The 144,179-nt window shown below is 43.0% G+C and overlaps 2 protein-coding genes across 3 annotated transcripts; one reads left to right on the top strand and one right to left on the bottom strand.

The window, feature by feature from the left end:
* The first annotated feature begins 39,985 nt into the window (after nt 1-39,985).
* tsr2 (TSR2 ribosome maturation factor) lies at nt 39,986-58,998 on the top strand. Its single transcript, NM_001310891.1, is given in 5 exon segments — nt 39,986-40,072; nt 46,325-46,415; nt 57,955-58,046; nt 58,182-58,343; nt 58,460-58,998. Coding segments are annotated over 5 exon segments (546 nt in total). The 5' UTR covers nt 39,986-39,994; the 3' UTR covers nt 58,583-58,998.
* Nucleotides 58,999-60,362: 1,364 nt separating this feature from the next.
* On the bottom strand, nt 60,363-141,192 carry srpk3 (SRSF protein kinase 3). 2 transcript variants are annotated; one of them, XM_020044375.2, is made up of 16 exons: nt 141,090-141,192; nt 140,534-140,645; nt 139,552-139,967; nt 139,157-139,265; nt 114,302-114,389; nt 113,945-114,032; nt 111,964-112,070; nt 108,073-108,238; nt 85,854-85,879; nt 80,452-80,632; nt 80,093-80,365; nt 79,844-79,941; nt 79,636-79,743; nt 74,306-74,375; nt 73,964-74,056; nt 60,363-61,033 (listed from the first exon to the last, which is right to left on the bottom strand). In XM_020044375.2, exons 1-16 carry the CDS (start codon nt 141,103-141,105, stop codon nt 60,849-60,851), a joined length of 2,136 nt encoding a protein of 711 aa, XP_019899934.1. In that variant the 5' UTR covers nt 141,106-141,192; the 3' UTR covers nt 60,363-60,848. The 2 variants fall into 2 exon arrangements, with proteins under 2 accessions (XP_019899934.1, XP_010863582.1); XM_010865280.4 differs by having other exon boundaries at nt 80,093-80,305.
* Nucleotides 141,193-144,179: the final 2,987 nt, after the last annotated feature.

The raw sequence follows: 144,179 nt of genomic DNA, 5'->3' as shown, positions 1-144,179 counted from the left end.
GGCCTAAAGTGTGCCAAGAAAACATCCCCCACACCATTACACCACCACCAGCCTGCACAGTGGTAACAAGGCATGATGGATCCATGTTCTCATTCTGTTTACGCCAAATTCTGAATGTCTCAACAGAAATCGAGACTCATCAGACCAGGCAACATTCTTCCAGTCTTCAACTGTCCAATTTTGGTGAGCTCAGGCAAATTGCCTCTTTTTCCTATTTGTAGTGGAGATGAGTGGTACCCGGTGGGGTCTTCTGCTGTTGTAGCCCATTCCCAGGAAGGCGTTCCGGAGGCATCCGAAACAGATGCCCAAGCCACCTCAGCTGACCCCTCTCGATGTGGAGGAGCAGCGGCTCTAAACTGAGCTCCTCCCGGGTGACCGAGCTTCTCACCCTATCTCTAAGGGATCGCCCAGCCACCCTGCGGAGAAAGCTCATTTCGGCCGCTTGTATCCGGGATCTTGTCCTTTCGGTCATGACCCAAAGCTCATGACCATAGGTGAGAGTAGGAACGTAGATTGACCGGTAAATCGAGAGCTTCGCCTTGCGGCTCAGCTCTTTCTTCACCACGACAGACCGATACATTGACTGCATTACTGCAGAGGCTGTACCAATCCGTCTGTCAATCTCCCGTTCCATCCTTCCCTCACTCGTGAACAAGACCCCTAGATACTTAAACTCCTCCACTTGAGACAGGCACTCTCCACCAACCTGAAGTGGGCAAGCCACCCTTTTCCGAGGACCATGGCCTCGGATTTGGAGGTACTGATTTTCATCCCCACCGCTTCACACTCGGCTGCAAACCGTCCCAGTGCATGCTGAAGGTCCTGGTTAGAAGGGGCCAACACGACAACCTCATCCGCAAAGAGCAGAGACGAAATTGTGTGGTCCCCACACCTGACACCCTCCGGCCCCTGGCTGCGCCTAGAAATTCTGTCCATAAAAATTACGAACAGAACCGGCGACAAAGGGCAGCCCTGCCGGAGTCCAACATGCACAGGGAACAAGTCTGACTTACTGCCGGCAATGCGGACCAAGCTCCTGCTTCGGTCATACAGGGACCTGACAGCCCTTAGCAAAGGACCCAGGACCCCATATTCCCACAGGATGCTGCGAGGGACACAGTCGAATGCCTTCTCCAAATCCACAAAACACATGTCGATTGGTTGGGCAAACTCCCATGAACCCTCCAACACCCCGTAGAGGGTATAGAGCTGGTCCAGTGTTCCACGGCCCGGACGAAAACCACACTGTTCCTCCTGAATCCAAGGTTCTACTATCGGCCGTATTCTCCTCTCCAGTACCCTGGCATAGACTTTCCCGGGGAGGCTGAGAAGTGTGATCCCCCTATAGTTGGAACATACCCTCCGGTCCCCCTTCTTAAAAAGAGGGACCACCACCCTGGTCTGCCATCCCAGAGGCACTGTCCCCGACTGCCACGTGATGTTGCACAGGCGTGTCAACCAAGACAGCCCCACAACATCCAGAGACTTGAGGTACTCAGGGCGGATCTCATCCAACCCCGGTGCCTTGCCACCGAGGAGTTTCTTGACCACCTCTGTGACTTCAGCCCGGGTGATGGACGAGTCCACCTCTGAGCCCTCATCCTCTGCTTCCTCAATGGAAGACGTGACAGCGGGATTGAGGAGATCCTCGAAGTACTCCTTCCACCGCCAGACGACATCCCCAGTTGAGGTCAACAGCTACCCACCTCCACTGTAAACAGCGTTGGTAGGGCACTGTTTCCCTCTCCTGAGGCGCCAGATGGTTTGCCAGAATCTCTTCGAGGCCAGCCGATAGTCCTTTTCCATGGACTCACCGAACTCCTCCCAGGCACGAGTTTTTGCCTCCACAACCACCCGGGCTGCAGCCTGCTTGGCCTGTCGGTACCCGTCAGCTGCCTCAGGAGTCCCACAAGCCAACTAGGCCTGATAGGACTCCTTCTTCAGCTTGACGGCATCCCTTACTTCCGGTGTCCACTACCGGGTTCGGGGATTGACGCCTCGACAGGCGACCGCTTCGACAATGGCGGTGGAGAACATGGTCCACTCTGACTCAATATCTCCAGCCTCCCTCGGGATCCAGTCGAAGCTCTGGCGGAGGTGGGAGTTAAAGATCTCTCTGACAGGAGACTCAGCCAGACGTTCCCAGCAGACCCTTACAGTACGCTTGGGCCTGCCGAGTCTGTCCAGCTTCCTCCCCCGCCATCAGATCCAACTCACCACCAGGTGGTGATCAGTTGACAGCTCCGCCCCTCTCTTCCCCCGAGTGTCCAAGACATACAACCGCAAGTCAGATGAAATGACAACAAAGTTGATCATCGACCTGCGGCCTAGGGTGTCCTGGTGCCACGTGCACTGATGGACACCCTTATGCTTGAACATGGTGTTCGTTATGGACAAACTGTGACTAGCACAGAAGTCCAATAACTGAACACCACTCGGGTTCAGATCAGGGGGGCCGTTCCTCCCAATCACGCCCCTCCAGGTGTCACTGTCGTTGCCCACGTGGGCGTTGAAGTCCCCCAGTAGAACGATAGGAGCACTTTCCAGCACCCCTCCCAGAGACTCCAAGAAGGTCGGGTACTCTGCACTGCCGTTCGGCCCGTAGGCACAAACAACAGTGAGAGACCTATCCCCGACCCGTAGGCGCAGGGAAACGACCCTCTCGTTCACCGGGGTAAACTCCAACACATGGCAGCAGAGCTGGGGAGCTATAAGCAAACCCACACCAGCCCGCCGCCTCTCACCATGGGCAACTCCAGAGTGGTGAAGAGTCCATCCTCTCTCAAGGAGTGTGGTTCCAGAGCCCAAGCCGTGCGTAGAGGTGATCCCGACTACCTCTAATCGGAACCTCTCAACCTCACGCACTAACTCAGGCTCCTTCCCCGCCAGCGAGGTGACATTCCACGTCCCTAGAGCTAGTTTCCGTGTCCAGAGATCGGGTTGTCTAGGCCCCTGCCTTCGACTGCCGCCCAATCCTCTTCGCACCAGCCCCTTATGGTCCCTCCTGTGTGTGGTGAGCCCACGGGAAGGCGGCCCCACGTCGCCCGTTCGGGATTAGCCCGGCCGGGCCCATGGGGAAAGGCCCGGCCACCAGGCGCTCGCATACGAGCCCCAACCCCGGGCCTGGCTCCAGGGTGGGGCCCCGGCTGCCCCATACCGGGCGATGTCACGGAACTCAAAATTGTACGCATCATTAAGGGGGTTTTGAACCGCTCTTAGTCTGACCCGTCGCCTAAGACCTGTTTCCCTTGGAAGACCCTACCAGGGGCATATAGCCCCAGACAACATAGCTCCTAGGGTCACTCGGGTACTCAAACCCCTCCACCACGTTAAGGTGGCAGTTCATGGAGGGGCTGTTTGAACTTGTTACCTGTATAAAAGACACCTGTCCACACACTCAATCAAACAGACTCCAACCTCTCCACAAGACCAGAGTGCTGTGTAAGGACATCAGGGATAAAATTGTAGACCTGCACAAGGCTGGGATGGGATACAGGACAATAGGGAAGCAGCTTGGTGAGAAGGCAACAACTGTTGGCGCAATTATTAGAAAATGGAAGAACTTCAAGATGACGGTCAATCTCCCTCGGTCTGGGGCTCCATGCAAGATCTCATCTCGTGGGGTATCAATGATCATGAGGAAGTTGAGGGATCAGCCCAGAACTACACGGCAGGACCTGGTCAATGACCTAAAGAGAAAACCATTAGTAACACACTATGCTGTCATGGATTAAAATCCTGCAGCGCACGCAAGGCTGCTCAAGCCAGCGCATGTCCAGGCCCGTCTGATGTTTGCCAATGACCATCTGGATGATCCAGAGGAGGAATGGGAGAAGGTCATGTGGTCTGATGAGACAAAAATAGAGCTCCACTCGCCGTGTTTGAAGGTAGAAGAAGGATGAGTACAACCCCAAGAACACCATCCCAACTGTGAAGCATGGAGTTGGAAACATCATTCTTTGGGGATGCTTTTCTGCAAAGGGGACAGGACAACTGCACCGTATTGAGGGGAGGATGGATGGGGCCATGTATCGCAAGTTCTTGGCCAACAACCTCTTTCCCTCAGTAAGAGCATTGAAGATGGGTCGTGGCTGGGTCATCCAGCATGACAACGACCCGAAACACACAGCCAGGGCAACTAAGGAGTGGCTCCGTAAGAAGCATCTCAAGGTCCTGGAGTGGCCTAGCCAGTCTCCAGACCTGAACCCTATAGAAAATCTTTGGAGGGAGCTGAAAGTCCGTATTGCTCAGCAACAGCCCCGAAACCTGAAGGATCTGGAGAAGGTCTGTATGGAGGAGTGGGCAAAAATACCTGGTCAAGAACTACAGGAAACGTATGATCTCTGTAATTGCAAACAAAGGTTTCTGTACCAAATATTAAGTTCTGCTTTTCTGATGTATCAAATACTTATGTCATGCAATAAAATGCAAATGATTTACTTAAAAATCATACAATGTGATTTTCTGGATTTTTATTTTAGATTCCGTCACTCACAGTTGAAGAGTACCTATGATAAAAATGATACATGCTTTGTAAGTGGGAAAACCTGCAAAATCGGCAGTGTATCAAATACTTGTTCTCCCCACTGTATTTTTCAGTCCAATCATTAGGGAAAGTGGAGGCTCTCTCTCTTACACATTACAACTCAACGAATGGTTATAACTCCCTCATAGGTTTTACCCTGTATGCATGTTGTTCTACTGTACTTTCTCCACCCCTGAAAGAGCTCCAAAACCAGTGAATCGGGTGATACGCCGAAGGCCATCAGGTGGTATTTGTAAACTGTAACAGACCCAAGGTAACCGACACACACCATGATTCACCCAAAGAGGTTTGTCACAACTCTTTTCCAGCCTCTCTTTCTGTTCAGGACCATGCCATTAAAGGCAGGACCAGTAATCTATATAGCCAACTTGCTCTTGCTCATGCAAGATCCATCAAGAAAGGAAAATGTGTAATATGTGGGCTAACACCACACAGTTCCACAGGGGGTTTGCCCCTTATGTCTGTTCCAATCTCTTACTGTGACACGTGTGCTTTATTGTTTCCCAATAGTACCCAGCCAGACAGTAAATGTGGACCAAGTCCAATGGTGAAAGATAACATTGGATGTGAGTAGACGCATCGGATGTGCTACTCTTGCAAAAGAAAAGCTGTCCCGGTAACTGTGACGGTCCCGAAACCTCTGATGTGGTGTATACACAGAGAAGGCGCAGGGTCAGTGCTCTTGGGACACTCACACTGTCACACGGTCATAGGTATGGTAGCAAACGTTCCCACTTCCCAGACATTTACCAGATCAAATTCATCCTTAAGATGTGTAAAGGATGGAACATCCACTTTACTTGCCCTACTATTTGTAGCCGCTTCCTGTGACATAGCTGCCTTAGAAGGTACTTATTGGGTGTGTGGTACTCAGGCTTATGATTTTCTACCTAATAACTGGGCTTGTGGATTGGCATATGTCATTCCAATAATGCGAGTCTCAGATTCTCTCCCTGTTGTTGTCAATAGTAGCCAGCAGCCAACACGTGACCTGTCCTGACTGACCCATAAACAGACCTGGGGCTGTATGCTTGGTTGCTCTACAGAACAGGGCAGCCTTAGACTATTTTTTGGGCTCCCAATGAGGAACCTGTGCTCTGATAGGACAGGAATGCTGTACATTTATAACTATTTACAACTCCAATGTTTCTGACCTATTTAATGAAATGATTCAACTTTCCCACCAGGCACACAATGATAACATCAAAGGACCATTTTCCCGGATAACTGGGCTATGGGGTCAGTATTGCTGGGTAGTCTTTGAATGGATTGGAATAGCCATTATAGTCATAGTGGCCATAGACCTGTTGTCCAATCACAAAGCTGCCCTTCTATGTGTCAGTTGTCGAGTGGCCCAGAATACATTGTGTTACAATAATAACCAGTTTAGCGTAGAGCTAAAAGACATGCATTTTTTTAAGACATCCCAATGTTTAAGATAACTAACTCGCTCGGATTGACTTACTGATACTGATCTACTGATACTGATTTACTTATGTGCACATATTCTGACTGCCTCACAAGTCCATGCATAGGTAAATGACACACATAGTTAACCCGGAGTTGTCATGATGGTATACATCAAACCCAGAAGGGGCCTTGGCCCAGTATGGCAAACCAATGGGGCGACAACGGTGATGGATGACCCGGCGGATGGACCCTGGTGATGGTAATTTTGATGGTAAAATTCCCTTGGCACAATATAACAGTTTATTAATTATTTGCAAATAAGAGAGACGCGTCAACCGCTTACAAACTTAATCGTCCAAGGAGTCTCTGACTCAAAACATGTCATTCAACAGTATATATTACATAGAAAAGGGGTGTGGCAAGTTGTTGTCCATCTGTCTTGTGTAACATTAACCCAAAGGGTGGGCTGTCTTATCCTTCTCAACTCCCGAGGAGACACAATGTCTGGACAATCAACCAAGACACTAAATTGTTATACAGATCTACTGATTTACGAGTAACCCTCTAATCCGCTGGTGCCGGTCAAGGATATCTCTTAGTCAAACACCAGATCTAGTAACTCATTCATACATGTATAGGACCAAGTATACATCAGTTCAAGAATTTCCACAACACCCCCCGTGGAGGAAGAAGAGGATCCACACTTAGTATAAATTGGACAATGATCTTTATAACCATAACAACTGTCTTGATTATCAGTGTTTGATTCTGCTGTAACTTATTTAAAAGTAACTGTAATCTCCTGATCCTTAAGACCAGGAAGTTTTGACAATAAAGAATGTATTTTATACTGGAATAAATTAATTTGTTTTATTGTCCCTTTGGGGACAAAAGGGAGGAATTGTAGAAAAATAATTATTATATCCTTATTTATTCATAATTTTATTAGAAGGGTTTTGTACTCTCTATACTTGATCAATTACACATTTACTGAAAGAATTGTCTCTCTCTGTCTCCAAATGATAAGGCCAGTGTCTTGTGTTGAGGGGCAGTGATAAATGGAATGTTGTCTGAGCAGGGCCTTGGCTCCTTTTAGCAGTAAGAGAAACAGGCCTCTGCCTGTGCCATTAAACCTCCATAAGAAAATGTTCTCTAGGAGGAAGCTCTTGAACAGCAGGGGTTATTATTACTTACATTCTACAGGTGAACAGAGCTCTATTCCTTATTGGGAAAAGCATAGTTAACTAAAGTCCCCATATAGTAACTGTCCAGATTGATATATCTCAGCCTTGGACAGGGTTGTCTGGGCAACCGATATTCTATGATTTTCTGTGCCTCCTGGAGCTATCTGAGAGCAACCTTGCATTTTTAGACTACCTCATAATGGCAACTATTCCTTATACGTACATTCTGCAAATGCTGTATCTGTACTGTTGGAAGAGAATATAAGCTTGAAACTGGAAATGCATAATCAGAACAATCTGTCATGACGTTACTCTGTTGGTCTCTGTACTCATTCTGTCATGTTGTGCTGATTGTTCCACGAAATTAAACTTGAAATAATGAAATGTTATACAAATGACTGAGAAGTTTTTATTTTGATGAATTGCGAACATTTAGAGGAAGTGTCTGGGGAGAGGGAAGTCTGGGCATCCCTGCTTAGACTGCTGCCCCCGCGACCCGGCCCCGGATAAGCGGAAGAAGATGGAGATGGCGAACATTTTCCATCTTTCACACACTCATTTAATTGTTAAAAACAACTATACAGCTCTATACTTGCAGGTCTATTATTTATTTAACTTTAAAAGCAACAATAACACTCTACATTAGAGTTTTGTCAGCAACAATAAGACTTTCACCGATTTTCATATGTTGCCAAATAAAGGTCTGTGGTCTGTCTATGATTTGTGTTGTGTAGGCTACATATTCAAAGGACAACTATGTGGGGGAAATTATAAATGAAACAAAATTACAGTTTCAACAATATTTTACATAGATTAAAGAATAGTATAAGGTGGAGCATAGAAGAGATGGTTAGAGCTTATGTAAGCTAATGTAGAGAAAATGATCTAATAAAAATCCTATTTTAATGTTATTGTTTTTTATTTGCTTTGCTCATTTGCTTTGGTGATTGATTATGTAATACATCTAACCACACAAGATGTGTTTACACTGCACCTTATCATAGGGCTAAGAGCATCCTAAGCCCTGGGCAAAGGGTCTTTTAAGCCTAGAGGTTAAGTAAGTGTTCACACTTGCATATTTTGAAGTGGGAAAGCACAACCTTTAGCCTAGGGCTAGCTGGCCAAGCTCTGGAGCAGTGTTAGCACCGACTTTTCAGGGCTAGCCCCAGAAAAACGGTGACAAAATAACCAGTGTGAAACGGGGTCAAGAACAAACCATAGAACGTTTATTGTACAATCACAAAGCTGCCCTTTCACTTAATTTACATACGCCTGTGACACGCACAGTTAAGAACAGCTCTGTCTGTTTTGGGCCTTTCACTCTGCAAAGTTTTGTCATTATACCTGCTAAATCTTAGCGAAGTAGTTGTTGTAGCTTCCTTGGGATGTAAATCCAGCAAAAATGTCGAAAGAATTAAGGTTCACTAACGTTTTTGACAAAGTTGTTCAAGCAAATATTGACAAGGTGGGAATCGCATGCCAGAGAGAAAGTAACATTTGAGGCTTATCTTAGCTTAGAATGTAAAATAGTATTGTGTATTATTTGTCCATTAGCCCAGGGAAGAACCATTAACCCCTCCAAGAACTGCCACCTTAACGTGGTGGAGGGGTTTGAGTACCCGAGTGACCCTAGGAGCTATGTTGTCTGGGGCTATATGCCCCTGGTAGGGTCTCCCAAGGCAAACAGGTCTTAGGCGACGGGTCAGACTAAGAGCGGTTCAAAACCCCCTTAATGATGATTAAAATTATGAGTACCGTGACGTCGCCCGGTATGGCGCAGCCGGGGCCCCACCCTGGAGCCAGGCCCGGGGTTGGGGTTCGTATGCGAGCGCCTGGTGGCCGGGCCTTCCCCCATGGGGCCCGAACGGGCGACGTGGGGCCGCCCTCCCGTGGGCTCACCACCCACAGGAGGGACCATAAGGGGCCGGTGCGAAGAGGATCGGGCGGCAGTCGAAGGCAGGGGCCTAGACAACCCGATCTCTGGACACAGAAACTAGCTCTAGGGACGTGGAATGTCACCTCGCTGTCGGGGAAGGAGCCTGAGTTAGTGCGTGAGGTTGAGAGGTTCCGATTAGAGGTAGTCGGGATCACCTCTACGCACGGCTTGGGCTCTGGAACCACACTCCTTGAGAGAGGATGGACTCTTCACCACTCTGGAGTTGCCCATGGTGAGAGGCGGCGGGCTGGTGTGGGTTTGCTTATAGCTCCCCAGCTCTGCCGCCATGTGTTGGAGTTTACCCCGGTGAACGAGAGGGTCGTTTCCCTGCGCCTACGGGTCGGGGATAGGTCTCTCACTGTTGTTTGTGCCTACGGGCCGAACGGCAGTGCAGAGTACCCGACCTTCTTGGAGTCTCTGGGAGGGGTGCTGGAAAGTGCTCCTATCGTTCTACTGGGGGACTTCAACGCCCACGTGGGCAACAACAGTGACACCTGGAGGGGCGTGATTGGGAGGAACGGCCCCCCTGATCTGAACCCGAGTGGTGTTCAGTTATTGGACTTCTGTGCTAGTCACAGTTTGTCCATAACGAACACCATGTTCAAGCATAAGGGTGTCCATCAGTGCACGTGGCACCAGGACACCCTAGGCCGCAGGTCGATGATCGACTTTGTTGTCGTCTCATCTGACCTGCGGTTGTATGTCTTGGACACTCGGGTGAAGAGAGGGGCGGAGCTGTCAACTGATCACCACCTGGTGGTGAGTTGGATCCGATGGCGGGGGAGGAAGCTGGACAGACTCGGCAGGCCCAAGCGTACTGTAAGGGTCTGCTGGGAACGTCTGGCCGAGTCTCCTGTCAGAGAGATCTTTAACTCCCACCTCCGGCAGAGCTTCGACTGGATCCCGAGGGAGGCTGGAGATATTGAGTCCGAGTGGACCATGTTCTCCACCGCCATTGTCGAAGCGGCCGCTCGGAGCTGTGGCCGTAAGGTCTCCGGTGCCTGTCGAGGCGGCAATCCCCGAACCCGGTGGTGGACACCGGAAGTAAGGGATGCCGTCAAGCTGAAGAAGGAGTCCTATCAGGCCTGGTTGGCTTGTGGGACTCCTGAGGCAGCTGACGGGTACCGACAGGCCAAGAGGACTGCAGCCCGGGTGGTCGTGGAGGCAAAAACTCGGGCCTGGGAGGAGTTCGGTGAGGCCATGGAGAAGGACTATCGGCTGGCCTCGAAGAGATTCTGGCAAACCATCCGGCGCCTCAGGAGAGGGAAACAGTGCCCTACCAACGCTGTTTACAGTAGAGGTGGGCAGCTGTTGACCTCAACTGGGGATGTCGTCGGTGGTGGAAGGAGTACTTCGAGGATCTCCTCAATCCCGCCGTCACGTCTTCCATTGAGGAAGCAGAGGATGAGGGCTCAGAGGTGGACTCGTCCATCACCCGGGCTGAAGTCACAGAGGTGGTTAAGAAACTCCTCGGTGGCAAGGCACCGGGGGTGGATGAGATCCGCCCTGAGTACCTCAAGTCTCTGGATGTTGTGGGGCTGTCTTGGCTGACACGCCTGTGCAACATCGCGTGGCAGTCGGGGACAGTGCCTCTGGGATGGCAGACCGGGGTGGTGGTCCCTCTTTTTTTGAAGGGGGACCGGAGGGTGTGTTCCAACTATAGGGGGATCACACTTCTCAGCCTCCCCGGGAAAGTCTATGCCAGGGTTCTGGAGAGGAGAATACGGCCGATAGTAGAACCTCGGATTCAGGAGGAACAGTGTGGTTTTCGTCCAGGCCGTGGAACACTGGACCAGCTCTATACCCTCTACAGGGTGATGGAGGGTTCATGGGAGTTTGCCCAACCAATCCACATGTGTTTTGTGGATTTGGAGAAGGCATTCGACTGTGTCCCTCGCGGCATCCTGTGGAGGGTGCTTCGGGAATAAGGGGTCCTGGGTCCCTTGCTAAGGGCTGTCAGGTCCCTGTACGACCGAAGCAGGAGCTTGGTCCGCATTGCCGGCAGTAAGTCAGACTTGTTCCCTGTGCATGTTGGACTCCGGCAGGGCTGCCCTTTGTCACCGGTTCTGTTCGTAATTTTTATGGACAGAATTTCTAGGCGCAGCCAGGGGCCGGAGGGTGTCAGGTTTGGGGACCACACGATTTCGTCTCTGCTCTTTGCGGATGATGTTGTCGTGTTGGCCCCTTCAAGCCAGGACCTTCAGCATGCAATTGGATGGTTTGCAGCCGAGTGTGAAGTGGTGGGGATGAAAATCAGTACCTCCAAATCCGAGGCCATGGTCCTCAGTCGGAAAAGGGAGGCTTGCCCACTTTAGGTTGGTGGAGAGTGCCTGCCTCAAGTGGAGGAGTTTAAGTATCTAGGGGTCCTGTTCACGAACGGGAGATTGACAGACGGATCAGTGCAGCTTCTGCAGTAATGCGGTTGATGTATCGGTCTGTCGTGGTGAAGAAAGAGCTGAGCCGCAAGGCAAAGCTCTCGATTTACCGGTCAATCTACGTTCCTTTCCTTTCTTCGCAGGGTGGCTGGGCGATCCCTTAGAGATAGGGTGAGAAGCTCGGTCACCCGGGAGGAGCTCAGAGTAGAGCCGCTGCTCCTCCACATCGAGAGGGGTCAGCTGAGGTGGCTTGGGCATCTGTTTCGGATGCCTCCGGAACGCCTTCCTGGGAACCTAGGACACGCTGGAGGGACTATGTCTCCCGGCTGGCCTGGGAACGCCTCGGTGTCCCCCCCGAAGAGCTGGAGGAAGTGTCTGGGGAGAGGGAATTCTGGGCATCCCTGCTTAGACTGCTGCCCCCGCGACCCGGCCCCGGATAAGCGGAAGAAGATGGTATGGTATGGTATGGTGGTAAGTTATTGCCCATCTGTCACAGGTATACCCAAAGGACGGGCTGTTCCCCCACCTTATCCTTCCTGCCATAATGTTTACTGTTGCGTTGACCTAAACAAGCCAATTGCTCCTACTTCCCCCCAAGGACCACATTCCTAAGGAACAAAAGGACTGACACCCTTCTTTGTCTAGGCAGGAGAACATGGTCAAAAGTACCTTATAATCCTCTGATATTATATAGACGTGTGTCACAATCAAAGTAAAGATTTGCATACTAGCCAATGGAAAGACAGACATTTCTCAAATCTACCTTAGTTCAAAATTTACATGACATAGTCCCCAAAATCTCAGTTGTCCTGTGATTGTCCTGAACCTCCCTGACCAGGTGTCAATGGGGACAGTTGAATTTTTTGATCCCGTATCGCTCGACACATTCACAAATTTGTAATGATTTCTAAACCCACAAATTGTCAGCTAGACCCGATTCCAACAATAGGAGCTATTTCTGGTGCTAGGTCAGCCAATGTTGAACATAATAAATTGCTCCCTTTCCTCCGGATGTGTACCAAACTCACAAAAAATTGTGGAAATTAAACCTCTTCTAAAAAAAATCTAATCTTAATCAAGACATTTTAAACAATTATAGGCCAATATCAAACCTCCCGTTCCTCTCAAAAATCTTAAAAAATGTTTCCTAAACACCAAATAACATTTATGAAATTCTCCAGTCCGGTTTCAGACCCCATCATAGTACTGAGACTGCACTTGTGAAGGTAAGAAATGAACTTCTAATGGCCTCAGACAAAAGTTCCGCATCCGTCCTGTTGCTTCTTGATCTTAATGCTTCCTTTGACACTATTGATCATTCCTTTCTCTTAGAGAGACTGTAAACCCATATTGGGCTATGTGGACATGTTCTAGCCTGTTTCAAATCTTATTTAGCTGAAAGATATCAGTTTGTATGTGTGGATGGCATATCCTCTGACAAATCAAAGGTATGTTTTGGTGTTCCTCAAGGCTCAGTTTTGGGCCCATTATTGTTCTCACTATATACACTCACTTAAAGGATTATTAGGAACACCTGTTCAATTTCTCATTAATGCAATTATTTAATCAACCAATCACATGGCAGTTGCTTCAATGCATTTAGGGTTGTGGTCCTGGTCAAGACTCCAAACTGAATGTCAGAATGGGAAAGAAAGGTGATTTAAGCAATTTTGAGCGTGGCATGGTTGTTGGTGCCAGACGGGCCGGTCTGAGTATTTCACAATCTGCTCAGTTTCTGGGATTTTCACGCACAACCATTTCTAGGGTTTACAAAGAATGGTGTGAAAAGGGAAAAACATCCAGTATGCGGCAGTCCTGTGGGCGAAAATGCCTTGTTGATGCTAGAGGTCAGAGGAGAATGGGCCGACTGATTCAAGCTGATAGAAGAGCAACTTTGACTGAAATAACCACTCGTTACAACCGAGGTATGCAGCAAAGCATTTGTGAAGCCACAACACGCACAACCTTGAGGCAGATGGACTATAACAGTAGAAGACCACACAGGGTACCACTCATCATGCCTTGTTACCACTGTGCAGGCTGGTGGTTGTGGTGTAATGGTGTTGGGGATGTTTTCTTGGCACACTTTAGGCCCCTTAGTGCCAATTGGGCATCGTTTAAATGCCACGGCCTACCTGAGCATTGTTTCTGACCATGTCCATCCCTTTATGACCACCATGTACCCATCCTCTGATGGCTACTTCCAGCAGGATAATGCACCATGTCACAAAGCTCAAATAATTTCAAATTGGTTTCTTGAACATGACAATGAGTTCACTGTACTGAAATGGCCCCCAGATTCACCAGATCTCAACCCAATAGAGCATCTTTGGGATGTGGTGGAACAGGAGCTTCATGCCCCGGATGTGCATCCCACAAATCTCCATCAACTGCAAGATGCTATCCTATCAATATGGGCCAGCATTTCTAAAGATTGCTTTCAGCACCTTGTTGAATCAATGCCACGTAGAATTAAGGCAGTTCTGAAGGCGAAAGGGGGTCAAACACAGTATTAGTATGGTGTTCCTAATAATCCTTTAGGTGAGTGTATGCTGCCTCTGGGTGATGTAATCCAGAATCACAATGTCAATTTTCACTGTTATGCTGATGACACAGAGTTTATATATTTTGGTGAAGCATGGAGAAGCCCCAAAATTGGCTACTTTGGAAGCATGCGTTTTAGATATTAGGAAGTGGATGACAGAGAACTTCTTGCTTTTAAACTTAAGAAAAACAGAAATGCTAGTTTTAGGACCCAAGAAACAAAGAGTTTTGTTGGCAGATCTCACTGTGAACCTCAATGGCTGCCTGGTCATATCCCAAAAAACTATAAGAAACCTTGGCGTTACCCTCAACCCTGATCTCTCTTTTGATGAACATATAAAATATATCTCAAGAGTTGCTCATTTTTATCTTCGAAACATTACAAAAACCTGAAACTTTCTTTCAAAAACTGATGCAGAAAATCTAATCCATGCTTTTGTTACTTCTAGATTAGATTACTGCAATGCTCTTCTTTCCTGTAACCCTGATAAATCAATGAATAAACTTCAATTAGTGCTGCACACGGCTGCTGGAATCCTAACTAGAACAAAAAAATGTGAACACATTACTCCAGTACTAGCTTCTTTACACTGGCTGCCTGTTAAGTTTAAGGCTGATTTTAGGGTTTTATTGTTCACCTATAAATCAATACAAGGACTTGCTCCTACTTACCTTGCTGAAATGATCCAGCCATACATACCTACACATAACCTTGTAGGTATGTAGGTAACCTTAGATCGTAAGAGGCAGGCCTTATAATTGTACCCAGAATTTCTAAACAAAAAGCTGGAGGCAGAGCCTTCTCTCATAGAGCTCCACAACTGTGGAATAATTTGCCAATTAAGGTTAGAAGTTCAAACTTCATGGTCTATGATTAGGTGCAGACTGGCCCAGGGACGTGAAGGTGAACAGAAAGGTATGATACTCTCCACCCTTGCTGTTAAGGTTAGAAGTGCAAACTTCATGGTCTATGATTAGGTGCAGTCTGGCCCAGGGACGTGAAGGTGAACAGAAAGGTATGATACTCTCCACCCTTGCTGTCTTGCCAGGTGGGCTCTCATCGCCACTGGGATGCCCTCCCCCCAATGCCATTCAGGGGTGGAGTCACTGGCTTGTTGTTGTCTCTCTTTTGTGCACTTGTGCAATTGGGCTGTACTGTGCTGGCAATACTCGGCCCTCATTCAGGGTGGTTGTGGTTGGTGGGTGTCCCTTTGGTTGATGCTTGGCAATGTGGGTGGATTGATTTCCTGCTAGTATGCCCAACAGGCCCCGGACATTTATTAATTATTACAATTTGTACTCTTAATATGTTCACCCGGCACAGCCAGAAGAGGACTGGTCACACCTCTGAGCCTGGTTCCTCTCTGTTTCTTCTTAGCCACTGAAATTCAACACTACTGTGGTTTGCTCCTTGGGGTTTAAGGCAGGGTGTTTTGTAAAAGCACATTGTGACAACTGCTGATGTAAAAAGGGCTTTATAAATACATTTGATTGATTGATTGAACTGATATGAAGGTGACAGAGCTTTGTTTCTTGTAATTTATGTACCGTGGTACACTCTTGAATTGTTTTGGAGGGGGATTATAGTCGTGTTTTGGTGTGCTTTACTGCTTCATGTAATCTCAGGCATTGTGGAGCTCTGACACTTATGTTTCTGCTAATCATGTGCTTGGTACACTTTGGGGTCGCATGAGTTGCCTGAAAACCCGTTATTGGTGTGAGCATGTAGACATGGACCCAGTTTCCCAATATTAAAATAATGGAATTTCCATCCCACTTCCCACAGACTCTAGGCCATACTTCATAACAGGGCTGCTAATGAAACTTGTTGCTATATAGCAAGCCGTTTTAACATTTAATCCAAAAAAACATACTACTAACTATTTTAAAGTTACTAGTACTTATTTGTTAGTTACTAGTTACAATTCCAATAGTTACTAGTATCTATTCCACTTTTACTAGTAGCTATTTGTTAGATACTAGTACTTATTCATTAGTTACTAGTATCTATTCCATACTAGTAACTACTAATAACTACTTTTAACTACTCATTTGTAACTAATAACAAATTCTAAGTTTTTGCAGTTGATTTCTATGGGGATCTACCATTGAGATATCAACTATTTGCTTCGGACTAGAAACGATTAAAATAGTCACTAGTACTTATTTCAGTGTTAGTAGTAACTATTCAATAGATACTAGGGTAACCCTTCAAATGACAGCCTGTTACTTAGTTCCCACCTAACTACGTAGTAAAAAGAATGTAAGTACGTGGTAAGAATGGGTAGTTATGTAGGAACAATGTAGGTGTTATGTGTACTTACATGAACGAAGAACGATACTACTCCAAAACTACTTAGTAACATACGCAGTGGCGTTTTTATATGTAAAGTATTGGTGGGGCACAAACCATTTCAAAATATATGATACATACCAGTAAAGCTACAAAACCCCCTCTTGCTCGTGATGTGTTTATTTAACACATAAAAAAACAGCGTGGTGCCACAAAACACTTTTAATGACAGAGCGGCTTGCTTCTCCCAGTTGTTGTAGTACACATACTGGAGAGAGTGAGAGAGAGACCTTCGTGTGTAATTGCTCTCCTTTTCTCTCACACACATGTAAAATTACCACTGTCACATTTACAAACCTAAATTAGGAATGCAACCAAGCTCAGAACCAATGTGCCTACAGGGCCATACGCAAATGAGCTCAACACCACTGAAGGCCATTCAGATCCATTCTATGACAACAACCTTAATAGATATGCATGGACATTGAAACTCATCAACATCTATATCAATCGATCCAGCACAAAAATATGACCAATGCACGGACCAGCACCACAACGGCAGGATGATAAAATATGCTTTCACTCACCAAGGCTGAGGGCTCACTTGAAGACAAAGGTGGCACGGCGGTTCTTCCTCTGGGCAAACTTTTTGATGACTTTGGGAATTAAGTAATTTAGCGGCTGAATCAGCTGGCTTTCGATGGACAAAATGGCCAATGCGATGTCACGCCTGTCCCATGGTATTGCAAGTGAAGGTTTTTACCCTCTTCAAGGTGGAAAAGTTCCCCTCTGACTTGGAATAGGTGTTATGATCATTTTCAGCAGAGTGACGGTCTCAGCAAAAGCCTCCTCTAGGTTGTTCTCAGTGATAGATCTTAAGAGAGACAGGCCCATCTTACCAGTGTGAAGCTCAGTGTGGTGGTAGAGTGTTCAGCTCAGACTTTTCCTCATTTCCTAGAGGCCATAGTTTCACAGCACAGTCAAGCTCAGATTAGGAAATAACAGGACAAATTGTGGGAAGAGATAGCTGTCAGGTAGTGACTTTGTGAAAACCTCTGCTACACCTGGGAGATGACTGTGTCGCATCTCTCCTTCATCACCGCCGCTGTGTTGGTTACTCGTCGGCCTGGCTCGTCTGTTTCAATGGAACAGTGGCAGCCCATTCATCAGTTTGCTTCCGCATATTCTGGACATTCTCCTTCAAACTGGTGAGCGCACTGCTAATCCCAGATGCATTGATGCTCTATTATTGCAGAGTGTTGTATAAAACATCAACTTCTGGCATAAGAAAGGAAAAACATTCCAGCAGCTGCAGAAAGGCTCGGTCCCTGAGTTTGTTTGACAGGCCATATGCCTCAGTTATGGTTGACTCACCCCATCCTGGTTGTGAGTAGTAAATGTAGGGTATAATGTGGAGGGTGGGCTTCCAGATTGATGTGATAGATGGGCGGGACATCCGGTTTGTAGGGTGGGACTTCCGGTGTGACGTATGGACTTCCTGTATGACGTGTGTTAGGGCGGGACTTCTGGAGTGATGTATGCATGTCAGGTGACTTTGTAATTTATGATTACATTGGTGTGTCCGTGTTTGATGTTTTACAACGACTGATGAGAAACCCAGACTGATTATAACAGGTGGGTTATGTTTGATGATTAACAAATGAGTCTTAGGGTTCCGGAATGTTTAATTCCAAGGCAATAAATAAGTGTTGTGTCAGCGGCAAGATGATTAGTGTTCAACAAATGGGTCCCAGGGTACAGCAAGTCTATAAATCCCCCAGGGTTTTATCTTCTGACAAGTAGTACAACAGATGTCCTACAACCGGTGGTTGTTAACCTTTCATGTTTTATGGGATGATTGGTGTGGTCTGTGTATTTAAACCACACAGACATCGGTGATGCTCATTCAGTCTTGCCTGAGTAAAGTTACCTACACAATACAAAACATGGTGGATTGTGTGGCGATCAATATTTTGGGTGAAACACCATTTAAAGCTAACAACTTAAACGCAGCTCAGCGATTTGGTAAGAAATAACAAATGGACAGCAGAGATGCAATCAACATGCCAGCCCGAAAGAAACCGATGCAGAGTTTAACCCGAATCCATCAACTACACCAGGATATGTTGGCACAGGAATGGAAGTTGGACAACGGTCGGATCGGTGGATACATTTTCAACCTAGAGATACCAGAGGTTGCATTTTATGAATTACCCAAAGGCCAAGAGTTTAAGGCTGGTGTGACTGATCAAATAGTTTTTAATGCCAGTTTATGGGACACCTTTTGAAAAGTGTTTTATTTGGAGCCAAAACAGGGCACACATAAAACGGTAGATGTTTAAAGTCAAGGGGATGAAATAATATGACTCTATTAGATTGGAATTATTTCCGGATAATGTCAGCGGGTTAGATTGTGACTGCGACTGCGGACTGTTCGACTGACGTAAGAACCTGAAGCCCCACCTTAAGCTAACACAGTCCTCAACACAGCATAAAAACAGACATACCGCCTGTGACTATCAAGCAGTCTGCAGAATTTACGAAACATGTCTCAAGATTACAACCAAGCGGAGATTGAAGAACCCAAGGCTGAGGACTGGCTGTGTGACGCCTGGGATGACAACGCAGAAGCCTTCTACAGATCCCCTGACCCTGACAGCTCAATTCCACCAGCGTATCCAACAAAAAACTACCATTGGAACAAATGACCGGATTGGTGATCAGCAAGGTCCTCTTAATCTGTCATTCCTTTCAAATGCTAACAAGAGTTATCACAAAATGGACAAACATCTTACACCAAAAGTTTTAAAGATCCTCAAAGCAACATTGGGTATGATTCTGGAAAACACAAAGCATGCATCGGATGGTGAAGTGGACCACCCGAGCCAGACGAGACATTCTTGTCTCGATCCGCCTGATTATTTTTTTGAGACTCATTAAGATGACATTGTGGAGACGGTTTTAACACAGCGACTGAAACATGTGTTGGTCAAGGCTTTGAACGCATTGGGCTTTCATGCACCGCTAACCGCTGACTGATGTTCATGTGGCCGCTGAGAACTTTGTGCATGAGCTCAAGTTGGAGCTGAACATAACACAGAGACTGAGCGAGAGCCGGGATGAATACATGGACAAACTTAATAAGGGTGCTGTATGCGATGCAGTGGTGTCAGGTTGCAACGAAAGCAAAGTCTGTTGTCTAACGATGGGTAACTTCAGTTCTCGTGTTAACATGTATATAAACAAACCCTATGAGAAATCTGAATGTTTGTGTAACTTTTCAGAATATCTTGTGTAATTTACAAAACTCAAATAAAACAATGTTAAACATGTATTACTTCTCATTATTGCTCGAATGCTCTACGATGTCTGAATAGGTTATTAAAAGTATTTACTACAACCCAGAAAACCCTGGTGCTTATGTGGGTAGAGAGAGTTTGAAAAGAGCCTACTTGGAGAAAATCAGGGAGATCTTCAAAAATGGCTAGGCCAAATACTGGCTTCTCGCCCAGGATACATACATGCTACACAGGCCTGTAACTACACATTTTCAAAGAAATAGAGTTATTTTTCATGATATAAATTCACAATTTCAGCTGGTTGACATGAGTGCTTACAGTTTGGAAAACGATAACATGAAATGTATGTTAACGTGCAGAGATGTATTAAGCAAATACGCATGGATTCATGTGCTGAGAAATAAAAGTGCTATCAAGATAAAGCAAGCATTTGAAGACATTAAAAGAAGGAAGAAAACCACAAAAAGTCCAAACGGACAAGGGGAAGGAGTTTTTTTATTCACATTTTGAAATGTTAATGAAGAAGTACCACATAAAACATTTTGCTACATGAAATGATGTCAAAGCGAGTATCGTTGAGAGATTAAACAATTAAATCACAAATGTGGAGGTATCTCACAGCTGCAATCACTCATCGCTATGTTGATAGATTTTTTGTGTAACTTCCTGTAAAACTGTCATTGTCCACCAATCCTATGACAAAATATTTTGACAGAGGACCTAGAAATAGGTTTTCCTGGTTACAAATGCGACCCCCCGCCAGTAAACTAAATGTCTTCATACACACTCTTTCAATTGGGTACTTGTCAGTGGTTGAGAACCAATTTGTCAAAAAAACATGGCTGCTATTGACCAATTAACTTGTGCATGGGTTTGTTTACAATGAAAAAACAACCAAATGGGTCCAAGCATTTCCAATGAACCACAAGGTGGGTTTATTCAGTTGGCCAGATTTGCAAGCTCACATTTCTCACCGTGTAAAAGTCTGAAAAGAGGTGTGTAAGGTAATCTCACAAATATAATGTTTGCCATTGGAAGCCTTAAAGCCCACCATGATGGATGGTTTGAAAAAATAATCCATGCCACATTTGGTACTACTGTGTTCATATGTGTTTCTCAGCGCAAATGGTGCAATAAGGATGTCAAGTGCTGTTTGCTGAAACCCGCAAGTTTGGGTTTTTTTTATTTGTTTTTATACGTTTTTATGAATTTTTTTATGCGTCTTGTTTCCACTACTATAGCTAGCAGCAGCCAACTGAAATGCCATGTTTGTTCGCTAACTTTGATTAAACCAGGTCAGGAGGGAATACAGCCAATCCTCCTGATAGAAATGTTTTAAAATACACTCACCTAAAGGATTATTAGGAACACCATACTATGTTTGACCCCATTTCGCCTTCAGAACTGCCTTAATTCTACGTGGCATTGATTCAACAAGGTGCTGAAAGCATTCTTTAGGAATGTTGGCCCATATTGATAGGATAGCATCTTGCAGTTGATGGAGATTTGTTGGATGCACATCCAGGGCATGAAGCTACAGTGAACTCATTGTCATGTTCAAGAAACCAATTTGAAATGATTCGAGCTTTGTGATATGGTGCATTATCCTGTGGAAGTAGCCATCAGAGGATGGAGAAAACATCCCCCACACCATTACACCACCACCACCAGCCTGCACAGTGGTAACAAGGCATGATTGATCCATGTTCTCATTCTGTTTACACCAAATTCTGACTCTACCATCTGAATGTCTCAACAGAAATCCAGACTCATCAGACCAGGCAACATTCTTCCAGTCTTCAACTGTCCAATTTTGGAGAGCTTGTGCAAAATGTAGCCTCTTTTTCCTATTTGTAGTGGAGATGAGTGAAATACTCAGATCGGCCTGTCTGGCACCAACAACCATGCCACGCTCAAAATTGCTTAAATCACCTTTCTTTCCCATTCTGACATTCAGTTTGGAGTTCAAGAGATTGTCTTGACCAGGACCACACCCCTAAATGCATTGAAGCAACTGCTATGTGATGGTTGATTAGATAATTGCATTAATGAGAAATTGAACAGGTGTTCCTAATAACCCTTTAGGTGAGTGTATGTTAAAATAAAATTCATGTGAATTTCTCTTTCCAATATGTCCTGTACAAGCTAGCTATTTATTAAGAGAGGTTTCCCACATTTCTAAATTCTAGTCTTTTAGCCCCTATTGCCCACTGATTAATATTGTGTTCAGTCGAGGGAGTATTCAGAAGTGGTTTTGGCTGCACCATAGCCTCATCTCTGTTCTGAGTCCAGTTTCAGCGCATCAGCAATCACAGGTGCATCAGGTGCATGGTCAGGGGCAACAGCAGACAGAGGTACAGGGACAGGACCAAAGACAGCCAAATTCCACCACTAACCAGGAGATGGCCAGTTGTCAGACAATACAGGACATATTTAGTTGTTTTCTACATACAAACCATCATAGGTTTATCCATCTTTTTCATTTTTTATTTCATTTTGTTTTTAAATTGTTTTGTTTTCATTATTTTTGTCTGTCACATAGATTAACTGTAACTAATGCAATCAAACTTTATAGTTATTTGTTAGGTAATTTACATTTTTGCAGATTAATAGACATGTTTTCTGTCTTAACACATAATGAATCACATTCATCACTGAATTTCACCTTCACCCCTTACATTCATACCAGAAATCAAACTTAATTTGTTTGTCTATACTTTTTGGAATTTGATATGAATTTGTCCACTTTTACTTTTAGGTCCTTTCCAAACCTCTTCTGTAGGCAGACTGCCCCTAGAAACAAAAGAATAAACCCTTATTTCAGGACACGAGGCAAAACTACAAATGCCTGGAAACCTTTTATTTTTAGTGTGTACCTCTTATTAAATGAAGGTACCCCTTCACCTGCAGATGAACTTAAACTAATTCAAGCAGGACTTGGAAAAAGAATGATTACAATGTCAGAGGAAGCGAGTCATTCTGAAGTTATTCTGAGGTTACAACCCTATCACTTTGTAATCAAGATTTTAGAGACATCTTCTGAATGTCAGTTTAAATTATGGACTGATATACTCTATAGAATATGATCCCTCCAGAATGTAATCTAGGAATTCATCCCTCATGGAGTCATACTAAAACTTCACAATGCTTAAAGTACTCCTATTGTAGCAGTATTATTATTATTTTATGAAAGGACTGAACCTGCTAATTACCATGTCTTTTTTACCTAGTTATCCAGCCATTTATTTACTGAGTTCCCAAAAATGATGGGGATAACTAGAGGATGGCTTCTTGATAAGGCGTCTGGTATTTTTTTGAAATGCCGTAGGCAGTTTGTTTTAAAAGTAGTAAAGCAGAAAAACTATCTAGTAATGTTAATTACATTACATTTTCAGGTGGGAATGGTAAAAGACGGTTGATTGTGATTCTGCGGGATTCAGAAGGATACATAGGATCCCAGATCAAGACTGTCACAGTGGCTGGGAAAATAATCCTGCACATTGTTCCTCTACAGGAGGAACTTGATCTTCATCCACATCCTGCAACATGTCAAATGTGCAACCAAAACATGACACTACAGATGCTGGCTCTTCATATCCAGGCTTGTGAGAAGGGACGTGGATCTGAGAAAGAAAATGAATCTGGGGAAGAAAAGGTATGCAATAATGTATTTTTAGTTCCCAACAGAGTATATGTATAGTGAATGAACAAGTATGCAAGTAAGTGATCTATAACGGTTACATATCTTGATGCACACAACACAATATTTTGGACAGGTTATTGGTTGTGGAATGTATCATGCAATCACTGTTTTCAAGACTGCATTTATGTTGTTTTTATCAGATCATGTTTTTAAGTAGAAATTAAGTGAGGAAAACTCAGATAAAGTGACTCATTTTGCGTAAGTGTAGCAGAGACTTTATTTTATCCGCTTTAATTTAATCTACACACTAAATGTTTTATTCTGCTGCTGTTTGGGTTTTGAATTGTGGATTTGTTTTTGCAGTAACAGGCTGAAGTTCAATTAATCTCTGAAAAAAAGCTAGTAGAGATGGAACCAGAAATGTATGCTAACGCGGTAAATTAATCCAGCAATTTTTGTGAAAGTAAGCTTTTTTGAAAAAAAAAAAAGTGTCATTTGCCATTCCCAATTTGCCTTGTCAAGTTTCCAGTGACAGAACATCCATTGGATGCAAGCCAATGTGGAGAAAGGTAAAGCTAATTCTTCATGGATTAAATCAGAGAGTTGTAGTTTATCATATCAGTTGATATTACTGCTTTATTTATGACTGCATTTGCACACTATGGGTTCCTAAAAAGTTTTAATAAATGTATAATATTTGCAATCTACAGCTCTGTGCTATCCACAGAGATCAGCTCTTTTGGAAAGCCCAGCTGCAACTCTCTGCTCGCCAATGAAACAGGCAAAATGTTTTTGTTTTATGGAAGTTTTTGACAGGTACATTTTTGAAAATGGGAAATGTACACATTACCCTGCATGGATATACAGCTCCGGAGAAAATTAAGAGACCACTGCACCATTTTCTTTCCTTTCCAAAAAAGTTGAAAAGTTTTGAGCGAGGAACAGATGCGTTCAATTTGCAGTGGTCTCTGAATTTTAACCCTTCTGTTCCTCACTCAAAACCTTCCTTTTCAAAGTTTTTGGAAAGGAAAGAAAAGGTGCAATGTTACCCTCTGGAGCTGTACACCGATCAGCCATAACATTATGACCACCTGCCTAATATTGTGCAGGTCCCCCTTTTGCTGCCAAAACAGCCCTGATCTGTTGAGGCGTGGACTCAACTAGATCTCTGAAGGTGTGCTGTGGTATCTGGCACCATGACATTAGTAGCCGATCCTTTAAGTCCTGTAATTTGCGAGGAGGGGCTTCCATGGATCAGACTTGTTTGTCCAGCATGTCCCACAGATGCTCGATTGGATTGAGATCTGGGGAATTTGGAGGCTAAGTCAATACCATTAACTCGTTGTCGTGTTCCTCAAAGCATTCTTGAACCATTTTTGCTTTGTGGCTGCCATACCGTCAACATGAAAGGCTGCACATGGTCCACAACAATGCTTAGGTAGGTGGTCTCAGCAGAACATTGCCCAAAGCATCACACTGCCTCCGCCGGCTTGCTTTCTTCCCATAATTCATCCTGCCATGTGTTCTCCAGGTAAGGGACACACACTCACCCGGCCATCCATGTGAAGTAAAAGAAAACGTAATTCATCAAACCAGGCCACCTTCCATTTCTCCGTGGTCCAGTTATTATGCTCACGTGCCCATTGTAGGTGCTTTCGGCAGTGTTACAGGGGTCAGCATGGGCATCCTGACTGGTCTGCGGCTATGCATCCCCATACGCAACAAATTGTGAAGGATTGTGTGCTCTGACACCTTTCTATCAGTTCCAGTTTTACGTCCTCCGTTAGTGTGCTGTCCCTGTCTCTACTCTGTTTCTTTACTCAGGTGTGGTGTGTTGCTGCAGATGATGTGAGCGTGGCCACCACCCCAATCCTGAGCGGCTCCTCGCCCTATCAAGTCTTTCGGTTTGTCTCTAGAAGGGGTAGTGTAGCTTACCGTTTTGTTTTGCGTGAGAGAGCGAGCGAGTGAGAGAGGGAGAAAGAGAGATCATTTGTATTAAAGTTAGGGTTTGGTTCGTTTTTGATGTGAGTGAAAGAGGTGTATTGGTGTCTGTGTAAACTTCATCCTAGATCACTGTGGAGTAGGGCTAGGATGACACTTTACATATACCCATAAGTAACCCACTGTTAGTGATGGGCAACTGAGGTTTTCTGAAGTGTTTGAGGCTTTCATCAAAATTGTTTGAAAATCGGTTTGATTTCTCAAGGCTTTGAAACTCACTACACAGTGGTGTCACCTGTTGGTCAAGAATACATATCCAATATCTAAAACAAAAATCCTGAAAATCACATTGTATGATTTTTGAATAATTTATTTGCATTTTATTGCATGACATAAGTATTTGATCACCTACCAACCAGTAAGAATTCCGGCTCTCACAGACCAGTTTTTCTTTAAGAAGCCCTCCTGTTCTTCACTCATTACCTGTATTAACTGCACCTGTTTGAACTCGTTACCTCTATAAAAGACACCTGTCCACACACTCAATCAAACAGGATCCAACCTCTCCACAATGGCCAAGACCAGAGAGCTGTGTAAGGACATCAGAGATAAATTTGTACATCTGCACAAGGCTGGGATGGGATACAGGACAATAGGCAAGCAGCTTGGTGAGAAAGCAACAACTGTTGGCGCAATTACTAGAAAATGGAAGAAGTTCAAGATGACAGTCAATCTCCCTCAATCTGGGGCTCCATGCAAGATCTCACCTCGTGGGGCATCAATGATGATGAGGAAGCTGTGGGATCAGCCTAGAACTACACGGCAGGACCTGGTCAATGACCTAAATAGAGTTGGGACCACAGTCTCAAAGAAAAGCATTAGTAACACACTACACCGTCATGGATTAAAATCCTGCAGCGCACGCAAGGTCCCCCTGCTCAAGCCATTGCATGTCCAGGCCCGTCTGAAGTTTGCCAATGACCATCTGGATGATCCTTTCTCCTAGAGAACAGTTTCTTATGGCGGTTTTATGGCACAGGCAGAGGCCTGTTTCTTTTACCGCTAAAAGGAGCCAAGGCCCTACTCAGCCGACATTCCATTCATCACTGCCCCTGAACACAAGCCTTATAAGTTGGAGACAGAGAGAAAGACAATGTGTAATTGATCAAACATACAGAGTACTCTTCTATAAAATAATGAATAAATAAGAATGGCAATAAATACATTTTCTACAGCAGACTTGGATAATGATATGCTTACCTCCTGGAGAGAGTTCTTCACTTGGCTGGAAGTTATGAAGGGTTTTTTCTTTACTATAGAAAGGATCCTATGATCATCCACCACTGTTAACTTCCGTGGACGTCCAGGCATTTTTGTGCATTCTTTTTTTCTCAGAATACCCTAAAATTAAAGCAGAGAGACTGCACTTTTAGCCCATTGTCATTGTTTAACTGTAACTTTAATTTTAACATCCAAAATAACAAATCTTGTGGTAGTGTCCAGTTATTTCTGGACCTAACTGTATGTGGCGGAGTTGGTCTTTTTAAATGATTGATGTTGTATAGAGGGTGCTTCTGCTGCACATGGAGAAACCCTGGTCTCCTAGGTCACTGACCACCTGACTGACATACCACAATTTGTGCTTTGGTGAATGCAATACAGTGCTGCATAGGTTCTACTAGTCTGTGATGTCTAGTGCCATCCTTTAGGTGGTGTGTTGGGGTTCCAACATCAGGTCTGGGGATGCTTAAATGCTCAATAAACTGATCAGGAAGGTGAGCTCTGTGCTGGGGATCAAGGTGGACATCTTGAAGGAGGTGGCTGAGAGAAGGACACACCCTAAAAAAAAACGCAAATGTATAATTTAACCTTATAGTAATGGAATTAAAATCGAAGCTTTTGGAATAGAAAACCAAAATAATTAACCCATTCGCTAGTAAGATTAATTAAGATATAATAAACAATATTATGAATACAATGAAATGCTCAATGATCCAAGTAATGAATATACGCTCACCTAAAGGATTATTAGGAACACCTGCTCAATTTCTCATTAATGCAATTATCTAATCAACCAATCACATGGCAGTTGCTTCAATGCATTTAGGGGTGTGGTCCTGGTCAAGACAATCTCCTGAACTCCAAACTGAATGTCAGAATGGGAAAGAAAGGTGATTTAAGCAATTTTGAGCGTGGCATGGTTGTTGGTGCCAGAAGGGCCGATCTGACTATTTCACTCATCTCCACTACAAATAGGAAAAAGAGGCTACATTTTGCACGAGCTCTCCAAAATTGGACAGTTGAAGACTGGAAGAATGTTGCCTGGTCTGATGAGTCTGGATTTCTGTTGAGACATTCAGATGGTAGAGTCAGAATTTGGTGTAAACAGAATGAGAACATGGATCAATCATGCCTTGTTACCACTGTGCAGGCTGGTGGTGGTGGTGTAATGGTGTGGGGGATGTTTTCTTGGCACACTTAGTGCCAATTGGGCATCGTTTAAATGCCACGGCCTACCTGAGCATTGTTTCTGACCATGTCCATCCCTTTATGACCACCATGTACCCATCCTCTGATGGCTACTTCCAGCAGGATAATGCACCATGTCACAAAGCTTGAATCATTTCAAATTGGTTTCTTGAACATGACAATGAGTTCACTGTACTGAAATGGCCCCCACAGTCACCAGATCTAAACCCAAAAGAGCATCTTTGGGATGTGGTGGAACAGGAGCTTTGTGCCCTGGATGTGCATCCCACAAATCTCCATCAACTGCAAGATGCTATCCTATCAATATGGGCCAACATTTCTAAAGAATGCTTTCAGCACCTTGTTGAATCAATGCCACGTAGAATTAAGGCAGTTCTGAAGGCGAAAGGGGGTCAAACACAGTATTAGTATGGTGTTCCTAATAATCCTTTAGGTGAGTGTACAGTGTATTGCAAACAAAATGTATTGAAAAAACAATTAAACATTTTAGATGTGATTTTGAATATATTCAATAACTTACCCACCCCTATTAATAAATCTACTTACAGCGAGGGAAAGAAATATTTGATCCCCTGCTGATTTTGTACGTTTGGCCACTGACATAGAAATGATCAGTCTATAATTTAATTGGTACGTTTATTTGAACAGTGAGAGACAGAATAACAAAAAATCCTGAAAAATATAATTTTATTTGCATTTTAATGATTGAAAAGAGTAATCATCCCCTCTCAAACAGATTTCTGGCTCCCAGATGTCTTTTATACACGTAACGAGCTGAGGTTAAGAGCACACTCCTTGCAAGATCTCTCCTCGTGGAGTTGTAATGATCATGAGACCGGTGAGGAATCAGCCCAGAACTACACGGGAGGATTTTGTCAATGATCTCAAGGCAGCTGGGACCATAGTCACCAAGAAAACAATTGTTGTGGTCAGATGAGACCAAAATCGAGCTCTTTGTCATTAACTTAACTTGCTGTGTTTGGAGGTGGAGGAGGAATGCTGCCTATGACCTAAAGAAAACCATCCCCACCGTCAAACATGGAGGTGGAAATATTATGCTTTTGGGGTGTTTTTCTACTAAGGGGACAGGACAACTTCACCGCATCAAAGGGACGATGGATGGGGCCATGTACCGTCAAATCTTGGGTGAGAACCTCCTTCCCTCAGCCAGGCCATTGAAAATGGGTCATGGATGTGTATTCCAGCATGAGAGTGACCCAAAACACACGCTCAATGCAACAAAGGAGTGGCTCAAGAAGAAGCACATTAAGGTCCTGGAGTGGCCTAGCCAGTCTCCAGACCTTCATCTCATTGAAAATCTGTGGAGGGAGCTGAAGGTTCGAGTTGCTAAACGGCAGCCTCAAAACCTTAATGACTTGTAGAAGATCTGCAAAGAGGAGTGGAACATAATCCCTGCGTGCAAACCTGGTGGCCAATTACAAAAAATGTCTGACCTCTGTGATTGCCAACAAGGGTTTTGCCACAAAGTACTAAGTAATGTTTTGCAGAGGGGTCGAATACCTATTTCACTCATTGAAATGCAAATCATAATAAAATGTATACAATTTTTGACATGCTTTTTCTGGATTTTGTTGTTATTCTGCCCCTCACTGTTCAAATAAACCTACCATTAAAATTATAGAATGATCATTTCATTGTCAGTGGGCAAACGTACAAAAGCAGCAGGGGATCAAAAAAAATATCCCCTCACTGTATCCCTAACATTTGATGTAAAGGTAAAACACACTTCAAAGAATGTACACAATGTGGGCACATTCCTCTGCTCTGATGTTGCTGACATATCAAAAGACCGCGGATAAGTCCACTGTTAGTGATGGGCAACTGAGGTTTTCTGATTGTTGAAAAGCTTGTTGAAAAATTGTTGAAAAGCTATAAGTCCTGTATCTTCTAAATAAGTCAGAGAAAAACAGGTTTGTGTTAATTAATGATCTCACCGATTTATGTTCTCTGGTCTGTCTCCTCTGACCATCAGCACCCCTCCCTCAGGCGGTTTAGCGTTCCTGCATGTTCTCGTTGGGTCGTTCACGGCGAGGCCAGAGTGGTAGCCAGAACTGTCTCTATTCTTGCGGGAACACTACACCTAAAACATCCATCCTCTTGATTTCCACCAGTATCTTTCCAAATCCAATTTACAGTGGTAGCCATCATAAATGCAGCAATTAGCATAGTCTCTTCCTCAACACCGGAGCTGTAATCTTCTTTGGTTGCTGCCACTGTAACCACCAACTGCGCCAACAGAAGTTAGGTATCTGGAACAGAAGTTACGTATTTCTTCACCCCTCATGTTATCCTTTTCTTGACTCGCGTAGACTCACTCTCCAAACAGCCTCCAGATGACCTTCTGCATCACCATGTTCACAACAACAAAGTCCAGGCCATAGAATAAAACGAGTCGTGGGTTATCTCGGTCACCAGTGGGATTGGCTATATTGATTGTAGGGAAATGTTCTCCACCGATGCAGTCTCACTGGGCAGGATGGGACGATGCAGAACTCCCAGGCCTGTTGGAACACTACGGGAGGGCGCAGGCGGTCAGAGGGACAATTCAGATCCAACCTAAGCAAAAATAACTACAACACAGAGATCAATAAACCTCACACAAACTTTCCTAAAGCCTTTATCAAACACCACATAACACCTACCGTACTGTAGCCTACGCCTTCCAAACAACGTTCTATTATACCTTCTGCAACTCCCAAACATTACCTCGTCCATTTTCCTCTAATCTGCCCAGTAGGCCATGCATCCGTCGCCAAACAAAACGGCATCAACCAGAAAACGTAACAACTCCCAGAGCCACAAATGTTCACATGTCCGTCAGACAAAATGTTTGTCGGTCCATCATTAACGCAAGAGACTGGCAAATATTTACTGCCGCACTTGCCCATCATTAAACCAGCAACCAGCATTAAACTAAGCGTGGCAAAATCCAGAGCAAACACAATGGTGCGGTCTAACAACGACCTGTCACCCTGGTATCTCGTTTAATGCCCAGCATGCGTTAATAAGCTTGTCAGCCCTTTTGCTAGATTTTCCTTACACCAGTGTTGTATACAGTAGTCACCCCACTGTATGTTAACTGTTTTAACCAAAGTTTAACTGTATTGTGCCAAAAACTAAATCCCAAAACTCACTTCAGCTGGGCGCCCTGTCTTTCACCCTTTTCGGAGCTAGCCTACGATCGGGGTAGGATTCAGGCTTCAGAGACACAGTGACTGGCCATGCACAGTTAACCCGCTAGGATATGAGTTTGAAATATCAGGTTTAGTATCCAAAGGATGAACCCCCAAATGTTAAGGACATTTCCTTGATAAGTACTCTTAATGAAAGTAAGTACAAAGACAAAATAATCTTGGCACAATTAACGGTTTAATTTACTTCCAAGGAGAATCGCGTCAAAAGCTTAAATAACCCTCAAATGTTAAGGACATTTCCTTGATAAGAAATCTTAAAGAAAGTAAGTACAGAGACAAAATAATCTTGGCACAATTAACGGTTTCATTTACTTTCAAGGAGAGGTGCGTCAAAAGCTTAAAGAATAAATCTGTGAGGAATCTCTGAGGAAACACAGAACAGTCAGAGTACTTATTACAGTTAAAAGGGGTGTGGTGAGATACTGCCCTGCTGTCTTATGTCAACAATACATAGGTTTTACCCAAAGGGCGGGCTATCCTCCCACCTCATCCCTAGGAACTAAGGACACTGCTTATTCATTCTCTAAAGACAACATGTTCGTTATCCTTCCTGCCATAAATGTTTACCCGAGTAGAGGCAAGGGGAACACCGTAAAATACAGTCAACCACATTCCTAAAGAACATAGGACAGATACAGAGGGGCAAAAAAGTATTTAGTCAGCCACCAATTGTGCAAGTTCTCCCACTTAAAAAGATGAGAGAGGCCAGTAATTTTCATCATAGGTACACTTCAACTATGAGAGATAAAATGAGAAATAAAAATCCAGAAAATCACATTGTAGGATTTAATGAATTCATTGGTAAATTCCTCGGTAAAATAAGTATTTGGTCACCTACAAACAAGCAAGGTTTCTGGCTCTCACAGAGCTGTAACTTATATAAGAGGCTCCTCTCAGTCTCTTGGGAGCATTTCTGAGTCTCTCTGGATTTCTTCTTGGCTGCACTCCTGGAGGTACAGCGACAGCGCTGTTATGACTGCACGGAGGAGACGTAACATTGCCTGAACATGCTGGAGCCATGCAGACACCCTCCTCTGAGGTGTCAGAGTCAGGCATTTTTGGCTCGGACTTGGTCGTTTTCCTGAAACTCTCTCAATTTCAGTCTCTCTTTGTCATGATACAGCTTTTGTTTTGCCTGCTGTTGCCCAATAGTGCGCAACATATCTAGTCTCAAAAGACTGAAATGGGTGTGAAGCTCTCTCTTTAAGAACAGCTCTGCTGGAGAGCGACCTGTGACTGAGTGCGGGGTAGCCCTGTACATGAGCAGAAAGTTTGACAGCCTGTGCTGCAGCGAGATGCTGGGCTGTCCTCTTGCATCTAGAACCTGCTTCACAAGAGCACGCTTCAGTATTTGCACCGACCTCTCAGCCGCTCCATTCGATGCTGGTTGATATGGTGGGACCAGAGTTTGTTTTACACCATTTTTGTCAAGGAACTGCTTGAATTCTGCGGAGACGAACTGGGGTCCATTATTTGACACAACCTCTTCCGGAAGACCATATGCAGCAAATAGGTTGCGCAACACCTCTATGGTTCGGCTTGATGTTGTTGAGGTCATGTGGAAAACCTCCAGCCATTTAGAGGCTATCACTAGGTAGTACTGTCTATCTTTCTCTGCAAAGTCCAGATGGATTCTCAGCCACACTCTGACAGGCCACCGCCAGGTATGGAGCGGTGCCACCGCAGGTACCTTCTGCACGGCTTGACACACAGCACAGTTTTGGACCATTTTCTCAATCTCGCCATCCAAACCTGGCCACCATACATAACTGCGAGCTAGGGCCTTCATCTTACAGATGCCCGGGTGTTCATGGTGCAGGTCTTTGAGAATCCGCAGCCGGTGCATTTGAGGAACAATGACTCCGAGACCCCTCAAGACACAACCTTGATCTGCTGACAGCTCATGCCTCCTGACAAAGCACGGTTTCATGCTTTCATTCAGGTAATTAGGCCATCCATTCATGGTATTGCTCCAAACCTTGCTCAACAACGGATCTCTGCTGGTGCCTACTTTAATGTCCTGAGCTGTTACTGGCAACTCTTCAACCTGTGAAAAGTAGAAAATGTTGGATTCCTGTGCCGTGTTGTCCAATTCAGTCACGGGAAGTCTGGACATAGCACCCACATTAAGGTGGTCTGACAACTTCTTGTATTCTAGCTCATAACTGTAAGCCATGAGAATCAACGCCCAGCGCTGCATGCGCAAAGTTGCCAATGTAGGCACCGCTGATTTTGGCCCCAAAATAGCCAGCAAGGGTTTGTGATCAGTGATGAGAGTAAATTTTCATCCATATAGATACTTGTGAATGATTGCCAGCGCCTCTTTTTCTATTTGCGCATACTTTTGCTCGGCCTCAGTAAGAGTGCGCGAGGTGAACGCAACTGGTCTCTCGTCACCATTGTCCATCACATGCGAAATGACTGCCCCCACCCCGTACGGGGATGCATCACATGCCAATCTCAACGGCTTCTCTGTGTCATAATGTACCAGAACCGTGCTGCTCAATAACATCTTTTTACCTTTTTTGAAGGCTTCCTCACATGCAGGTGTCCAGCTCCATTTTTCCTCTCTTTTTAACAGAGCGTGCAATGGCTGTAGCACAGTAGACAAGTTCCTCAGAAAGCGGCCATAATAGTTCAACCGCCCCAAATAAGCATGCAACTCAGAGACATTTGTGGGCTTTGGGGCATTTACAATAGCCTCCACTTTGTGCTGAGTGGGGTGCAGGCCTTCCTGGTCTATCCGATGCCCCAAATACTCCACACTTGACTGTAGAAATTTGTACTTGGACAACTTTGCTCTCACGCCATAACGTGCAAGAGAGCTCAACACTGCATCCAGCCTTTTATTGAATTTTTTTTAACTTTGATTTTTATTTAGGATTTTTTTATTTAGATACAATAATACACACACACCCATTCAAAAAAAGAAGAAAACATTAACATTCCATTCACAGCTTATGGGTTCTTCCATTCGGTCACAATGCAACAATTCTGTCCTGTTCAGTTGTTATTCCTAGCGGTATCGTCCTCACCCCTTCTGTAATATTTCCACTTCTCCCGTTTCCCTTCAAACTGTTCCTCCCGCATTCTCAAGGTATGAGTGAACCTCTCCATGTCATAAATCTCCTCCACTATGCTTAGCCACTGTTCTCTAGTTGGGGGGTCTACCTTATACCAGGCTCTTGTAATTGCCTTCCTGCTCGCTACCAACAATACTTTCACTAGGTATTCATCTCCTCCTTGTACCTCTTCTTGTGAGATGTTCCCTAGATATAATATCAAACACGTCTTCGGTATCTCATATCCCAGTATCTCCCTCAGCACACTCCACACTCCTTCCTAGTATCCCTCCATCTTCTGACATTTCCAAAACACATGAGTCTGGTCTGCCTCCGCTGACCACACAACCTCCAACATGATTTCTGATCTGGTGCATATCTCCCCTTTACCTTTGGTGTTATGAAAAATCGTATAATGTTCTTCCACCGAAATTCTCGCCATATCCCAGAGCTAGTGGCTGAGTACTGAACCCAGCACACATTATACCAATTGTCTTCTGTTATTTCTTCTCCAAGCTCCTTTTCCCATTTATCTTTGATATAGGCAGTTGAATTATTCCCACTGGCACCTAGAACTTGGTATAGAGCTGAAATGGCTCTACATTTTCTCCCTTCATATGCATTTATCATTATTTTAATTATCATTTTCTGTTCTTTGGATCCTTCCAACTTTATTTCCTTTAAATAATAATCTCTCACCTGAAAATATCTAAAAAGTTTGTTTGCCTCCAAATCAAATTTCTCCCTCAAAGCCTGAAAACTCTGCATTTCCCCCCTCTCAACTAGTGTGCATATTGCTGTAATACCCTTATGCGCCCATCTCTCAAAGCCGCAATCACTAATTCCCGGTTTGAATCTCTTGTCATGGGTTATACACCTCAGAATGTTAGCTTCAGTCTGTAGTCCATATTTTCTCACTACCAAATACCAAATCTACATTGTAAATTTAACTATTGGGTCCCGCAATCCCTCCTCCCTTTTAAACAGTTCCCTATCGGTCATTAATATTTGTACTGGGCTTACTCCACCTTCATCTCTATATCCTTCCATCTAGCTATATATTCTCTATTACACCAACAAGTTACAGCCCTGAGCTGTGCAGCATAGAAGTAGTCTTGGAGTTTCGGTACTGCCATGCCCCCTTGTCCTTGGGGAGCTGCATGGTGCTATATCGAATTCTTGGCCTCCTACCCACCCAAATGAACCTGGATATCCATCTAACCCACTCTATAAACTGTTTCTGTGGTATCATTACTGGCAGAGTTTGGAACAGGTACAGTAGCCTCGGTAATACATTCATCTTAATTATTTCTATGCTTGAACTAAGATCCAATTGTAGTATTGACCATCTTCCTATATCCCGCCTGAGTTCCTGGTTAATCTGAATGTAATTTGTAGTATATAACTTCCCCAGTCCCTGTGTGATGTTCACTCCTAAATATCTGATTGTTTTTGAATTCCACTTAACTTTGTATTTCTCTTCCAACTCTGGTGTAGGGGTATAGCTCATGGCCAAGATCTGTGTTTTGGTAACATTAAGTTTGTATCCTGAGTAATATCTATACTTGTCCATTAGGTTCATCAGTGCATGAAAGGACTCACAGGGTCGTTCCAAGTAGGCTACCACATCATCCGCGAAAAGCCCTATCTTATGTTCTCTACCATTCACCTCCACCCCTTTGATGTCCTGGTTCTGCCTAATCGCCTGTGCCAATGGCTCTATAAATATCGCAAAAAGAGTTGGAGAGAGACTACACCCATCTAGTAGACCTTCCCAAACAAAAAGGGTCTGTGAGACTACCATTCACCTTGATCCTAGCAGTCGGTTCCTGATATAGCACCTTGATACATTGGACAGATTTCTCATTGAAGCCAAATCTCTCCAACACCTTGTATAAGTAAGTCCAATTGACACTGTCAAAGGCTTTCTCCGCGTCTACACTAACTAAAATTGCACTTTTCTTTGTTCGTTGAGTCTCTTCTACAATGTGTATCATCCTACTAATATTGTCTTGTGTCTGTCTGCCTTTTATAAAGCCGGTCTGGTCTTCGTCTATAATGTCAGTCTAATCTTTTGGAGATTATTGAGGTATACATCTTGTAGTCAACATTCAGTACTGATATTGGTCTATAGCTGCTACAGTGCTCTTTATCCTTGCCCTCTTTAGGTATGGTTGTAATAATGGCCTCCCTCCATGAAGGAGGGATCTTCCCTTCTTTAATTGTGTGTCTAAATGAGGCCAACAGTACTGGGGTCAACTCTTGTCTAAAGATTTTATAGAATTCTGAGGGAATCCATCACTGCCAGGGGATTTATTGTTCTTCATCCTAGAGATCTCCCTTTCCATTTCCTCCTCTGTGATGTCTGCAGTCAATAATGTATTCTGCTTTTCCCCTATTGATGGCAGTTCCAACCTATCCAGGAAGTTACTCATATCATGTTCGTCCGCCATTGCTGGTTGTGTGTATACGTTTTGATAATAATCCCTGAATACTCTCTCTATTTCGTCTGGTTCAGTAAGCAAGTCATTAGTTTGGAGGTCTCTAATTTTGTATATGGTGTTCAATGCTTGTTGTTTTCTTATACGTCTAGCCAATAATCTGCTTGCTTTGGGGCCTCCCTCATAATAGGTTTGTTTAACAAATCTAGCCTTCTTTTCCACTTCAGTAATATATTATCAACCTTACTCTTTGTTTCTTTCATTTGTCTAAGTACCTCAGGGTCACTTGTGGCATTATGTTTTCTTTCCATATCTTTTAAATGGCTAACTTGTGTCTGGTAATTCACTAGTCTGGATTTCTTGCGAAATGTTGTCTGTGCCATCAAATTCCCCCTAATGACAGCCTTAAGTGCATCCCAAAGAATGGTTGGATCTACCTCCCCATTATCATTTTCCTCCATATATCTATTTATAACCAATTTTCGTCCTTTCCACCAGGTCTTTGTCATTCAATACCCCCACATTCATCCTCCACACTGTAGTCCTCCTTCTCTAGTTTAAGTTTATTGTCAGGTAGATAGCGTTGTGGTCTGATAAATTGGCTATCCCTATCCGACAGTCCTCTACTCTATGCATATCTCCCTTTGTCATGAAGAAATAGTCCAACCTTGAATACATTTGGTATGGATCTGAATAGTGTGTGTAGTCTCTCCCCCAGGGATGATGGTCTCTCCAAACATCTATTATTCCCAAATCCACCAGTTGCGCATTGATATGTTTATTAAGCCATGTCCTATTCTTCTTTGTAGTAGTCATATCTAGATTATAGTTCATCACCATATTAAAGTCCCCTCCACATATTAAGATCCCCTCTAATTCTGCATTAAATGATGTCAAATAATGATTCAAAAAAGGCTTTCTTGCTATCAGGAGGTGCATATACATTGATCAGTGTCACTCTCTGCCCTTCTAATTTACCCTTTACCATTATATACCTTCCCTCGTTATCCCTCAATTCTTTTTCAGGCTCAAATTTAATTGAATTGGTTATTAGTATGGCTACCCCTCTCCTATTATTGTGTTTGTAGTAAGTGCTATAAAATGTGTTGTTATACCCAAATCTCTTTAGTTTCTCATGTTCCTCTGTAGACAAATGTGTCTCCTGCAGAAAAAACACCTGAGTTTTTTCTTTTCTGAATTTGGCCATACATTTCCCTCTCTTAATTGGACTACTCAGCCCATTCACATTCAGCGATACCACTTTAACACCTTCATGCTTCATTATACATCAGTTCCCCAATGCACTTTCATTACCCATAAGCCAGACATGGACACAAAAAAGCCATCAGCAACAGCTGTTCTAACCACACAATAGTAAACAAAAAAGTGATCTCCCATAGTAAACCGGGGTTCTTTACCTCTCCCAATTTCCCCTGTTGGTGGGGAGGGGGGAAATCCTCTCGTAAGAGGGCCCCCCTTTGCGATGGAAAACTCTCCAAGCTGAAGCCCTCCGTTCATGCTAAAAATGTCCAACATATTCCAACCATCACTCCCAACAATAGACTTTCAAATGCTGCAATAAATAACTTAATTATTCTCTCCCTTGATGGAGAGAAAATTATTATTAGGGTTTGAAATTATTATTTCAAACACTATATGAAATGGCTGATTTCTAACACTTTCAAAACTATGGTTATTGGTCTTCTCAGTTCTCAAACGCTTACAGATAAATGTTAAAAGAAGCGGTGAGGCAACACAGTGGTAAACATGCCTCTGTCCCAACTTTTTTTTAAATGTGTTGCTGGTATCAAATTCAAAATGGGCATATATTTTTCCAAAAACAATCAAATATATTAGTTTCAACATTTGATATGTTGTCTTTGTACTATTTTCTATTAAATATAGGGATAAATGATTTGGACATCATTGCATTCTGTTTAACGCAGTGTCTCAACTTTTTTGGAAACAGAGTTTATTTTTGTAATTGCAGAATCATCCTACCGTTTTTCTGAAATACAGAGTAACATGTAATATTTAAGCAAATTAAAAGAAAAATAAATAAATGACAGTGCAGAGAATCACAGCATCATTTCACTGTGCTCGAACTCTTCTGCAAAAAATAATTGGATAAAATGGCAAAGTCCAGTTGTCTTAGGTTGACAGAGACCTATCAAATATACTTATTGCTTTAATCCAATCAAAAGGTGTATCCAAAGTATTAGTAGAAGGATGTGCACATTTTGCAATCAAGCATTTTCCCCCCATGTAGGATTTACAGCCTTTTTATATATGGTTCTACCATTTTAGAGGACCACTAGTAATCAGAAAAATTAACAATATTACATTTGTTTAGTTTAATGTTTAGTAATTGATTGCAAACCCTTTGCATGTGATGACTTCTTCCTCAAGTCTGTAAACTATAGAGACTGGGTATCTCTCCAGTTTTGCTTTGCTATGCCTGCTAGGTTTTTAGGGCGCTTTTGTAATCAGCAAGTTGAATTTGGTTGGACTTGAGCAGTCATGTTTCTGTACACTTCAGAATTAATCTTATGGCAGCTGTCAGCAGTTACGTCATCAGCGTAGACAAGTGAGTCAGTTACAGTGGCAGACATACAATGGGTGGACAATGTAATGAAAACACCACATGGAAAAGGACTGTTACTTTGAATGAACTAAATAACAATTACCATCGCAGCAGCAGAGGTTACATTTGGTTGATTGCCAAAAAGCAGTAGAGGTCTGATAATTAGCACTTTGTTATTTGAACAACATGCAAACATTCAAAGCAGTAATGAGTTAATTGCAGGTGCATTGGTCATAAAAACTGGAAATGTATTCAATGTGTCAAAAATCATGAAAACCTATGACAAATATGCACAATTTCCCAACGGCAAAGAGAAAGAATTGTCGCAAGTCAAAGCTGACCATCAGGAATGGATGGACACTTAATAGGATATTTGCTCAATGCCCCAAAATTACAGCCTTGAAAATTATAACCGAATTGAATCACCAGACCCATCTTAGACCCAGTTTCAACAAAAACTGTATGTTGTGATTTTCACCAAGCTGGAAACAATGGCAGGTCTGCCATTTATATCCAATGCCAATGCATAAAGATGCATAACTTGGTATAAATAGCACTAGCCCTGGACCCCTGCGTAATGGCAAAGAGTAGGTCTGATGAGTCATATTACACACTTTTCCTATATATGCATTTGGAGAAAGCCATAGGATGGGTTCAGTCCACAATGTCTGCTGCCAATTGTTAAACATGAGGTAATGATACTGGCATACTTCTTATTCTGGCCTATTTTTAGGTGTTTGCTATTTTTAGGTGTTTGGGATTTTTCCACCACCTGTATCATTCTCCTTTCAACCACAGCATCATATAAACAACTTGGAAATGCATTGAAAACAACTGCATTTATTTAAAGTTAATGTTTCAGTAAAACACAACATGTTATAACGCAAAGTTTCCATTAGCCTTTCGAATTGTTGCTAAAAACATTGTTAGATATGCTGGGGAATGATGACCGATGACATCTATGATCAATTAGTTTTCCTTGGGAGAACTAGAATGACTTCCTCATCACGTGATGGCTGGCTGCTTCTAAAATGGAAACGTACAAGACCGCACGTGAACTTTTCACTGAAGCAGTTAGAGCAATCCTAGAAACTTGGCCCGTGTTGCAGGTATGTCAATCTTTTATGTATCAGTGTTTTGTCGTGCACATTCTTGAATTATGCAATCAGTTGTTTTTGGGTGAGGCTTGCTTAGCCAGTTAGCGGTAAAGGTTCTGCCATGATAATAATCATAATGTTAGCTTCTTATGTTTCCAGCATTTGCTACATCGTGCAAGACACTCATACATTTGTTTGTAACAACGCCGGAAATGGATGAGACCTTTCACTACATAGTTTTTCTGTTTTAATAGAAGTTAAAGATCTACAGTAGGTAGGTAGCTCAGGAACATATTCATTCCTCCAAACAACATTGCGAAACAATCTAAAACGGAAGTTGTAGTTCTCGTGTTTCTTCATAAGACGTAATCTGCATGTGGACTAGTTGGCAGTTCATAAATGGACTTGTCACAATTTAGCTGCGTTCTTCGTTTGCAAAGAACATTGAGAAATTGTCTGAATCTCAAATCGCATACTGTATAGTATGCCAGGTCTGTATGCGACAAGATTAGTATTCCCCAAACCATAGTACGCTGAAAGTATGCCAAAAGTTCCAGGATTGTGATGTAGACTAGTGACGGGCGTTCCAAATCACTACAGTGAACTGAATCATTCATGTCAGTTTATTTCAAAGATTGAATCTTTCATTCATTCAGTTATTGAATCTTTTTGTCCAACGCTTTATTACTTATTGTGACCATGTTGTGATCTTATTTACTGTGATAGTACTTAGTTTCAAGCATTGAACACATGCAAATATTTATGTTAACAAATTAACCTGGTTTATCTTTTCAAAAAATGATCACATTATTCAGTCGTCAGAAAAGAATGGCACAAAAAAGTAGGCTGAAATACAAAATGGCAACAAAATTGTTATAGTTCTCGGACAGTGTTTGATTTATTAGGAACATGCACCTCTTTTTCTATTAGGCTGCAAGGAACAACCGCAATAAAAACGACTTCCCTGTCTTATTTACACTGAATGCTTGGTTCTTTGATGGAGTATGCATACCTATTCAAATAGGTATGAAGCTCCTTGCATTTGCAGTTATAGTTTACCTTTAAGACAGTTCTTTTTTAAGAAAGGGTTGCATTCAAGGACACCAGCTGGGGTAATTTGTTGGTTTTTAATTGACTTTTTCTTTCTGTGATCTGAGCATTCTTCATCTTTTCTTTCAGACATGCCCTAGTCTTCTCATATAATCTGGAAATGTGTGTATGGAGGACTAAATGTGCCGTAATATGAAATAAATACATAAATACATACAGTACAGGCCAAAAGTTTGGACACCTTGTCATTCAATGCGTTTCCTTTATTTTCATGACTATTTACATTGTAGATTCTCACTGAAGGCATCAAAACTATGAATGTGGAATTATGTACTTAACAAAAAAGTGTGAAATAACTGAAAACATGTCTTATATTCTAGTTTCTTCAAAGTAGCACAAATTGGATTTAATACCGGATAAGTGGACTTAATACTACTTTTTTTAAATACCAAAACTAGTCCAATTGAGAACATTCATTTGTTTAGAAAAAGAGCATGATGTGCTTTGTGATTTTGGAAAACTGCTTTGCACTTTTTACTGAGAATTTAGTATCAATCAAATGTAGTATGGCATAAAATCGAGTCAGATGTAATTTAACAGTATTTAATAACTTCATACTTATGGTGTCTACAAATTTTACCTAAAACATCTACAAGACGTCTACAATACTTGCCAGATTCCTCTGGGTTAATATAGGTTGTTCAAGGAATGGAGTGTCAAGTTTCCAGTAAAAATGTTTTCAGTGTGTACTGACATAATGGAATGGGAACACCTCAATAATACTGACTGTCCCACTTGTATATTTCATTTGGATTGCGCAGACAAACAATTATATTTTTTCAATTATAATTACATTATTAAAAATATAAATAAATATATATACATTGCATTTGCATTGTGTACACTCATGCGTCATCCAAATGCAATGGGGCGGGACTTAACCCATTTGATAGATGTCCTATTGAGAGCGAACTATCAGATGAGTGCTGTCAATCAAGTAGCACACAAACTAGTTTCAGTGTTTCCTTGTCAGTTATGGATACAAAATTGGGCCGCTTTGAGAACCATTTAACCAGATAATTTATATTGTTGGCGTGTGGCCTGTTTTCAGTTACTGTCATTGCGGCAACCGCATGATCGGTGGAGGACCGGAAAAGTTTGTGCCCTTGGTTGTGCCAGGCTGCCAGCACTGTCCTCTAGCTCAATAGTAGGCGTAAGCATAGCTGTAGTCACACAGATTATTTGCATATAATATTTTTCTAAAGGTCAGAAATCGATAGGCTGTGAACGGCGTGTCTTTGCAAGTTTCTCCCGGGTTTGTAGTGGGGCTATCGGGTTGATTTCAACGCCAATGCATAGCTCTAGCCTCATAGATTATTGGCATATAATATTTTTCTATAGGTGACAAGAATAAGTTATCGAAAAACTGAGAGGAGTTAGTAGAAAATGAGAAGATACATGTGGTTTTCTGGATTTTTGTTTTAGATTCCGTCTCTCGCAGTTGAAGTGTACCTATGATAAAAATGACAGACCTTTACAAACTTTGTAAGTAGGAAAACCTGCAAAATCGGCAGTGTATCAAATACTTGTTCTCCCCATTGTATCTTTGGAATTTCTTTTTGTGAATAATTATTTAGTAGAATATTAATCTTCAGTAAAATAAGCAGAGAAAATTCAAAAAGATGATGATAGGATTTGTGCTCTTTCCCTCCTAAAATATCTCTTCAACAGAGGACCCTATTAATTACTTATTTACCTCGGTCACAGCATACTAAATGAAACCACCATAGAAATGAATATAAACTCATAACTGCCAATGTAATATAAAATGATAATCTCTTTATATATATATATATATATATATATGTATATATATATGTATGTGTATATGTGTATGTGTATATGTATGTGTATATGTGTATATGTATGTGTATATATGTGTATATGTATGTATATATGTATATATATGTATGTATATATGTATATGACAACATATATTGCTTCTCAATTTCAAATTTCTATTACATTCCCTCCTTTTATCATTACCAAATATGATAACAGAATTTGAAATGGTCATGTTCCCTTCCTCCTGTCCAGCATTATCAACAATTACAGATACAGCTATAATTTCACATCACCAACAGGAATGGATTGAACGAAAATACTTGCAGTCATTAAAACACATAAAACAAGAAACAATTATCCAGAGTAAGATAGTAAATCAAAACAAAATTATTTAACATCAATCTAAAATAGATGAGATTTACTATGACTTGATCTTGTAAACCCTTCAAACGACTAAATATTTGTGGCATTAGAATATTTGGAACGGACTAAAGTACCCCAATGCTCACCTTTTAAGTACAGACACACCCCTTTAGGAGAGATATAAACACCATCGAACCATACAACCAACAATGACCATGCACACTAGATGCCACCAACAAGGATAGAGGTTCCAACCTTCCAGTAGAATTAAGTTAATTACTTATAAAACATAGCCTACAGTAATATTAAATCAATACTTCCGAATGTATGTTTAACCCAGTCTCAACATGATGGTAATATTTACCACGCTGGGTAACACCCATGCCTATGCTACCGCTGGTGTTATTGAAACAAATTAGCAATTAGCATTTCAAGATTCCTAGCATATTAAAACCAATCATCACCATGGGTAATTCCAAGAATGTCTAGTTACATTCATATTTACCTGACAAGTTATTAAACTATTCAATTTAATGCCAAACAACAAGGCTAGAAGAAAAAATCTGAGAGTATAATTTTCTATGGGAACAGGTGTGAGACGACAGGGGGATTTGACAGAACGGGGAACAACTACACATACTGAACATAACCGGAGTCATTAGCATATTTTAAATTCATTATAATCACAAAAGGACCGCCAAAACTTTCTAGCGTGTCTGGCCTTCTCGTTTGGTCTGTAATCAGCAAATGTGATCTTTGTCTTTGAACAATAATTAGTCCATACCCACCATTTCTCCAGATGGCTGTTATTAGAAACTTAAATTTGCTCTGTGGTTATTCACGTCCTGCCATTGGTCAATGGAGATATCACTACTTAGCATTACTTGAGTATGCTAGGTCTATCCAGTAACTGAGAAGCAGTGTGATCAATAAAATGTGGACGCTTTTCCTTGCCCTGCTGTAGGCGCTAAGTTTCTTTCAGGTTCTGCAACTATGAGTCAGTGACTGGCATGAATCCATCTATCGCTTTCTGCAACTTGCCAACCACTGCAGCTGAAGTTCTCAGGAGCACTCCGTATGATCCTTTCCATCTTGGATCTTTCCAGCACTTCCTGTGTAGATCCTTCACCACCACAAAGCCACCTGGCTCAATCTTGTGGTTGCCTGCATGTTGTAGTGACTTTGACTCCTGGTAAACGCAACTCATTCATTCATCTTCTTCCGCTTCCTCCGGGGCGGGGTCGCGGGGGCAGCAGTCTAAGCAGAGATGCCCAGACTTCCCTCTCCCCAGACACTTCCTCTAGCTCTTCCGGGGGGACACCGAGGCGTTCCCAGGCCAGCCGGGAGACATAGTCCCTCCAGCGTGTCCTAGGTCTTCCCCGGGGTCTCCTCCCGGAGGGACGGGACCGGAACACCTTCCCAGGAATGCGTTCCGGGGGCATCCGAAACAGATGCCCAAGCCACCTCAGCTGACCCCTCTGGATGTGGAGGAGCAGCGGGTCTACTCTGAGCTCCTCCCGGGTGACCGAGCTTCTCACCCTATCTCTAAGGGATCGCCCAGCCACCCTGCGGAGAAAGCTCATTTCGGCCGCCTGTATCCGGGATCTTGTCATTTCGGTCATGACCCAAAGCTCATGACCATAGGTGAGAGTAGGAACGTAGATTGACCGGTAAATCGAGAGCTTCGCCTTGCGGCTCAGCTCTTTCTTCACCACAACAGACCGATACATCGACCGCATTACTGCAGAAGCTGCACCGATCCGTCTGTCAATCTCCCGTTCCATCCGTCCCTCACTCGTGAACAAGACCCCTAGATACTTAAACTCCTCCACTTGAGGCAGGCACTCTCCACCAACCTGAAGTGGGCAAGCCACCCTTTTCCGACCTGAGGACCATGGCCTCGGTTTTGGAGGTACTGATTCTCATCCCCACCGCTTCACACGGCTACAAACCGTCCCAGTGCATGCTGAAGGTCCTGGCTTGAAGGGGCCAACACGACAACATCATCCACAAAAAGCAGAGACGAAATCGTGTGGTCCCCAAACCTGACACCCTCCGGCCCCTGGCTGCGCCTAGAAATTCTGTCCATAAAAACTATCGCCGGTTCTGTTCATAATTTTTTTATGACCGAGAACCATTCTTGTCAAATTCTAACAGGTGGAAAAGGCAGGGTGATCAGGTAGGCCAAAACATGGTGCAGACAGGAGAGCATATTTTTGCTCCAGGAAGGCTTGATCCCCTTCTAGAGTCTTAACCAATAAAATCAGAGACCACCGTTTTGGTGGTTCAACTAAGGTCTCTCAGCAGCCACATTAGGGAGACTAAGTCCATGAACTATAATACCCGACCACCTAAACAAACAAATAAACAAAAAAACATGTGCCATTAAGTGAAGGGTATGGGCATTTTCTGAAAACTTGTGCCCAATCAGTGGAGAGGTAGGGACTCATGATTGACGTCATGACAAAGGTACATTATACTAGCCTCACAAGCCTAGGCTCTAAAGAAAAAAATACTTTATGACTTATCAGCAAAACAACCGCAATGAAAATAAAATGACAATCTTGCAGACATTTATTTAGGGGAAACAAAATATCAACATACCGTATCAATGAGCAGCCCTATGGAAGATTAAAGGGCTACAGATCGAAAACAGGAAGTGGAAAAAAAAACATGGTGAGCCACAGTTGACCCCATATGGCATCTCAAAACCATGTCTCCAACATTTCCTTAAAAGAAATGTACAGCACAATACAGGACTGAGAAGCAGTTTACACAAAGATAATGAAATAAATCAAAACACAAGAAAAACTAATAAAATGCATAATCTACCAGAACAAAAACTACCGGGGTATGCAAAATTTAAAATGGCCGATATGGAATCTTGTCAGTTTCATTCATGGATTTTCTGTCACTCAGAATGGATGTAACCTCCCACATCCAACAGGCTGAGTAGACTATCCAGCATCTTTTTTTCTAATTGTCAACTATATTACTCTTTTCCAGATAGCAGTTGATAATGGGTTTGGAGGTGTGTACAGCCAGCAGAAGGCAGACTGGATGGTGGATGTGCTCCAGCAATATTTTTACGACAACGGTAACCTGACCCTAACCATAATATTTCCCGGGTCGCAGTAAGTATTTTTCACTACAGGACGGAACACTTAGCTGCCATAACCAGGACAGTGCAGAGCTGACCGTAAAGAGGAGTAGTACAAAAAAAGAAGCCATTTTCATCAATCCTATCAAATACAAATCACAAAAAATGACAGATGAAATTAGATATTTAATACAGCCAGCTTTGTATTAAAGTATACTTTGTACTGTTGGGTTGTCAGAGCTGCCCAAGGGGCCTAATGAGGATGAGGAAAAATCATGATGGAAGTTACAATTTGACAAAACCATAACCAAATAAATAATGCACCATTACTTCACACCCAGCCTCTGAACTCTGAAGCGCCTTCAGGAAAAGAAAAATCACATGAACGAGAATACATTATTTTCCTGCAAACCATCTACATTAGCAACATTTCTAATTCAGACAAACACCCACAATCAAACCCACAACTATGATGGATTGCGTCAACCACAGCACCATATTCCTTAGTAGGCACCGAACCCCACAACATGGGACAAATACAGGTGCTGGTCATAAAATTAGAATATCAAGTAGATTTATTTCAGTAATTCCATTAAAAAAGTTAAACTTGTATAATGTATACATTAATTCCACACAGACTGATATATTTCAAATGTTTATTTCTTTTAATTTTGATGATTATAACTGACAACTAATGAAAAACCCAAATTCAGCATCTCAGAAAATTAGAATATTGTGAAAAGGTTAAATTTTGTAGACACCTGGTGCCACACTCTAATTAGCTAATTAACCCAGCTAATTAAGCCTTTAAATGGTCTCTCAGTCTAGTTCTGTAAGCAACATAATCATGGGGAAGACTGCTGACTTGACAGCTGTCCAAAAGACGACCATTGACACCTTGCACAAGGAAGGCAAGACACAAAAGGTCATAGCTAAAGAGGCTGGCTGTCCACAGAGCCCTGTGTCCAAGCACATTAACCGTTTAACGCGTACGATCACACCAGTGTGATCAAGCTAGAGTGGTCCCTGAAGCGTACGATCACACCGGTGATTAGAACGTCTTGTTTAGAACGCACCATTAGCATGCCTAGCTACAAGTAACGTAACAATGGCTGGTCAGAACGCGCTGTTATTTACTCATATTTAGCTCAAACAGTGTTTCTAACTTTATTTCCTGATTTGTAATTGTTTCAAGACCACACCATGATATTAACCAGGTAGAAAGCATTCAAATCGGAACAAAAAAGTGTTAATTACGTACCAACAGACAAAAACACAAAAACAAATTATATTAGCGACTACTATAGAGCATCTCAACATTTCCTGGAAGAGCTGACAATCGATCAAAACCATTTTTAAAACCTTCTAGAAGTTACGTTACCCGTTGTATGCTTTTTATATAGTTTATTCATTTTCACTGCACTGAATTACAGGTCACGTTTTGTTAGCTAGCGTTTAGCTGACATTTTCTAGCTAGTTACAGTTATACATCAACCAACTTTTCCAGCTCTTCGAATTCGAGTCAACGAGAGATGCTTGCAATGCAGTGTATGTAGTGTTCCTTACCTGGCAAGGTGACTATTCAAATGCTGGAGTGAGTTCAAATGCTGGAGTGAGTACTGAAGTCACGCGCAAAAAAACTCACGCTGGGGGGTCGATAAGGAATATTTGAAACTCATGCATGAAAAGGTTAATAGAGAGGCGAAGGGAAGGAAAAGATGTGGTAGAAAAGTGTACAAGCAATAGGGATAACCGCACCCTGGAGAAAATTGTGAAACGAAACACATTCAAAAATGTGGGGGAGATTCACAAAGAGTGGACTGCAACTGGAGTCAGTGCTTCAAGAACCACCACGCACAGACGTATTCATGACATGGGTTTCAGCTGTCGCATTCCTTGTGTCAAGCCACTCTTGAACAAGAGACAGCGCCAGAAGCGTCTCGCCTGGGCTAAAGACAAAAAGGACTGGACTGCTGCTATGTTCTCTGATGAAAGTAAATTTAGCATTTCCTTTGGAAATCAAGGTCCCAGAGTCTGGAGGGAGAGAGGAGAGGCACAGAATCCGTTGCAAAGTCCAGTGTAAAGTTTCCGCAGTCAGTGATGGTTTGGGGTGCCATGTCATCTGCTGGTGTTGGTCCACTGTGTTTTCTGAGGTCCAAGGTCAACGCAGCCATCTACCAGGAAGTTTTAGAGCACCTCATGCTTCCTGCTTCTCACCAACTTTATGGAGATGCAGATTACTTTTCCAACAGGACTTGGCACCTGCACACAGTGCCAAAGCTACCAGTACCTGGTTTAAGGACCATGGTGTCCCTGTTCTTAATTGGCCTGCAAACTTGTCTGATCTTAACCCTATAGAAAATCTATGGGGTATTGTGAAGAAAGAAGATGCGATACGCCAGACCCAACAATGCAGAAGAGCTGAAGGCCACTATCAGAGCAACCTGGGCTCTCAAAACACCTGAGCAGTGCCACAGACTGATCGACTCCATGCCACACCGCATTGCTGCAGTAATTCAGGCAAAAGGAGCCCCAACTAAGTATTGAGTGCTGTACATGCTCATACTTTTCATGTTCATACTTTTCAGTTGGCCAACATTTCTAAAAATATTTTTTTTGTATTGGTCTTAAGTAATATTCAAATTTTCTGAGATGCTGAATTTGGGATTTTCATTAGTTGTCAGTTATAATTATCACAATTAAAAGAAATAAACATTTGAAATATATCAGTCTGTGTGTAATGAATGAAATATAATATACAAGTTTAACTTTTTTAATGGAATTACTGAAATAAATCAACTTTTTGATGATATTCACATTTTATGACCAGCACCTGTATATTAGGCAAATCTGTGGTGAGCCAGAATTGAGGGGTAACAGAAGTCTGCCAAAATAAGCCTGTACTTTAATTTCCTCGGCTGTCACAGGCATGCAGAGCCACTGTTTTGCGTTCTCTTTAATACTCGATCAGCCATAAAATTATGACCAATGACAGGTGAAGTGAATAACACAGAATCTCATTATCATGGCACCGGTCAGTGGGTGGGACATATTAGGCTGCAAGTGAACATTCTGTCCTCAAAGTTGATGTGTTAGAAGCAGGAAAAATGGGAAAGCGTAAGGATCTGTGCAACTTTGACAAAGGACAAATTGTGATGGCTAGACTTAGTGTCTGCTGCTAATGATGCCAGATACCACAGCACACTTTCAGAGGTCTAGTGGAGTCCAAGCCTTAACGGGTCAGGGCTTTTTTGGCGGCAAAAGGGGGACCCACACAATATTAGGCAGGTGGTCATAATGTTACGGCTGATCGGTGTATATTTATATACAGCTCTGGAAAAAATTAAGAAACCACTCCTAATTTTTATTAAATCAACATCTCTACATGTATGGCAGCCATTCCATTCCAGTGTCTCTTAAATTCCAACACAGGCACACCTCATTTTACTTCATGAGGTACTGATTAGGTGATTTACCTGGACCAAATCTAATTTAACGAGGGAAGGTATAAAAACCACTGCTGTGGTCATCACCATCCTCTTGCATTAGGACCAGCTGGATGGCAAAAACAGTGCAAGTAGTACCTCAACGGTAATTTGAATAATAAAACTATTTAGCATGACAAAAAGTTGAAGAGATAAGCTTTGAGTGAGGAAAAGGGTTAATTCTGGCTTTACTGGCAGAGGGATACAGTGAGTGTCAGGTTGCTTCCTTCCTGAAAATTTCAAAGCTGAACAAGGTCACAGTGTCTCGCACCACTGTGAAATTTGGTGGAGGATCGGCGATGATCTGAGGATGCTTCAGCAAGGCTGGAATCGGGCAGATTTGTCTTTGTGAAGGACGCATGAATCAAGCCAAGTACAAGGTTATCCTGGAAGAACACCTGCTTCCTTCTGCTCTGACAATTTTCCCCAACTCTGAGAATAGTTTTTTCCAGCAGGACAATGCTCCATGCCACACAGCCAGTCAATCAAGGTGTGGATGGAGGACCACCAGATCAAGACTCTGTCATGGCCAGCCCAATCTCCAGACCTGAACCCCATTGAAAACCTCTGGAATTTGATCAAGAGGAAGATGGATGGTCACAATCAATCAAACAAATCCAAGCTACTGGACTTTTTTGTGCCAGGAGTGGCATAAAGTCACCCAACAGCAATGTGACAGAATGGTGGAGAGCATGCCAAGACGCATGAAAGCTGTGGTAAAAAATCTGTGTTATTCCACCAAATATTGATTTCTGAACTCTTCCTAAGTTAAAACATTAGTAATCTGTTGTAGAAAAATGAATATGAATTTTTCTTTGCATTATTTGAGGTCTGAAAACAATGCATCTTTTTGGTTATTTTGACCAGTTATTTTCTATAAATAAATACTACCATACCATCTTCCGCTTATCCTGGGCGAGTCGCGGGGCAGCAGTCTAAGCATGGATGCCCAGACTTCCCTCTCCCCAGACACTTCCTCCAGCTCTTCTGGGGGGACACCGAGGCGTTCCCAGGCCAGCCGGGAGACATAGTCCCTCCAGCGTGTCCTAGGTCTTCCCCGGGGTCTCCTCCCGGTGGGACGGGACCGGAACACCTTCCCAGGAAGGCGTTCCGGAGGCATCCGAAACAGATGCCCAAGCCACCTCCACTGACCCCTCTCGATGTGGAGGAGCAGCGGCTCTACTCTGAGCTCCTCCCGGGTGACCGAGCTTCTCACCCTATCTCTAAGGGATCACCCAGCCACCCTGCGGAGAAAGCTCATTTCGGCCGCCTGTATCCGGGATCTTGTCCTTTCGGTCATGACCCAAAGCTCATGACCATAGGTGAGAGTAGGAACGTAGATTGACCGGTAAATCGAGAGCTTCGCCTTGCGGCTCAGCTCTTTCTTCACCACGACAGACCGATACATCGACCGCATTACTGCAGAAGCTGCACCGATCCGTCTGTCAATCTCCCGTTCCATCCTTCCCTCACTCGTGAACAGGACCCCTAGATACTTAAACTCCTCCACTTGAGGCAGGCACTCTCCACCAACCTGAAGTGGGCAAGCCACCCTTTTCCGACTGAGGACCATGGCCTCGGATTTGGAGGTACTGATTTTCATCCCCACCGCTTCACACTCGGCTGCAAACCGTCCAAGTGCATGCTGAAGGTCCTGGCTTGAAGGGGCCAACACGACAACATCATCCGCAAAGAGCAGAGACGAAATCGTGTGGTCCCCAAACCTGACACCCTCCGGCCCCTGGCTGCGCCTAGAAATTCTGTCCATAAAAATTACGAACAGAACCGGTGACAAAGGGCAGCCCTGCGGGAGTCCAACATGCACAGGGAACAAGTCTGACTTACTGCCGGCAATGCGGACCAAGCTCCTGCTTCGGTCGTACAGGGACCTGACAGCCCTTAGCAAAGGACCCAGGACCCCATATTCCCGAAGCACTCCACAGGATGCCGCGAGGGACACAGTCGAATGCCTTCTCCAAATCCACAAAACACATGTGGACTGGTTGGGCAAACTCCCATGAACCCTCCATCACCCTGTCGAGGGTATAGAGCTGGTCCAGTGTTCCACGGCCTGGACGAAAACCACACTGTTCCTCCTGAATCCGAGGTTCTACTATCGGCCGTATTCTCCTCTCCAGAACCCTGGCATAGACTTTCCCGGGGAGGCTGAGAAGTGTGATCCCCCTATAGTTTGAACACACCCTCCGGTCCCCCTTCTTAAAAAGAGGGACCACCACCCCGGTCTGCCATCCCAGAGGCACTGTCCCCGACTGCCACGCGATGTTGCACAGGCGTGTCAGCCAAGACAGCCCCACAACATCCAGAGACTTGAGGTACTCAGGGCGGATCTCATCCACCCCCGGTGCCTTGCCACCGAGGAGTTTCTTAACCACCTCTGTGACTTCAGCCCGGGTGATGGACGAGTCCACCTCTGAGCCCTCATCCTCTGCTTCCTCAATGGAAGACGTGACGGCGGGATTGAGGAGATCCTCGAAGTACTCCTTCCACCGCCCGACGACATCCCCAGTTGAGGTCAACAGCTGCCCACCTCTACTGTAAACAGCGTTGGTAGGGCACTGTTTCCCTCTCCTGAGGCGCCGGATGGTTTGTCAGAATCTCTTCGAGGCCAGCCGATAGTCCTTCTCCATGGCCTCACCGAACTCCTCCCAGGCCCGAGTTTTTGCCTCCACAACCACCCGGGCTGCAGTCCGCTTGGCCTGTCGGTACCCGTCAGCTGCCTCAGGAGTCCCACAAGCCAACCAGGCCTGATAGGACTCCTCCTTCAGCTTGACAGCATCCCTTTCTTCCGGTGTCCACCACCGGGTTCGGGGATTGCCGCCTCGACAGGCACCGGAGACCTTACGGCCACAGCTCAGAGCGGCCGCTTCGACAATGGCGGTGGAGAACATGGTCCACTCGGACTCAATATCTCCAGCCTCCCTCGGGATCCAGTCGAAGCTCTGCCGGAGGTGGGAGTTAAAGATCTCTCTGACAGGAGACTCGGCCAGACATTCCCAGCAGACCCTTACAGTACGCTTGGGCCTGCCGAGTCTGTCCAGCTTCCTCCCCCGCCATCGGATCCAACTCACAACCAGGTGGTGATCAGTTGACAGCTCCGCCCCTCTCTTCACCCGAGTGTCCAAGACATGTGGCCGCAGGTCAGATGAGACGACAACAAAGTCGATCATCGACCTGCGGCCTAGGGTGTCCTGGTGCCACGTGCACTGATGGACACCCTTATGCTTGAACATGGTGTTCGTTATGGACAAACTGTGACTAGCACAGAAGTCCAATAACGGAACACTGCTCGGGTCAGATCAGGGGGGGCCGTTCCTCCCAATCACGCCCCTCCAGGTGTCACTGTCGTTGCCCACGTGGGCGTTGAAGTCCCCCAGTAGAACGAGAGTCCCCAGTCGGAGCACTTTCCAGCACCCCTCCCAGAGACTCCAAGAAGGTCGGGTACTCTGCACTGCCGTTCGGCCCGTAGGCACAAACAACAGTGAGAGACCTATCCCCGACCCATAGGCGCAGGGAAACGACCCTCTCGTTCACCGGGGTAAACTCCAACACATGGCGGCAGAGCTGGGGAGCTATAAGCAAACCCACACCAGCCCGCCGCCTCTCACCATGGGCAACTCCAGAGTGGTGAAGAGTCCATCCTCTCTCAAGGAGTGTGGTTCCAGAGCCCAAGCCGTGCGTAGAGGTGATCCCGACTACCTCTAGTTGGAACCTCTCAACCTCACGCACGATCTCAGGCTCCTTCCCCGCCAGCGAGGTGACATTCCACGTCCCTAGAGCTAGTTTCCGTGTCCAGGGATCGGGTTGTCTAGGCCCCCGCCTTCGACTGCCGCCCGATCCTCTCTGCACCGGCCCCTTATGGTCCCTCCTGTGGGTGGTGAGCCCACGGGAGGGCGGCCCCATGTCGCTCGTTCGGGCTGGGCCCGGCCGGGCCCCATGGGGAAAGGCCTGGCCACCAGGCGCTCGCAAACGAGCACCAACCCCGGGCCTGGCTCCAGGGTGGGGCCCCGGCTGCGCCATGCCGGGCGACGTCACAGAACACACGATTTCTTTCATCATTAAGGGGTTTTTGAACCGCTCTTAGTCTGACCCGTCGCCTAAGACCTGTTTGCCTTGGGAGACCCTACCAGGGGCATATAGCCCCAGACAACATAGCTCCTAGGGTCACTCGGGTACTCAAACCCCTCCACCACGTTAAGGTGGCAGTTCAAGGAGAGGTAAATAAATACTCTAAATGACAATTTCTATTTGGAATTTGTAGTAATGTTGTCAGTTGTTTATAGAACAAAACTGTTCATTTTACACAAACACATACCTATGAATAGTTATGCCTGAGAAACTGATAATTTTGCAGTGGTCTCTTAATTTTTTTCAGAGCTGTATATTCATTTTCTTGTTTTTTTTTTACCTGAAAAGTCAGTGCAACTGGAATGTCCATGTGTGATCAGTATGATCATGAATCAGTTTTGTTGGTTGAGGAGCCTTGTGGCCTGAGGGCAAAAAACTGAGTCTTGAGGTAGTGTCTACCAGACCGCAGCAGTGTGAACAGACCAAAGCTTGGGTAACTGTAGTCTTTGTTCTGTGCTTTTCTCCGGCCTCATGTATTGTAGATGCCTTGCACTGAGGGCAGATGGCAGCTGATGACGCACTCCGCAGACTTTATCACCCTCTGGAGGGATTTGCGGTCTGCAGCGGAGCAGCTGCCGTACTAGGCAGTAATCCAGCCTATAGGATGCTTTCAGTGGTGCACCTGTAGAAGTTGTTTAGAGTTTTTACAGACATGCCAAACTTATTGAGTCTCCTCAGGAAGTAAAGTCATTTGGGCGGTTTTCACTGCCCGGTCCGCTTGCCTGGACCAAGTGAGGTCATCCTTGATGAACACTGAAACTTGAATTTGGGGACTCTCTCCACTTCAGCTACATCAATATGTATCAGGGTGTGATTAACTGGACTGCAACTGTTTTGTATGGGTACAGTGTTAGTGTTGTTGGAATTTATTTAATTTTGTGTTGTAAAAATGTCAGTGATTCCAGACTAACATTGGTGCAACGAGTAGAGGATGAATGGCAACTTTTTGGCATGACTGAATTTTCTGCATTTTGTATGAAATTTCCTCATTGAATAAATACCTGTCTGATGGCAAATACTAAAGTCTTCAAACAACTGGGCACAAGGGTCCACTCTAGAAGGAAAGACAAGGCTCGATGGTCATTAAGTTGACGGTAGTTGACTGGACAACTGTGTAAACAGGCTTTCCTCCAGTTAAAGCAGGTTCTAATGGACAAGTTGCAGTTGTGTCTCAGGTGCCAGAAGGAGAAGCAATGGCAAGACCAATAGCCTTTGCGAGTGAGTCACTCAGTTATGCAAAGTCAAGGTATCCTGCATACAAACTTGAGTCCTTAGCTATGAAGTGAGCCATCTGTGTTAAGTTCCACCATTGGCTATGAAGGCAGTAGTTTGTCAAAGGCAAAACTTGATGCATGTTAGCAGAGATGGGTTGCTGAACTGGCTTCATATGAGTTGAAATCAAGTATATCCCTGGCTTGAAAACCTTTGTTACTGACGCCCTGAGTTGTGAACCATTTGTGCATCCCAGTGCACTTCGTTTTATGAGGGTTCATAAGGAATGACCACCTGATTTGTTAAACAGCATAATGACTATGAAAAGCAGAGTGATCTTTTTTTGGGGAGAGAGGGTGATTACTATCAAGAAAAGAATGCGCTCAGGAGTTCATTGAGGTCTTGTGACTCCTTAGAATTTAGGACAAATTTACTATGAAGATGGGTTTGTGGTATCTCTTATTAAAGCATGTGGTCACAAAGGAATGACCTGCGTGAAGTTGGCCCCCCACCCAACGCAAAACTTCGGTAAAGTAGGCTCATTTGTTTGTGCTGGTTTGTGCCATTAACATTTTTGTTTGTGCTGCTGTACAAACATTGTAATATTTTTTTTTATATTAAAGAATACACTCACCTAAAGGATTATTAGGAACACCTGTTCAATTTCTCATTAATGCAATTATCTAATCAACCAATCACATGGCAGTCGCTTCAATGCATTTAGGGGTGTGGTCCTGGTCAAGACAATCTCCTGAACTCCAAACTCATCTTCCGCTTATCCGGGGTCGGGTCGCGGGGGCAGCAGTCTAAGCAGAGATGCCCAGACTTCCCTCTCCCTAGACACTTCCTCCAGCTCTTCCGGGGGGACACTGAGGTGTTCCCAGGCCAGCCGGGAGACATAGTCCCTCCAGCGTGTCCTAGGTCTTCCCTGGGGTCTCCTCCCGGTGGGACGGGACCGGAACACCTTCCCAGGAATGCGTTCCGGGGGCATCTGAAACAGATGCCCAAGCCACCTCACCTCCTCCCGGGTGACCAAGCTTCTCACCCTATCTCTAAGGGATCGCCCAGCCACCCTGCGGAGAAAGCTCCTTTCGGCCGCCTGTATCCGGGATCTTGTCCTTTCGGCCTACCTGAGCATTGTTTCTGACCATGTCCATCCCTTTAGGTCCACCATGTACCCATCTTCTGATGGCTACTTCCAGAAGGATAATGCATCATGTCAAAAAGCTCGAATCATTTCAAATTGGTTTCTTGAACATGACAATGAGTTCACTGTACTGAAATGGCCCCCACAGTCACCAGATCTAAACCCAAAAGAGCATCTTTGGGATGTGGTGGAACGGGAGCTTTGTGCCCTGGATGTGCATCCCTCAAATCTCCATCAACTGCAAGATGCTATCCTATCAATATGGGCCAACATTTCTAAAGAATGCTTTCAGCACCTTGTTGAATCAATGCTACGTAGAATTAAGGCAGTTCTGAAGGCGAAAGGGGGTCAAACACAGTATTAGTATGGTGTTCCTAATAATCCTTTAGGTGAGTGTATTTTATAGGTCATTCTGAGGTCACTGCATACATCCTCCAAAATCAACAAAAATATTCTTGTTTGTTTGTGCTTCATTTGTGCCGGTTTGTGCTGTAAACATTTTCGTTTGTGCTTCCATCTGTGTTTTTAATATTCGAAATGTTATTATTGGCTGATCACTTTTGAAATGATGAACTTGGATTAGCAAACTAAAGTGCTAATTAAAGAAGCAATTAAACTGACCTTTAGACTAGTGTACATACGTGCTGCACATGTTGGCTTATAAATCTTTGCACCACCTGGCACCTCAGTACTTGACTGATTTATTAATGCCTTACACACCTTGTCGGAACCTGCGTTCCTCACAAAGCGGTCTCTTAGTCGTTCCTAAGACACGGCTTCATACTAGGGGTGATCGCGCTTTCTCTGTCTATGCTCCTAAGCTTTGGAATTCCCTCCCGGCTGACATCAGAGAAGCAAATACACTAGCGACTTTTAAATCTCTTCTTAAAACATTTTATTTCAGGATTGCTTTTACTTGATTTAAATTCCTCTGTGTTTATCCTTGTATTTAAACTGTACTGTTTCTGCTATGCTTGTCTGTAAAGCGCTTTGAGAAAGCTACTTTTAAAGGCGCTATACAAAATAAATGTATTATTATTATTATTACATGTGATTTGTATATTTTTACAATTTGTTTTATTACTACTGTAATACAGGGTTCAAATGCTTACATGTTAAGTCCAAAGACAGATGACTATTATTAAAAGATTTAAATAGGTGGGGTTTGAATGAAAGCAGGTAAAATATGAAGGTTATGTGTGGTGGAATGTCCGTACCCTTACACAGTTTTGTTTTTAGCTTTGACGTAGCTAATCTGTTCTGCGCTGTTCTGATTATCCCAACCAAGCATTCCAACCTGTAGAGAGAATTATACTGGACCTCTCCAGCCACAAATATTCTGGCCAATTTGACCCATACATTGTTATATAAAAGTTTCACTTTTTGAATGGAATTACTGAAATAAATCAACTTTTTGATTATATTCTAATTTTATGACCAGCACCTATATACTCCACAAATACTATGATGAAGCAGCTGTCTGTCATCTTTGATTAATTGTTATTCTAAAGAGTCCCAGGTTTCTAACAAGAACTTCTGTTTACAGCAATCTTGCAGCAAGATGAGGTTGAGGACTACATAGCAGACTTGATGGATAATGAATTTGATACAGTGGTGGATGATGGCAGTTTATCTCAGGTGCTTATTTTGTTTAAAAATAACCACATTTCAACACACTATTGATGATAATGGAAACCTGCTTCTGTCATTTTATTTTTTTAAATATGCATTCTAAATGTCAGTATTCAAAGCAAGGCTTTCTTCATTGATCAGGTGGCACAGACCATTAGCCAGATCTTCACACAGTGTCAACAAGGAAAGTTTGCAGACGTCAAGGAAAAGATATCTATGTTGAATCAGAAGAGTGCAGAACGAGCCAAGGTTACACCTCAACCAAATGTTGCTGATGAGGAATGCGAGGATGACGAAAAAGAGGTAAACATTTTAAATGTATTTTAAAGTCAAAAACTGGTGTTGATTCTGAATGATTTTCTGATGTGATTTAGTAAATATGGCTATTTGATATCTAACATTTTGACTTTGCAACACAGTCAATGGAGTGTGAGACAGCAGTTTTAACAAATGCCTCAAGTACAGCAACCAAAAAGAAAGAACCTACATCCCAGTCTCAAGAGGAAAATGATGGCTGGACAACAGTGGTGCGCAAGAAGTGACATTACTGTAACAGCCTAGGTAAAGATGTCTGAACTCTTTCTGCAGTTGTTTCTTTGCTGGCTTAAAATATTATCCCAAAGTTATTTGGTTATGTTTTTCATATATACACAACCTTCACATTTTCAGAATTAAGGATTTGCTGTTTTTGTTCAGCCTATTATTATTGGTTTTTACAATTTCATCTGTGAGTAATATGGAATAATATTCTACTAACTTCTCAAGTCTTTGCTATTGTTTTAGTCAGTTGCTGTTATGCAGTCAATTACACTTTCGCTGTAACATGATTGCAAAGATTTCAATGTTTAGCTGAGTTTTTTTATGAAGTGACATGGAAAGGGCAAAGAAATACTTACTGCAGTTAAATTGTGATTAATTAAACTTTGAGATGCAATAAAGCTCCTGTAAGGTTTTAACATTACATTAATGTACTGGGCCCTGTGTGACTATGTAAGCCTGTGTACAAAATGAATGAAGATAATCCAACTGTTTGCAATATATGACACTTCTGGCCTGAATCAAAAATGTCTAGGCACACAGTCAGATTTTTTTGCCTAATCGCCTTTTGACCAAAAATAAATAAATAGTAAGAACATTGATTTGGTTTGTCAAAACACCAATTTGTGGAACAGACTTGAATTTTGCCTGCCTATGAGTCACTGGTGTACTTTTACTAGTAAATTTGCTCAAGAAAAATCTGAGACAAAAGTTGTAAATATTGCAGACAATTGATGATTAACAACAGTAACTGCTCTTGAGAAGTTTTTACAAAAACAAATGACATAGTCTGGAGTGTCAAGAACGATGCAGTGAATATTTTATTTCTACGATAATGGGTAGGTTATTAGTTTGTGTACTGTATATCTTAAGGAAAATATATTGAGATGCCGAAATTGTTTTGGAGAGTTTGATCACTACTGATTTCAACACTGTCAGCAAGATGCACATCACAACTGCCAATAGGCACATGTCAGCTGACCTTTTGTCAGTTCTTCCATTGAGTATGTTGTTTGTGTGTCACTTTAAGGAAAAGACTGATGATGCATGCCAGTCGGTAGTGCTGCTGTCTCAACATGATCTGACTTCACACATTTTGGAATCTTGACCAGTTATGACCTCTATTGCATACACCCCTAAACAATGGGGTGTAATTAGGAGTTTGGTGCCCAATCGTTTGTGTTAGGTCATCAAGCCAATCTAGGTAAATTGGGTGAATAGCTAGGTTTACATTGTGTTGTACTATATACATTTGTTAGTTTGTTTCCCCTAAACGGTCACATAATAAAAACAGCTTTCAAAATGTACATGTTTGGAAAATCATATAATGTTGAATGAAAATTGACTAGGTATTTTCTATAACCCATTCATCATGTGCCAACACAGTATTGGCTTTGCTTACGTTTCAACTTCAATTGCAATAGATAATGATTATCTTGCAAATATACATTTCTATAGTTTTATAGATCAGTTGTTCCTAAACCTCTCAGGAGAGGCAAAACAAATTTGACGTAACTCATTTGGGTTAGTACTGAACTAGTTCAAGTAATTAGTGCACAACTTGAGTGAAAAATTACAATGTAAAAATCTGATATTGTGACAGCCCCCCCCCCCCCCCATCAATTTCTAGTGACGTCCCTGTCTGTGTGTATGGAGGCATTATGGCACAAACACTGTTCAGGAGGGAATTACACTTTATATTGTGATTTAGCAAACAGTCTTTTTCGATATTGTTTAAAAAAATTGTCCATCCCCTGAATTGTGCTTGAAAAAACTGCCCGAGTCTGGTTTCCAAAAAAGATTTATTCAGAAGAACACTTTGTAAGAGCTCAGGTCTTCCAGTCATGTTTTCATACATTTTATGTTTACAACATCAGAAGCAATCCACACGGTTTTGGCAACATAAAAAAAAGAGCCATTTTTTGTTTTTTACCAGTCAATTTCAAGGCACTATTTTAGCATATCAATGTGAATTAGCACAATGATCATACATTTGAAACAAACCGTATTGTACCTCATCCCAAACATTTACAGTACCTGTTATTTTGGCTTTAATAAAGAAATTATATAGATTTAGGTTACTGCTACTTATGTTCTCAGCGTAATGGGAACTTCAGTTTATAATTGTTTAGATAAATACTCAAAACATATTTTGAAAAGATCTTCATCTGGGATGAGAATCACCAATCCGACCTTAATTAGTACAGTATGGACTGACTACGCAGTGAAAGTTAGACAGATAGTAGTGGGGTTGTGTTGCTGGAAGTAAATCTATGAGTTAAGCCAGGGGTGTTGCAAACATTGGGCTGCAGTGGCTCTCTTCTCTGGGGTGACATCCAGCATGGTGAGGAGGAAGTCACTGAACTGGGCTGCCTGCTCCAATGGCCACTCATACTTTTCCAACAGCACCTCGAACAAACCCCATGGCTTCAGGTTGGCTATGTGCCTGAGCTCACCTTCAGGAAGAATGCAATCCATCATTAGTTATACACCACAATAAAAGGAGTACCGAATTCAAGCCACTGTCTGTCTTTGATCATACTAGATAACTATCTGTAAATTATATAGGTCAGCACCCCCTTGAGCATGCAATTTGCATGTTATGTGGGGACAGTTCATAATGTGCCAGTTACACATTCATAAATGCAAAGCAATTCCCTTCTCTCATTCGGACCTCAACCTAAGCGTGTACTTTTACAGATGTCTTTTCATTCACAAAGTCTGAAAAAAACCAACATATGAATCCAAATTAACATGTATTTATACTGAAGTAATACAAACATTTGGGTAGTTTTTCGAGATTCACGATTATACTGTAAATCAATTTCACGAATCAGCCCCCAAATGTAGTCATCACATGTTCTTGTTATGCTGTCCTTGGCAGCGCCGTTCAAAATCCAGTATATCCTGGTGAAAGCTCTTGCATTGCACCTCCAAATACGCTCCCATGAATCACAATACTCAGTACAGATATCACTCATTGAATTCCAGTGCCAAGAGAGCTGTCTGTGACAAAGCATGCAGCATGGACAAAAACAAAATATAAATTAAGAATGGCCACCAGCCATTCTGTGAGAATGTCAACATCCACCTGAAACTGCTGTTATTAAAACAATAGACCGATCCCGTGTTTTGCAGACACAGATTAAGCCTAGTTTAGGACAAAAAAAATCAAGTATGTGTTTATTAGAAACCAACCAGACCAGTTTGGCACAAGGCCCCATTTGAATACTTAAATAGCTGGGTGGGGTTTAAGCCTAAGAGAATAAACAAAGACCAGCTCTCTGGCAAGTGTGCAATCTTTCAAGCCTTTATCTCAGAACTATGAAGAGCAGATTATCAACTTTTAAAGCAGCATATCTTTCCCATAACTTTATCAAACAGTATTGCATTACATACCATTACAAAGCTCTAAATCTGGACCTTTATAAAATGTAAAAAAGCTAAACTTTTGCATAGGCCCCCGTTCCTGAGTTCTGTCACATTTTACTGTTAGCATGAAGCAATTTGATTTCAAAAACATCTCTAGGCTAGTTTAATGAATAACAGTGGACATTGATTGCATGGGTCTATACAAGCAGAGCGGTGTTCGACACCACCTGAAGCGAGACCAAGTCAAGACCTCGACTAAAGCTAATCAAGTCAGAGTCAAGACCAAGATTTCAAACCGACAGACATTTTTTGGAATGAACTGAAAACATTTTTTTCATAAGTGGGACAAGCAGACAAGTGAAGATTATCTTATCGCCATCATAACATCTTGGCTCGAGAAACTGAATATAAAGGCCTGCAACAACTACATTGATCACATAATATAAGGTCTTACCTCTGTAGTTTAGCGGCTAAAATATAGGGTTGTAAATTCTATACATAGGAAAAATATATGAATGTACATTATTTTAAATGGTAATTAAATGTAATTAAATCTGGATTTTTTCATTATTCATTTCCAACATATTAAAATTGTAAGGCTTGCAGGACCGGGCCGTTGTCATCTACCTTTTTATTTGTCAATGCAATTGATTTGGAAAATACCATTTTGAAGGTGTATATTGAATTGTTCCATTCAAAATTCTAAACTCACAAACTGAAAACTATTTGGAGACTATTTACTTGGGGATTTCTTATTCCTACTACTAAAATCAGACTGTGATGATGGTGAGTGCTGTTTTAGGATCCTTTGCACATCCCCATGTTGCCAATCACACAATATTTTCACCAAGTGAATAGGCTATGAGAACGGAGTGTCTTTGCAGGTCTGTCCCAGGAGTTCTGGCATTGAAATGGTTTAACTCCTCTTGGATTGGACCTATGCACTGGCATTGAATTCAAATCGTTTTCCCCATCAGAACCCCCGTGAGGGACCGTAGCGTTTTGTAGCCTATTCACTTTGCCGTGAAACAGGTCCTCACCTCTCAGTGATTTAACCTTTTGTTTTTCAACAGTTTGGCTGAGGTCTCTCCATAGTTTTGAACTTTAGTCATGCCTTCTATATGGCTTCACTGAAACACCTACACAAATTAAGCTGTTAGACACTAGCTCAGCAACAAGATTAAAAATGAGATCTTTCTATTGTGAAGTCACAGCCTACCAAGTTTAACCATTTTTGCAGTCTGCAATGTACTGTTCACGCGTGCTTCCTTCCTACTACCACTTAACGCAGTCTACAGAATTCGACTTATAATATTAGTCAAAATATTTTACCAATGCTTGAGTGTTTTTTTTCCTTTTGTCGATCAGGTACGACTGAAACACGTTTGTCTATTAAATAATAGGTAAATATTGAGAAATTAAGCTACATTATGGTTCACTGCAAAACAATTCTCAACTAGATTTAAACAATGACATTTAGATGGAAACGAGTTTCAGTAAATGGTCTTACATCCTATGAAAAATGACAATTTGCATTGTAGGCTTTGAGACGTTTCTAACATTGGCTTCAAAAACCCCTATTGGAAACAGGATTTTGGAATCAAAATATTGTGCAAAGAAATCGTTGCACAAATTACTTTGATCAGGCAATTAATAATTGCGACAGCCTTAGGTGCAGCTTATAGGCTCAGTTCGCAAAGATTATGAAGAGTTCACTCTGCTGACAAATAAAAAAAAAAAAATTGTTGGATCAGAGATTGTGTTTTACTGGACAGAATTCCCTAATTTTAACAGCCATTTTGGCAATCAAAAAAAGCCTGAAGGCCCATCTCAGCCTGAAGGCCCAAATATACTTCAAGCTAAGTATGTGTATGCATACATAAGATGCGTACACATACTTAGGTCTCCCTAGGTCTTGAGTGTAAGCATACGCAGATGCAATACCAACAGAAATTGTGGGGCAGTATACCCAAGATCCTCTGAGGTTCTGCAAGACTGAAACAATGAAGCAGTAGTACACAATGATTTATGGTGTCGCTGCCACACATTTTTGTTGTTTTCTTAAGACATACATTAATAACAGTACCTACTACTCTGTTGCCATGTTTATTGTGGTTGTACAAAAATCAGCAGTTGTCAATGTATTTCCGGGCAGGTAGAAAATGTCACGTACTGCCTCTTTGTGGACATAGCTTTTATATATCTGTTTAGACAATGTACACAGAGGAGTATGTTAGCAATGCCGCTTGCGTTGCGTTCGCGTACATACACCTCCGAAACGGAAATATATATAGAAATGAATACGAGCTAAGCTTAATTAAAAGGTATTATGTTAGCAAGGGCAAACAGCTATCTAGCTCAAAAGTTATCACCCACACGCTGCACTGAGATTTATAACTGGATGTTTTATGTATAGAAATAGGTGAAGGTGTTCCTCAATAAAATGAAGCAGTCACATTTATGATAAAAACTTGGATGAAATCTTATCCAGATAAATGCAGATTGTCTCATACTAGACCAATGCATAGATATTATATAGGCTAGTTTTCAGAATTAAAATATTAAATTACAACAATCCCAGATAGCAATGAGCACTGGTCAAAGAACTACTTTGACCAGTGCAAATGTATGCTGGTTAGCCTATAGAAAAAAGACTAGTGTGAAAGAAGTGAATAAGCTACAAAAACGGTGCGTCTTTGAGGGTCTCTCACGGGGAATCTGATGGGGATCACGAGTTGATAAACTCCAGTGCATAAGTCCAAACAGAGAGAACATTTGGTAAAATTGCTTAAATTACGAGTCTGGTCTTATGCACAGGCACTGAAATTAACCAATTTCAATGCAAGGACTCCAGGGACAGACCCGCAAAGATACACCATACTCGTGGCCTATTCATTTGGTGAAAATCACAGTTTTTCTGAAAACCCCTCTTGGTTTTTCGATCCCTTACTCTTGTCACTGTTGTAGCCTGTTGTAGACTAGTGTAAATCCTGTATTTGGTTGTATGTCTAAAAATATTTTAGGTTTTGAAGCAGATAATACAGAAGAGAAATTTAAAGGAAAGTTATTTCCATAGATAATAGAACAGCTTTATATCTATGGTTCTGTCATTACCTCTTGTCTGACTAATTAGGAGAGTATAGCTTACTGCCGGCTTTAAAGTCCATTTGCAAATTGTAATAACATGCGTTGTTCTACCATACTGTACTTAAAAACCTTGATCTAAGTAAATTGCAGTGATTTATGGGTAATTAAGATAATTTAAAAAATAGTATTTATTACTGTGTAGGCAATTAGTTTATTTCTTTATAAAAACATTTTGTAATTATAGCAGTGATGAAGACAGAATGGGAAATATTTTGCTTTTAAATTAAACCTGCCATATTAGGAACTGTAATGTTAGGAGCATTGAAAACATTGCATGGTACTATTGTTTAGAAAAGATTTGAGATCTAATAGCATTTTCAGTGTTCTAGCCCCCATGTGTTTGGAATAGTGCAATCCCAGCTTGACGCAATCTACCTGATCTTACCTCGGTAAGAAAATGATGTAATTAGATGAGTGACATCTGTATATCGCAAAACAAAGAATCGGTGGCGATTAGAAATATTATCCTATCGTCACCAAAGTATTGAGAAAATATCAAATCGTGAGGTACCAGGCCAAGAACTGCCACCTTAACGTGGTGGAGGGGTTTGAGTACCCGAGTGACCCTAGGAGCTATGTTGTCTGGGGCTATATGCCCCTGGTAGGGTCTCCCAAGGCAAACAGGTCTTAGGCGACGGGTCAGACTAAGAGCGGTTCAAAACCCCTTAATGAAGAATAAAGTTTTGAGTACCGTGACGTCGCCCGGTATGGCGCAGCCGGGGCCCCACCCCGGAGCCAGGCCCGGGGTTGGGGCTCGAATGTGAGCGCCTGGTGGCCGGGCCTTCCCCCATGGGGCCCGGCCGGGCTCAGCCCGAACGGGTGACGTGGGGCCGCCCTCCCGTGGGCTCACCACCCACAGGAGGGACCATAAGGGGCCGGTGCAAAGAGGATCGGGCGGCAGTCGAAGGCAGGGGCCTAGACAACCCGATCTCTGGACACGGAAACTGGCTCTAGGGACGTGGAATGTCACCTCGCTGGCGGGGAAGGAGCCTGAGTTAGTGCGTGAGGTTGAGAGGTTCCGATTAGAGGTAGTCGGGATCACCTCTACGCACGGCTTGGGCTCTGGAACCACACTCCTTGAGAGAGGATGGACTCTTCACCACTCTGGAGTTGCCCATGGTGAGAGGCGGCGGGCTGGTGTGGGTTTGCTCATAGCTCCCCAGCTCTGCCGCCATGTGTTGGAGTTTACCCCGGTGAACGAGAGGGTCGTTTCCCTGCGCCTACGGGTCGGGGATAGGTCTCTCACTGTTGTTTGTGCCTACGGGCCGAACGGCAGTGCAGAGTACCCGACCTTCTTGGAGTCTCTGGGAGGGGTGCTGGAAAGTGCTCCGACTGAGGACTCTATTGTTCTACTGGGGGACTTCAACGCCCACGTGGGCAACGACAGTGACACCTGGAGGGGCGTGATTGGGAGGAACGGCCCCCCTGATCTGAACCCGAGTGGTGTTCAGTTATTGGACTTCTGTGCTAGTCACAGTTTGTCCATAACGAACACCATGTTCAAGCATAAGGGTGTCCATCAGTGCACGTGGCACCAGGACACCCTAGGCCGCAGGTCGATGATTGACTTTGTTGTCGTCTCATCTGACCTGCGGCCGTATGTCTTGGACACTCGGGTGAAGAGAGGGGCGGAGCTGTCAACTGATCACCACCTGGTGGTGAGTTGGATCCGATGGCGGGGGAGGAAGCTGGACAGACTCGGCAGGCCCAAGCGTACTGTAAGGGTCTGCTGGGAACGTCTGGCCGAGTCTCCTGTCAGAGAGATCTTTAACTCCCACCTCCGGCAGAGCTTCGACTGGATCCCGAGGGAGGCTGGAGATATTGAGTCCGAGTGGACCATGTTCTCCACCGCCATTGTCGAAGCGGCCGCTCGGAGCTGTGGCCGTAAGGTCTCCGGTGCCTGTCGAGGCGGCAATCCCCGAACCCGGTGGTGGACACCGGAAGTAAGGGATGCCGTCAAGCTGAAGAAGGAGTCCTATCAGGCCTGGTTGGCTTGTGGGACTCCTGAGGCAGCTGACGGGTACCGACAGGCCAAGCGGACTGCAGCCCGGGTGGTTGTGGAGGCAAAAACTCGGGCCTGGGAGGAGTTCGGTGAGGCCATGGAGAAGGACTATCGGCTGGCCTCGAAGAGATTCTGGCAAACCATCCGGCGCCTCAGGAGAGGGAAACAGTGCCCTACCAACGCTGTTTACAGTAGAGGTGGGCAGCTGTTGACCTCAACTGAGGATGTCGTTGGGCGGTGGAAGGAGTACTTCGAGGATCTCCTCAATCCCGCTGACATGTCTTCCATTGAGGAAGCAGAGGATGAGGGCTCAGAGGTGGACTCGTCCATCACCCGGGCTGAAGTCACAGAGGTGGTCAAGAAACTCCTCGGTGGCAAGGCACCGGGGGTGGATGAGATCCGCCCTGAGTACCTCAAGTCTCTGGATGTTGTGGGGCTGTCTTGGTTGACACGCCTGTGCAACATCGCGTGGCGGTCGGGGACAGTGCCTCTGGGATGGCAGACCGGGGTGGTGGTCCCTCTTTTTAAGAAGGGGGACCGGAGGGTGTGTTCCAACTATAGGGGGATCACACTTCTCAGCCTGCCCGGGAAAGTCTATGCCAGGGTTCTGGAGAGGAGAATACGGCCGATAGTAGAACCTCGGATTCAGGAGGAACAGTGTGGTTTTCGTCCGGGCCGTGGAACACTGGACCAGCTCTATACCCTCTACGGGGTGTTGGAGGGTTCATGGGAGTTTGCCCAACCAATCCACATGTGTTTTGTGGATTTGGAGAAGGCATTCGACTGTGTACCTCGCGGCATCTTGTGGAGGGTGCTTGGGGAATATGGGGTCCTGGGTCCTTTGCTAAGGGCTGTCAGGTCCCTATACAACCGAAGCAGGAGCTTGGTCCGCATTGCCGGCAGTAAGTCAGACTTGTTCCCAGTGCATGTTGGACTCCGGCAGGGCTGCCCTTTGTCACCGGTTCTGTTTGTAATTTTTATGGACAGAATTTCTAGGCGCAGCCAGGGGCCGGAGGGTGTCAGGTTTGGGGACCACACAATTTGGTCTCTGCTCTTTGCAGATGATGTTGTCGTGTTGGCCCCTTCTAACCAGGACCTTCAGCATGCACTGGGACGGTTTGCAGCGTAGTGTGAAGCGGTGGGGATGAAAATCAGTACCTCCAAATCCGAGGCCATGGTCCTCAGTCGGAAAAGGGTGGCTTGCCCACTTCAGGTTGGTGGAGAGTGCCTGCCTCAAGTGGAGGAGTTTAAGTATCTAGGGGTCTTGTTCACGAGTGAGGGAAGGATGGAACGGGAGATTGACAGACGGATCGGTGCAGCTTCTGCAGTAATGCAGTCGATGTATCGGTCTGTCGTGGTGAAGAAAGAGCTGAGCCGCAAGGCGAAGCTCTCGATTTACCAGTCAATCTACGTTCCTACTCTCACCTATGGTCATGAGCTTTGGGTCATGACCGAAAGGACAAGATCCCGGATACAGGCGGCCGAAATGAGTTTTCTCCGCAGGGTGGCTGGGCGATCCCTTAGAGATAGGGTGAGAAGCTCGGTCACCCGGGAGGAGCTCAGAGTAGAGCCACTGCTCCTCCACATCGAGAGGGGTCAGCTGAGGTGGCTTGGGCATCTTTTTCGGATGCCTCCGGAACGCCTTCCTGGGAAGGTGTTCCGGTCCCGTCCCACCGGGAGGAGACCCCGGGGAAGACCTAGGACACGCTGGAGGGACTATGTCTCCCGGCTGGCCTGGGAACGCCTCGGTGTCCCCCCGGAAGAGCTAGAGGAAGTGTCTGGGGAGAGGGAAGTCTGGGCATCCCTGCTTAGACTGCTGCCCCCGCGACCCGGCCCCGGATAAGCGGAAGAAGATGGATGGATGGATGGATGGAGGTACCAGGCCTTTCTCTAGCCATCAGTCTGATCAGTCTGGACATCCAGATGCTCTAAAAGTTCGGTATAAGCATTAACAATTGGCATTGAGAAAAGTTAATCTACAGGCTATTGGATCACTCTAAACCAATCCAAATAACAACACATATGATGTTTTACAAAGCACCTAATCTCATTCTGTGTAAACACCAATACTGGCAGCAGGTATGTTCATTTATCTTAGCTAGTTAGCATGTTTGTTATCGATCACTATTGTCATCTGTGTAAATGGAATGTGTGCATACAGATAACCATTGTACATGCCAAGAGGATACTTGCATCATCGTAGCACCATTGTACAAGAGGATGTTTAAGAAATCAAATGCAGCTAACCACAAAAGAATCAAGGATTATTAGAATTAGGGCTACCGTTAACAGAAGTTCCAGGACCTTCATTTAGAATTTGCAATAAATGCGTTCGTTTGGTAGCTAGAATTGAGGAGCATTTAGCTTCTTATGGTCGTCATCAACCTAATCCCTCCCACTGATGATCAGAGAACGCAGACTGGTCCATCCAAAACTTGGTTTGAGGAAGAAAAAACATATTTGGGATGTCCAGACTGGTGTGGAGTGAAACAGAAAGTCAGCTCGTGAGATCAGGATTGTTGTACATGGCTAGCAATTTTCACTCCTAACCTCAACCTAACTGTCCAAGTAGGTGTGAAAACAAAGCCACAGACACTGTTATCCACTTCTACAGCTTTGGCCCAACGCTCCCTTTACGTTTACAGCTTCTATTATATTATTTCTTTGCATTCAGTCATTTTGCTAATCTGCCTTAATTCTACCTGGCATTGATTCAACAAGGTGCTGAAAGCATTCTTTAGAAATGTTGGCCCATATTGAAAGGATTGCATCTTGCAGTTGATGGAGATTTGTGGGATGCACATCCAGAGCACGAAGCTCCCGTTCCACCACATCCCAAAGATGCTCTATTGGGTTGAGATCTGGTGACTGTGGGGGCCATTTCAGTACAGTGAACTCATTGTCATGTTCAAGAAACCAATTTGAAATGATTCGCTTTGTGACCTGGTGCATTATCCTGCTGGAAGTAGCCATCAGAGGATGGGTACATGGTGGTCCTAAAGGGATGGACATGGTCAGAAACAATGCTCAGGTTGGTAACAAGGCATGATGGATCCATGTTCTGTTTCCTTTTACACCAAATTCTGACTCTACCATCTGAATGTCTCAACAGAAATCCAAATTCATCAGACCAGGCAACATTCTTCCAGTTTTCAACTGTCCAATTTTGGTGAGCGGTTATTTCAGTCAAAGTTGCTCTTCTATCAGCTTGAATCAGTCGGCCCATTCTCCTCTGACCTCTAGCATCAACAAGGCATTTTCGCCCACAGGACTGCTGCATACTGGATGTTTGTCCCTTTTCACACCATTCTTTGTAAACCCTAGAAATGGTTGTGCGTGAAAATCCCAGTAGCTGAGCAGATTGTGAAATACTCAGACCGGCCCGTCTGGCACCAACAACCATGCCATGCTCAAAATTGCTTAAATCAACTTTCTTTGCCATTCTGACATTCAGTTTGGAGTTCAGGAGATTGTCTTGACCAGGACCACACCCCTAAATGCATTGAAGCAACTGCCATGTGATTGGTTGATTTGAAAATTGCATTCATGAGAAATTGAACAGGTGTTCCTAATAATCCTTTAGGTGAGTGTATTTAAAAGTAAGTCTTCATAGAAAATCTGTTTTCTAGCAAGTGGGAAGGTTTTTAGCATTTTAATAAAATCCAGGTAGAGGCAAAGGATTTATAGGACTATGGTCCTGTCCCAATATCCGCACTTGCTCCCTTGTGCCCCTCAATTGCACATTCTCGCTAAGGGGTGCAAGTCCATAGGGTGCTCCAATTCCGTAGTGTTGTTCTCCAGGGGTGATCATCAGCGCCCTCTAATACACCCCTTCCGCATGTGTGCTTCAGACCTGACTTTCCTATAGGCTATTACCCAGAATCCCTGTAGCGTCGTGAAGTTTCGATCAGCTAACCAATGGGGAAGCAAAATTGTTTTGGCACAGGTAGGACAACCAGGAAGTGACGACAAGCAATGAAGAAGAAATTTATTTTTAAGTGTAATGATTCTGATTTTAGCAGGTGTACTGCGAACGCCGCAACTACAGCCGGCACCATGATTTGGTCTCCTGGGGCCAACGGAAGTAACATGTACAGAACAGTCCCAATTCTGCTCTCAACAGCTTCGGGGACACTTTCAACAAGTGTGCACTTCGCAGAAGACCTTAGGGCGTAGTGTGGATATTGGGACAGGACTATGTAAACCTCTCTCAAGGCTGAAGTCCCGGATAACATACTCCAAATGGGTCAATTTACAAACAAGTCTTTTTACCTCACCCGTTTCTGAACCCTCAACCAATTTGACCAAGATGCTGAAATCCGACCAAGATGATAAAATCCCTGCCTCATATTCTAAACAGCTGAAATCCTTCTGACAAATTCAACAAGCATTCCAAATATATTATTGGTGTTTTGGAACTCAAGCAAGACAGTCTACATTTTGTGTTTATAGCATTACATTTCTCTTTCTTTCTTTCTTCTTCCGCTTCATCCGGGGCCAGGTCGCGGGGGCAGCAGTCTAAGCAGAGATGCCCAGACTTCCCTCTCCCCAGACACTTCCTCCAGCGCTTCCGGGGGAACACCGAGGCGTTCCCAGGCCAGCCGGGAGACATAGTCCCTCCAGCGTGTCCTAGGTCTTCCCCGGGGTCTCCTCCCGGTGGGACAGATGCCCAAGCCACCTCAGCTGACCCCTTTCAATGTGGAGCGGCTCTACTCTGAGCTCCTCCCGGGTGACCGAGCTTCTCACCCTCTCTCTAAGGGATCGCCCAGCCACCCTGCGGAAAAAGCTCATTTCGACCGCCTGTATCCGGGATCTTGTCCTTTCGGTCATGACCCAAAGCTCATGACCATAGGTGAGAGTAGGAACATAGATTGACCGGTAAATCGAGAGCTCCGCCTTGCGGCTCAGATTTTTCTTCACCACGACAGACCGATACATCAACCGCATTACTGCAGAAGCTGCACCGATCCGTCTGTCAATCTCCCGTTCCATCCTTCCCTCACTCGTGAACAAGACCCCTAGATACTCCTCCACTTGAGGCAGGCACTCTCCACCAACCTGAAGGGGGCAAGCCACCCTTTTCCGACTGAGGACCATGGCCTCGGATTTGGAGGTACTGATTCTCATCCCCACCGCTTCACACTCGGCTGCAAACCGTCCTAGTGCATGCTGAAGGTCCGCAAAAAGCAGAGACGAAATCATGTGGTCCCCAAACCTGACACCCTCCGGCCCCTGGCTGCGCCTAGAAATTCTGTCCATAAAAATTACGAACAGAACCGGCGACAAAGGGCAGCCCTGCCGGAGTCCAACATGCACTGGGAACAAGTTTGACTTACTGCCGGCAATGCGGACCAAGTTCCTGCTTCGGTCGTACAGGGACCTGACAGCCCTTAGCAAAGGACCCAGGACCCCATATTCCCGAAGCACCCTCCACAGGATGCCGCGAGAGACACAGTCGAATGCCTTCTCCAAATCCACAACACACATGTGGACTGGTTGGGCAAACTCCCATGAACCCTCCAGCACCCCGTAGAGGGTATAGAGCTGGTCCAGTGTTCCACGGCCTGGACAAAAACCACACTGTTCCTCCTGAATCCGAGGTTCTACTATCGGCCGTATTCTCCTCTCCAGTACCCTGGCATAGACTTTCCCGGGGAGGCTGAGAAGATCCCCCTATAGTTGGAACATACCCTCCGGTCCCCCTTCTTAAAAAGAGGGACCACCACCCCGGTCTTTCATCCCAGAGGCACTGTGCCCGACCGGCACGTGATGTTGCACAGGCGTGTCAACCAAGACAGCCCCATAACATCCAGAGACTTGAGGTACTCAGGGCAGATCTCATCCACCCCCGGTGCCTTGCCACAGAGGAGTTTCTTGACTACCTCTGTGACTTAAGCCCCGGTGATGGACGAGTCCACCTCTGAGCCCTCATCCTCTGCTTCCTCAAGGGAAGACATGATGGTGGGATAGAGGAGATCCTTGAAGTACTCCTTCCACTGCCTGACGACATCCCCAGTTGAGGTCAACAGCTGCCCACCTCTACTGTAAACAGCGTTGGTAGGGCACTGTTTCCCTCTCCTGAGGTGCCGGACGGTTTGCCAGAATCTCTTCCTTCTCCATGGCCTCACCGAACTCCTCCCAGGCCCGAGTTTTTGCCTCCACGACCACCCAGGCTGCAGTCTGCTCGGCCTGCCGGTACCCGTCAGCTGCCTCAGGAGTCCCACAAGCCAACCAGGCCTGATAGGACTCCTTCTTCAGTTTGACGGCATCCCTTACTTCCGGTGTCCACCACCGGGTTCGGGGATTGCCGCCTCGACAGGCACCGGAGACCTTACGGCCACAGTTCTGAGCGGCCGCTTCGACATTGGTGGTGGAGAACATGGTCCACTCCGACCATGTTCGTCTAGAAATCTTTATCTGTAACTATGAAAATTCATCGAAAACCTTGGAATCCACATTTTATCTCCCAGACAGAGCAAAAGTGGGCAGAATGGCACCCAGTAACTGTATGTGTAATCAGCAGCCACCCCTGCACAAGCCTGTTAACACTCCAGCAAAGGAAGTTTGAATACCAACAGCTAAATAGTTTGTAGGGAAAGGAATCATTTTCCAGAAACATTTGTCCTGAGAACGGCAAAGTAAATGATCAGACTGTAACGCAATAGTGGCAAATTCTAAACAAATGAGAAATTGTGTAATGAAATCTGAGACTTGAATTAGAGTACTATAACACACCATTCTGAGGGGCTTTGATTGTTGATGCACTGCATAACACCCCATTTCTAACTTGAACCTTTAAATGTTTACCTATATGATATAGTAACATTAAACAAGAATAGTTTTGCACATTTATTTTAAGCCTTACCTCGCCGGTCAAAGTATTCTCGTGAATATCTCCCAGATAGAGCAAAAGTGGGCGGAAGGGCCCCCAGTAACTCAATGATGTGTGCAATGTGATCTGAGAGAATAGCAGAGAGTATTAAATGATGGTTATAAATGTTCTCAAAGTACAATTCACTAATTTGAAACATTAGCCTCATTATGGTGATATCCAAAAGAATTTGGACAGTGACCATTTTGACAAGCTGAAGTGCATATCGGCTGAAATGTTTAGAAAGTATATATTGAATTATTTTTACCTGGCTAGGAATTAAACCACCGCTTTAACCACTAGGCTACCTACAGTCAGTACAGAAAGAGTACATACCTTCATCTCTAGTGTAATCCTCTCCAGAATGTGGTTCAAACAGATAGTCCCCTGTTGCCAACTCAAATGCCTGCAACAAAATGTCATGTGTCAATGTGTGTGCACAGCAGTGAAACATACAGTGATGGAAAAAATATTTGATCCCCTGCTGATTTTGTATGTTTGCCCACTGACAATGAAATGGTCAGTCTATAATTTTAATGGTAAGTTTATTTGATCAGTGAGAGAATAACAACAACAAAATCCAGAAAAACTCATGTCAAAAATTTTATAAATTGATTTGCATTTTAATGAGTGAAATAAGTATTCGACCCCTCTGCAAAACATGACTGAGTACTTGGTGGCAAAACCCTTGTTGGCAATCACAGAGGTCAGACATTTCTTGTAGTTGGGCAACAGGTTTGCACACATCTCAGGAGGGATTTTGTCTCACTCCTCTTTGCAAATCTTCTCCAAGTCTTTAAGGTTTCGAGGCTGACGTTTGGCAACTCGAACCTTCAGCTCCCTCCACAGATTTTCTATAGGATTAAGGTCTGGAGACTGGCTAGGTCACTCCAGGACCTTAATGTGCTTCTTCTAGAGCCACTCCTTTGTTGCCTTGGCCATGTGTTTTGGGTCATTGTCATGGTGGAATACCCATCCACGACCCATTATCAATGCCCTTGCACAGGGAAGGAGGTTCTCATCCAAGATATGACGGTACATGGCCCCATTCTTCGTCCCATTGATGCTGCAAAGTTGTCCTGTCCCCGTAGCAGAAAAACACCCCCAAAGCATAATGTTTCCACCTCCATGTTTGACGGTGGTGATGGTGTTCTTGGGGTGATAGGCAGCATTCCTCCTCCTCCAAACACGGCGAGTTGACTTGATGCCAAAGAGATCGATTTTGCTCTCATCTGAGCACAACACTTTCACCCAGTTCTCCTCTGAATCATTCAGATGTTCACTGGCAAACTTCAGGCTGGCCTGTACATGTGCTTTCTTGAGCAGGGGAACCTTGCGGGCGCTGCAGGATTTCAGTCCTTCAGGGCATAGTGTGTTACCAATTGTTTTCTTATGGTCCCAGCTGCCTTGAGATCATTGACAAGATCCTCCTGTGTAGTTCTGGGCTGATTCCTCACCGTTCTCATGATCATTGCGACTCCACAAGGTGAGATCTTGCATGGAGCCCCAGACCGAGGGAGATTGAAAGTTATTTTGTGTTTCTCCAATTTGCAAATAATCGCAACAACTGTTGTCACCTTCTCACCAAGCTGCTTGGCGATGGTCTTGTAGTCCATTCCAGCCTTGTGTAGATCTACAATCTTGTCCCTGACATTCCTGGACAGCTCTTTGGTCTTGGCCATGGTGCAGAGTTTGGAATCTGATTGATTTATTGCTTCTGTGGACAGGTGTCTTTAAATACAGGTAACAAACAGATTAGGAGCACTCCTTTTAAGAGTGTGCTGCTAATCTCAGCTCATTACCTGTATAAAAGACACCTGGGAGGCAGAAATCTTTCTGAGAGGGGACCAAATATTTATTTCACTCATTAAAATGCATTTAAATCTATAAAATTGTTGACATGGGTTTTTCTGGATTTTTTTGTTGTTATTCTGTCTCTCACTTTTCAAATAAACCTACCATTAAAATTATAGACTGATCATTTCTTTGTCAGTGGGCAAATGTACAAAATTAGCAGGGGATCAAATAATATTTTCCTCAATGTAATTGAAAAACATACACAGACGACTAAAGATGTTTCCTGCTTTCATGCCTGTTGGTCGCACAACGCAACTCTCCAGCTTCCTGCCTTTTGCCAGCCTTTCTTTCCTTTCTTTTAAATTTTCTTTAAATCTTTTACCTTTGTTTAATTTTTTGTTCTATATTTGTTTTAATCATATTTTACAATTTTATGTAATTTCTAAAATAGGACCTCAATTACATTTGAGTGATTTTTTATGATGGAGGAGCTAAGAAAGCTGTTGGAGGAACGGATCAACCGTTTAGAAGATCAATTTCAGAGTGAACGGCTGAATGAGACGATAACACAGCTTGAAATATGTGAGAGTGAACAATTCATTGACTCTGTAGCAGCTACTCTAGGGGTTGAACTACCAAATGCTAACGGACAGACAAAGATTGGTATACAAGGGATTACATCAAATCTAGACCACTCTGTCACAGACCTGGCTGCCACTCTCCCCTAGACATGTGCAAATGCCACTGGATTAACCCCAGAGGCTTTCAAACCAGCCTTCCTCAATGACATCTTAATGGCACAGCACTGGGGCTAGACTGAAGGCATCAACTCCAGCAGGGACTTGGTCGGACGTTGTGCGCCATAGAGGCAAATCCAGCAAGAAATCAAATAGTAGAGCACCAACCCTCAATCCACCACCTGAAATCACACTGCAAAACAGGTACGATCCTCTGACCCGGAACAAAATGTGTGTAAATGAACCTAAGGAAGCTAACCCCAACACTAGCATTAGGGCTAACCAAAATCCAAGAAATAGCCCTAAAACCACAGAGGACGAGGGAAAGAAATAATGTTGCTAACTCTACATCTGATAAGCCAGATACTACCTGGACGACATAACCAAGCATATCAGAATGGCAAAGACTGAAAACCTAACCATGGCTGACACCTGTAAGAGAGCTAACAGAAATGTTGCCAGTTATTCTCTCTACACATCCAAGCAACATGCAGATTATTATCTACACTACTTCTGACATTCTACAAAAGAAAACTGGCTCTGAGATCCTGAAAAAATATTTTTCTATGCTACTGGAGAAAAGAAACAACTTTCAAAAACATGTTCTCATCTCAGGCCCCATTCCAACCTTGGGGAAAGGAATTTAGTCTTTCAACAGACTCCTTGGGCTGAATACATGGCTGACATCGGCATGCCTTAACCACAGGATAAGGTTCATTGACAATTTCTATATTTTTTGGAACAGTAAAGACCGCTTTAGACCTGATGGGGTTCATCCAATAATGGGATGTCGGCTGCGGTCTTGGAATGCCATTCACAAACAAGATAAGCATGAAGGACAGTACTCCGCCCACAAAATCCAAGAAATAGCCCTAAAACCACAGAGGACGAGGGAAAGAAATAATGTTGCTAACTCTACATCTGATAAGCCAGATACTACCTGGACGACATAACCAAGCATATCAGAATGGCAAAGACTGAAAACCTAACCATGGCTGACACCTGTAAGAGAGCTAACAGAAATGTTGCCAGTTATTCTCTCTACACATCCAAGCAACATGCAGATTATTATCTACACTACTTCTGACATTCTACAAAAGAAAACTGGCTCTGAGATCCTGAAAAAATATTTTTCTATGCTACTGGAGAAAAGAAACAACTTTCAAAAACATGTTCTCATCTCAGGCCCCATTCCAACCTTGGGGAAAGGAATTTAGTCTTTCAACAGACTCCTTGGGCTGAATACATGGCTGACATCGGCATGCCTTAACCACAGGATAAGGTTCATTGACAATTTCTATATTTTTTGGAACAGTAAAGACCGCTTTAGACCTGATGGGGTTCATCCAATAATGGGATGTCGGCTGCGGTCTTGGAATGCCATTCACAAACAAGATAAGCATGAAGGACAGTACTCATAGGCAGAGTATTCACCCCCCTCTCCTGACCCTCTAACTAAAATCACCCAATGCTTCCAGAAGTTGTCCTTGTCCCAAATGGGGACACAACAACTCCAACACCCCCCCTTCACCACACACCCCCTCTCCCCCTCTATCACCCCCACCCTCTCCCCCTCTATCACCCCCACCCTCTATCATATATCTATTAAGCTGGCTTTAACTTAATATCAGATCTCTCGCCAACAAATCATTCTTGGCAAATTACATAATATCCTACAACCTAGATTTTATATTTCTCACTGAAACATGGCTAACAAAAGATTCTAGTGCTGCAATTCTTATCGAGACCGCACCCGAAAAATGTGTCTATATGAATGTGTCGAAATGGTAGGAAAGGAGGAAGAGTGGCTGCCCTATTCAAAGATACATTCCAGTGCAAAGAAAATACACTAGGTAATTTTATTTATTTTGAATACCTCTGTTTTACATTGAAGGGTACCCCCAAAATTTAGTTTTTAACCATTTACTCCACGATATTCTGATTTTGCTGAACTACTTTCTATTATAATCAGTTGATTATAACTTGTTTATTATTACAGGGGATTTTAACATCCACATACAGTGGGGCAAAACATTAATTACCCCAGCTATGCCGATGATACTCAAATATATATGGCTCTCTAACCATATGACAACAGCTCAATAGAATCTGTGTGTCACTGTATAGAGCACATAAATACTTGGATGAACCAACATTTTCTACAATTAAACAAAGGTAAAAAGAGATTATCGTGTTTGGCAACAAAAATAAAAGAACAAGTATTAGTAAAGAGCTGGATTCTCGGGCCCTTAAAACCAGGGATCAAGTGCGTAATCTTGGTGTTTTGATTGACTCAGACCTCACATTTAAGAGTCATACCAAAGCGGTCACCAAAATAACATTCTAAAAATATAGCCAGAATCAAAGGCTTGGTGTCCCAAAAAGACCAAGAGAAGCTCATCCATGCTTTTCTCTCTAGTAGGGTTGACTACTGTAATGGCCTCTTAACTGGACTCCCGAAAAAGACTAAAACAACTGCAGCTCATTCAGAACGCTGCTGCTAGAATGTTAACCAGGACCAAGAGAACAGAGCACATCACTCCGGTTCTTAAATCTTTGCATTGGCTTCCAGTCAGTTACAGAATAGATTTCAAAGTGGTGCTTTTTATAAATCTCTGAACGGTTTAGGACACGAATACATTTCTGATAATGTTTGCAGAATATAAATCGAGCAGGGCTCTTAGATCCATGAACACATGTCAGCTAGTAGAGCCCAGAGTCCAAACTAAACATGGAGAAGCTGAGCTGTACAAAACGGGAATAAACTACCAGATCTTAGACGTGCCCCAAATGTATCAATTTTTAAATCCAGGTTAAAAACATTTCTCTTCTCACGTGCCTATGACTGAGCACTTAAACTTTACCACACTGTTTAGCCTTTTATCTTCCCACTTTTAATCTTTATAGTGTTTCTTATTGTATTTTTTATTATTATGATGTATTAAATTAAATGGATGTTTTAATTTGATAATTTGTTTTTATTTTATTGTTTTCATATATTTTTCTTTGTAAATCACATTGAATTGCTTCGATGTATGAATTGTGCTATATGAATAAACTTGCTTGCTAAATAAGGTAAATGTGGTGGTTTGAGTTATAACGGAGAGCAGTTCCATTTGTGCTGTAGCTTACCATGCAGGCTATGCTCCAGATGTCTGCTGGAGTACCATATTCTGCCCCTATTAACACCTCCAGGGAACGGTACTGACGCGTCTGGATGTCTTCAGTGAAGTGTTTGTGCTGGAAAAGTAGACATTAACACTATGCTGTACCTTGCTATATCCACACAAAGACCCAAAACCCCAGTTTTCACCTAAAATCAAGTAAAACAGTTACTTACCACCCAGCAAGCATTGCCCAAGTCTGCAATCTTGATGCGGATTTTATCAGCGTTCTGTGGGTCCAGGGGATTGACCAGGAAATCTGAAGAGCTGAACACTAGCGAGTAAAAGAGGGACAACTTAGCTCTAAATCACAACAACTATAACATCTTACAACAGAAAAATAAGTGACGGGTGGAGCCAGATATGAATGGAGCAATTGAAGTGACAAAAGGGATTAGAGACTGAATGCCCTATGAGATACTGACTGCTGGGAGAGCGTTGGCTGTCTCTGCCAGTGGAGTAGCCTGACAGGGTGGACAGTGCAGACTCAGACGTGGCTGACAGTATGGAACCAGCAGACATCCCTGACAGGCCAGAGCCAGGGCTGGAGAAACGCATGGCGTTGTGGCCATTACAGCCATCCTCCATCCACAATGAGCCAGACCCCGGGTTGGCCTTTGTGTTAGCCGTGGACAAGCCTAGGATGTAGCAGTTCCCATTTACATTCACCACAGAGGAGCCTGGCGTAGGACATGGTACTAAAAGCAACCAGGATAGTTTAAAACATAGCTGCAACCTAATTACAGTTCAAAGGATTGGCATTGCAAAGTAGTTGGCCACTCACTGTTGAAGTTCATCTCATCCTGCCCCCAAAGGGTGCGGAGAGGGTTAGAGGGGTCTGGTGGAGAGGTCCCATCCAGCTCCTCCATCTTCTGCAGATCCACCAGCCGCTCCTCCAGCAGACGCTGCTGCCGCTTGGCCTTCCTCTTCAGCTTCTTCTTTTTGTTCTTGGTCACCTTGCCACTCTAGATAGATAAACAGATAGAGAGATGGAGAGAGTGAGAGAGGAGGATACAGAGTCAGGCCAAAGCATTTGCAGCTTTTCCAATCATGTCGCCAGCCAGACTGATGCTACCTGAAAACACTATAGACTCTGTCACTACTTAGGACTCAGTCCCGGAGTGTAAAAGAGAGTAAACGTCAGGCAGCAACACAAAAAAGTAGGGAGGTAGTAGTAAGAAGTACCAAAGAGGGAAGTATTCTGTGTTAGCCCAGCTCTTTCCTCAAAACAAGGCCACCTCAGATTCAGGATTATATATAATCTGTGTTTTAATAATATTATGGAGTGGAGAGTTCAGAGTAACTGTATCCATTTAGATCGGGTTGTCATCATCTCATGAGCTTATCCGGTATCGGGTCGCGGTGACAGCAGCTCCAGCAGGGGACCCCAAACTTCCCTTTCCCGAGCCACATTTGCCAGCTCTGACTGGGGGATCCCGAGGCGTTCCCAGGCCAGTGTCGAAATATAATCTCTCCACCTAGTCCTGGGCCTACCCTGAGGTCTTCTCCCAGCTGGACGTACCTAGAACACCTCCCTAGGGAGATGTCCTGGGGGCATCCTTACCAGATGCCTGAACCACCTCAACTGGCTCCTTTCGATGCAAAGATCGGGTTGCTCAATGATATTTCACATCATTACATCTGATTCTAATCCTGTCTCCTTGGCAGAACCAGAATTACACAAACCTTTCCAGTTTTCAAAACTTGCATGGGCACTTACAGACTTAACATTAAACTAACACAGCCTTTCTATATCCTGCTAGGTAGATGACCCCTATACTTTTAGCTACTGTTTTGTTGCCATTGCCAGTTCTCCTACAGAACGTCCATCTCTTCTGATGGTATCCCTTAAAGCTGACCCAGTGAACTCACATGTTAACAGGAACGCACATGGCCATTGGAACAGGCTTTGGCTCAACAGGTTAGTTAGCTCAGCTATGATTTTCTGTGCTGAGATTTCAGGAAGGGACAACTTGACCATAAGGGATCAGATGACACATTGTTGTCCAAGTCAATACGGCCTGAAAGCATAGGAGAGTCTAAATAGCACTAGGCCAGTCTCAAACCCATGTGCACTGGAAACAGTAGCAAGACCAGCCATCACTACACATTATTTAAGTATAGTGATGATATGAAGCCCTTTATTATCACATAGTTGTTCGGCTCCTTTTTAAATTGTAATGATAACAAAAATCACCCAAAATAGCCCGGATCAAAAGTTTACATACCCTTGAATGTTTGGCCTCGTTACAGACACACAAGATGACACACATGAAAATTAAAGGTGAATTTCCCAGACCTGTGGCTTTTTAAATTGCAATTAGTGTCTGTGTATAAATAGTCAATAAGTTTATTAGCTCTCACATGGATGCACTGAGACTAGACAATGAGCCATGGGGAGCAAAAAAAACTGTCAATAGACCTTGTGAAACAAGGTAATGGAATTTTATAAAGATGGAAAAGGATAAAAAAAAGATATCAAAAGCCTTGCAAATGCCAGTCAGTACTGTTCAATCACTTATTAAGAAGTGGAAAATTCAGGGATCTCTTGATACCAAGCCAAGGTCAGGTAGACCAACAAAGATTTCAGACAAAACTGACAGAGGAATTGTCCGGGCTACAAAGAAAAACCCACACATAACCTCAAGAGAAATTCAGGCTGTTCTGGAAAAAGACAGTGTGGATGTTTCAAGGAGCACAATACGATGATACCTGAAAAAAAATTAGCTGCATAGTCAAGTTGCCAGAAAGAAGCCTTTACTACGCCAATGCCACAACAAATTCTGGTTACAATATACCCGACCACACCTTGACAAGCCTCACAGCTTCTGGCACACTAATCTGGAGTGACGAGACCAAAAGAGAGCTTTACGGTCACAACCATAAGCGCTATATTTGAAGAGGTGTCAACAAGGCCTATCATGAACAGAGTACCATCCCCACTGTGAAACATCGTGGTGGCTCACTGATGATTTGGGGGTGTGTGTGACAACTGCGACCTCTGCTGGTTCACCTCCCCTTGCAGCGGGCGGGCCACAGCGGTCGACGTCACCGGCCTTCTGACACCACCGTCTCATCATACATTTCACCTGTGTCCCGTTTAGTGCACCTGTTCCTCATCATCGCTGTTTCCCCCGGTATATATGTTCCCTCTACTCCCCCTGTCTTTGTGTGTGATTGTCTCAACTGACAAAGAGCTGTACGACGCTTCGTCAACCATATATATTGTGTATTTCTTAAGGGTACCATTAAAATATCCTTCCACCACGCCTTCTCCTGCTCCTCCTTGTTCATCTAAACCCCGAAGCCGTGACAGTGTGTAAGCTCTAAAGGCACAGGGAATATTGTTAAAAATTATGGCAAGATGAATGCAGCATGTTATCAGAAAATACTGGAGAATTTGCATTTCTCTGCACGAAAGCCGCGCATGGGACAATATTGGAATTTCCATCACGACAATGACCTTAAGCACAAGGCCAAGTTGACCCTCCAGTGGTTCAGCAGAAAAAGGTGAAGGATCTGGAGTGGCAATCACACATTATGACCTCAATATTGAGCGACTCTGGGGAGATCTCAAACATGCGGTTCATGCAAGACGACCAAAGACTTTGCATGACCTGGAGGTGTTTTGCCAAGACAAAGCTATACCACCTGCAAGAATTCGGGGCCTCATAGGCAACTATTACACTGTCATTGACGCTAAAGGGGGCAATACACAGTATTAAGAAGGGTATGCAGAAGGGTATATGTGTTTTGCCTTATCACTCATGTTCTTTACAAATGGTACATACACTCACCTAAAGGATTATTAGGAACACCATACTAATACTGAGTTTGAACCCTTTCGCCTTCAGAACTGCCTTAATTCTACGTGGCATTGATTCAACAAGGTGCTGAAAGCATTCTTTAGAAATGTTGGCCCATATTGATAGGATAGCATCTTGCAGTTAATGGAGATTTGTGGGATGCACATCCAAGGCACGAAGCTCCCGTTCCACCACATCCCAAAGATGCTCTATTGGGTTGAGATCTGGTGACTGTGGGGGCCATTTCAGTACAGTGAACTCATTGTCATGTTCAAGAAACCAATTTGAAATGATTCGAGCTATGTGCATTATCCTGCTGGAAGTAGCCATCAAAGGATGGGTACATGGTGGTCATAAAGGGATGGACATGGTCAGAAACAATGCTCAGGTAGGCCGTGGAATTTAAACGATGCCCAATAGGCACTAAGGGGCCTAAAGTGTGCCAAGAAAACATTCCCCACACCATTACACCACCACCACCAGCCTGCATAGTGGTAACAAGGCATGATGGATCCATGTTCTCACTCTGTTTACGCCAAATTCTGACTCTACCATCTGAATGTCTCAACAGAAATCCAGACTCATCAGACCAGGCAACCTTCTTCCAGTCTTCAACTGTCCAATTTTGGTGAGCTTGTGCAAATTGTAGTGTAGATGAGTGGTACCCTATGGGGTCTTCTGCTGTTGTAGTCCATCCGCCTCAAGGTTGTGCGTGTTATGGCTTCACAAATGCTTTGCTGCATACCTCGGTTGTAACGAGTGGTTATTTCAGTCAAAGTGGCTCTTCTATCAGCTTGAATCAGTCGGCCCATTCTCCTCTGACCTCTAGCATCAACAAGGCATTTTCGCCCACAGGACTGCCGCATACTGGATGTTTGTCCCTTTTCACACCATTCTTTGTAAACCCTAGAAATGGTTGTGCGTGAAAATCCCAGTAACGGAGCAGATTGTGAAATACTCAGACTGGCCCGTCTGGCACCAACAACCATGCCATGCTCAAAATTGCTTAAATCACCTTTCTTTGCCATTCTGACATTCAGTTTGGAGTTCAGGAGATTGTCTTGACCAGGACCACACCCCTAAATGCATTGAAGCAACTGCCATGTGATTGGTTGATTTGATAATTGCAATAATGAGAAATTGAACAGGTGTTCCTAATAATCCTTTAGGTGAGTGTATATTACCAATTCTCCATGGGTATGCAAACTTTTGAGCACAACTCTTTATTAAGATGGCTAGGTGATATTCACCTGCTGTAGAGCAATTTATTATTTCAAGGATGAATAAAATAAATGACTGAAATAGAGCCATAAGGCATGTATAGAGATATATTTGAGGTGGCAGCAAAATCAAATTCAGAAAAACCAAGGAAGAAAAAATATATATAAAAAAACAAGGCCCTAAACATTTTCTTGCTCCTGTAAATTGCTTGGGATGAGAGCATCTGCTAAATAACCAGAATGATAAATAATATAAACAGACATTAAAAGAAAACATTGGCAGCTTTAAAACCACAAATACAGCCCTGCACAACAAAACTGTTAATCAAGGCAAAGTTAATCAAGTCACCACCTTAGATTATTAACATAAGCACGGCAAAACCAGGAAAGGAAAACTAAAGCGACAGAGTAAAGCGTAACAAAGAAACTGTGGACATTAATGACAAAGGCCTATTAAGCAGTGCAAACACCAGTTCAAATAGTAATCTACAATACTGTAGCCATTCTCCATAAAATATTCAGAATTTTTGAAAACTATAACTAGTTGTCATTGAATGGAGACAAACCTTATTTATCAAAAGCAATCAGTTGTGCATGTGAATGCTACATATTACACACATGCTCGATTATAGCAATTGGGCTTTGAACATTGCTTGTCCTGGAGGCGGCCTACTTCCAAAACCAATGCAATCACTTTTGACAGTGCAAACTCCTCCCACTGTGGTAACCCAGGCCAGATAATCAAATCCCCTCATTACGATCATTATTGGATAGCAACAAGAGCTTACTCTACGCTGACATTGAAAAGTGTCAGTCATAGAAGAAAGCAATTAAAACTGTATAGTTAAGTGTCAGACTGTGATGACCCAATCATTCTCTCTCTAACAACAGCCACAATTTCCATGCCCTCGTTTCAGAAACCAAACTGCTGTATTGACATGCAAAGAGACAAAATATTACAATTGCAAACTGAGACACACAAACCACTCCAGATGCACACACAGACATCACAAATTAGAGAATCCTTAAGAAACATCACACAAAACTTGAAATGAGTTATGACCAATGTTAAAGCATTGTTCATTAAAAGTGAGTTTTTTTTTAAATGTATTTGTACAAGGCTCTCTTCTGTGGCAGGCACAACTTTAGTCTGAACATACCTGGTTATCCCTTGGTGCGGTGCTAACTGCCATCAGAACAGAAGGGAAAAGGGAGGGAGGGATAGCAAACCGGAATGATCACAAAAACAAAAAAACAAGAAAAACAGGACAAAGTTAGAAAACAAATAGAGACAGAAGAAATGACGATGACCAGATTTCATATGAGAAAATAAGCAAGAGAGAGAAGAGATGCATAGGAAACATCTAAACACAGGCAGCAATCGCCAAAGATTTACTTGTAGACAAAATTGGGTCAACTGAGATCACAGGCTGTTGATGGAATCAACGTGAATAGAAAGTTATGACTTCAGGTAAGCTCATTTTGCCCTGGTGGCCAAATTTAATTAACTTGCCATTACAACTAGCAAAAGTATAGTCCTCCGGTCTGTGAATAGACTAATCCCACAGCCAATACAGCAAGAAACTCTTCTGCAGGTAAACAGCCCCTGACACTTCATAAAAGCAGAGGTTTTTCATTACACCTTTTGTGTAATTTAACACTAAAATATTGCTGACCTCAATCCATTATAATATCTAAATAATGTTGTGTTTTTGACTACTGAAATGGATACTGACACCTCAAAGGTGTACCATACAGTGCTGAGTATTTGCCCTCTTTCTGATATACTTTCTCAATTTTCAGATTGATTTAGCAATGCCGGTGTGCAAAAGATATGCACACTCAATAACTGGTTGCACAACAGTAATGCTGATTGTCAAATTGGCTGTACATCTATTCAGACTCTTCTATGCAGAAATGCTTTAACAACCAAATGAGTGTTTGTCAGCATAAACTTATGTTCTGTTATAACGTATCGATCAGGTTTGTCTGACTACTATGATTTAGAAGAAGCGTGTCCAAAGTGTTTTGGACCATTGTCTTGATACATGACCTAGCTGCTTCATTTGTGAGGCAGACACAAATTCATCTTTGTTTCCAATGACTTCAGCTTATCTCACACAATCTGCATTCCAATTACCTTTTTACCACATCTATAGATCTTTTTTTTATTTTCTATCTTTTGGCTCTGAACTCAAAGTTTGGATTTGAAATCAAATATTCACTGGGAATACATTTTGGCAGTTTCTTTGAGGGTATTTTGGTTCAGTAACATAGCAAACCTGTTTTTGAGGATAACTAGCGGTTTTCACTGTGCCGTGTTTCCCCGGTAGGTGTAAATGTTAGTATGGTAGTCACTAACATTTACACCTACCTCCTAGCACTAGAACCGACAGGCCTTTTTCACCCCTTATAACCGCCAGAGCAGATCGCCGTTTGGCGAATCATCCCTATTAGCATGGCCATTCTCCTCTGCAGCATCACCATCCAGCCAGAGCATCAGTTCATCTACTAGATCGTAATCAAACTATATAGAAGTCTAAAAAATAATGAATTACAGAAGTTCTGTTTTAAATAGTTAATGAATTTGAAAAATACAAGAATGTGTTTGTATTCATACCAAAATAAACACTAGTAAAAAGAGAATACATAGAAAAACGCAAGGTCCAAAATGATTTCAATGTCAATGCATAGCTCTAGTCTCATAGATTACTGGCATATATTTCTATAGGTAACATCAATAAGTTATCGAAAAACCGAGAGTAACTACTAGAAAAAGATGAGGTCCAAAATGAATAGGCTGTGAATGGCGCGTCTTTGCAAGACTTTCCCGGAGGTTATAGTGAGGCTATCAGTTTGATTTCAACGTAAATGCAGAGCTCTAGTCACCTAGATTATTGCCTTATTTTTTTATAGGTGACATTAAAAAGTTATCGAAATACCGAGAGCAGTTAGTAGAAAGAGATGTCATTGGAATTTCGTTTTGTTAATAATTATATAGCCTAATACATTTGGCTTCAGTAAAGTAAGCAGAGAAAATTCAAAGAGAGACAATAGGATGTGTGTGCGATTTAGTTTCTCTTTCCCCCCTACAATAATGTAGATTTACATTTGATTAATTAGCCTACACAATAAGCTGAATCTCCTATTGAAAAACGGTAACCCATGTGATAAGTAGCGTATATCATTTGTATTATATTTCAATAATAGACTTTTTCTAAGTTTATTATTGAAAGTTATAAGTTTTTATACGTTTTCATTAATCTGGGAGTATCGCACATTCATCCATTGACATCATGCAATCAGCAAGGGGGGATTAACGTCTGGGTACCATTTGGGTACCAACTCTAAGTGGCGTGGGCTGTTGGTGGATTAATTCAAAAAAGAAAAAAGGTAAATAGTCTAAATAGTTTTCTGTTCATCAGTTTAGAATTCCGACAACAGAACAATGTAATATACGCCTATTTAGGAAAAGTTATGGAAGGGGGAGGGTGTAGCTTCCAAAATGGCAGTTTTATTTTAATTACAAACTCAAACACCATTTGGCGTAGGCATTTGGCGGTTCTACTGCTAGAGTGTTCCTAGTCTACCTGACATGGTTTGGTCAACTGAGCTGTTAGAAATTGCTGAGCTCAACAGTACTTCCCTTCTTTTTGATGATGTTCCAAAATGTTGTTTTTGGTAAAACCTAGAGGAATAAGAAAGAATATCTAAGATTTGCCTTAGATATGTTAAAAATTCACGAAGTAATATTTGGTCTGTCTCTATAGGCACCACAATTGCTATTTTTTTGAAAGCTGTTTTTCTGATTTGTTCTGATGATCAGCCTCATAAATGACTTTGACTTTCGTCTTCATGTTGACAGACACCAAATTACATACGCAATTAGGCAATGCAAAGCCTACTATCAGGACTAGATATTGACAACTGTATTACGCCCCCAGAAACAATACGGAACACACCTGACAAATCAAACTCTGGTCAAACCAACTGCCCCAATAATGTGGGTGCCCTAAAATAAGGGGACTTTGTCAAGTGTTGTTGTTTCTAAATGGTGAAACCAGTAAACAGAAATAACCTCAAATCAAAGTTAAGAATCTACACTTTAACATCTGTCTGTGTGTACGCATATACAGCTCTGGAAAAAATTACGAGACCACTCCTAATTTTTGTTAAATCAGCATCTCAACATGTATGGCAGCCATTCCATTGCAGTGTCTGTTAAATCCCAACACAGCCACATCTCACTTTACTTAATGAGGTACTGATTAGGTGATAACCTGAACCCAATTTAATTTAATGAGGAAAAGTATAAAACCACTGCTGTGGTCATCACTATCCTCTTGCAATAGGACTAGCTGGATGGCAAAAACAGTGCAAGTAGTACCTCAAAAGTAATTTGAATAAAAGAATAACTATTCAGCATTCAAAAAACTTTGGGTGAGGAAAAGAAGGGTTAAATTCTTGCTTTACTGGCAGAGGGATACAGCGAGCGTCAGGTTGCTTCCATCCTGAAAATGTCTAAGACGGCAGTTCATAAGAACAAGGTCAAGCAACAGACATTGGGGACAACAAAGCTACCGACTGGCAGAGGGCGAAAACGACTGTCCACTGACCGAAATGACGGTCAACTCATTCAAATGTCCCTCAACAACCGTACAAAAAGAATGGCAAACAGCAGCTGGGGTGAAGTGCACAGTAAAGACGGTTCGAAACAGGAACCTAGGGGCAGGGCTGAAGTTGTGCAAAGCTTGAAAAAAGCCCCTTTATCAATGAGAAGCAAAAAGCCAGGCTGAAATTTGCAAAAGACCATAAGGATAGGACTGTACAGGAATGGAGTAAGGTCATCTTTGTAGGGTTGCACGATATTGGAAATAACTGACATGGCAATATGAATTTTTTCTGTGGTATATACACTCACCTAAAAGATTATTAGGAACACCATACTAATACTGTGTTTGACCCCCTTTCGCCTTCAGAACTGCCCTAATTCTACGTGGCATTGATTCAACAAGGTGCTGAAAGCATTCTTTAGAAATGTTGGCCCATATTGATAGGATAGCATCTTGCAGTTGGTGGAGATTTGTGGGATGCACATCCAGGGCACGAAGCTCCCGTTCCACCACATCCCAAAGATGCTCTATTGGGTTGAGATCTGGTGACTGTGGGGGCCATTTCAGTACAGTGAACTCATTGTCATGTTCAAGAAACCAATTTGAAATGATTCGAGCTTTGTGCATTATCCTGCGGGAAGTAGCCATCAAAGGATGGGTACATGGTGGTCATAAAGGGATGGACATGGTCAGAAACAATGCTCAGGTAGGCCGTGGCATTTAAACGATGCCCAATTGGCACTAAGGGGCCTAAAGTGTGCCAAGAAAACATCCCCCACACCATTACACCACCACCACCAGCCGGCACAGTGGTAACAAGGCATGATCGATTCATGTTCTCATTCTGTTTACGCCAAATTCTGACTCTACCATCTGAATGTCTCAACAGAAATCCAGACTCATCAGACCAGGCAACATTCTTCCAGTCTTCAACTGTCCAATTTTGGTGAGCTTGTGCAAATTGTAGCCTCTTTTTCCTATTTGTAGTGGAGATGAGTGGTACCCGGTGGGGTGTTCTGCTGTTGTAGCCCATCCGCCTCAAGGTTGTGCGTGTTGTGGCTTCACAAATGCTTTGCTGCATACCTCGGTTGTAACGAGTGGTTATTTCAGTCAAAGTTGCTCTTCTATCAGCTTGAATCAGTCGGCCCATTCTCCTCTGACCTCAAGCATCAACAAGGCATTTTCGCCCACAGGACTGCCGCATACTGGATGTTTTTCCCTTTTCACACCATTCTTTGTAAACCCTAGAAATGGTTGTGCGTGAAAATCCCAGTAACTGAGCAGATTGTGAAATACTCAGACCGGCCAGTCTGGCACCAACAACCATGCCATGCTCAAAATTGCTTAAATCACCTTTCTTTGCCATTCTGACATTCAGTTTGGAGTTCAGGAGATTGTCTTGACCAGGACCACACCCCTAAATGTATTGAAGCAACTGCCATGTGATTGGTTGATTAGATAATTGCATTAATGAGAAATTGAACAGGTGTTCCTAATAATCCTTTAGGTGAGTGTATTACGATATGAAAAAACAGAAAGAGCTTTGGCTATCAACCTGAGAGTCTGTATCCTTCATTCTTGTGCAATATGGACCAAAAGTCATCTCTCCATATTTCTGGCTGAATGGTGATATATGAAATATCTCAATATTCTTTGTGGTTTACATTCTCAGTTGTAAGCAAACTATGTGAGATGTCAAACACCTTTATCAATAAGACACTGATCAAAATAAGATGCAAATAAAGGGTTCATCTTATGTGAATATATCAAAAATGTAAAACAAAATTACATAAATATATAAAACAAAGTAACACCTTTGACAATACTCCTTCAGTTGTTAACACAATAATAGACTGATTGAAAAAGTGAACACACACGTTATCCTTTCCTGCAGAACAAGCTATAATTTAGCAAATATCCAAATGTAAATAAAGAAATCCTTATAAAATATATTACATAAAAGTATGCACATCTGAGAATACCTCTGCCGTTATTTAACATAACGAAGGCAGAACAAAACCAGAAAAGAAATTCGGCAAGCCTAGTTCAGCCAGCCCGTGATTAAAAGTGATGAATTTTGTTGCACTTACTGGATTCAAACCTGGGTCTCCCACGAGAGGCTGTGTTTTTAACCACTACGCCACACATTTACAGAGTGTTGGTATTGTGTCTCAACATGCGATAATTTTTTCCATTCATTGGCATCACGCCAAGTTTGAATATTTTGCTAGACACCATTAAGCATTGTGTAAAACTGACAAAGTTTCTTAAGTTTACCTCTGCCACAAATAGCATCTATGCACTGTATGGCCTTTGCCATAGACCGTTTTAACAGCTTATTAGCCAATAATAGGCTTACTAGTATCAACTAACTTACTAATCGCAACAGTCATAAGAATTGAGTAATTGCTAGCAAGACTAAAGATTAAGTTTACACTGCCAAAGCTATTTCATTTCATGGCACAATGTTACTTTTTTTTCGTGAATGACATTGATACAATAACTACCAACACAGGCTAGGTGACGACTTGCTCTGAGAAAGTAGTTTAGTTTTCAACTGATCAACTGAACACTTTAACAAACAACCAAACCTTTCCTTCAGGAGAGAGAAGAGGTCCTCCGAAGAGCGACACACTAGGCTCCATTGACCCTGAATGACTGGAGAGTTAGTTAGCATTTTACCAGATTATACGGTGGCTGTGGCGAAGCAGAGAGATGCTTTCTCTGAGGCCAAGCGACTCCTGCGGGGCCGCGAAGGAATAAAGTTCGGCATCCTGTATCCTGCAGTGCTTCGGCTAACGTCTCCAAATGTTCAGAATAAAAGGTCTGAAGATCCATCTGAAGCGGTAAACTTTATTGAGGCCAGCCTAAGACTGCGCAATAATCATGCTGTCTAATCAGCATTTTGATAAACCTGTGAGGTGGATGGATGAAGTGTTCACTAACACAGATTTAGATTTGTGAACAATATTTGAGAGAAACAGGCCTTTTGTGTACATAGAGAAAGTGTTAGATCAGCTCATGATAAACGGGGGCAAACACAAAAAAGTGTTGCGTTTATAATTTTGTTCAGTGTATACATATATACATATACACTCACCTAAAGAATTATTAGGAACACCTGTTAATTTCTCATTAATGCAATTATCTAATCAACCAATCACATGGCAGTTGCTTCAATGCATTTAGGGGTGTGGTCCTGGTCAAGACAATCTCCTGAACGCCAAACTCATCATCTTCTGCTTATCCGGGGTCGGGTTGCGGGGGCAGCAGTCTAAGCAGAGATGCCCAGACTTCCCTCTCCCTAGACACTTCCTCCAGCTCTTCCGGGGGGACACCGAGGTGTTCCCAGGCCAGCCGGGAGACATAGTCCCTCCAGCGTGTCCTAGGTCTTCCCTGGGGTCTCCTCCCGGTGGGACGGGACCGGAACACATTCCCAGGAATGCGTTCCGGGGGCATCTGAAACAGATGCCCAAGCCACCTCAGCTGACCCCTCTCGATGTGGAGGAGCAGCGGCTCTACTTTGAGCTCCTCCCGGGTGACCAAGCTTCTCACCCTATCTCTAAGGGATCGCCCAGCCACCCTGCGGAGAAAGCTCCTTTCGGCCGCCTGTATCCGGGATCTTGTCCTTTCGGCCTACCTGAGCATTGTTTCTGACCATGTCCATCCCTTTAGGTCCACCATGTACCCATCCTCTGATGGCTACCTCCAGCAGGATAATGCACCATGTCACAAAGTTTGAATCATTTCAAATTGGTTTCTTGAACATGACAATGAGTTCACTGTACTGAAATGGCCCCCACAGTCACCAGATCTCAACCCAATAGAGCATCTTTGGGATGTGGTGGAACGGGAGCTTCGTGCCTTGGATGTGCATCCCACAAATCTCCACCAACTGCAAGATGCTATCCTATCAATATGGGCCAACATTTCTAAAGAATGCTTTCAGCACCTTGTTGAATAAATGCCATGTAGAATTAAGGCAGTTCTGAAGGCGAAAGGGTTCAAACTCAGTATTAGTATGGCGTTCCTAATAATCCTTTAGGTGAGTGTATATACACACACACACACACACACACACACACACACACACACACACACAACGAACATCTGAATGATTCTGAGGAGAACTGGGTGAAAGTGTTGTGGTCAGATGAGACCAAAATCAAGCTCTTTGGCATCAACTCAACTCACCGTGTTTGGAGGAAGAGGAATGCTGCCTATCACCCCAAGAACACCATCCCCACCGTCAAACATGGTGGTGGAAACATTATGCTTTGGGGGTGTTTTTCTGCTAAGAGGACAGGACAACTTCTTTGCATTAAAGGGACGATTGACGGGGCCATGTACCGTCAAATCTTGGGTGAGAACCTCCTTCCCTCAGCCAGGGCATTGAAAATGTGTCATGGATGGTTATTCTAGCATGATAATCACCCAAAATACACAGCCAAGGCAACAAAAGAATGTCTCAAGAAGCAGCACATTAAGGTCCTGGAGTGGCCTAGCCAGTCTCCAGACCTTAATCCCATAGAAAATCTGTGGAGGGAGCTGAAGGTTCGAGTTGCCAAATGTCAGCCTCGAAACCTTAATGACTTGGGACAAAATCCCTCCTGAGATGTGTGCAAACCTGTTGCCCAACTACAAGAAACATCTGACCTCTGTGATTGCCAACAAGGGTTTTGCCCCCATGTGCTTAGTCATGTTTTGCAGAGGGGTTGAATACTTATTGTACTCATTAAAATGCAAATCAATTCATAACATTTTTGACATGCGTTTTTTCTGGAAATTCTTGTTGTTATTCTGTCCCTCACTGTTCAAATAAACCTACCATTAAAATTATAGATTGACAATTTCTTTGTCAGTGGGCAAATGTACAAAATCAGCAGTGGATCAAATACTTTTTCCCCTCAATGTATATGTACACACACACAAAACCTTGACTTACTGCTTGCCCTGGTTGTGGCTTTCTGGAAGGTTACATATTTGATAGCTGTGTGGAACTAGGGGGGGATAAGAGCGATATCCGTTATATTGGTAGATCAGCAGGGGTTCTCAAGGCTCGTTTATTCCGCCCCAAGTTATTTTTATGTTACAGAGACCACTTGGTTGTACATTCAGACAGACGAATATGGCTGAAAAGAGTAATTCGGGCCACATCAGGCTTATGAGCTAGAATATTAAGGGAATGCATAACCCAGTCAAACATAGCCGGATCTTTGCACATCTAAAATCCTTGGGGTCTGATATAATTTTCCTTCAGGAAACCCACCTTCAGACCAATGACCGGGCAAAACTCGAGAAAACTTGGATTGATACAATATTCGGCTCCAAATACGAAGACCGGTCCAGGGGGAAAGCCACTCTCATTAGAAAGGGTGTTCCATTTATCCCAACCTCAACTTACTCGGATATGAATGGAAGGTATGTGATAGTGACGGGCAGCCTGCTAGGTATGTGATAGTGACGGGCAGCCTGCTGGGCACGTGTGGCTCTGGCAAATATATATGGGCCAAATTGGGCTAATCTCAAGGTCTTTTCCCGCTTTATAACGGCCCTTCCAAATCTCAACAATCACCAGCTAATACTAGGTGGGGATTAAAATTGTGTGTTACACCCACATCTGGATCAATCTAAACCAAAGGCTGGTAGTGTGATATCAAAGGCAGGTGCTGTTATTCTTTTTTAAATTCCTATAGCGTTTTCGCAAGGTCATATTCAAGCACTTTCAAGGTCTTTTTTAAAGCTTTTTCCAGCACCTTACATCACCGTGAATTACATACCAATACATAGTCAAATTTATTATCTAGTGTTTATATCACATTAAGAGAGATAAACGCTATAAGCAGCCAAAATTGTGTTTCGAAATAGCAGAAGGATCAGATATTTGTCAAAACAATTACCCCAAACAAAATGACACTACAGGTTTACTTCACTTTCAATTAATTAATTTAAAATAAAAAAATGCAAACATTCGTCTTTGATGTAGTTAGTCAGATTCACCTCATTGACCTTTTTAACAATATTGTGCAAATCAAAACAACTTGAGTTGTCAAACACAGAATTAACAACACAAAATAGTGCTAAAGTATGTGGCCAAAAGTGCTACATGTGCTTTTTACAGATTAGGCCAAAAGTTGCACTTTATGTATATGGTATATAACCTCAAGTGCATATTTAACTTAATTTAACAATCAACACAACAAGATGTGTAAATGTAAACAAAATCAACTTAGTTGACTTCGGTGGACTTTATCCTGTAAAAAAAATAAAAAAATACACCAAACAACACAAAATACTGCAAAACTAAACAAATTAACTTAAGTGGCCTTTATCACTCTGTTAAATAAAACAAAACAAAAAACTGCACTAAACACCGAACATTGCACGTTAAGGCCATATAATACATTAAGGACCTATTAAGGAGTGTTTTTGAGCTCCTTCAGCTTGTCGTTTAGCTGTTTTTCTATAGCCTCCAGTCTTTTTTGTTTTTCTTTTGCAGCTCTGCGAAGACCATTTGTTTTCGAGATGAAGCTGAGTTTTTCAACCGATTCAGCTTTCTCTGCATTACTATCTGCAGATTTCAGAAGGACCCTTATGTCCTCCTCCATTCTCTTCTTTTTGGCCTTGATCACAGCTTTCTCTTCTGAGCAGTCTGCTCAACTTTTTTTTTCAACGTTTTTGGTCATCCAGATAATTGTGGTATTTCTGCCTGGCAGCAGCTGCAGAGAGGAGTAGCTCTTTCGTGTAGACTATGTTGAGCAGCCCTCCAACATGGTATACATGGTCATGAATGATCCGCTGAGCAATAAGAGAATCCTCTTGCAGGTTCTCCATCATCACCTCTTTGTTAACAGAAAACCCTCTCTCGACAGAGGCTTGACCATGGGAGAGAACCAGGACAAGTTTTACTACCTCACAGAGATGGCGAAACTCTACCTTGTTTGATAAATGTTCATGGTAGAATTCATCCAAACTTCCCACCTGTGGGTTGAAATTCCTACACATCAGATTGTGGTCATTAAATTGCCCAAACTCCCTCAGAATGTCATCACAGCTTTGTTCTTCAATGCGGCCAGATTACACGACGAGTTGAAAAACAGTGCTGAGTTTTCTGACACTTGTCTCTTTGCTTTTGAGGAGCACCCTTGGATCAAGGACAGACAGGCCTCTAACAAGCGGATATTTAAGTGGTGCCTTTTCAAACAGTTTAGACACCATCTTCAGTAAAAACAGCTTGCAGTTTTGTCTGAACTCCCGGCTCAGATTCTCAGAGGAGTTTTGTTTCATGTGCTCTTCTAGGGCTCGCTCAATGACAAATCCGATTCTCATTTTGGTGACATCAACGTGGTTGACTGAAGAAGCTTTACAGGGGTAGTTGCATCCTTCATGACACTGGGCTTGACAAACTTCTCCATTAGACCCTTCAGCCTATGTGAGAGCACCGCACATAAACGGAAACATGGGTTTGTCCGTCTGGTACAACTTCAAAAATGGTGTGATTTCCTTAGCTACCATTACAAAGAAGTTCAGCTTTGCTGGGAAGAGCACAAGCTCATCTTCAGGTAGAGAATAAGCTATCTTTCCCGTCCAGATCCAATTCAAATTACTATTATTTTAAGTTAACATTATACAATACGTCAGTGGCGTAGGTTTGATTTTTGAAATTGGTGGGGACCTTGTCATCAATATATAAATAAATATATTTTAAAGCGACACTAAAAGACTGCTTTAAAACTTTCACAGAGACCTAAAAACAGAAAACACAAAGCCTTTCTTTAAAGAGAATTTCGTTTTGTATTAATTGTATCTTAATTTTTATAATTTTTTCATCAACTAATTGCCTGGATTTAATGCATAAGAAGTAAAATGAGAAACTCTTTTCCAAAACACGATTAATCCATTTCAATAGTTTTCAGGAAAATTAAATGTTTTACCTAGACTCACACATTTTGTGAATATTCAATATATCCTGTAAACATTTTTTTTAACAATAATTATTAAATCAAACAACAATATTGTTGTTGATATATTCAGTATATTTTTTCTTTTCAAATGCTATAAATCCATCCATTCCCCCCCCCCGAAACGCTATAAATCCATCAAACATTTTTATTTTTTTCAAAAAATTATAGCATAGCATAGCATCATCTTCCGCTTATCCGGGGTCGGGTCGCGGGGGCAGCAGTCTAAGCAGGGATGCCCAGACTTCCCTCTCCGCAGACACTTCCTCCAGCTCTTCCGGGGGGACACCGAGGCGTTCCCAGGCCAGCCGGGAGACATAGTCCCTCCAGCGTGTCCTAGGTCTCCCCCGGGGTCTCTTCCCGGTGGGACGGGACCGGAACACCTTCCCAGGAAGGCGTTCCGGAGGCATCCGAAACAGATGCCCAAGCCACCTCAGCTGACCCCTCTCGATGTGGAGGAGCAGCGGCTCTACTCTGAGCTCCTCCTGGGTGACCGAGCTTCTCACCCTATCTCTAAGGGATCGCCCAGCCACCCTGCGGAGAAAGCTCATTTCGGCCGCCTGTATCCGGGATCTTGTCCTTTCGGTCATGACCCAAAGCTCATGACCATAGGTGAGAGTAGGAACGTATATTGACCGGTAAATCGAGAGCTTCGCCTTGCGGCTCAGCTCTTTCTTCACCACGACAGACCGATACATTGACCGCATTACTGCAGAAGCTGCACCGATCCGTCTGTCAATCTCCCGTTCCATCCTTCCCTCACTCGTGAACAGGACCCCTAGATACTTAAACTCCTCCACTTGAGGCAGGCACTCTCCACCAACCTGAAGTGGGCAAGCCACCCTTTTCCGACTGAGGACCATGGCCTCGGATTTGGAGGTACTGATTTTCATCCCCACCGCTTCACACTCGGCTGCAAACCGTCCAAGTGCATACTGAAGGTCCTGGCTTGAAGGGGCCAACACGACAACATCATCCGCAAAGAGCAGAGACGAAATCGTGTGGTCCCCAAACCTGACACCCTCCGGCCCCTGGCTGCGCCTAGAAATTCTGTCCATAAAAATTACGAACAGAACCGGTGACAAAGGGCAGCCCTGCCGGAGTCCAACATGCACAGGGAACAAGTCTGACTTACTGCCGGCAATGCGGACCAAGCTCCTGCTTCGGTCGTACAGGGACCTGACAGCCCTTAGCAAAGGACCCAGGACCCCATATTCCCGAAGCACTCTCCACAGGATGCCGCGAGGGACACAGTCGAATGCCTTCTCCAAATCCACAAAACACATGTGGACTGGTTGGGCAAACTCCCATGAACCCTCCATCACCCTGTAGAGGGTATAGAGCTGGTCCAGTGTTCCACGGCCTGGACGAAAACCACACTATTCCTCCTGAATCCGAGGTTCTACTATCGGCCGTATTCTCCTCTCCAGAACCCTGGCATAGACTTTCCCGGGGAGGCTGAGAAGTGTGATCCCCCTATAGTTGGAACACACCCTCCGGTCCCCCTTCTTATAAAGAGGGACCACCACCCCGGTCTGCCATCCCAGAGGCACTGTCCCCGACTGCCACGCGATGTTGCACAGGCGTGTCAGCCAAGACAGCCCCACAACATCCAGAGACTTGAGGTACTCAGGGCGGATCTCATCCACCCCCGGTGCCTTGCCACCGAGGAGTTTCTTAACCACCTCGGTGACTTCAGCCCGGGTGATGGACGAGTCCACCTCTGAGCCCTCATCCTCTGCTTCCTCAATGGAAGACGTGACGGCGGGATTGAGGAGATCCTCGAAGTACTCCTTCCACCGCCCGACGACATCCCCAGTTGAGGTCAACAGCTGCCCACCTCTACTGTAAACAGCGTTGGTAGGGCACTGTTTCCCTCTCCTGAGGCGCCGGATGGTTTGCCAGAATCTCTTCGAGGCCAGCCGATAGTCCTTCTCCATGGCCTCACCGAACTCCTCCCAGGCCCGAGTTTTTGCCTCCACAACCACCCTGGCTGCAGTCCGCTTGGCCTGTCGGTACCCGTCAGCTGCCTCTGGAGTCCACTTCACCACTCAAAAAATTATGTTGTCTTTTAAAAAAAGTATTTTGTCTTTTATTTGTCGTGTTTGCATTTATGAGGAAAAAACAAAGTTATGTGACCGTTCTCCATTACGGCCGTGAGCGCTCTAAAAGCGGTACTAAAATACTTTCATACTTTCACATAGACCTCAAAACAGAAAGCACAAAGCCTTTCTTTAAAACGAATTTTGTTTTGTATAAATTGTATCTTAATTTAAAAAAATGTTTCCACACATGACGATTATTAGGTAGGATAAACGTTCAGAATAAGATTCCATATAAGGAATAATTTGACGCTACGATGATGAGCATTTACTACTTTTAAAAAATGCGGGTAGGGTACAATATTTTCTTCATTTTTTTTGCGGTCCGAGTTGCGGGCGGGTTAGTAGAAAATGTCGGTCGGGTGCGGGTTGTTCATATATTGACCCCGCGCATCACTGGTGCACAGGCATCTGCCTGATAAATAGGCTATATTAATTGACTGTAATAGAGCAGTGTAATATTGCATAAGGCATTTGCATAAGCCTAACCCATCCTCAAACTTACAGTAGGCTACTTGTATGACACTCAATCTGACACGATTTCTGTTCAGCAATGAACAAGTTTTTATGCACTGGGCTTACGTTTGCAGGAAGTTAACGTTACAGTTACTGCGCTGTAACTTTTGCTAAGTTCACTGCATATTGCACAAATGAACGTGCCATAACGGACATGCAATACTAACATTACGTCATTATCACACCAAGTAGCCTACTCTCAGTCACTAATGGCCCTTTCAGACAGGACGCGGAATGCACCGCGCTATGAAACATTTATTTCAATGGCTTGCGCGACCAAAGAAGGCACGCAGCGGGCAAATAAAAAAAAAAACTCAACTTTTGGCATTGTGCTCTGTGATCATTAACTGCGCGGCCAATAGAAACGGGGCATCCAAACATTCGCGGAAATCAAAATGAAAACACCATAAAAAAAAAAAAATCAGCAGCCAGCACAGCACATTCTGGTCCTGTCTGAAAGACCCATTAGCCTGCTAATTCCTAGCTAGCAGTTACTAGCATAAACAAATAGGCGCTAACGTGTACAGTAGGCTAACGTACTTCAGGCTTAACGCTACATGAAAAATCTTATGACTTACCCTTCATGTGACTTGAGAGAGCAGAATCGCCCATTGTGAAAAGCTGCACGTCTTTTTTGCAGACTTTACAAGCGGCAACTCGTGGTGTTTGCCCCCGTTTAATCCATAATTTATATTTGGCATCTTCCAGCCAACGTTCATTAAAACGACAGTCTCCCGGCATGGTGCAGTAGTGGTTTCATGGGGGCGGAATCACACAAGGAACAGACTGGCAGATCGCAGTCCCATGCACAAGCGAGCATAGCAGGTTTCATTTTACGATCTCCAACATTTTATTTCTCCATTTAAATAACGAACTATTCATGCAGATTAGAGATTTGTTGTGAAATACAGTTACAATTTTAAACATTTTCAAGCACATTATCCAAAATGTAAGCAAACCTTGAAAACACATCCTCAAAATTCAAGCACTTTCAAGGATTTCAAGCACCCATATGAACCCTGACTCTAGGATAGACTACTTTCTGCTGGATGGTACAGTTCTACCTATGGTTAAGGACTGTAAATACCAAGGTATAGTCATCTCAGACCATAGCTTGGTCCACTTAGATATTAGCGTCCCAATTTGCATCTGACCCTGCCGCACCTGGTGGTTTGATCCTCTATGTTTGGCTAGAAGTTCAAAAAGTTTCTAGCTGAACAGATTGATGTCTTCTTAGAACTCAGTTGTGCCGGATATGCCACTGGGAGGCACTTAAGGCCTGCATCAGGGGGCAAATAATCTCCAATACATTGCATGAGAGAAGAGAATATACAAAACATTTAACAGAACTCTCGCAACAGCTTGCAGAAATAGACAGAACATATGCCAGATCCCCAACATCTGACCTGTACAAGGAAAGGCTTTTAGTACAGACAATTTAACAATCTTTCCATTGGACACAGAACGATTATTATTTAAATCTAGACTAACATTCTATGAGCATGGGGATAAGTGTGGCAAGCTTTTATCACACGAAATAAGTCTGCTGCTAGCTGCGCCATCTCTGAGATTTGTACAACACCTTGTGTGACGACCTTCAATCCGCAGTCTTAATTTGCAGTGTAAACAATTTTATACTGATTCATATAGCTCAGACTCCCAAATGGATTCCTCATACATGCATAGTGTTCTAGATGGGGTAACTATTCGGAAAATCTCTCCAGTGGACCAATATAAACTGGACCGGGCAATCTATACAGCTGAAGTGACATGAGCAATTGGATCAATACAGAGTAATAAGGCACCGGGACCAGACGGCTTCCCAGTAAAATTATATTATTGTATGTTTCCAGCCCAACTGAATCCATCCCAAATCTGTTGGGTGTGTTGGATACATTTGGAAAGTTCTTTGGCAATAAATTTAATTATTCCAAGAGTATGTTATTCCCTGTAAACCAGGCAGCTGCAGGCTTGGACTACTCCTGCATCCCTTTTAAACTGGAGAACAAATTTTCTTACTTGGGAATCCAAGTCACTCACTCACCTAGAGGGGGTTGGTGAAATATAACATTGACATATTGATGGAAAAGATAAAACAATATTTCATGAAATGGTCACCACTTCCAATATAGTTGGCTGCATAAATATGGTGAAGATTATTATTTTGCCTACATTTTTATATATGTTTCAAATGATCACAGTCAACGTTTAAGCACTTGAAAAGACTAATATCATTTATTTGGAATAAATCTGTCCCCAGGATGAGAATAATATACCTAGAAGTTCCTAAGGAGGGCGGTCTAGGCCTGCCTAACCTTATGCACTATTATTGGGCAGCAAATATTGTTAAGTTGCTGTTCTGGTTACATGCTGATGACAAGGAGCGAGGACTGGGTGCATATGGAACTAATGTCCAACCCAATATCTGTGACAGCTTCCCCTCTGTCACTTATCAAACATGGGTTAACCTCATAAGGCCTCAATAGGAATATGGACACAGTTTAGGAAGCATTTCGGATTGATACAAGCTAGTGGCTTTCTTCCTGTAACTAATAATCAAATTTGTCTGCCTTCCGTTGAGGGTGCATCTTTCTGGATGTGGTATAGGAATGGATTTTAACCCCCAATAAAGTTAAGATGTAGTTTTGACTACTGCTACAGAGCAAGTTGCCCGTCACGCTGCCTGCTGTTACCTACCTGGCTACCTGCCAAACTTTTTTCGAATATACTCTATATAAACTAATTTATCAAATTCTACTTTAAGAGTTTACCAACACCATATTTTTCATCTGTTGACCTCTTACCCAACTTTACTACACTGGGACTCTTTTTGGACATAATTAACAGAACTACTCACTCCTGAACACCCAACGCTAAGTATCATAAAAATGCCTTATCACTGTAATTGTTGTAGCTACAACATGGAGGAGAACTATCGTCTTCAGGTAAAGATAGCAGAGTTAGAGGCTCGTCTTCTGACTGAAATGTCAGGCAAGGACTATGTTAGTGTAGAAATAGAAAAAAATCTGTGCCACCAGGAAGAAACGATAGTCTTGTTAGCCCCCATGCACAGCTCCTGCAGCCTGGCAAGAACTTTCCTTTGGTCACTGGGAAGAAATGCCGTCGACCAGTTAAACCTGAATCGTTGCTAAATCCAACTGAGACTTTCAACAGGTTTTCCCCACTGGAGTCGGAGTCTTCAGAGGGGAATGATCGGCAGGCATTTTCTACCGGTGGCCTTGAAAAACTGAAAACTTTAGTCAATGGCGATTCCATTACATGCAGTGTTAGACTAAAGAATCAGCCGGCGATCGTACTCTGTTTACCGGGAGGCAGAGCCACCGACGTAGCCGCAAATCTGGGGCTGGTGCTAGCGAAGTCTAAAACTGGCAAGTATTGAGAGTTGGCACCAACGACATTAGGATGAAACAGTCAGAGGTTACGAAGCAGAACATAGCATCAGCGTGTAAACTAGTTAGAAAGATTGTCGGCATCGAATAATTGTCTCTGGCCTCCTCCCAGCTAGGGGTGGTGACAAGCTCTACAGCAGACTTGTGCAACTCAATCACTGGCTGAAAACGGAGTTCTGCCCATCGCAGGAGGTAGAGTTTGTAGATAACTGGCTCTCTTTTTGGGATTCTCCCAGAAATAGGGCCAGGACTGATCTGCGGAGGAGCAACGGACTCCATCCCAGCTGGAGTGGTGCTCTTCTTTTATCTAGGAACGTTGACAGGAGTCTCACTCCTATAGCCTCACCTGGCTGTTAGCCAGCCTGCTAGCATTGTGGAGTCTGTCGATCGCATAGCCAAAGTAGTTAGTACAGCTTTACCTATTGCCACTGTGACTCGATCCAGGCTGAGAACGTTAAACAGGGTAGTGCTTACAAAAACAACCTTAAGATAAAGCCTTCCTTCACCTCAGTCCTAAATGTTAGATCCCTTGCTCCAAAGGCAATTGCAATAAATTAATTAATCTCTGATCATAAACTAGATGTTATTGGTTTATGTGAAACGTGGCTAAAGCCTGATGAATTCATTGCCTTAAATAAGACCTCTCCTCCTGGCTATACTAGTGATCAAGGTCTTACGCTGCTATACTATTGTGCTGGGGGATTGGGTCAGTTCTCCTTCCCCACTATAAATCATTGTTGATATGAGGAATGCATTTTCAGAATTTTCACAGTATCCTCCCGTTTCAAACTTAAGGAGGACATGAGGTCCTGGTCCAGTACCTGGTTAGGGGGGACCGTTGCTGTCCCAGTCCTTGTCCATCTGGTCATACTTCTGACCTAGTCAAAATTTAAACAGACTCTGGATTTAGCCAACATGCATTTATTAATTATTCCAAATGGACTCTTAATATCTCACCCGGCACAGCCAGAAGAAGACTGGTAACCCCTCTGAGCTTTGGTCCTCTAGGTTTCTTCCTAAAATTCAGCCTTTTTAGGGAGTTTTTCCTAGCCACAGAAATTCAACACTACTGTTGCTTGCTCCTTGGGGTTTAAGGCCGGATGTTTCTGTAAAAGAACTGCTGTTGTAAAAAGGGCTTTATACAGTGGGGAGAACAAGTATTTGATACACTGCTGATTTTACAGGTATTCCCACTTACAAAGCATGTAGAAGTCTGTAATTTATCATAGGTACTCTTCAACTGAGAGTGTCGGAATCTAAAACAGTAAATCCCATTGTATGATTAAGTTATTAATTTGCATTTCATTGCATGACATAAGTATTTGATACATCAGAAAAGCAGAACATAATATTTGGTACAGAAACCTTTGTTTGCAATTACAGAGATCATACTTTACCTGTTGTTCTTGACCAGGTTTGCACACACTGCAGGAGGGATTTTGGCCCACATACAGACCTTCTCCAGATCCTTCAGGTTTCGGGGCTGTCGCTGGGCAATACAGACTTTCAGCTCCCTCCAAAGATTTTCTATTGGGTTTGGGTCTGGAGACCTCCAGGACCTTGAGATGCTGCTTACGGAGCCACTCCTTAGTTGCCCTGGCTGTGTGTTTCGGGTTGTTGTCATGCTGGAAGACCCAGCCACGACCCATCTTCAACGCTCTTACTGAGGGAAGGAGGTTGTTGGCCAAGATCTTGCGATACATGGCCCCATCCATCCTCCCCTCAATACGGTGCAGTCGTCCTGTCCCCTTTGCAGAAAAGCATCCCCAAAGAAAGATGTTTCCACCTCCATGCTTCACGGTTGGGATGGTGTTCTTGGGGTTGTACTTATCCTTCTTCTTCCTCCAAACACAGCGAGGGGAGTTTAGACCAAAAAGCTCTATTTTTGTCTCATCAAACCACATGACCTTCACCCATTCCTCCTCTGGATCATCCAGATGGTCATTGGCAAACTTCAGACAGGCCTGGACATGCGCTGGCTTGAGCAGGGGGACCTGCGCTGCAGGATTTTAATCCATGACGGCGTAGTGCGTTACTAATGCTTTTTCTTTGTGGTCCCAGCTCTCTTCAGGTCATTGACCAGGTCCTGCCGTGTAGTTCTGGGCTGATCCCTCACCTTCCTCATGATTATTGAAGCCCCACGAGGTGAGATCTTGCATGGAGCCCCAGACCGAGGGAGATTGACAGTCATCTTGAACTTCTTCCATTTTCTAATAATTGGGCCAACAGTGGTTGCCTTCTCAAACTGCTTGCCTATTGTCCTGTAGCCCATCCCAGCCTTGTGCAGGTCTACAATTTTATCCCTGATGTCCTTACACAGCTCTCTGATCTTGGCCATTGTGGAGAGGTTGGAATCTGTTTGATTGAGTGTGTGGACAGGTCTCTTATACAGGTAATGAGTTCAAATAGGTGCAGTTAATACAGGTAATGAGTGGAGAACAGGAAGGCTTCTTAAAGACAAACTAACAGGTCTGTGAGAGCCGGAAATCTTACTGGTTGGTAGGTGATCAAATACTTATGTCATGCAATAAAATGCAAATTCATTATTTAAAAATCATACAATGTGATTTTCTGGATTTTTGTTTTAGATTCTGTCTCTCACAGTTGAAGTGTACCTATGATAAAAATTACAGACCTCTAACATGCTTTGTAAGTAGGAAAACCTGCAAAATCGGCAGTGTATCAAATACTTGTTCTCTCCACTGTAGCTGATTTGAAATCACAGATGTCCCCATTATCACTTTGGTCACAGTAATGTCTCTGCTACAGTGGCTGTTACATGCTTTGATTTACGTGTTCTAATATGAAGTTGCACATAGTGGAAAACAATGTTTCCCCATATTCATGCAAAAATCTGGGAAATTCCTAAGGTCAGGAAATATGATTTCTGTTTGTAAATTTGAATGAATTTGGACAATGCTAAGAATGCTAATTACAGCCGGGGACAGAACTGAATAATGGATGGTTGGAAAAAATGACTGTCCACTCCGGACCAATTTAAGAATTTTTGGATATATATGATTTTTAGACAAACTATCCCTTTATGTTTATTTATGTATGCAGTGAAAGTACACAGATCTGTCAAAAAATGAGGGCTTTTGCATATTATTTGCTAATTGCTTGATCTAGCATTGAATTGTGTGTACAGAATCCTGGCGTAACTGGGTTTTCAACCTTCTTAAGTCTAGAATTATTTTAAGCATGTGACCTGATTAGAAAAGCTCCTGTCCCATTAAAAGATTATTCAAGTCATACCATATTACAGGGGTCAGAAAAAGGTGAATTAAATAAATTAAATAGATATGTAAGAAAACTGTTTCCAAGTATTTCCAGGATTAAACTAAGAGTGCTTTCAATTGCTCTTTCAATGTAAACAAAGATTAAAAACAATACCTTTTAAGTAACATACCTTTGGGCTTTATTGTGGTCAATTTGCAAAGATAAATATATAGAATTGGGTCACTAGACCTGCTTACTATAGTACCAAATGGTTCTCCTATTTTTATTAATTTGTTCTCATCTGCAGTTGAGCCAAACTGCCAGCTAGGTACTTGTGTATCTAATCAGACTTTAGTTGTATTATATTGACAAGACAGCTGCGTGTGCGCGCACGTGTGTAAGAACTCACAGTATCCACTTCAAAGCTGGAAAAATAAAAACATTCCACCAATAACCCTCACATCAGAGGTCAAGAATGGTGGTAGTTGTGTGTAGATATGTGGATGTTTTGCTGCCTCGGTACCTAAAACATTTGCCATGATTGGATGATGAAAATTCTGTTCTGTATGAGATAATACTAAAGAAGAATGTAAGACCATCATTCTGTTAGCTAAAGTGCAGCTGAGACATGTGGCAAGACAATGGGTGGTCTAGCAGTCTAGACTGCTGCTTCCAGAATACATGCACCACCCCAGAAGGGGTCTCATTGCAACCCAGTGCTTTATAATAAAAAACAAAAGGTTTCAGTTTTCTCTATCAAATAAAAAGAATTGCATCCCTCTGAAAAAAACACAATGAGCCACAAAACATTCCATCCAAATGTCTAAAAACCAAACAATACTAAGTTCAGATATTTAACTACATGCAATCATATCAGGACAAAGTTCTAACTAAAATATCCAGAAATGTCCCTAAGTTAAAGCAGTTCTGTTTGGAAGAGTGAGGCAAAATGATTTAACAGCGATATGAGAAGCTGATCAACCGGAAGCATTCAGTGGCTGCCAGCGGACATAAAAGGAGGCTGAACCAGTTAGTGTGTAAAGGGGACTTAAAGTTGTTCAGTTATTGTCTTGTTCATGTAGGGTCCATTTACCTATTATCTAGTAAAAATATACATTTTATATATATATATATATACACACACACAGTTCTGGAAAAAATTAAGAGACCACTGTTTCTTTCCTTTCCAAAAAAGTCGAAAAGGAAGGTTTTGAGTGGGGAACAGAAGGTTTAAAATTAAGAGACCACTGCAAATTGAACGCTTCTGTTCTTCACTCAAACCCTTCCTTTGGGGAAAAAAAATAAAAGAGCTCTCTTCCAGAGCTCTATGTGTGTGATATAGATATAGATATATATATATATATATATATATATATATTTTATATGTAATATCTGAAAAGGAGCAAATACTTTCTCAGAACACTATATACTTGTCAAAATCAAGTATAAAAATTACAGCGCACAAACAACAAAGAAACATTTACAAGATTTCCCTAATACCCTTATAATAACTAACTACAATTAACTTCAACCCAACAACGTAACACCACCAGCTCACCAGAGGAGCCAGAAGGGGGAGGGGCTCCTGACTGTTGCCACATGGTGGCCTCTGCAGCCAGCCTTCGGACATACACCTCCTCTACATCCAGCAGGATGTTCTCTGGCTTGATGTCTGTGTGGATGATCTTACATTTGGTGTGCAGGTAGTCCACACCCTGCAGAACCTGTGAAGAGAAAGACGTGGAGCATACATCAGGGTGGCTGAGATAATTCTGTGAAACTGGCTCCTGGCCAGTCTCTACTACAATGCTGAAGACAACTGTATAATGATGGATATAGATAGTTGATACAGGGGTTTTCCTGGCCCACGGTCCACCGGACGCCCCTCTGTGATATACTTTATATAATACCTGGCAACAAAAATATTTGTGTCAAATCTGCCTTGCTGTCCATATCCACTTTAGCAGCTAATGCACATACAATGTCCTCCCTAATACAAAACAAGCCAGAAAAACAGAAAACAAGCAATAAATCACTTCTTTATATATTAATATGTTACATATTTGAAATATTACACACACACACCTCTAGAAAATAGAGACCACTGCAAAATGTAGTTTCTCTGGTTTTACCATTCATAAGTATGTGTTTGAATAAAATGACAATTTTAGTTTTATTCTATAAACTATTGACAACATTACTCCCAAATTCCAAATACAAATATTGTAATTTAGAGTATTTATTTGTAGAAAACAAAAGGTAAAAATAAACCATTAATTTTTCAACAACAAAATACTCATCTTTTAACTGAAATCAATATATGGTGGAATAACCCTAATTTTTTAATCACAGCTTTCATGCGTCTTGGCATGCTCTTCACCAGTCTGTCACATTGCTGTTGGGTGACTTAATGCCAGTCCTGGCACAAAAATTCCAGTTGCTCATTTTTGTTTGATGGCTTGTGACCATCCATCTTCCTCTTGATCAAATTCCAGAGGTTTTCAATGGGTTTAAGGATTGGAGATTGGGCTTGCCATGACAGTAGCTTGTATACCTCTCCAGGTCTCTTTAACTATTAGACGACCAGGTATTGGGCAAAGCTGAAAATTTGACTTGTCAGAGATGACCTTATTCCATTCCTGTACAGTCCTTTATGGTCTTTTACACACTTCAGCCTGGCTCTTCTTTGCTTCTCATTGATGAAGGGCTTTTTTCTAGCTTTGCACAACTTCAGCCCAGCCCTTAGGAGCCTATTTCGAACAGTCCTCGACGTGCACTTCACCCCAGCTGCTGTTTGCCATTCATTTTTGTTGGTCACTTGATGTCATCCTACAGTTGTTGAGTAATTCTAATGAGTTGACGGTGTTGTGGAAATTCTTGAACTGTTGTATTCTTGGTCGTCCTATACATGTATGAATGAGTTACTAGTTAAAGATGCTGAGGGGTCTGGTGTTTGCCTGTGGAGGCATCCTTGACCGGCACCACTGGATAAGATGGTTACTCGTAAATCAGTAAATCTGTATAACCCTTTAGTGTCTCTGTTGATTATCCAGACATTGTGTCTCCTCAGGAGTTGAGAAGGATAAGGTGGGGAGACAGCCCGCCCTTTGGGTAAATGTTACACAAGACAGATGGGCAACAACTTACTACACCCCTTTTTCTATGTGATATATACGGTTGAATGAGCTATATTGAGTTAGAGACTCCTCGGACGACGATTATGTTTGTAAGCGGTTGACGCGTCTCTCTTATTTGCAAATAATAATTAATAAACTGTTTAATTGTGCCTAGAGAATTTAATCTCTGTACTTCCTTATTTAAAAGTGTCGATCGATAAAATTACCATCAAGGTCATCTCAGTCAGTGGACGGTCGTTTTCGTCCTCGTTGTCCCCAATGTCTGTTGCTTGACCTTGTTCTTATGAACTGCCGTCTTTGACATTTTCAGGATGGTAGCAACCTGACGCTCACGGTATCCCTCTGCCAGTAAAGACAGAATTGAACCCTTCTTTTCCTCACTCAAAGCTTTTCTCTTCAACTCTATTGTCATGCTGACTAGCTATTTTGTTATTCAAATTACCTTTGAGGTACTACTTGCACTGTTTTTACCATCCAGTTGGTCCTATTGCAATAGGATAGTTATGACCACAGCAGTGATTTGTATACTTTTCCTCATTAAATTAGATTTGGTCCAGGTAATCACCTAATCAGTACCTCATTAAGTAAAATGAAGTGTGCCTGTGTTGGAATTTAACAGACTCTGGAATGGAATGGCTGCCATACATGTAGAGATGCTGATTTAAGAAAAAATAGGAGTGATCTCTTTTTTTCCAGAGCTAGCTGGCTGGCTGTGTGTATATAATAGTTTTTTAAATATGATATATTTTTTTAAATGATAATGATTCTCTGCCCGACTAGTAAACATCTTATTGGATTTAAGTGCATCTAGCATGTAGTTTCTACTTGGCTAATTTCCTAAGCCCCCAAACAGATAGGATCCACAATAGCATACAGAGCATATCATTCTCTCTTCATTATGTATGATCCACCCGAAAACATTTTGCCATTGAGCATCAAAACTTTATTACAAGAGCTAATAAATCGCATAAAAAATATGCAAGCAATTCGCAAGCTTTACTAGTACAAAACTAAGTTTTCACTGCTTAAACATACCAATCAGCCATAACATTATGATCACAGACAGGTGAAGTGAATAATACTAATAATCTCATTATCATGGCACCTGTCAGTGGCACCTGTCAGGACCCAATGTTCTGTTGGGAAACATTGGGTCCTGCCATTCATGTGGATATTACTTTAACAGCCTACCTAAGCATTGTTGCCATGTGCATCATTTCATGGCAACGGAATTCCCTGATGGCATTGGCCTCTTTCAGCAGGACAATGCACCCAGCCACAAAGCAAAAATGGTTCAGGAATGGTTTGAGGAACACAACAACGAGTTCAAGGTGTTGAATTGGCTTCTAAATTCCCCAGATCTCAATCTAATCGAGCATCTGTGGGATGTGCTGGACACATAGGTCTGGATTCATTGAGGTCCCACCTCGCAACTTACAGGACTTAAAGGATCTGCTGTGAACGTCTTGGTGCCAGATACCATAGCACACCTTCAGAGGTCTAAAGGAGTCCATGCCTCAATGGGGCAGGGCTGTTTTGGTGGCAAAAAAAAGGGACCAACACAATATTAGGCAGGCGGTCATAATGTTATGGCTGATCGGTGTAATGCACAATTATGATCATCATTAAGATGCTCCCGTCGGCTTCATGTGGGTAGCATACTTCTTCCTGTTTGCGCGGCTGGAAAATGCTCCATCTCCCACATTTGATAGATGGATAGTAGTTTTACAAACTTTATATATAACTTTGCTGTCATCTACTTTTAACAACCAGTCTTTGAAATCATCATTATGCAGCCAGACTGTTGAAATGTACATTTTCCTGGCATGTTTTCCTTCATTAGCAGGTACAAGAGACAGCATATCTTGAATGAGGTGATTGCCAGTTGACGAGCAAAAAGGGGATAAAGGGATGCTGAAAAATTAAGTGGCCTAACCATAACAAAACGCTAATTATAAAATCCCCTCACTTTCCATGTCTGGAATATACTTTTTAAAATCCCATGATATTCTAAAAATTCTATGACCAGTGTGAACTCTGTATATCACTAGAAGGCTATTTAGCGTATGAGTGCAAAATTGTGTTTTACCATGCCAACACACAGAGGCGGTGCAAGATTTTGGGAAGGCGGCCACCTTTGAGTTATCTGCATGAAAATCCCTGTGATAATGATAGATATGTTAATAGCATGTGTGAAGACTAGTTTGTAACACTATGCATGTGTGAAGACACTATGCATGTGTGGTTTGTTTGCTAGATGCCTTAAACATGCTGTATGTGCCTTCAACACAGGAACCTGAGTTATACTGTACCTGTCGAAGGATACTTTTCACACAGACTAGAGGCAGGCCCATGTAGTTGGACTTGATGATCCATTTCAGCAGCTGATGACCAAGAACCTCCAGCACCATACAAACATCTGACATGTCTGTTAAAGTTGCTTCACTCATACACATTATAGACCAGGAAAATAGCAATACAAGTGAGTCAGAACAGAAGAGTAAAAGGTTTGAAAAGGAGGAAGACATGTTCTAAGGATGCATCTCTGGAAAATATCCCCCCCACTAAAGAAAAGCAATTCTCATTAAAATGCATTAATTTCAATGCCGCATTACACGGCTTAAAAAGTTTTCATATGATGCATTCCACCCAAACGCTTCTTTTACCACTTATTTGAAGCTATGACACCAGTATCCATTCCTGATGAAACAGGAATGGACACGGGTGTCCAATGCGCTACCGCCTGTAAAATGCATGGACCTGGCTACTCTTAACTACTGAAAGTAGCTAACATCAACCACACAAAATGTGCATCTCTTAGTTATTTGAGATTGACAGTTAACTGCAAACAGCTTCAGTTCCATTAAAGCAACCAGCTTGATGGAAAACATCCTTGATTTGTTTGAAATTACCTGTAAGGTTTTCACAGATGGAACGGCTGGCACAGCCACAAGTGCCTGATTAAGCTCTAGTCTATTTTAATGTTAGTTGTTTCAAGCAAAAGACAACAGGTTGGCATTTCTATAACCATTTTATGATAACCCATCTATTTAAACAGAAAGATATAGTTAGGTTTATTTTGCGCGAAAATTTACATTTGCCTTTTCTTCATCCAAACAGCTAGTTCCAACCCAATAGCTGTGCAGGCTATTTACTTACACTACAGCTTTCCAGCCTGCTTCACTTACACTAAATAATATTATATTACCAAAAGTTTTCATATCCCAATAAATAGCTATACAGGTTCAAGCAAAACACATCAATTGCACTGAGGGGGCGCGTATGCTCAGCTTCAAATTCCTGGGTGTCCACATCTTCGAGGACCTTTCCTGGACCGTCAACACCTCACCGCAACCGTAGTAGCGCCGGTACTTTTTGAGCAGGCTGAAAAAGGCTCACCTGTCTCCCAAGATCCTTGTGAATTTTTACCACTGCACAATCGAGAGCATTCTGACAAACTGCGCCACAGTGTGATTTGGTGGATGCTCCACGGCCGACCATAAGGCCTTGCAACGGATGGTAAAAACTGTCCAGCACATCACTGTTGCCCAGCTCCCTGCCATCGTAGACCTCCAGCGCAAGCTATGTCTGCACAGGGCGCCCAGCATCATCAGGTACCCTTCACATCCATGCCACAAACTGTCTGCCCTCCTACCATCAGGCAGGCAGTATTGGTCTCTTCGTTCCCGCACCAGCAGGCTCAGGAAGAGTTTCTTTCCAGCTATTGTAATCCTGTTGAACTCTGTGACCCAACAAGAACCATACCCACCATTTAGTACTGCCTCTCAGGGACCTTTTTGTACTACTCTCTCTGAACTACTGGACTCTGGAGTCAGATAAGGACATTTTCAGTAGTTACATGTACATGACTATCTCGGGAGCCTCATTGCTGCAATCCCTGCGTTTCAGTTGCACACGCTACCTTGCACCTTCAATTTGCCTTCATTGAACATTTAGAATTGCCATTTGTACTTGCATTTGCCCTCATTGCAAATGTATACATCCACCTATAACATACATTTTTCTTAATTGCTTCACTTTTTTCTGCACTCTGTGCGCACTGGTTAGATGCTACCTAAATATCTTTGTACAGTACTAATCTAAAAACATGTCAGTGAAAGGGTTTTCTAACATTGCAATGCCTTCATTACCATCTTTTGGTTGTTGCTAAGGGAAAAATGGGCCTTACATCACTGATGACACAAACCTGTATTTCACCTTTGGAGGTTCAATCTCCATTTGGGACAGTGTCAGCCAAACCTTTTTGCAGCACACAAGCAGCAGAAAGGATACGCACTCCATTGACCCCAGATATCTTGAAGTCATCAATAAGCTGTACAATGGTCTCTCGCTTGGGGTCTGTTGGGTCGCTATCGCGCACCTTAAGACACAAAATAAGCATAATAATTGTATTGTCATTTGGAAAAACATTGTTCTGATCTGTCTGCATTTGCAAAAACAGTTTTTAGACCATAACAGCCAAGACCTCCAGAGTGTTGAGCTGGCAAACCAAAGAAAAATTATGGATGGCATCGATTGTGTTCACCACACAACTAAATTTGTTTTGGATGATGCCCTTGGTCTTGTAGCCATCAATTAATCTTGAGTGAGGGTCTGCCTAAGAGGGAAAGGAAGAGGAAATTCACTCACACATCTGAGCAGTTTTATCTCATCCAGCGCTGTCTCTGTGTAGTGCAAAGCACTCTTCACCACTTTCAAGGCCACAAAGCGCTTCCTCCTACACACAAATGAAGGAACCAAAACATTTCAATTCTATGTTTATTTAACCACTCAATGATTCTTCAGTATTTAGTATAACCATTTGTAATTATGTCCCAAATTGTCATTTGCTAGCCTTTACTCTGTCTGGTCATGATCTTTAATCAAAATGTTTATTCTACAAATGTTTATCTCTGTCCTGAGTACAGCACCTAAGGTCATGCCTATGCTGAACCCATGAGTAGATCACCGTTTTACAATATGGTATTAGGAGACAGATTGTAATGTGTCCCTAGAAAATAAAGGGGTCTAGTCTTCAGAACTTGTCTTGTGATTCCTAAGTTAGCCAAACTACCCCGATTCTTTAGTTTTAGAATAAAAACCATAGCATGGTTTGGGAAAGGTCTCTTGCATTTTCCTGAACCCTGCATGCTTCTCTGCACTGGCAAACACTGTGAATCTACAGAGAACTTTTATATTATACTGTAATTAAAACACTATATTAAATTCATTTGTTACATTCATTAATTGACTATTTGGAATTAATCTAAAACTGGTCGAAATCCAGTTCCTTCAATTGGAGGTCCTACCGAGATTTTTCTGAACAAAACTTAAGGAACCTGGACAAGGTATTTGTCTGTTCTCATTAATATATACTTTGGGTACCAGGACGCATGTAGTCCTATTGTGTTCCCGGGAGTTAGAACCGGAACGTTTGTCCCCTGGACATTTAAATAGTGCCGACAAACTGTATAGTGTTGCTCGGGGGTTAAAGCCAGAATCCTAGTCACGTGAAGTCCCTGCTGCATTTGTTTGTAGTAGGGCATTCAAATCCTGAGTACATTTCTGGGGCCTCATGTTTTGTTCCATTGAGGCATAATAACCGTGATTGAGTTCTGAGTGGTCCTTGCAGTTAGCGTGAGTGAGGCATAATAGATGTTTAACTGAGACAGACACATTACCATATTAGTGACCCCATACATTTGGTTTTATTTAATCTGATTGAGATTTGCACAATTGCATTTTCAGTGTTCTAACTCTTTTGTGTATGTGCGCTTTAACCATGACGTCGTGTGGAGACAATAGCGGTCTGGTCAGTTCACCTAATGCTGTAGTAAACTGGTGGAACAGATTGTACTTTATCTGCAAAGTATAGAAAAAGAATGGCACTGGACGGATTCAAAACTGTTTGGGGTGTGGTCAGGCAGTGCAAAATGGGATAATGAGGAAACACAGTGAGCTGAATTTAAACTAAAATATGGTACCTATGGGCATATGAATATCTAGGAGGAAACGTCAAACGTGCTGACGTGTACGTAAAGATGGATAATGAGTTCAGACACTGATCATGAGGACTACGCCGGATAAAATCAAGAGTCTGGAACAGAACGTGTTGTTGACTGAGTTAACTACAGCTCTTGCTAAGGACCCATCCGTGTCTATCACACCCCGAGGTACCATGCATCTGAACATTCCGCATTGGACTAATTCCGGATCAGATTTCAGGACAATCGTGTAGATACAGTTCAGAATAACAAATCAAATTGTCACCCTCTATTTCACCATGCCATATCTGCCAACAAATTGCCATTGGGCCAATAAAATGTCCCCAAAGGAAGCCATGGCGTAGAGAACAATGTAATTACCAATTTGAACCCGCACAGACCCAGAAACAATTGGCTGAATTAACAAAGGCTTTGAGCTGCTATGAACATTAGAAATAGGGGTGTTGGCCTTAGGTAGATGCAGGCGCAGGGGTTTCTATTAATGGTCATAATCTGCCGCATGCTTCCAACCGGTCACCCTTTCCAACATATCTGGTTAGTCCCTGTTTACACATACTATTCCTTATACTCACTTGCGACTTATATCACCTAGCAATGAGCCGGAGGCCCCATAAATACACATTTATATTTAAATGAAAGTTAACTTTCAGACAGCATCTGTTGAAAGCATGCGCTCTCTGTTTTTCTAGCAAGCATGGTTGTTAGAACTTGGCTATCCCTAAGTGCAAGCCTAGCACAACTATGGGCCAATGGCCATATCTGATCATTTGGGGGCCACTTCGGCAGAAAATGTGCGTATGATTAACTCATCACAGTAATCTAAACAACGGTTAAAGACCCCATAGAATGGCACTCTTCCTTGATTTTATCAGACATCAGCGCTGGCACAGTGTACTGGAGAGGGGCTACCATAAATGTGCGACAGACTTTAAATTACATTTTTCAAAGTAGACAATATCAGAGATTTTTTTGTTCAGAAAGCAATTCTCCACTCCACGAAAAGACCTTCAACACAAGATTCTGGTGATAGGGTTAGAAAATGTGGGCTAAACCTTAAGGTCCTGGGGTAAATGTTGGATCAGCTGAATGTACAGCAAGACTGACAAATGGTATTCAAGTAGTATCAGTTTATTTCCCCCCACAAAAGTTATCTTTTGATTATATAATGCAACACTGTCAGCTCCTTGTACACGATACAAGACAGGGAGGAAATAGAAACCTTAAACTTTTACTTAACTTACCAAATACTCCAGCTATGTAACTATCCATTAATTTAATTAAATTGCACACTTTAGGGTCCTCCTTACCCCTGGAATATGCACAAACATAATGGTTTGTAAGAGTGGCATTACAATGTAAGAGGACTTGCAACAGTATAAATCCTTCCTGACCAGTGATAAATCACAGAAAAGCATCGCCCATTGCAGAACAATTATTTCCAACAATGAAATCCACAAAATCACACTTGAGGAAGTTCTGTTACCAATGTATAGGCCCACAAGAGCCACCGCCTTTCTGGAGAGAATGCAGTCATGATGTTCCCTCCATTATAATATCAGGCTTCTGAACTGGAATAACTGACCTGATGGGGGGAAAACAGTTAAAAATATAGCTCTGGAAACAAGAAACCAGGCAAGCCTAGTTCAGCCGGCCCACAACAGTGTTGCCAACTCGAGATTCTAACCTGGGTCGCCCACATGAAAGGCTGTGTTGTTAACCACTACCTCATGGAGCTGAACATTTGGCAGCTGTCAGTATAGCCCCTTGTGTTCATCTTGAACAAATCCTCTTTTGCCACTGCCCGTTTTAACAGTTAATTGGCCATTGGTGAATGAGATTGATACAGTTAAACTGTTAAATGTTAAAAGTTTCTTACTAAGTTAACCTCTGCCGTTTTAACAGTGTATTAGGCAGTAATAAGTTTTACTGATATCTACTAAAATTACTGGAATAGTCATAAGAATTTAGCAATTGCTAGCGAGTCTGCCAAAGCTATTTCATTTCATGGCATAAACATGTATTTTCCTCTTTCATGGCATAACAATGTACTTCTTTCATAAGTGAATGACATTAATACAATAACCATCAATAAAAGTGAGGCTAAATAACTTTTTCATCAAGTGAAAAGACTAGAGAATCTATCAGAATTAATAAATAAATGTTTTTGCTCTCAGTTGATTCAAATGTAGGTCTCCCACGAGGCACTGTCCTTAACCACTACACCACGGAAAAGGGTTCAGAAAATCAATATTTGGGGGAATAACACAGATGTTTAATCTCTCCAACAGTCTGTCACATTGCTGTTGGGTGACTTTATGCCACTCCTGGCACAGAAATTCAAGTAGCTCGACTATGTTTGATTGCTTGTGACCATCCATCTTCCCCTTGATCAAATTCCAGAGGTTTTCAATGGGTTTCAGATCTGGAGATTGGGCTGGCCATGAAAGGGTCTTGATCTGGTAGTCCTCCATCCACACCTTGATTGACCTGGCTGTGTGTGGCATGGAGCATTGTCCTGCTGGAAAAAACAATTCTCAGAGATGGGGAACATTGTCAGAGCAGAAGGAAGCAGGCGTTCTTCCAGGATAACCTTGTACTTGGCTTGATTCATGAGTCCTTCACAAAGACAAATCTGCCCGATTCCAGCCTTGCTGAAGTATCCCCAGATCATTGGGTGCGAGAAACTATTTTGGGCCTCCCCAGGTCCCAGTCTAACCATTAGATGACCAGGTGTTGATCAGCCCTGCCTCTAGGGGCCTGTTTCGAACCATGCTCGCCGTGCACTTCACCCCAGCTGCTGTTTGCCATTCTTTTTGTAGGTAACTTGATGTCATCCAACGGTTGTTGAGTGACATTCGAATGAGTTGATGGTCATCTAGGTCAATCGTTTTGTCCCTCGGCCAGTCTGAAGCTTTGTTGTCCCCAATGTCTGTTGCTTGACCGTGTTCTAATGAAATCTTCAGGATGCAAGCAACCTGACACTCACTGCATCCCTCTGCCAGTAAGGCCAGAATTGAACCCTTCTTTTCCTCAATCAAAGCTTTTCTCTTGAACTCTTTTGTAATGCTGAATTGTTATTTTTTGAGGTACTACTTGCACTGTTTTTGCCATCCAGCTGGTCCTATTGCAAGAAGATAGTGATGACCACAGCGATGATTTTTATACTATTCCCTCGTTAAATTAGATTTGGTTCAGGTAATCACCTAATCAGTATCTCTAAGTAAAATGAGGTGTGCCTGTGTTGGAATTTAACAGACACTGGAATGGAATGGCAGCCATACATGTAGAGATGTTGATTTAAGAAAAATTTGAAATGGTCTCTTCATTTTTTCCAGAGCTGTATGTTCTTCACAGAAATCCTTTTTCTACTGATATAAAGTTAAAAACAGGTCCCACAGACCCAAACACCATACAAGGATTACATAATAATGTTGAGAAATTAATCTACATTATGGTGCATTGCAAAATATTTTTTTCACATACTGATATTTAGAAGCAAACAGGTTTCTGTAAATTATCTGTGCCTATAACTTTACACAGCGCTGTCAAACACTCTGCACTGATGGCCTAGACCAGTGGTCCCAACCTTTTTCAGTTTTGTACCACCAACAAAATTTTGCTCTGTTTGGAGTACCCAGTCATGTTCATTTCACTAGAAAGCCTATGGTGTCATGAGTGTTCTCAAGTAACTCTGTGGAGAGACCAAGTGCCGCCAGGGGTCCTAGTACCACTAGCCAAGACATCCTATGTAAACTGACCAAATTTGCATGGTATTTGTTGAGATGTGTCTAACATTGGCTCCAAAATCCCTTATTCAGATTGGAAACATGATTTTGTAATCCAAATATTGTGCAAAAAGATTGGAATTATTTTATAGAAAACTACCTGACTCAAATTATTGGGGAGAGGCAATAGTGTAATACTTGCGACAGCCCTACAGGCCAATTTAGCTAAAATAGTTAAAAGTTCATTCTGCTGATTAATTAAAACAAAAAAACCTTTGTTGGATCATAGCATGTGTTTTATTGCTTTTTAAATGTAGGCTGTTATATGGCTAAGATTCCCTGTGCCTTTCGAACGCACACACCCGCAAAACATCAGTGAGCAACCACCATGCTTCACAGTGGGGATGGTATTCTGTGCACTATAGGCCTTGTTGACCCCTCTCAAAACATAGCGCTTATGGTTATAACCATAAAGTTATATCTGGGGGATGGGTAATCGGCCGATTAATCAGCTTTTTCATGCTCCAAAGCTATTATATCAGCCTTTAAAAATCCACTATCGGGCGACCTCTAGAACCTATGGGGTACGACCTCACAGGGTACGATATCCACCACCATACCCCGCATGGGTGCCTCCCTCTCCTCACCTACACGGCTATTAAGAAGGTTCCTAACTACAGATTTTCCCTGCCCTCCCCATGTACGTGTCCAGACTGCCTGAAAGGTTGAACCCTGCAGCCTCATGCCTGACACAAAGGCCCGCACGACTGCTGTGAGAATGACGACCGCTGGGTTGGTTGGACGGTCGTAAGGAAGGTGAGTGGTGATAACGTTTCCATGGGTTCTCTTTCTGCTGGCGTGTCTGTAAAAATCTGTGATTTTTGATAACTGGTTGCATACAGATGTCGCTCATTTAATTACAGCGTTTTCTTACCGCAGTAAGATCAGGTAGATTGCGTCAACATATGGCAGATTGCATCAAACTGTGATTCTATTGCAAACACATGGGGGAGCTAGAATGCTGAAAATGATATTTGTTTTTGAAATTCGTTTTTAAATGACAGTACACACAATGTTTACAATGTTCTCCTAAAATAACAGGTTATAACAAGTTTAAAAGCATTTCTAGTTGCAACTTCATCACTGATATAATTACAAATTCCTTTAAGAAATACACCAATAGCCTACACAGAAATAAAGACTATTTATTTAAACATTTCAATTATCTTAAGAAATAATAAAATACAAAGCAGGACTATTTGTTACGGTCATAGTTTTGAGGTACAGCATGGCAGAAAAACATCATATGACAGTCGGCAAATATGTTGTCAGAATTTACTCTACTACTGTATTTTCTGGACAAATGTGTCAGTTGATTATTTGTTGCATCAACTGTTGTGGAAATTTCTTATACAATGTATTCTGATTGTATAAAGGACTGAGTCCCACTGTTAAGATAGGTACAGGAATGTGTGGGACCTGGTATTTGCATAGGGGACATCTATTGCCTGTCCAGATGGAGATCAATGGGTTTTAGGACAGGATAGGAGAAGATACAACAGGGGGCAGTAAGGTCAGTTGGCCCCTTTGGGTAAACACTACAGTATGGCAGGAAGGATAAGTTGGGGGAAGATAGCATTTGATAGAACAAAGGGAAGGTGTTTGATTGACATGAAACAGATGGCAGCATCTTACCACACCCCTTTTTCCTATGTGATATATACGGTTGAATGAGCTATATTAGTTAGAGGCTCCTCAGACGATTATGTTTGCGTAAGCGGTTGACGCGTCTCTCATAATAGTCTCTGTGCATAATAATTAATAAAACGGTTATGATGTACAAAGAGAACTTTGTTTCTGTGTCCCTTACTCCGAGTGTCGATACATGGAATTACCATCACAATTTGGGGGCTCGTCCTCGGTTACTGATCCTGTGGTCTCCTACTTTTTGGGATTCCTCAGTACAGGTACCCGGACTTAAATTTCGGACTCGGGAGGTAAGGACACTTTCTTTTTGCGTTAGGGCGCATGTATACTTGGGGTTAGGGCTCCTTTTTGCGTTAGGGCGCGAGTATACTTGGGGTTAGGGCTCCTTTTTGCGTTAGGGCGCAAGTGTATGTGTTAGGGCACATTTAAATTCTGCAGACAAGGTTAGGGCCTTGAACATCTCACTTACGGGCCGACGGGTCTATCGACGATGTTAGGGCACGTTGATTGAGGTGACAGCGTTAGGGCGCTGGTATTTGTGTTGGACACATTTGGTTTGGATGGTTATGGGATTTGTTAATAGAATAGAGTTTGTTTCGCAGCGTTTGTTTTTTTTTTTTGCTGCTTTTGGTGTTGGGTAAGCGTTGTGGTAAGTTTTCGGCGACGGTGTTTCTGTTTATGGTGTTTGGACATGTGAACAATGTTTCTTTGAGTGTTATTAGGTTTTCCGGCGACTGGCGTTTTCATTCGGTGATGGATGCGCGGCCTGTCGGGCTGCTTGGAGGTGGATGGACGTGGTTAAGTATGGGAGTTGCAGGTGGAAGGCGTAGGCTACGGTGTGTAGACAGTGTGGAGTGATGGAAAGCTTTGGGAAAGTTTGTGTGGAGTTTATTGATCTGTGTTGTAGTTTTTTTTTGCTCAGGTTCGATGGCTCGATCCCCTCTGATCGCCCGTCACCCCCCCGCTAGGCCTCCTTGGAGGTTTGCGTAGTCCCAACGTTTCCCTGCAATCGTAGCCAACCCCGCTGGAGGCTATGCTCATATGGCCCTTTTCGTTGTTTGAGTCAAGAAAAGTTCCATAAGTGGGGAGTTGTACACACCAGGTGTACACACCCGTAATCTCCGGTGTTTGCGGCTGAGACCAAAGAAGACTACAGACCCGGGGTTGAGGAAGAAACTTTGCTAACCGCTACGTTTAAATTTATGAAGCTACCGCTAGACATTCGGCTGGACATTGGATTTGGGAAAATGCCTGTGCGAATCAAGACAATGGCTGTACAGATGTATTGTTCCCGCAAGAATTGAGACAGTTTCGGTTTCTCATTGGCCTCGCCATGAGCGATCCAACGGGAACACGCAGGAACGCTGAACCGCCTGAGGGAGGGGTGCGGACGGTCAGACAGGGGACCAGAGGGAGCATCAACCGGTGAGATTGTTCCTTAATACAGTTTTTATATGCTTTAGTAAACAATGTGGTTGTTTTTATAAGTCAGATTTGATGGTTTTGTGGAAGTTGATAGATGGATTTGAGAAAGTATGGTGACTAGAAGTTATATTTTGGAGTATTGCAGTCAGGGCGGCTGTAGTTAGAAACATGTCGTTTTTGTTCCGTGTCCTGACACCCATTCCCGTGCAGCAGTTGGACTGCGTGATGGAGTATAGCGTGCTCCTGTATATAATGGTTTTGGATGTTGAAGTGTGGTGTTTTGGTTAATAGCGACTGTAGTTAGGCTTGACAACCATTCCTATGCAGCTAACCTATTGCGTTGCGATTAGTGCTGGATTATAAGCGGTTGGACTGCTTGAACATCTGCAATTTAGGTTGGACTTAAATATGCAATTGAGATTGGATCTCATACTTTCAGTGCCTGTAGAAGGCTCCTGTAAATTGCCGCAATTGTTGGTCAGCTTATGGTTTGGATCAGTATGCTACAGAAGTTGTATATGCACGCGCCACTTGTGTTTGTTGTGTATGTGGTTATGGCCCGAGTCAAGGTCATTTGTCATTATCTGTTTGTGGTCATCATCTAGTAAATGCATTTGTCCATTTTGGAAATCCCTGTGCACGGGGGTTCCGATTGGCTGCATTGTATGTTCCTTGGTAGGATATGTGTTTTTGTTCAAGGTTGTTGTTACCTTGGAAGTTTTGAAATCGCAAGGTTTTGCTTTGTTTGGTGTCCACTGGGGTGTATGCGAAAGTACTGTCTTAAATTTAATAAATGGGATAGATTGGTAATTGGTATAATGCTGCTTCTCTAATTTGGTCCACTATGGGAACGACAGTAGTCTCAAGATGGGGTCTCTGGAATCATGGACGATACTAGACACTGAGGTGTGCTTTCATAATCATTGATTTTCTTAAATGTTTATTTCCTAAAATGTATCGTGCCTAACCATTAAATGAAGCTGGAACTTATCAAGGAAACCTGATCACCTTCCTCGGTAATAGCCAAGCTTATTTAATATGTAGTTTGAGAAGCACTTGAATGTTATATAGCATGTTTTAATAGGCATTCGAAATTGCCTGGTTTGTTCTGTCATGCTTGACCATGTTTTAATAGGTATTCAGGAAATAACCTGTTTTGTTGTGCTTTGTCATGTGTACGTTTGTAATTTTGAGTCAAACGTATTTATTGCGTTGATGATAATGTTTAAAACCGTAAGGCCTCAAGGGGGGTCTGACCACGATGTAGGTAAGCCTTAAGGAAAGTGGTAGCCGACTGTTGTGTGCTGAGCTGTTCGCTAGCACGAGTGGGTAGTCTGAAACCTAGTGATGAATTAGAATTTGGTACAGTGATTTTCTAATCTGGTAAAATAGTTGTTGTCTTACGAAAGGTTATCATATTGTGTTTTCGCTCTCCTTATATATTGTATAAGTGGTAGAATGAAGAATCCACCTGGTGATAGACTTGAACGTTAAGGAGACACGCTGTGTTCCATGAGGGCCGCATATGAATCCAATATAGTCATGGCCTATGAAGAGGGTTACACAGCCAAAGCAAGTTTACTCCCCACAAAATTAAATGACCTATTTTTTTTAAATGCTAAGTTGAGTTTGGTTAAATAATGTGGTTTCTCTTATTTGTATTTCCAATGATACCTGGGTTAATTCTTGTGTTTTAGGGCCTATGCCTGATGCCCGTTACTGGCTTTATAAATTCTAGCCTGGTACACTGATACATGGGGTTGATTGATGTGTCTGCGTTTAGGGTTCTAGCCTGGGGTATCATGGGGTTTGCTCACTGATTGTTCCTTTATTATAGTGACGTCATAAATCTGTATAGATAATGATAAGCACATTTTTACAAACTGCGAAAATATTAGATAGGTTGGACACTAAATCTAAAATCTTCAGTTAACGAACGATGTAGGCTAAGTTGAGAGGATGGTCTGGGGACCATAAACGAACATTTGGCCTTGCTAATGGCTCACCATATATGTGTGGAGCTCAGAGCTTCAGGAAGGGTGGGCAGGTCCACTGGGATGGCTTCCGCCACCCTTAACATTATATCAAGGTAGCATATTACTAAGGGTTAAATTCGAGTGTTCAGCCTGTTCTCACACGTGGTAATTTTACCAACACATGTTCAGTTTTGGGATGATAAAACATTAAGTGAAAGCAGAATAAGTTTTCCTTTTGGTTGCTTTAATGTTTACATTTATGGTTTCGAATCAAATTGTAGTAAGGGTGGAGACCTTGAGTCATCCAACATTGTTAATTGCTAGAACAAATTCGATGTCTTTGCATGAGATATGCATGGAAGTAGCGATTTTGGCTGACCGCCACTATTTTGAATGACATAGACTTACATCTAAAATTGAGAAAATTCCCTAGAGTTTAGGAGGTAAATTGAGTCATGATGTTTGTTGGTCTCAAATTAGTTTGGCCATTGCCTGTGTAGATGCACATTTTGATGTGCTAATTTGGGAGTTCCTTCACACGAGCGACCGTGTGTGTGGTACGGTTTTTATTTCCTTTGTTTTTCTTATTTTCGGTTGTTTTGGTTGGATATTCAGTTTGCGACGTTTACTGGATGTATGTTAGATTCCTCCCATCTATCGATTTTCTTTTTAATTTCGGTCCTGTAATGGTTCTGCTTTCAAGCTTGAAGTCATTTTCTGTCTTGAAAGCAGGGGGGGATTGTATGAAATGATTATCTATAGTGGAAAAGAGTTGAACTTAGAGTTCAAATGAAAAAGAGTTGAACTTAGAGTTCAAAGCAAATTAAATAGGTACTTAAAGAAGTTACATGAATAATCTAGTTTGTCAAATTGGGTCTTTGAAAAGTATGTTTTATGTGAAATCTAACATGGTTATGGTTGAGTAGAATACATCTTACCATTTTGAAATGGTGTAGCTAAGCAATAACTAATTTGATGGGTGTGTTACTGTTCAGTTAGTTTAATATTTGATTAGAAGTAATCATATTAATCTCATGCATTATGGAATAAGTGGGTAAAAACGTGCAGGGAGCACATTGTGTTATTCCTTACATGTTTACAAAATTTTGCCATGTTTTAATTGATATTGAGAAAATAATTCTGCATGAAGTTATATTTCGGGAAAACCAAGTTGAGAGGTCTTACATAGTCAAAATTGTAAAGAGAGGTACAGACCCACTGGAGCACTCCACTCACTGACACAAAAAAAAAAAAAAAACAGTTTGAGATGGATTTTAACTTGTTTGGACTCTTTAGAAGAGAAACAGACATTATCAAAATTGGGTATTCTAATACTAATTTAAGTTCTGTCCTAGTAAGCAATCATTGGAATGTTAATGGTTAACAGAGGTTTCTTTGAGGTGAATGATGAGGAAAAAGGTTGTTTTACTATTGTCAATGCCTGGGGTGTTTCAAGATAACAACAGTGTCCCTTAGTGATAAGGTGACAATCCTCCAAGACCAGGGTCTGTTATCCTTAGGTTAGTAAACCACCCCCCACTCCAGGGAGAGCCCTGTGGTGATAAAGGAGTAAAAAGGGGGGGTCATGATTTATGACAGGATTTCAGAGTGTGTTTGATGTGCTAGGATAATAAGAAGAGACTTGGAGACATTCACACTAAGTTTCATCTTGTAGAGAAATTAGGCTAAATAACAGTTATGTTAGCTGACCTTCAAGATGGTGTGAAATGTTTGATTTGAAATGAGGTATTTGATCCTATATGTCAAACAATGGGTGAATTTGATTGTAGTTCCGATACAACACAATCAGATGTAAATTATATAGGTGAACTGAGAATTGTTCATGAACTGCTCTTAGAGAGTGGTACCTCAATGTAAGCAAACTATCTTAACTGATGAGTTTTTGGAACAGTAATGAGATATGTGAAATTGTGTTCTTCTGTTCTTTGTGTTGGTTGTTACACCAACTATATAAGAGAGTGGAATTGTTATTTTGCTACACTAGCAGAACAGAAGCACCAGAGATGTTAATGTTTTAACGATACTGTTATTGATTTCAACTGTTCTAATCTATTTGGAGAGAAGAAGTAGAGAGATATTGGAAATATAGGGTTTGAGTGTTTGATAGTGTGTGACTCTAATGTATCAGCGAGATGCAACAAGCTAACGTGATGGACATATGTGATGATGTACTATGCAGTTGGAACTAATCTTCTCAAGGATAATTCACACATTCAGATACAGAACACTTGAAAGCGATTCAACAAGAGAGGACTTGTTGGAGCCCTGGGAGAGACTGAGCTTGGCTTAAAAGGACAACTGTGGGGTGGCTGAGGTGAGATGGATCTCACAGACACACAGACAGACTGTCCTACAGCTGAGAGAGGAGTCGACTCTGGAGCGCTGCACGTCTAGGTGCCGCACGTCTACAGGATGCTGAGTTCCTGTGAGCTGGACTGACTCGAGTCCTGATGGTTCTGCAATGTGATGGAGAAGGCAACCTCCGACCGAGAGGATGGAGGCGTAGGAAAGATCTACTGCACAACATCATGCTACGCTGATTGGGTCCATACCAGGTACATCTCATCTGCTGTCCAGGTAGCTGAGAGAGGAACCTGGGATCGACGACACGCTACACGAGGATTGCAGTGTTTGAAGGTTAGACGCAGTGAATTGAAGTCACTAAGGGAAAAGTGAATTTTCTGGTGCTCGTAACCAGTCACTTTCTACATGGCCTTTAGCTCTAGAACCTTTAGCTAAAACTGGTCATCTTGGAGTTCACAAGGGAGAACACACAGATTCTCCTGGCCTGGCTGATAAAGCAGCTAGAATGGAGACAACAAGAGCTGTGTCTGCATTTGAGCTGTGAAGGACAACACCTTGGAATACACATCTGACTTTTTCGTTCTGTTACATCGACCTGTCAAAGAAATGGTTCATAACTGACTGTCTGACGTTTGAAGGAGCAGAACAGTTGTGATGACTTTGGAAGGACATCCAAATGGAACCATGGAGAGGACTTTTCAGTGAATCGAGCAGTTGGCATGAGAGGACTTTGTAACAGTGATGAATTGAAGGATGCATTCAGTGATAGGTGTTTATGATGATTTTAACAAAAGGTTTGCTGTACTATGTTATGATTCTGTATGATGACAATGTGTGATCTTGGATTTTGTACGGAAGGTAATGATCTAGAAGAATGTAAAGGAGGATTCAGACATTTCAGATTTGCTAAGTTCTCTAATCATTAAGGGTAATAATATTGACTGGGTCATGTTGTTAAAGAGTACTGTTTTGTTGCAGTCTACATCCTAATGAGTGAACTGTTTAAGGTTTGATACCAAGGTTTGACATGGTATCAAGAGGATGGATTGTTGTGGAAATTTCTTATACAATGTATTCTGATTGTATAAAGGACTGAGTCCCACTGTTAAGATAGGTACAGGAATGTGTGGGACCTGGTATTTGCATAGGGGACATCTATTGCCTGTCCAGATGGAGATCAATGGGTTTTAGGACAGGATAGGAGAAGATACAACAGGGGGCAGTAAGGTCAGTTGGCCCCTTTGGGTAAACACTACAGTATGGCAGGAAGGATAAGTTGGGGGAAGATAGCATTTGATAGAACAAAGGGAAGGTGTTTGATTGACATGAAACAGATGGCAGCATCTTACCACACCCCTTTTTCCTATGTGATATATACGGTTGAATGAGCTATATTAGTTAGAGGCTCCTCAGACGATTATGTTTGCGTAAGCGGTTGACGCGTCTCTCATAATAGTCTCTGTGCATAATAATTAATAAAACGGTTATGATGTACAAAGAGAACTTTGTTTCTGTGTCCCTTACTCCGAGTGTCGATACATGGAATTACCATCACACAACTCATTTGTTTTATCAAATCAGTCAATATGGCTGTTAAAATTCCCAAATTCCAATCATATAGAATAGCTACCAAACATATGTTTTTAATAGCCATACTGGATAATATCCTACATTTAAACAGCAATAAAACAAATTATATGATCCAACAAATTATTTTTATTCAAATTAGTCAGCATAATGAACTCTTCACAATCGTTGGGAACGATGGTAACTTTCGTAACCCCAGTTCTATGAGAGGAGCGTTGCCCATAGGGGCTTCGCTCCTATTGGTTTACCCTCTCTGCCAGTCGGCAGTCAATGAAAATGTAAATATGCATATATAGCCATCTGCCCCATGGCTATAAAAGCAGTGCTCACACCCCAATCTGTCTCCCGACATACCTTTCTTCACGAGAAAAGCAGTCAGTGACAGGTCAGGGCATGAACCCTATGGGCAACGCTCCACTCATAAAACTGGGGTTACGAAAGCTTTGCCCATAGGGGCTTCGTTTAGGGCAAAGCAAGCAAGCCCAAGATGCACTCCCTGCCTGTCACCCACCTCACCAAGAGATAAGTGCCAAACAGGACAGCCCAGGCTTGAACACCACAACACAGCCACTTCCATCCCACTCACACTAAGCACATACGGTTGCGCGCTGATCACAGCCCCCAAACGAATGCACACACAACACCAACCCAACCGGTACCTCCTCAATCAGTCTCGACTGAATCGGAGCGTCCGAGGCCAGCCCAGAGAACACGCCGAGACCCGGACTCGGCACACAAACAGCACGCAGAGGTCAGAGCCAACAAAAGCGCATTCTCAACGGTATCTGGTCAATAGGTTCGAACGGCGCATCACACAGCGCCTCCAGAACCAACGTCCGCCGGGCCACTGGCCGGAGACGGCGGGACCCGGCAAAAAAACGTTTAACCAAAAGGTGACTAAACACAGACACGCCATTGAAACCCTCATGACACGCTGAAATGGCACACACGTACACCTTCAGCGTGCCAGTGGACCTTAGCTGCTCAAAGAGACCAGGACACTGCCCACGTCACAGCAGAGGGGGTCAACCACCTCACCCTCACACCAGCGGTGTAACTAGCTGACATCGAGGCCGCCCTCGCGCCCTGAATGGTCGCGAACACGTCCGCCGTCAGACCCCGGCGCAGCAGCCTGGCCCTCTCACGAGCCAAGCCCGCAGCGGCTGACCCAGCACAGGGAACGCCCCGATCGATCCGTTTGCCTGCGACAACGCCCCGTTGCGGTAAGGGATCGGCCACGGCGTCCCCACCGCCATCTGGGCCGCCTCTGCAAACCACAGGGCACCCGGCGAAAGGGGGCGGTCAGAATGAGCGACAACCCCTTCGACCGCACCCGAGACATGGCGGGGAGAATGCATTGCTGAGGGGGAAACGCGTACAACAGTACTCTCGGCCACGGCCGATGAGTCAACACGTCCACGCCCAACGGGGACCTGTCCTGCGCTCGAAGAGAGTACAACAGGGGGCAGTGCGCGTCCTCCTGTTGACCGACCACACCTGCACGTCCCTTCACCGTAGGGCCGGTGCGAAGTGTAGCAACACGCGTCGGATCGTGTCCAACTCCAGCCAGTTCATGTGGCGCTCTGAAGGAGGCCAAACGCCCCTGACCGAGCGCAACTGACATGTCTCACCCGTCAGGGATGTGTCCGTAAAAACCGGGAACCCGAACCGACACCCTGCCCATGGGAACTCCCCGTAGCAGAGTGCGCGGGTCCCTCCAAAACGCCAAGTCCTGCCCTAGAGAGTCCGGGACCTTGACCAAATGACGCCGGTGACGCACCGGATCCAAACGGAGGCGTGCAAATCAGCGTTGAAGGCCTCTCATGTGCGGTGAACTGGAGCCCCAGAAACACTACCAGTCAGTTGGGCTGAGGAGCACTCTTCTGCCAGTTCACCGGAAAGCCCAGGCGAGTCAAGACGGTCTCCACGACCCCCGAGAATGGGGGAGGCTGACAGTGAAACTGCGTTCAAGAAACGGCGTGCATGACTCTTTGAGGGGGAGTGTCCCTCGGACGCTTCCCCACCCTGTGTGCGTTTGGTGGGGTGCTCCTCTTCTTGTGGGCGCAGACCCTTCTCCGGCTCCTTCAGGGACGTCAAGGCCAACCACAGGTGCCGGACCTGCACCACTGACCTAGCCATAACCCTGCCAGCCGACAGGGAGTTGACCTGGGTCAGCTTCAGGATGGCCGCCGAAGCACGCGCCACCTCGCTGACCTCAGCCGGGGACAAAGAGGTGCGGCCCTCCGTCATCCTAGCCACAGCCGCAGCCAGGAGGCCCACATTATTGCAGGCCGCTAGGGACTGCACAGAGAGAGGGTACCGTTTCTCCGCCAGAGAGGTTTCCAGAGGCTGAATGCCTCTACTCAGCGTCTCCAACCTCCCCTCCACGGCAGTGAAGGCGAGGTGAGATTTCACGGTCCCCCTGGTCGTAAAAGACGCACTCCACGCCTCCTCTACGTACTTACGCAGATAGGGGACCTCTGGCGCCGTCGACGGGCCGGGCCGGTCTTCTCAGCCGGCGCCCCCGACTCCTGAAAGGAGTCCTCCTCGGAGAGGAGAGAGAGGACGTCAGCGAGTGGGACCTCCTCAGCGAAATATGCCAGCCGCTCCATCCTCACCGGCAAGGGGAGGACGGCGCAGGCGGTGCATATGGGCTCCTCTGTAGCACCCTCACGAGCGTGCTGCGGCACCAAACACGCACAACACACGAGTCTACGGCCTGGTCCAGCTTGTCACAGCCACAGGCTGACACTGAAGTCAGTAGCTGGGGTGCCGTCATCGAAGACGCCGCTCCAGCTGCGGTAGATGGTGAAGTCATTTTTGACTGTAGTAGAGAATCACCGAAAAGCATAAAATAAACTTTCTTGTGAAGAAAGAAGGGAGGCAGATTGGGGTGTGAGCACTGCTTTTATAGCCATGGGGCAGATTGCCTAGAGCAGTGCTATTTGCATATTTACATTTTCAGTGACTGCCGATTGGCAGAGAGGGTAAACCAATAGGAGCGAAGCCCCTATGGGCAAAGCTTCACGATATAGAACTGAGCATACAGTAAGGTGACACCAGAGACGTTGCCATGATCTCATTGTCCTCTGGGTTCAATTTCTAAAATCAGTCCTCTTCCTCTTTTTAACAAAATAAGCCCTAATCGTGGAAAGCGAATTTTGCCATTCGCGTGCCAGACTCCAACCCAGTGGCATCATTAGGCCTGTGCATCTGGGGCTATAGCATCCAGGGCTATATCTTTTATGAATCTGGATCTCAAATTGACCAAAAAGTCTTATAATAAAAAAATGACCCCTGATCTATTCATCTATAATTCCGATCGCGCATTATGAAAATGTAGACGTGTAGGCCGCAAGCGTGTACATCGAAATGTTCTACGTGTACATAAGAAATCCTGAGTTATTGTCGCGTTGCATGTGATCAGCTATGTCATCAACATTACACTTTATTCTCATTGTTAAGTTAATTCACAGGGAGCTTCAACCTTTATCTGGGGGTATTGCCCATTAAGAGTGATTTGCGTCTGCCTGGGTACTCTAGCCACCTGGTTGTTGCAATTATTGCCTGATCAAAATAATTTGAGCCTCATCGCAATTATTTTTATAGACAAGGATCTTTTTGTACAATGTTTTGATTTCAAAATCATGTTTCCAATCTGAATAATGCACTTCATATTTACTGCACACCTGAATTAATACATGTGGTTAAAACGTCTCATGTGTCAAATAGTTCATTTTAATCATAATATAGTGACAAGAGACGCTGTAATACAGTTTGCTATGATTTATGGATATCGGCATGAATTGCTTTACAAAGGCCTAAAGCACGGTTGCTTGATAAACACAATACATTTAATAAATAAAGGAAAGGATGATTTACAGTAGCCCACACTGTCACAGTGCCACCTGTGATCAAGCAAGCCTCCGACTGCAGGCATTGCTTTAACGGTGCCGCTTTCACAGACTCCACTATTAAGCACACCTGTTCCTGATGACATCACCCATCATTATGCACACTAAATTCTCATTACTAGGCCTACTGCTAAGGAAAACTGCACCAGGGTTTACGTTAGCCGGCAAAGGCTTTTTCCATCTGGCAGAAGGTATTCTGCCAGATGAAAATATCAACCGTCAAAATGTCCGGTGGGAAATATTACAAATTAATAAGTAAATAGATTAATATCATATTAAAAAGCCTAATATTGTGTGACTTGTATGATCTGTTTCCAAGAAAACAGCAAGCCTCCGCTCCCTCTCACAATAAGACATAAATGAGTCATGTGACTAAGCTCGGCACGAGAATCAAAAGCAGCACAGTCCAGCACTAGCTCCAGCATACGACTCTCAAAGGTTGAAGGCGAAGCAGACATAACCGGGACGGCTTTAAAAAAAAAAAAAGAAAAAAAAGTGGTGAGGGTGCAACGGAGGCCAGCAAACGAGGTTCAGTAAATGATCTGAGCCAAAAGTATAAACTTTCCGCAGAGCCGGTCAAACGTTTTTTGTACATGCGGGCTAGACATCCTATGGAAACTGAAATGATTTGCGTGGTAGGCAATTATTTTTTTTTTTTATGTTTCTATCATTGACCTCAAACTCCCTTAGTCAGATTGGAAACATGACTTTGGAATCAAAATATTATGCAAAAAGATTGAGTCTATAAACAATTGCGATTTGGCTCAAAATATTTAGATAAGGCAATTATGTAGCTAACAGTATTTAAACTGAGTATACGCTCAGCTCACAAAGATTGTGAAGAGCTCATTGTTGACTAATTAGAATTTTAAAAAAATGTTGCATCACAATCTTTTGTTCTATTGTTAAGTGTAGGCTATTATACAGTACAGCTATTTAAAACATATGTCCAGTAGCTCTTCTGTATGGCTGGAATACTGGAATTTTAACGCCATATTGGCCGTTTTGATAAGACAAATGAGACTGCACTTGTCTATTAAATAATAATGATGCAAAATTAGGCTACATTGCGGCATTGCAAAACTATTCAAAACTTATTTTAATATATTTAAACATACTGAAATGTAGACAAAATTATTTGTCAATGCAATTGATTTGGAACATACCATTTTGAAGACCCACCTTCGATGACTTTTCCTAAATAGGTGTAGCATAAATTACATTGATCCGTTGTCAGAATTATACTCAAACTGAAAACTATTTACAGACCGTTTGTTTTACATTGTATTCCAACTTAACTTATTAGGCATGTGAGAGTACAAGTATTGTAACAGGTGCTTTGTCTCTCTCTGGGTTAATGTGGAATAATTAACATGTATTGACTTTAGGCCATTGTACAGTAAATAAACGAATTACATGTTCTGTTCAAACGCCATTTTATTAGAAACTTTAGGGGGGAAAAAAATCTAGTTATAGCCTGTTTAACAAACTAAACGTCCTTCATGTAAACACGCTATGTTAAACACTTCAATATTTTCACTTGAGTTTACTGTGGCATATTGTACTTAAAGATATCCGGCAGGAAAATACATTTATTTTAATTGTATTATTATTAAGTTTCTATTGATAAAAACAGATGCAGTCTTCAGGAAATATTCATGCAGAAAAGTGGCATCAATGACGCAATAGGTAATGTACTTGGTAGAAGTCTGCAATTAGCCTACACAAATGCAAACTTAATCGTTGTAATCAACAGCTGTAACAAAGAATAGTATTTCAGTTTAAATAAATTTCCGTTAACGAAAAGGAAGTGATTCATGTGTGTAGACCTATAACATGGAACCAAACATAGCAATCCATGAATAGGATTATAATAGAAAATATTCCTCTGATTTGAATGTTTTATTCTGGCCATATAAGTACAGACGCAGGCTTGAATAACAGCAGTTTCAGGCGAGTGTTGACGTTCTCACAGATGCCTCCTGGTGGCCACTTATTTTGTTTTTGTCCATGACGCACAGCACTGCAACTTGCCGTAATTTAATTAGCAACATCTGTACCCTTTAGCCAAAAGAGTCACAGTCTTACAGGTACTTCCTACAGATCATACAGAGAAAAGGGATATGTGGAAATGCATGGGTGTAGTACAAAACTGTGAAATTTGCATTGGGTGGGAGATAGTACCTCTACAGACTGTGATTGAACATTGTAAACATGCGGAACAGCAGCAGCAGTCCGCTGATAACAAGGTAACATCCAAACAAGAAAAGGAAAACAACTCCAGGCTGCTCAGCTCATGTATTATCAGGGACAAGGTCAGCAATTCGGCGAAAAGTGGGGAGGAACTGGTGGTTTTCGGAAAAGTGGAAGAAATCAAAAGGGAGGATGAGGTCGAGGGAGAGGTGGACAGGGACAGAGCAGGGACCAGACAAGAGATCAGTCATGTTACAATTGAGGTAAATATGGTCACTTTTATTGAGAGTGCCCTGAACTGGAGAGACAGGAAGTTGTGGGTGGTGGATGGCAGACGGGACCACCACACAAAGGCACACTCAATAAACTTAAGGATGACTGAAGTGTAGCGTAGACAGCGGACAGATTTTCACAGAAGCAGTTCCTTAAGAGATTTACCAAGTCCTAAGATACCCCTCGTGTTACCCTTCTGATCAAAGGCAAGCCCTTATGTTTTCTTGTACATACTGGTGCTGCAATGTCTGCTATCATGCATGACTCCATGTTGAATTTTCCCATGTCAAATGAAACTGTGCACACTGTAGGTGCTTCTGGTGTAGAGATGATTGAGTCCTTTAACTATGCTTTTATCTGTAGATGGTATTCCAAATCGGCACCAATTCATTTAATCTACATGTTGTCCCTGCAATTTGGCTAGCAAAGACCTCATGTGCAAATTGGGCATGAAAGTTACCTGTGAACCAGACGGTATTCTGATTACACAGCCACAGATATTGATGCTGTCTGACATTCAGACAGGTCCAGATTGACATTATGCATGGAATATACGACCAGATTCAGACCTTATGCGCCATAGTGAAATCTACTCCATTGTGCGCTCTTTCTGGAAACAAAATGGTTCGGTCATACCTGAAGCGGGATTGCATTGCAAATCTAATTTCTCCCCATTGGTTAGGGATTTAAACAACAAGAAGAGATGGCTAGTCAAATCAGGGTCTGAGACTGTGATATGCAGGAATGTGTATATAGGAACAGACCACTGTGTATTATCGGTCCAATTAACAAGCAAACAACAATCATTGTTTGGCTTCACTGATAGGATACCCCACATTTCAATAAGAAAGACAGATCAGGTTAACTGAGAGGATGCATGAAAGATGATTCCAAATTCTCCCCCACATCGCATGTTTGGTGTGTTCAATTCTATTGGGTTGTCCCAGCCCAGCGGGGTGTTCATGGTGTTGACAGATATATGCCTCAATTGCAGATGGTCTCATTGCCAGTTGTGGATTCCCCGCTGCTTCATGGCCATCCTGATACACTTTGAGCTACAGATAAGTTTGATATTGGACAAATGAAGGGGCGTTCAGCCTCTCAGTAACACCCAAATCCATTCAGGCCCAGTAACCTCTTAGTAAGGAAGCTGAAGAAGGGATTGCTGTTTTTCAAGACTCATGATAATACTCTGCCCTGATTCTCCATGTAACACTGCCATCCTTCCTGTTCTTAAAGCTAATGGGGATTGGCGATATGTTCAAGATCTTAGACCTGTTAATAAAGCAATACATGCTTGTTCACCGGTCGTTCCCAACCCAGTCACAGTCTTATCAGATGTTCCACCAACCGCAAATTGGTTTTCAGTTAATGATTAGGCTAATGCATTTTCTCAGTATTCCTGTGCTAAAAGAATCTCATTTTTGGTTTGCTTTTACGTTCCATGGGAAGCGATGGACCTGGTCCGTCCACCCTGTCTTCACTGTGGCGCTTGCTAAAAATTTGGAAGGGTTCGTACCTCCAGCTGGAATGTAAGCTCATACAATATGTTGATGATTTACTCTTGTGCTTGGAGACCCAGAAAGATTGCGAAACTGATACCAGAGCGTTGCTGGAATTCTTAGCTGAGAACGGCCACAAAGTTTCCAAAACAAAATTGCAACTTGTCCAACAGTCTGTTAGGTAGCTATGCCATGACATCACAGCTAACGCTAGATCATTGGGTCCAGAACACGTTAAAGCAGTGCTGGAACTGGGCTCTGGGCTTCTGCCTACGGGCAGTTGATGCAGCTACTGAGGATGTGCTGGCTTGTGCAGACATTGTTGCCATGTTCCCTCTCACTGTTTGTTTCACTGTGCCCTCATTTGCACCCTGCTAAGTTACTGCACTACCAAAACATTCTCCTGACAATGTCTCATGTTACGCTAAAGAGATGCACTATTCTAGCCCAACTTCACTCTGTTAACCCTTTGATGCGTACGATCACACCATTGTGATCAGGCTAGAGTGGTCCCTAAAGCATGTGATCAAACTGGTGTGATTAGAACGTATTGTCTAGAATGCACCATTAGAACGTCTAGGTATGATTGACATAACAATGGCTGGTCAGACTGTGCTTTTATTCACTCACATTTAGCTCAAACAATGTTTGTAATTGTCTGAAGACCACACTATGATATTAACCAGGTAGCAAGCGTTTAAAACGGGACAAGAAGGGTTACTCACATACCAACAGGCAGACAACACTAGCAAATGATATTAGCAACTACTGTAGAGCATCTTGCCACTTCCTGGAAGAGCTGAAAACCGGTCAAAATCAGTGTAAAAACATCCTAGAAGTAACATTACCCATTTGTGGGCGCCGCTATGCTTGGGTAACAGTGATGCCACTTGCCCTCGGATGTACATTAAGGCATCGCACTACGGGTCTCTCTCCTCATGAAGTGCTTACAGGCAGACCAATGGAATGATCACCACTCCTTTCTCACAGAATAGACTGACGTTACAAGGGTGTGACGACAAGATGGTGTGTTATTGCATCGCACTTAATGTGTTGAAGTCTGTATTTCCTAGCGTGAAAGCAGCCCAGCCTGAGCCAAAGGGTTGTCGTGAGGGACCTCCATAGGAAGTACTGGCATCAGCATAGGTGGTTGGGACCATACCAAGTGCTACTGATCATCAAGACGGCCATGAAGGTTGCTGAGAGAGCTATGTGGGTCCACGCCAGCCACTGCAGGAAGGTGCCATACAACTCTGATGACGATGTATCAACTGATGCCAGGACGACAACCACCACCACCACGATTGCCATGGAGTAGCGAGGAGGGCATGCTGAAGGTCACGTTCATTGCCTTCATCGTCTGTATTGCTCTTTCCACCATTATCTGGACCATGGAGGCAGGGGGGAACAACGGAGAACTTCGAGGGACCAACAGTAGCAGCATAGTCCAACGGCAGGACTTAAATAATAGCTATTTCAGCGCGAGCCCACGGCGGGCTCAAGACTGGAGTCTAGCAAATAACAGCCACTTGAACTGACTCTGCTGAGAGTGTTGTTAACTGCTCAAATCTTGAATAAAGCTTTACTTGTAAAAAATAATCTACAGTCTCGGTGCCTTTCCCATTAGTGATTTCCATGACATGTTTCTTCTACTGCTATAATTCCACTGTTATGAAATTATACGTTTCCTAGATGTTTGTTCTGTGGTTAAATAAAATATGGTGGCCTTATTCCAACTTATGGTGTCATGGTAGCCCTTGACAAAATGTGTATATCTATGTTTCATTGACGAATGGGCTATAACGCCTTACTGGCTTAAAATCATGCCACATGATTATTCTACAAAAGTGTGCCAACTTCAATCTACTCATGGTGTGTGGCCTAGTTCGTTACTCTGACATTTACACGCCTGTCTTTTCAAATATCATTAACGATCTCAAACAACTAAAGGACAACATCTTGTTTATTTACTCTCATAGTAGTGATCACTGATCTTTGGTTTTAAGTTTATGATGTCATCAAATTTTATTTTGACCTCACTTTTCCTGCTTTATGCTTATTGTTTTTCGTAAATTGCTTTTGTTTCTGTCTCTGTAGAACTCTTTCCTCTGAGTAATCTTACTTTAATGCGAATGCATACTGTGTCCTTTTGGACACAAAAGGGGGACTGAAGGAACCGAAAATGTCAATTCTATGTTTATTTAAATATTCAATGATTTTTCAGTATTTAGTATAGCAATTTGTAATTATACCCTCAACTGCCCTTTCCTAGCCTATACTCTGTGTCTGGTCATGTTCTTTTATCAGTATGTTTATGTCACAAATGTTTATCTCTGGTCTGACTACAGAACCTAAGGTCATGTCTTAATCACCCTATGCCAAACCCATGAGTAGATCACTGTTTAACAATATGGTGTTAGGAGGCATAGATTTGAATGTGTCCCTAGTTGATAAGTGGGTCTAGTTTTTAGGACTTCTCTTGTGATTCCTAGGTTAGCCAAACTATCCCCACTCTTTAGTTTTAGGATAAAAACCATAGCAGGGTTTGGGAAAGGTCTCTTCTTGCATTTTCCTGAACTCTGTATGCTTCTCTGCTCTTGCAAACACCTTGAATCTACAGAGAACTTTGCTCTTTGAAACTGTATTAATTGTAATACTCTATATATTAAATTAATTTGTTACATTAATTCCAAATAATCAATTAATCTAAAACAGGTCAAAATCCAGTTCTTTCACAAACAATCATGTTTATAATTGAAAACCTAGCTATTCAGCACCAAATGGATGGGAATAACAAACAAGATTAAAAGCATTAAGTTCTGCAGTGTGTATTGAAAGTACAGATCAGTAAAAAATAAGTATCAGTTACTTACTGCAGGTCCCAGCATAACCATACAGTAGAGAAATGACCCCAACCAAGCTTCCTGACTACATGATACCGGCCATTGAACAAGTCTCCAATCTTCACTGGATAGTATCCACCTGAAATATACAAAAGACCACACGGTAAGCCTTACTGTGTCATTGTTGTTCGTCACATATAGTGTGAATATACCTTCTATGCAGACTCTTGGGTCATTTGTACTTGTCTTATCCCCTCCTTCATTCGTGTAATTTGACAAAATGCACGACAAACACTTTTTAGTAGAAATACAAGCATTCCAAAACATCAAACACATGCTCTAACGCATTTGCGACCAAAAAAAACACTGAAACGATAGCATCGTTCCATTGTGGAAGAAGCCCAATGCATTTAACTATGATTTACCTTTGCAGTAATCTGAAGGATCCTCCTGTTCCTCATCGTCTGAACCGAGAAGCTCCGGTGGCGGAGGGGAGAAATCGGGAGGTGGTGGGCTGAGAGCCTCTGGAGGGGTAGCTAGTGGCTCAGTTGGAGTACTGGACAGTAGAGGAGGCAAACATAGTGAAGGTGCTATGGGACTGGACCATATAGGACTGGACAGTGTCTCTGAGTAGTCAGACAGAGTTAGTGGCGTAGGAAGTGGCGTGGTGGTTGGAGCAGCAGGACATAAATGTGGCGGGCTCTGGGACAGGTTAATGGAAGCAGGGGGTTGTAGGACTGGTGGGCTCTGGGACAGGTTCAGGGGAGGTGTCTTGGGTGGAGTCACAGGCCTGTGTATTGTGAGGATGTGACACAACTCATCTGTAGTGGGAAGCTGGGACCTGAAACAAAAACACACAAACCACGTCTCAACAGGGTTTGTTCAAATAACAATCAGCAATACCCACCTATAATATTATTTTATTGCAAACTGAAAATATTAATTGTTTAACAAGACTGACTTGACATTCAGCAATGTAAATACTCAAATGCCCGGTAAACGGAGCTCTGCTCTGGTAAGCTTTAACACAGACAATGAGGGGTTGGTGTTCTACAAGTGAGACATGCATTACATAAAAAAACTGAATTGACTGCCACCTATAACTGATGTGTATTGGTGGATTATGCAATTACCATGGGATAATGGTCAACTAGAGAAACCGCCTTGTGACATGTGTGATATTGGTATTGTTAACGTTTGCCAGGGTTAAACAAAAATAGTCACAGGGAGGAGGCGTGTGTCAATGTGCTTATCTGGAGAGGTGAGTGGTTCGACCGCCTCTGTGTATTTTTAGAACATAACTACTCATGCTACACTAGACATAATCACAAGCAAGACCGAGTAAATGATGATAGCCTACGCATAAACAGGTGGGGGGATAGCGTTGCAGCAGCTAACATTACTCACTCAATATTCAAACTGGTGTTGTTGTCACTCGATCCTTTTCGATGTTTCCTGCCTTTCTTCCTATGCTTCTTACTGTGGGTGGTGCTATGCGGGTTGTTATTACCGCTGGACACTGTTGGCGATCAGAGAATAACGTCACACAAAGCTAACTACGTCCACAAGGCTAGGTCACTACGCTTACACAGCTGCTTGTCTTCCACTCACACACGAGTAACTACAGTAGCAAACAGGCCATCCAACTATACTCCCATTGGGATAGATGGTGAAAAACAAATTTTGCCTCGGGAATAAAGTCTGACATAGTTCCTTAAATGGCATGTTTAACTACCCCGCAGAGTGGTCAATGACTGCTTGTTAGCTACTAAGCTAACTAACTGCCCTGAGACAGTTGGCTAGCTAAAGCTAGCTAGCAATTTTACAAAATATAGCCGAGTAACAGAAATTTACACCTGTAAGAAATTGATTAGATCAATTACAGCGTCGTGCAAATGCCTTCAAAATATACAATATGGACAAAAGCATTGACAAATAATATTCGGCATGTTCTAAAACTCACCGTTCATGGATATCATCAGTGCAGGCAGCTGTCACACGCACACTGCTGGGCGGAGGTATTCTGGGTTGCGCGTGCGCAGTGACGTAGATCACGACTTGCATCTGACGCTGCACGTCCACTGTTCCAGCGCACCAAGGGGGCAGGGTCAAAGATGTCGCCAATTCATTTCCTTTCAATTACTTTTTAAAAATGTATTACCATACATACCATAATATACAAACATTAACGACATTCAAGATCTACTTTTGAAGCTTTACATAACGAGGTTCACAAATAATGATGGTAATAAAACAAGCAAAAAATATATGTATTTTATATAAATAAATAAATAAAAATACAAAATAAATAAAAACAGCACACAATACAATATTCATAAATAAGATAGCAGATCTTGTATACATCATTTAAGGCTGAATACTTGTATACCTCATAAGGAAAAATAAATGATCAGTAGTTTCAACAAAATCACAAAATACACAATTATTGATTTCAATTCCAAATCGCTGTCATAACCAATCACTGGATTGAATACCCACCATTTAAAATTGAGGAGTTATGGTAAAATTCTAAATATTTAGTTTGTAACATTTGAATAGTGCACTTCAAATAGATTTGTGAAATTGAGTTCCTGAAAGATACTGTCGGGTTTGAGAGGTCATTAAACATATTTCTACTTGTTTTGTTTAGGATTTTGACTACAGTGAAGTGACAACCCCCAACTAAAAGCTGTGGTAGACAAGGGGTGACCGGAGAAGTATTTGTTAAAATACTTTTTATTAAACATACAATAGAATTGGGGATGGCACTGATGGATTTGAATATGTTATGATTTGCAACAACATTATATCTGAGACAGACATTGTCATATGACATGAAACATACACTACTATCAACTAAGTTAATCCCTGACCAAACACCTTTCTCCAGTAATAGTACAATGATTTGTTTTTAATGGTAATTTATCTATTATACCAAATAGTAGAATTATGCAGGCAGAAGTTCCAAATACCAATTTTCCTAGTTATCTTGACACCTCTTACGAATGTTGCCAATTCCAGGTAACAAGAAAATATGTTATGTATATTAATTTAAATCAAATAAATATTGGGACACATTACTTAAAACAGCAATGTAATAGTGCAAATAGATAAGATTAAAGTGAAAAATGCTTGCTTGCGGGTTCCCACACAGCAATACAACAATAGACATTTCTTAAAACGACACTGGTGAAAATCTATTGACGTTTATGCTGTAGTTACTGTGAAAATAAAACTTACAGCTACAGGAATCCACTTACATGTAGCCAGCCTACACACACTTTTCGTCATGAAAAAATTAATGAGAATGTTGGATTTGGTCACGACGCAGATGTGACATACTTTTCAAAATAAAAGTATTACACAAAACAACATTATGGGGGGACATATTAACCCGTTTCTAATATTGGGGGGGACATGTCTTCTCCGTCCCCCCGGGTCCTACACCCTTGATTCTACCCTCTCAACTGCAACTAATTACAATCCTTCCCAACTGGGTAAGCTGCTATTGTGTATGATGCCCCAGTCCATTCATTTGTAAATAAAGAAAAAGGTCACAGTGGCTTCCACTGTTGCCATAAGTGCCAGGCGAGGGGGGTGCATTATTTTGGGGCGGATAACATTCCCTCAAGGTACAGAAGCTCAGAGATGTGACCAAGATGTGTTTATCGATGGAGAAGAAGACTAGCATTACTGTGGGGAAACCCCATTATCCTTACTTTCGATAGGCTTGGTGACACAGTTTCCCTTAGACTACATGCAATTGTTTGGGTGTCACTAAGAAGTTAGTGTATTTCTGAGTGAACCAGATTAGGACCAGGAGATGTGAGGGAACCAGATTAGGACCAGGAGATGTGAGGGAATTATCTTCAGAGCCAACAAAGTATGCACCTCAAATGCTATCCGAGTTCAACCGGAAAGGTGGAAGAACACAGAATTTAGGTCATTCTTACTATACACAGGGCCAGTGTGTTTGAAAGGTTGCATCCCCATGGAGATATACCAAAACTTCATGCTCCTATCTGCTGCTACGACCATCCTCCTTTACAGAGAATGTATCTCTCTGTAAACATCATATAGACTAAACTCATAGCCTGATCTTTTTATTTGTGGACCATTTCAGGAAATTGTACGGCAGAGAGTACTCTGGATTATATCTCATCCTTCCCATTTGAGAACTTTCTAGGACAACTGAAGAAGATGGTCCACAAACCTAACCAGCCTCTAGAGCAGGTGATTCGCCACCTTTCTGAGAACGAACTGTTCCAGCAACAGCATCCAGAGGAAAGCAGTACAAGAAAATGCACTTCCACCATTTCTCAGAGCAACTTTTAAATGGAAATTATAACGTGCAACTGAAGAACATTGAGGTGGTCCGTGTGCTGAACATCCTAATGGATAACCACGGACATGCTTTTATAGCTTACAAAACATTTAGGAACAAGGCAGATATTTTCCCTTGCCCTTTGTTATCATCAAACATGGACATTTTCCACCTGTCCGGTTTGAGGCATGATGTACAGTATACCCCAGTCACCAATGTCCAACGGAAATATGTTCTCCTTTTCTGCCATGCCGCTGCTTCATCTGTAGACTTCTGTATTTCTCTGTGCCATCTTTACCCCTGCCTTTTTTTTCTGGTTGGCTGGAGAATTATTTAGTATGGTCTTCCACACTATACACCAGGGCAAGCAGGCCCCATCTAGCAACCTGAACCATCAAAGTGTCCCTGCCCAAGTCCCTCCTGCACTGACAGCAGCCTATAATCTCCCAAGTTGTCTCCAACATCATTTTGCATCCAGCCACCAGCCCTGCTCGGCAAACCATCCCCATCATAAATGTCAACGGCAACTACACTCTCCCAATTTATGGGCACGCCACTGTGACAACAAAAAATGTGTTCATGCTCATTTTTATATAAATGTGTAGGATTAAATCATTAGAACTGCCAAAGCATGTACAATATATTTATTCTCTTCCATGAGAAACAAGATATTGAAGAATGATACCTTGTCTCTTTCTGGAGAAAGAGTTGACAAACAAGAATTGTTTG

This window comes from Esox lucius, chromosome 12 (genome assembly GCF_011004845.1).
Source record: "Esox lucius isolate fEsoLuc1 chromosome 12, fEsoLuc1.pri, whole genome shotgun sequence".
NCBI lineage: Eukaryota > Metazoa > Chordata > Actinopteri > Esociformes > Esocidae > Esox > Esox lucius.
This window is presented reverse-complemented; position numbering and strand designations above follow the sequence as displayed.

Coding starts and splice junctions, on each gene's coding strand:
- srpk3 (XM_020044375.2), bottom strand. Junction 85,880..108,072: donor TCCCCCTTCTGGCTCCTCTG/GTGAGCTGGTGG, acceptor TTCTGATGGCAG/TTAGCACCGCACCAAGGGAT. Junction 80,633..85,853: donor CCGCACCAAGGGATAACCAG/GTATGTTCAGAC, acceptor TTATCTATCTAG/AGTGGCAAGGTGACCAAGAA.